The sequence below is a fragment of the Aristolochia californica genome, unplaced genomic scaffold, assembly GCF_029961685.1.
Source record: "Aristolochia californica isolate CCGP_79_NKW_82.1479 unplaced genomic scaffold, dmAriCali1.0.hap1 SCAF_7, whole genome shotgun sequence".
NCBI lineage: Eukaryota > Viridiplantae > Streptophyta > Magnoliopsida > Piperales > Aristolochiaceae > Aristolochia > Aristolochia californica.
In genome coordinates, this window is record NW_027182268.1 from 29,058,592 (window position 1) to 29,202,770 (window position 144,179).

General features: G+C 39.8%; 5 protein-coding genes and 1 non-coding gene across 6 annotated transcripts; 3 read left to right on the forward strand and 3 right to left on the reverse strand.

The window, feature by feature from the left end:
• Positions 1 to 525: 525 nt before the first annotated feature.
• On the forward strand, positions 526 to 1,077 carry LOC137937269 (uncharacterized protein At4g22758-like). The gene is made up of 2 exons (XM_068782354.1): positions 526 to 769; positions 902 to 1,077. Exons 1-2 carry the CDS (start codon positions 526 to 528, stop codon positions 1,075 to 1,077), a joined length of 420 nt encoding a protein of 139 aa, XP_068638455.1.
• A 12,821-nt stretch (positions 1,078 to 13,898) lies between these two features.
• Positions 13,899 to 15,048, forward strand: LOC137937270 (SWI/SNF complex subunit SWI3C-like). The gene is made up of 3 exons (XM_068782355.1): positions 13,899 to 14,430; positions 14,524 to 14,807; positions 14,851 to 15,048. The coding sequence occupies exons 1-3, from the start codon at positions 13,899 to 13,901 to the stop codon at positions 15,046 to 15,048; spliced, it is 1,014 nt and encodes a 337-aa protein (XP_068638456.1).
• Positions 15,049 to 26,012: 10,964 nt separating this feature from the next.
• On the forward strand, positions 26,013 to 27,878 carry LOC137937271 (uncharacterized). Its single transcript, XM_068782356.1, has one exon. The coding sequence runs from the start codon at positions 26,013 to 26,015 to the stop codon at positions 27,876 to 27,878; it is 1,866 nt and encodes a 621-aa protein (XP_068638457.1).
• Positions 27,879 to 47,378: 19,500 nt separating this feature from the next.
• On the reverse strand, positions 47,379 to 47,485 carry LOC137937909 (small nucleolar RNA R71). The gene has a single exon (XR_011109696.1). It is a non-coding gene; the product is annotated as a small nucleolar RNA R71 (small nucleolar RNA).
• Positions 47,486 to 73,653: 26,168 nt separating this feature from the next.
• LOC137936726 (uncharacterized) lies at positions 73,654 to 76,833 on the reverse strand. The gene has a single exon (XM_068781579.1). It carries the CDS (start codon positions 75,516 to 75,518, stop codon positions 74,388 to 74,390), a length of 1,131 nt encoding a protein of 376 aa, XP_068637680.1. The 5' UTR covers positions 75,519 to 76,833; the 3' UTR covers positions 73,654 to 74,387.
• A 19,887-nt stretch (positions 76,834 to 96,720) lies between these two features.
• On the reverse strand, positions 96,721 to 118,122 carry LOC137936339 (uncharacterized). The gene is made up of 15 exons (XM_068780931.1): positions 117,810 to 118,122; positions 117,625 to 117,722; positions 117,433 to 117,533; positions 117,260 to 117,338; positions 117,013 to 117,073; positions 116,878 to 116,924; positions 116,656 to 116,748; positions 116,479 to 116,569; positions 115,810 to 115,858; positions 101,910 to 102,026; positions 101,681 to 101,828; positions 97,853 to 97,945; positions 97,701 to 97,769; positions 97,189 to 97,231; positions 96,721 to 97,070 (listed from the first exon to the last, which is right to left on the reverse strand). The coding sequence occupies exons 1-15, from the start codon at positions 117,865 to 117,867 to the stop codon at positions 96,970 to 96,972; spliced, it is 1,248 nt and encodes a 415-aa protein (XP_068637032.1). The 5' UTR covers positions 117,868 to 118,122; the 3' UTR covers positions 96,721 to 96,969.
• Positions 118,123 to 144,179: the final 26,057 nt, after the last annotated feature.

Here is a 144,179-nt window from a genome sequence, read left to right on the forward strand (position 1 = left end):
ACCCTAACGCGAAGGGCTGGAAAAGTAGTAGGAAGGCCAGCAATATCTACCCCAGAAGCCACACCTACTGCTTCTCCGTCTCTCTTTTTCTCCGTTCTCAAGCCGCTGCTACTCTCCTTCTCCCTCCTCGGCGACGAATCTCTTTCGCATACTCTCTCGTGGGTTGTGAATGGTGGAGCCCGTGCGCATGCGTTACCCCTCCTCTGGTGTAAAACCACCAAAGGCAACCGCGCGATTCTCCTTCGCGCAGTTCTCCTTTGTTTTCCTCCTTCAATTGGCCTGCACTTTCCCTCTCGCTTCTGCTTCTTCCTCCTTCGGATCTCGCTCCCACGGCTGGTACTATCGCTGCCTCGGCCTCGACCCATAAATCCTTCCTTCTCTTTGCCTCTCTCCCTTACCTTTTTTATTTTCATCTTGCCCACTGCTCTTTAATTCGTCTTCTCGTAATCGGAACCACAGTTTCCTTCCTCCATTCCATCGACGAAAAAGGATTAATTATCGTCGCGCCATTTGGTTGTGTTCAACATGTCGGTACTCTTGCTGAAGCCTAGGAAGCAGCAGGCCACCAAAAGCGGCGGTCGTCTCCTCATCACTATTAATGTTCTCGGCAGCGCTGGCCCATTCCGCTTTCTCGTGAATGAGGGAGAGCTCGTCGCTGCCGTCATCGACACCGCTCTCAGATCTTATGCTCGTGAGGGCCGCCTCCCCGTCCTCGGCTCCGATCTCAATAATTTCCTCCTCTACTCCGCCAATGCTGGCGGTGCCGACGGTAATTTACTAATTAATGAATCCCTAAATTCAATCTCTATATTTTTCCTTTCGCTTCTATTAATTTTAAAGCATTTAAAGAAAACAAGAAAAAACATACAGTGCTGAAACTTTTTTTCTTCTTTTTCTATAGCTCTGAGCCCTTGGGAGCCAATCGGGTCGCGCGGCTCAAGGACCTTCCTCTTATGCAAGAAGCAGCAACAGCAGGATTCGGGTGAGGCTACACGGGCGGTGACCGGTCGAAAGGGGAGTGGAAGTTGGAAGTCGTGGATTAACAAATCCCTCAGCTTCAAGATCTCTTCACATTAATACCTCCAACTCCCGGTTAGGTGAAAGAGAATGGTTTTCATCTCGATGCTCAACGATGATTATAGGAGTCGTTCTATCCGGACTTTCGTCCGGCAATTCTATGATTGTTTAGATTGTTGCTTTTGGGACTAGTCCATGTTGTCTCGTGATTGAATAAATTAGAGGCCTGCTCTTCTCTTGCTGTAATAATGGGGCTGAGGGGAGAAATAGTCAGTAGCGTGGTTCACTGGCTTTTTTCTTTTCTTTTCTCGGCCTGGTAGGTAATCTAGACTTAGTTTACCAATTTCTATCGAGTTGTTTAGGGAAATTAATGATTTAATCACCACTTTTGTCTTCCTTTTATTGTTATTTTGGACCTGTTCTGGAGTCAGATGCGTGGAGTACTGGTTTTTTAATATCACTTGTTTGGTAATCGATCCAAATAAAAATACATGTTGCAGGTTAAAGAAAAGGAAAAGTTTGTAACTAATGGTGAGGAAGAATATTAGATTTTCTTCTTTCTGTTTTAATGCATTCCATGACTATCCTTCCGAAGAAATTTGAAAGCGATGACAGACCCAAGAAGGGTTCCTGAAATGGAAGAATCAATTGGACGCGCTTTGCCCAATTTGAAGTTCTGGAATTGATGAAGATGGAAGGTTATTAAGTTGGCAGAAGGGAATGTAATAGAGCTTTGCGTAGGAAGGAATCTAATAGTCTATACCTAGTATAGTATTTTCAAAAAAATATATAGAAAACTTACTTTAAAGCATTTTAAAAGTATAAGAGTGGACAATTTGGTCCAGATTGTTCTAAAAGGTGAACTGGACCAATTCTATCAGTCTCATTGATTTTGGATCAAACCCACTGTAAATCAAATCAGGTAGTATGACACTTAAAAGTTAGATCGAATTTGGTCAGATCTGATAGCACTTGGGAGGGTACAAAGATTAGGTTCCGATGGGGTACGGACAGAACATGGCATTAAATGCATGACAGAAATCATAGCCAACTGAAGTCCTTTTGCTGCTGCTTGACACCTAAGAATCTGCTAAGAACCGTTATATAGCAGCTGGTGATGAGCAGATCCAAGCAATTCAGACCACTAGTTATTTCTTCGCTGAAGTAAAAAAACGGACTAATTCCTTCATTAATGCTCTCCTAACTGTTTCTACAAACTACAAGCAGAGAGTCTTCGGCCTAAAATTGTTCCCAGCGGATATTCTGATTCAAATTTGGGATTTGTTTGTTTTATTTGTTTAATAGAGTAACAGAAATATGAGGAGCCCGCGAACGAGTCAAGGGTGACTAATAAGTACACACCGACGAGTATCAAGAGTATGATTAAACATAGTCTGGTTCCGGTTCCTACAAAAGTGGGATGATAATAAAACTGTACGTTGAATTTGCTACTAAAGGAGTTAGAGAGTATGATTAAACATAGTCATTTGGATAAACAATTTAAAGTGGTCGAGGCCAATTGTAGCCCTCAAGTTGAAGAGATTCGTAGAGAAGAAGTCAAACTGGAACATACCTAACTCCACGACTTCAATTTTCACATGTATTTTGAATCTACCCATCATTTTTGTTCATGAGACTAGGTGGCATGCTGTGATTTTTATTCTTATATTCTTTTATAAACAAGTAGGTGGCATGCTTGTACCATGAAATCGACTAGGATTCTTCTTTGGGAATTTTTTCTAGAAAAAGAGTTATTAGGGGTTAAAGTTCCTAGTAAACAAGTTATAAAGGAGGGTTTGTCTTATGCACTTTCTAAGAATTAGAGGCAACATTGGTAAAATCTCATAGAGTTTCTTAGGGGGGATTAGTGCACCACGGGTTCAAGTTCATTTGATTATATGGTTCATTCACTTGAACCTGTTAGTGCGACACCCGGAGCTGGGTTCGTGTGAATGAACTAATTCATTCACTTGAACAAGCTCCAGAATAAAGAGGGTGAATTAGGATTCTCACTGAAATCCTGGTTCATCCACTTGAACTTGTTGGGCCCGAAATTTTTCTCCAAATCTCTCTCATTCTTCATTTTCTCTTCTCCCTCTTGCACCCGTTCTCACTCTCTGCTCTCCCTTCTCCCTCTCGCACTAGCTCTCAGCCTCCCATCTCCATCTCCCTCTCCCTTTCGCTCTTGGCAACTTTTTTTTTCCTCTCTCATCTCCCTCTCGCTCTCGGCCCGCAATAGCGCTTCCTCTCCCCCTCCGACCTTCCTCCCTTCTACATCGTCTCTGACATTCCTCCTCTCTAGCCCCCCTTTCCCCCCTTCTCTTGCTTCTCACTCTCGTTTTCCCCAAAAAATCTTCTCGATTTCCTTCAATTTTCCAATAAACGGTTTGTCACGTGCTTACAGAGTCTTTGTTGCAAGAAGTTCTCAACATATGTGTCTTTAATTTTTGGCAGGCAAGAACAGTTGAAGAGATGCCACTTTAATGGTTAGTCCACGAATTCAAAGAAATCACGAATAAGTACGCCCGTCGCCTTCATTGTCCATAGAATTTCTTTACTATTAGATTGTTTTGCATCTACATTTGCTGATGTAGTCTTGTTAATTTTTATTCTTCTTCCTCTGTTTTTTCATTTTCTTATTCTTCTTCTTTCTTTATGGATTCTCAGTGCTCAATCTCTTGTCTTCGGATTCTTATCATTTCTGCTAAAGATAATGATAAACATACTCAACTAGCAACATACTTTTCACACTGTTGAAATAGATTGAGGGTGGTACCTATTAAAATTGTCACTGATTTTTAGGAAAATAGATTAACAGGTAGAGTTGGGATTCATACTATCCCCTTTGTTGTTTATTATTTTTTCTGAATCAATTGCTTATGTACCATTTTGGTTTTCAGTGATGGATTTTTCTCAAACTATTTGGGAGTTAGAGCATCAAATTTGTATCAGTTGTGCCCGATGCATATTACATGGCCTGACAACAGTCAGAAAGAGGTATTATGTTATGGCACTTCATCATTATTTTGTTTGACCTCCTTCATCATTTGTGTTTCTCGCTATCTTGGTGGATTGGGCGTTTTGGCTCAACGCGACTTGGTGGTTGGATTGGGCTTTTGAGTTGTTGTCTCGAGTGAATTGCCTTAGACTCCTATTGTTTGTATGATAATTAAAAGATATCTCATTTTGACTTGCAGTTACTAAATAGGTGAAGGGAATGCCTATGGAGGAAGTATTGACTATCAAAAACACATAAGTTGTATTTTTTAAATGTACTTTGTCCATCAAAACAATAGTACATAAGGCATCTGTTAACATCGATTACATGGTGGTTTTTTCATTTAGAATAATTTTACTCAATGAAGTAATAGAAAATTTGTTATGGACTCCATAGCAACACGAGTTATCCAGAGGCATAGGAATTAAATTATGTCAATTTACTTTTCATGTAATTTCATTTGGTTTGGTTTACTTTGGGTTGGTTCAGTTGTAATGTGGCGAGAACCACTTGACCTATGGGTCACCTTTGTAATTCCTTCCTCAACCCTATTTAGGGGGACGTCAAGGAAAAGAGAAATCAAGTATTGAGAAAATTAGATTAAACAGGTCAGATTCTCCCTCAGAGGTCTAGCTCAGATTCTCCCTCTGAGGTCCAGGTTGAGCTTCCTTCAAAGCTCTTGCGTTCTCTTTGATTTCCATCATTCCACGTTCCAAAAACAAGAATTCCCTTCCAGCGTCAAGAGCATCCTTGGAGGGAAGAGAGGAAAGAAGGGTGACTCGATCCATGGCTCGGGAAGATCCTAACATCTTGGTATCAGACAGGTCCACCCTTGGGGATTCCTCTTCCCATGACGATTTGAGGCAATTCGTGGAAGATACTAGGCAGAGGACAGAGCTTCAAGCTCAATCCCAGGAAGAGGTATGTCAAACAACCAATGACTTGCGTGAAGCCATAAAATCAATGGATGCTGCCATCCAAGCTCTCCTCCGATGACAAGAGGACAATGATACACGAGAACAACCACCGGCTGCCTACTCTCCACCGGCCGACCACCATCAATTCCACCCACCACCTTCCCCACAACCACCAATGCGTCAACACCATCCCCATCTGGGGCCTGCCGTTCAAGGACCAAATATTGTTCCCAGGTATTTAAAACTTGACTTTCCTATGTATGATGGGTCTAAGGACCCTTTGATTTGGTTAGCCAAGTGTGATCAGTTCTTTTACCATAAAAAAAACACCTGCGGATGAGAAAGTTTATTTGGCAACCTACCACATGCTCGATGAACCACTTCTATGGTACCACCAATTCCAAAATGACCAATTGGTTCAGGATTGGGCAACCTTTAGGCAGTCTTGCATGATGAGATTTGGTCCTCCAGCTAGTAGCAATCCATTGGGTGAATTAATCAATTACAAACAAACTGGATCACCAGAGGTGTACCAAAAGACCTTCCAGGAAAGGTTAGCCCGAGCAAACCAGTTTGTCAGTCACACACAGTATATTCATATTTTTATTGCGGGTTTGACAGAAGCTCTGACACTGGAAGTTGAATTACATGGTCCTACAGATTTGGACCACGCTATGAATTTAGCCATGTCAATTGAGCACAAGCAGCGTGTTCTAAAGGAGTCACTGGTCAGAAAACCAGCTTGGCCAGGAAGGAACAATGCCTCAACGCCAACCCCTTACTATGGACCTCCACATTCTAGAGACAGTGCAGCCCCATGCCCAGACACCTCTAATTCAGTTCCACCTGCTCCTTACTTCAAAAAACTCTCCAGACAGGAAATGGATCAGAGAAAGGCCAAGGGCCTCTATTTTAACTGTGATGAACAATATGTCATTGGTCACAACTGCAAACGATTATTCAGTATATGTCTCTGGGAGGATGGAGACGACATACTACCTGAGGAGGAGATTGTGGAAACAGACCAAGAGGATCCAGAGATTTCCCTTCATGTCATGACTGGTCTACGCAGTTCAAGCACAATGCAGGTTAAAACCCAGTTACTTCATCTACAATTACTAGCTTTAGTTGACTTCAGCAGTAAACATAATTTCATCAGTCAGTCGGCGGCAGAACAACTTGGTTTAGTAGTCCAGCAACAAACTGGTCTTTCTGTATCTATAGCCAATGGGGCTAAAATTAGTAGTGTGGGCATATCTCCAACCACACACTTTGATATTGAGGGACATGCCTTTATTACTGATTTTCTGGTGATTCCACTGTCAGGATTCGATTTGGTACTAGGAATTAAATGGCTACAATTGTTGGGGCCAATACTATGGGATTTCCATGTTCTGACCATGTCTTTTACAGAGGACCAACGTTAGATTATATTGCACGGCACACAAACACCAGTGCCCTGCGCACTACAGGTTTTCCAGGTCCAGTCCACGACCAACTGTAAGTTATCTCACTTAGTTACAGAATTTGAAGATATCTTTCAGGACCCTACTGCTTTACCACCAATTAGGCACTGTGATCACCGTATCCGTTTGAAAACGGGAACTGAGCCTGTAGTGGTGCGTTCGTATCGTTACCCCCACTTACAAAAGGATGAGATTGAAAGACAGTGCTAGAAGATGCTAGCACAGGGTATTATTCAACCCAACAGGTCTCCTTTTTCATCACCGGTATTACTGGTCTGCAAGCATGATAAGTCAAGGAGGTTTTGTGTGGATTACCAAAAACTCAATGCCCATACTATTAAAGATAAATTTCCCATCCCATTGGTGGACGAGTTGCTAGGTACATGGAGCTACTATTTTTACTAAACTTGATTTGAAATCTGGCTACCATCAAATCCAAGTTCATCCATCAGATGTGGAGAAAACAATGCTCCGTACACATCAAGGCCATTTCGAGTTCCTCGTAATGCCATTTGGTCTCTCAAATGCGCCTTCCACCTTCCAGGCCCTTATGAATGAGGTATTTTCCTCTCTCTTGAGAAAATACGTATTGGTATTTTTTGACGATATTTTGGTCTATAGCAACAGTTGGGAAGAGCATCTTCAACACCTTCACCAGGTATTTTCTCTTATCCGCTCACATCATTTGGTTTTAAATCGGTCCAAATGTTCTATGGGCGCGTCAGAAGTGGCATACTTGGGCCACGTTATTTCAGCAGTGGGGGTGAAAGTAGACCACAGTAAGATACAGGCGGTCACAAATTGGTCTACTCCTACATCCATTACAGCCTTAAGGGGATTTTTGGGCCTAGCTGGGTATTATAAAAAATTTATTCGTAGCTATGGCCAGATTGCAGCTCCGCTCAACAACCTCCTCAAGAAAAATGCCTTTACCTGGTCAGAGACAGTGGCTCATTCCTTTAAGCAATTGAAAGAGGCCTTATCATCCACCCCAGTTTTGAAGCTACCCGACTTTGATGAGTCCTTTGTAGTGGAATGTGATGCTTCAGGGGGCGGTATTGGTCCAGTGTTACACCAACAGGGCCACTCGATTGCTTATTTTAGCCACCAACTTGGACAACACCACCACAAGTTACCTTCTTATGAAAGGGAATGGATCGGATTGGCGAAAGCTATACAACATTGGCGCCCTTATCTCTGGGGACATTCATTTTTGATTCGTACTGATCATTGCAGCCTCAAGTATCTGCTTGAGTAGCGCCTCACTACCTCACCACAACAACATTGGTTCAGTAAACTTATGGGGTTTGACTTTACTGTAGAGTATAAACTGGGGAGTTTGAATGTAGGGGCTGATGTTATATCTCGCCAGGACATTCCAGAGCCACAATTACATGCCATCAGTTAGCCCAGAGCTCTCTTGTTGGATTCTATACGGGAAGAGGCACAACAGTACCCGGAAATTATAGCTTTATGTCATGACATCCAACAGGGGACAACAACAAACACTTGGAGGGTTAAGGACAATCTGGTCCTCTACAAAAGTAGAATTTTTCTACACCACACATCCCCTCTGATTCACAGCATTGTAGCCTCCTTCCATGACAGTACACATGAGGGCCGACAAAAAACATATTTCCGGATCAGTCGAGAATTTTATTGGAGGGGCATAAAGCGCAGTATAGCCAATTATGTGGCAGCTTGTCAGACTTGTCAACGTAACAAAGCTGCAACATTAAGTCCAGCTGGGTTGCTCCAACCACTTCAGCTACCGTCATAGGTCTGGTCTGATATTTCTACGGACTTCATAGATAGACTTCCCTCTTCGTCGGGCAAATCCGTTATCTTTGTAGTGGTGGATCGTTTCTCAAAGTATGGGCACTTCATCCCTCTAGCGCATCCTTACACTGTAGCTCAGGTCGCTCAGCTCTTTATGGATAACATTGTCTGCTTACATGAGATGCCTAATTCGATTACCAGTGATAGGGATGCAATCTTTACAAGTACCTTCTGGAAAGAACTCTTCAAGCTGCAGGGCACAATGTTAGCCTTCTCTTCAGCCTACCATCCACAAAATAATGGTCAGACAGAGGTTGTGAAAAAAACAATTGAAATGTATCTTCGTTGTTTCGTGGGGGACTCACCTAAGAGGTGGGTTAAATGGCTCGCCTGGGCTGAATTCTGTTACAACACCTCCTACCACAACGCACTCGGCACAACCCCATTCAAGGTGGTATATGGTAGAGAACCGCCCAACCTTTTATCATATGAACCAGGGGCCTCTAAAGTCGCCACTTTGGACCAAGCATTAGCCGAAAGAGACATCTTCATCAATGAGGTGCGAACTCATCTCCAAGAGGCACAACATTCTATGAAGATGTATTATGACAAGAAGCACCGAAAAGTCTTCTTTTCTCTCAGAGATTATGTTTGGTTGCATTTCCAACACTACAGACAGCTGTCACTGACAGCCTCCAAACGCGACAAGCTCTCTCCAAAATACTATGGTCCCTTTCAGGTTATGGACCGCATTGGTATAGTGGCCTACCAATTGCAGCTTCCGCCAGTGGCCAGGATTCACAACGTGTTTCATGTCTCACAACTGAAGGCCTTCCAAGGTGATTCACCTTTGCTGCACACACCGCTGCCCCAACTACATGAGGGACATGTCCTTTCTACACCGACACAGATATTACAGGCTCGCCGCATTCAGGGTGATTGGGAGATCTTCGTGCAATGGGCAGATGCTGACCCCAGTGACACGACATGGGAGCCATTAGCTGCGTTTTGCACCCTCTACCCATACTTCGAGCTTGATGACAAGCTCTTTCTCTAGGAGGGGAGTGATGTTATGGACTCCATAGCATCACGAGTTATCCAGAGGCATAGGAATTAAATTATGTTAATTTACTTTTCATGTAATTTCATTTGGTTTGGTTCACTTTGGGTTGGTTCAGTTGTAATGTGGCGTGAACCACTTGACCTATGGGTCACCTTTGTAATTCCGTCCTCAACCCTATTTAGGGGGACGTCAAGGAAAAGAGAAATCAAGTATTGAGAAAATTAGATTAAATAGGTCAGATTCTCCCTCAAAGGTCTAGGTCGGATTCTCCCTCTGAGGTCTAGGTTGAGCTTCCTTCAAAGATCTTGCATTCTCTTTGATTTCCATCATTCCACGTTCCAGAAACAAGAATTCCCTTCCAACGTCAAGAGCATCCATGGAGGGAAGAGAGGAAAGAAGGGTGACTCGATCCATGGCTCGGGAAGATCCTAACAAAATTTATATGAGAAGAAAGTGAACTTTGTGGATGCTTGAGGATGAGAGCAAGGTGAATAAATGTGTTCTTGTGAAACTTTATCTAATCACATTTACTACGAGTTATAGTAAGTTAAAGTTATATTTCTTGTTCTTTCAAATTCTCTCTGTCTATTGTTGAGCTTTATTGTTCACCATATAAATGGTTGTTCTCTTTGCCATAAAATAGAGGAGCGACAATATTTTTTGTACTCTCTTCACTTCAGTTTTTGAAAATGTTGCAACAGTTACATTTCCATTTATCTGGACTTTTATTCCAACCTCGAAGAGTAACATGTTCTGGTTGCCGACGACACAGGGGATCCAATGCACTATTTGGGGCATCTTGAATGTAGTTCCTCTTGAAATTTTGTTTCTAAGTTAATGTTTTCAACCCTTCAATGTAGGAGGAGATGCAAGAACAAAAGCTTATCTTGTATTTCAAAATTTTCCTTTTTTTTCTCATGTTATGTAATTTATAAAGCCAACCAAATATTCAAATGTTTTTTTCAGCAACGTGTAACAGAAGGTGAAATTGAAGCTATTCTTCCAAGTATAGTATTTTTTTTTTTTGGTTTTTGGTATAGTTGGGTGGGTGAAATGATTGCTGTTGAGTGGTAGGTGAGACGAAGAGTTCAAAATCATACTAGTCCCTAGAAGACAAAAGTAGTTAAATGGTGAATCAGTTGACTCAATTGAAGCTACTGGTCACCTACATCGATGTAACATTATTTGATGGATTTGAAAGTCAGGATAACATGAAGAGATAAGAAGGCTTGGAGATAGAATTGACTCCTTAGGTCAATAAAGCAAATGCAACCCTGCAATATCAGGCTATTTACCTTCTAATGCTCTTTATTGGGCTCCTAAAAATCAAATATTAGACAATAAATTTCGAGGAATATGAACAAATAGAATTGGTTGAGGAAACAAAGGAAAATTAAGTTTTCTAGAATTTGGGGAGGAGTGTAGCTAAGCTGAGCTTGTGTATCTTATGTTATTAATAAAATAATATATCTATTATATTCATTTTTTATATTTTTTAATTTTTATTTAATTATTTTTATAATTAATTAGTGCACAGTTAATTGTCACGCATAATTATTTTATTAATTTACAATAAACTGCAATCACTTATTAATATAACATCTTATTTAATTAATTAGTATACTAATATATTTTAATTTTACATTAAATTACTATTAGTGTAGTAACCTGTTTGTTTTGGTTAATTATTTTTTAGGTATATGTTCTATTTAAGTATATAATAAAAAAGTTACTCATTCTCTTGTTTACATCATATTTTTTATTTTGGTTACTAACATTGGAAACTATTTTCCAATGCACTTGAACTCGTCCACACTAACACCACCAAGTGCTTGAACTTGAACTAGTTCATTCACTCTCACTTTCACTTGAACTTGAACCCAAAGTGCACTAACCCCTTCTTAATGGAATTTTGTGTAGCTAGGGTGTCTTTGTGATCACTATTCCTACTTGTAGTAATTACATTTTTATTTTCACATTCATGTATATGCCTTCACTTAAAAACGTTCTTAGGAGATAAAGATGCAACTTGATTGTTTCGATAACTTATAGTCATTCGAATGACTATGCCTCTGAGACTTTAAATTCATGATGAGGATTTTTCTTAATATCTTATTTCATTCCTAGGTTTGCCAAACCATAGTCACTCAATTGAGATTCCAAGGGAGGTTTTTCAACCTTAGCTTAGACCTAATATTAAATTCATGCTTAATATGGTAAATTCAACAAGGTTTTTCAACCTTAACTTAGACTTAATATTAAATTTCATGCTCAATAAAAGATCCAAAGTTTTTAATGACCAAGGAAGATTAATTTTTTTGCCATAGGTTGAACTTTGAGTTTTACATTGATGTGTTATATGTTATGCACACAATAACATTGCTAAGTTATTTAGAGTCTAATTAATTATTTTTATTTACTTTATTTTATTTCAGTTAAAGAATTAATAGGCCACATGGTCATTTTGGTAATATTTTATTTTGAACCTTGTAAGGGTGAACCTTATTTAAGGGGTAAGAGTACTGAGAAAAAGGCAAGTATTGATTTAGGTTAAACAAGGGCTTTGGTTTTTTATCAACGAGTTCAGGGTGTGCGTTCTCCTCTAGGAACCTAGGGTTTTCAAGTTTCCCTTCATCTTGATTTTTTTCAGTTTCCCTTCATCTTGATTTTTTTCTCTTCTCTCTTCCTCCCTACGAATCGTTGTGTTAGAACCGGGACCGTAACAACTGGTATCAGAGCTGGAACACAATGAGTGATTCTTTGTCCCAAGAAAAATGGATTGCCATGCACGATCTATTGGAAGAAATATGGGCAAAGTGTTCAACAATGGAAGCAGCATGGCGTGAGTCTTCCATTAAAATTTTTGCAAGGGAGAAATCGCTGCCACAGAAAAGAAGGTCATACGACCTAAAATCTCTGAGCAAGAAAAATTCACAGAACGCAAAGCAGCAGACATTGTCTCAGAAGGGAAGAAAGGCCACGGGCTAGAAAATTTCACAATCTTCGAGGGCAACCCAGTGAAACAGTCCCGAGCCCCTCGAAATCCAAAATCAGACGGATATTCTGCCAAAAACCCAATGGTAATGGTGGATTTGGGTTCGACCTCAAAAAATTCCTTCTCACGGGAAGAAAAACATCTCTCCGAACAGAAGAGGAAAAAAATTCCAGAGACTTTTCGAGATACCTCTGTCTCAGAAAAATGTCTCCCTAACTTCGCCAAGCTTCACCGAGTGGAAAAGCATCGTGTGGCTATTGTTCGCCATCAGAAAAAGGGGAGACTACATCAGAAAAAGGTCTGGTGGGTTTTGGCTTCAAGACTCTCCCTCTCAATCTCTCTCTCGGCAGCCCAACAGGAAACCAAATTCAATGCATTTTGGGGTATGTTTTTGAAACGCCCTCGATTTGTTGTCAAAACGATTCTTCCATAGGGATGATGGGGCACAAATGGTCTGAGTAGCAACAACGCTGCTTGAATTTTGGGGTTGGGGGTTTTCTGTTCCGTAAAGCAGAGAAACAAAACCAACTTTACAGCATTCTGATTTTTGGGTCTGAAATGCAAGATGGGAATTTTTTGGGGATTCCGGGAATGGTAAAAAAAATTCTATGGGTGATGTTTTATTTTTCTGTTGATGAGAACAGAACCAATGCGTCTGTTCATTGTCAATTTGAAATTGTTGTGCTTAATTTTGTTGGTCCCATGTATGATGTTCCGCCATCGTTCTTGTCAATTCTTCAACTAGGTATGAATTCTGGAAATGAGAGGGTAGCCAAAGTGGGAAATAATGGTTAGATTGTTAGATTAAACAATCTGATGAACTTTCAATTTGCTACTGTTGTGGCATTGCAGAACGGGGCACCACAACAGCAATTACAAACTGATTTTGAGAAATTATTGGTAGATAGGGAAACTCTTAATAATGAATGTTCTCTTGGCAGTAATTTGAATGTAATGTTGTGGGAATGATTTTTGTGATTGTTGAAGGAAAAAATAAATAAATTACGGGCGGAGTTTGGACAGAGTTTAAGTGCTGTTGTTTTGCATGGGCATATTAATTTTGCGTCCGATCCATGGCCATCAATTTCTAGTGGTGCAAAAGCCTAGAAAACAAGAGAGCGCCTAGCTGCAATTGCAATTCTAAATCATACATGGGTCCATAGTTGTTATGGTTCTAGGTTAAGTACCTATTCCTTTCGTTCCTAATAGGTCGGTCTTTTGGGTAGTACTGGCTAGGTGTTTAACATTTGGTATCAGAGCGGGCTCCCACGTCGCAAGTTCGAGTCCCGGGACACGCAAAAGCCAGATTAAAATACTAGTAGGTCCTTGTGATAAGCCCTGGGTCGGGCCAGTGTCGTTGCGCGGGCACAAAGGCTGGATTAAAATACCGGTAGGTCGCGTCTAGGTATTATCGTGATCGAGCCAGTGTCGTTGCGCCGCCGTGGTCATCGGCTTGCGAAGGTGGGGTGTGATGTTATGGTCCTAGGTTAAGTACCTATGCCTTCCGTTCCTAACAGGCCGGTCTTTTGGGTAGTATTGGCTAGGTGCTTAACAATAGCTCAATGGTAGCGCACAGAAAAATTGAACATTTGGACTTATATAGATGGATAGGTATGTTTAATTTCATAGTTCATGCTCATAAACATCACACCCAGAGCGATACATGGAGACACGCAATAGGTACTTAGAGAACCCTGGTATAAGAATCTCGCTTGTTGTCTGCCAAGCCCTTGTGAGGGGCTTTGAAGTCCATGATATCAACAGAATTGCTCGTTTTTTGGACCATTGGGGAATTATCAACTATATGGCTGCACCTTTACAACCTCAATTCAAGGTTGTGGGTCCAGTTATCCAAGAAGAGGCAAATGGGGACCTTCAAGTTTCTTCTGTAGCATTGAAATCCATTGATAGTTTGATCCATTTTGATAAGCCAAAAAACATATATTGGTTGGAAGATGTATATTATGTGTCCTCAGTGAGTGTGGATGTTGGAGCTTATGACTTAGATGGAAGGATTCAGGAGAGATTGTCTAAGAACCATTGCTATTTTTGTTCAAAAGCATTGCTACATTCCTTTTGTCACTCACATAAGGTGGTGGATATAACACTTTGCTTTGAGTGCTTTCATGATGGGAAGTCTGTAGCTGGTCATGCAAGCATATATTTCATTAGGGTGGATAGCATGAGGGTTTACAGTGAGCTTGAGGGGGACAACTAGACTGATTAGGAAACGCTATTGCTTCTTGAAGCATTGGCGAATTATAATGACAACTAGAATGAAATTGCAGATTTTGTTGGCACACAAACAAAAGCACAATGCATTCTGCACTTCATTCGTTTGCCCATGGAAGATGGTTTATTGGAAAACATTGAACTTCCTATCTCATCTAATGCCTCGAGTGATTCCAAAAATCCATTGTCAAATGGTAACTACCATATTCAAGGGACTTGTTCAAAAGTCTTTGATCATGGAAACAAAATCCCGTTTGAAAGCTCATGGAATCCAGTCATGGCTTTGGTAGCATTTTTGGCATCTGCTGTGGGACCCCGAGTTGCTGCTACTTGTGCACATGTATACTCAGATATGTGAAGGACCATTGGATGAACTTGGGTAGCCAGCCGTAATTAGGAATCAGCTCAATCCGGTTATTGCGGTTACCGAGGACATGCTACATTTTGCCCATGAGGCAACCATTGGGATAGATCACACAAGGGTTGTTAATGTCGAAGCAGAAGTTGCCAGTTTGGAGCAAATGATGGTTCAACTTGTTGTTTGCTTGCTTATCCGTATTAAGGTGTGCTACAGCGAGTGATGCAGGCAGTGTCGAAAAACAATTTTTTTTTTTTTTTTGCTTCTCTGGTGGAATGCTCTAGTTTTTTCATCTAGATTGTTGACACAGTTACTACAGATGCTACTTGGTAACAGGTGGAGACGTCCGCAAGCAGACCCTACCTTCGAGCTTAAGGACAAGCACTTTCTCCAAGGGGGGGGGGTGTAATATTATGCACGCAATAACATTGGTAAGTTATTTAGAGTCTAATTAATTGTTGTTCTTTACTTTATTTTATTTCAGTTAAAGAATTAATAGGCCATAAGGGCATTTTTGTAATATTTTATTTTGAACCTTGTAAGGGTGAACCCTATTTAAGGGGTAAAAGTAATGAGCAGGGCAAGTATTGATATAGGTTAAACAAGTGTTTTGAGTTCTCCTCAACAAGCTCAGGGGTGTGTGTTCTCCTCAAGGAACCTAGGGTTTTCAAGCTTCCCTTTGGCTTGAGTTTCTTCTTCTCTCTCTTCCTCCCTACGAATTGTTGTGTCAGATCTGGGACGTAAAAAATGTTAAGTACCTAGCCAATACTACCCAAAAGACTAGCCTGATAGGTAGTAGAAAGCCAAGTACTTAACCTAGGATCATAACATCACACACCCCTTAGAGAAAGAGCTTGCCCTCAAGCTCTTACGAGCCGATGTTCAACAACCTCCTCCGTTACAAGCCGACGTCCATGGCGGCCCACTCTAGTGATGGCTCGCTCTAGCAATGGCCCACTCTAGCGACACCACTAGGTCACCCCTTCCGTTAGGTCGCCCCCTCCGGGACTCGAACTCGCAACGTAAGTGGTGGCTCTGATACCAAATGTTAAGTACCTAGCCAATACTACCTGAAAGATCGGCTTGATAGGTAGCAGAAAACCAAATACTTAAACTAGGATCATAACACTATAATACTCAAGGATAGAACCTAATGGAGACATGCCAATGGCCTCACTGTTCTAGGCACAACTAGAATTTATAGAGTTTTAGGGAAAAGAAGAGGAAAAAAGCAACTAAGGAGTCCAAGAGAATGTAGTGTGAGAAAATAGAAGAATTAAGTTTAACATTTGAGAGGATCAAGAAGTAAAGAAGTTAGATGACATCAAGTTTACTAAGGACATGAAGATGAGGCCAAAAAGAGTCCAATGAGCAAGTGATGGGTAAAAGAAGTAGGGATCAAAAAATGAATAAGAAAATGACAAGGAAAAGGAGAAGATAAAAAAGAAAATAAGAAGAGGCAAAAAAATGGAGGTTGACACAATGAAGATTTAAAAATAAAAGAAGATAACAATAACAACAACTTAGACAACAAACAAAGAGAGAGCTCATGAAAGAGATAGTTTAGAAATGGTAAGAAGAAATCAATGAAGGGAGTGACATGTGTTGACTTTATCTCGACTCCCTTCTTGATTTTGATGATAACAAAACTTAACAGAGCTGACAATTGAAAAGCTAGTATTTTAGATACCTTTTTTTCAAGAGACATGCATTTCAAGGTCTAAAGAATAAAAACAAATCAAGCTTCTCAAATACCTCAAGCATCATGGAAAGTCATAAAATCATGAAGAAACACCCTTGAAAGATGAAGACAAATTGAACAATAGAGTTTAGGATTTACTGAGATATGTTAAAAATTAGTCTATGCAAAAGAGTGCTATCCAACTCATTCAAATTTGAGATACAATGCAAGCTTTGAGCTTTAGGACATAACATGCATTCAAATATGTTTTAAAATCATCATATACACATTTCAGACATGTTAGAAGCACTTAGGATCATTCATTCCGATACTTTCAAAGTAAATTAGTTGAGATGACATTTGAATGACCGATTAACATCTGCCAATGATCTATTATAAAAAAGTGTACATGCCAAAATTATAAAGCATGATCGATCAACCTAAGTCAATTGATCAATCAATAAGACATATTATGAGAGAAAATAGTCAATACACTCGATTGATTGGTCAGTCACCTTACAATGATCGATCAATGTAAACACTGACTTTTGCGCAAAAAATGGCTAGTTTGGTTGAGTGGCATTATTGTAATATTCTTAGGTGAAGGGCAGACTTATAATTTATGTATCTTTTTAAATAAAGGTTAAGGGGCAGGGTTTCCTTTCCTCCTCCTCTCTCTCTCTCTCTCTCTCTCTCTCTCTCTCTCTCTCTCTCTCTCTCTCTCTCTCTCTCTCTCTCTCTTTTCGTTCCTCTCACCTCGTTCCTTCTCATCCTCTTTTTCTCTCTTCTCTTCTACGCTCTACGATCAAGACTTTAGCATTATGGAATCCTGAAATCTAAAATAATAGGAGGAAGAAGAAAGATGTGTCCATGGGCACATGTAATTGTGGTAACCTGGATTTGAATAATTGTGAGAGTGGTCTGAGGACTGGATCTCTGCCTATGGATCATGGAGCTAGTAATAGTGACTCTTTGATAAGGAACCATTCTAGGAAGTGTTTCTCTTTCACCGGACTGACTCATCCTCTTCTGATTCTTAGGCAGGCAAGAGTCAAGTTTGGTGCTCTAAAACTCGACATGCCATGAAGGTTTAGTCAATATGATTGATAAGCATCATGGATTTCATTAAAAGATGACTGCACTGTCGAGGTCGTTCTGCCACACAGCAGTCCCCCGACAAAGGTTTGTCCGGCGGCAAGTCCTTGCCCTCCTCTAGCTTCTTCTTTCTGCTTTGTGAAGCTGCTCCCATAGCAACACAGGTGTTGATAAAAAGGTAGCGATTATCTATGGAGAAGAAGCTTCTCTCGCAGCAGCATCGACCATCATTTTTTTTTTTTTTTTGGTATCAGATCGTCTTACTGAATGAATCTCTACCCCGCCATTGCATTCCAGTTGATCACTTCCAACAGTTGTTCTGCCAACCCCATCACTCTGAAGTTGTTGAATCCAACCTTCAACAATGCCCAATTCGAACTGGTGTTTCCTCTGAAGGATTTCTTCATTGGCTCATCTCCATCCCAAAGCCAGCACAGATTGCTGGATTGATACAGAATCGTCGATAGCAGAAAGCCTCCACGAGCACAAGCATTATCATTCTGCTGATTTCACTCTTATCTATGGTATGTAATCATTTTGCTGACTGATACCGAATCATCGGCAGTTGTTTCATTAATCTTTGTGTACACTATGTATCAACAACTATTTAATTAAACTTCTTCGGCAACAAGATTTTATCTATGGTATCTTATCATTCAGCTGATTGATCTTGGTATACTCTACTACGAATCAACAATTATTTTATTAATCTTCTTCTGCTGATTTTACTCTCACTTGATATACTCTACTACAGGATTAATTTTATTTTGCAAGTTGTTGTGCTACGGGATTCTTCTCTTATGTTGCCGTTGCACCAAAAGGCACAACTCGGGCTGAGTTAATTGGGCCCTACTCGAGCCTGCCTCAGGCCCGATCAACTCAGACTAGAACCTTAATCTGGCATGTTAGACCACTTCCTATACTGCTATCCGAGTATCTCTTTGCTACAGTTGCACCAAGAAGGCACAACTTGGGCTGAGTTTACTTGGCCCAACTCGGGTCTACCTCAGGCCCGATCAACTCGGACCAAAGCCTAAATTTGGACTCACGAGTCAACTCAATGACTCGGTCTCTTGACTCCATTACTCAACTTCGTGACTCAGGCTTGATTGGTATCCTAAGATATTTTAGCTTGAATTACGATGAAGCTTATTTCTGCCGAAGAATTTGAACTATTTCAAACGATAAAGCGTCTGATAAATAGACAAGCCACCACCAACAAGAATTCTCCTGCTGCTGCCACTACTATACAAGGTATGGTCTCAAGTACTTCTCCATCCTAGATCATTGATTTTGGGGCTTCTCAGCACTTAACAGGTGACGGCACTTTCCTGGATTCTATATCTCCTTGTTTACCTAAGAAGTTTGTCTCTATAGTTGATGGATCCCAAACCAAGGTACATGGAGTAGGGTCCACATTTGATACACCTACTCTTCATTTACAAGATGTATTGTTTGTACCTGAGTTTTCCTTAAACCTCTTATTTGTTAGTCAACTTACCAAAAGGTTTAATTGTTCCATATCTTTTTCTCCTACTTCTTGTGACTTCAAGATCCTGACAACAAAGCAGGTTATTGGTGGAGGCCGTGAAAAAGGGTGTTTATACTATCTTGATTCACCAGCATTAACAGTTCACCAGTGCTCATCATAAAACTTTTCAATACCACAATAGGTTAGGACATCCATCTCTTCAGCCTGTCAAACGGATTATTCCTGCCTTAAAGTCTATTTCAACTCTCAATTGCGAGGATTGTCGAATGAGTAAACACCAGCGGAGTACTTATTTTCCTCGCAGTGAAACCAAAAGTGTTGCCCCATTTTTGTTAGTTCACACTGATATATGGGGCCCTATGAATATTTCCAATGTTTCCAGGTCAAAGTACTTTGTTACGTTTGTGTTTGACTTCTCTTCTCTTGAGCAATACGGTTGTTCCTCTTAAAAGAGAGATCGAATGTCTTACCTCTTTTTAAGTCTTTTTATGCCGTGGTGTCTACTCAATTCAATACTGCCCTAAAGATTATTCGTTCTAATAATGCCAAGAAATATCTATCTATAGACTTCCAATCTTTTTGTCAAGAAAAAGACGTAACTCACTTACAAAATGGTATTGCTAAAATAAAAAATAGACACCTTCTTGAAGTTGCCCGAGACCTACTTCATCATATGCATGCACCTCACTTCTATTGGCCTCATGCCATCCTCACTGCCGTTACATTATTATCAGGTTCTCCTCTTCTGTGCCAGGTAACATGAAACCATATTCTTCCCTTTTTCTTGGTGATAAGCTATTTTCTCTCTCTTTGAGAGTTTTTGGATGTACGTATTTTTTACTTAACACTTCCCCACATAATACTAAATTGGATCCCAAGGTAATTAAATGTATTTTTTTGGGGAACTCTCGGACTCAAAAAAAGCTATGTCTGTTATAATCCACTTCTTTGAAAATTGTTCATCTCTAGTGAGTCACATTCTTTGAGGACCAACCTTTTTATCCCTCCACCAGTACCCCACCTGGTTTTTCTACAGGCAATGATTTCCAAAAACCTATTCTACCCATTGATGACTTTGCACTGCATGGCCATCTTGACATGCCCCCTAATGCACTTGGCCGACACTATACCTATGGAGTCTCCAGATTCTTCTGAGGTCAGCTCTCTTTCTCCACCTCCTATATTTGGTCCTTCATTTGATAACTGGCCTATTTCCCTTCAAAAAGAACCTCAGGCTTGCACCTAACCTTCTACCTCTCACCTCCATTGCTCAATTTATATATATCCATCGGTTATCTCCCATCTTGTTACAAGTTTCTTGCCTCTGTTTCTTCTATTTCTATTCCTCACTCTTATCAGAATACCCTTCAAAATCCAGGATGGAAGGCAGCCATGGATGAGGAAATGATAGCTCTTTACGAGAATCAAACATGGTGCCTTGTTTCGTTACCAACTAGTAAATAGCCATTAGGCTGGAAATGGGTCTTCACTGTTAAACAAAATCTGGATGGCACGGTGCCTCACCTTAAAGCCCGACTTGTGGCTCAAGGCTATATCTAGTGTTATGGGATTGATTAAGAAGAAACGTTTTTCCCTGTTGCCAAGCTCAACTTGGTTCATCTCTTATTATCTCTAGCTACTAATTCTCAATGGTTTGTCTTTCAGCTATATATATAAAATGTCTTCCTTCCTCAATGGTGATATTAAAGAGAAAATTTATATGCACCAATCACCTGGATATGTGGTTGAAAGCGAGTTGGTGTGCCATCCTACAAAATCATTTTATGGTATGAAACAATCTCCATGAGTCTGGTTTGACAAGTTTAGTCAAGCAATGATTCAATTTGGGTTCACAAGGTGCTCTGTGGACCATTATGTATTTGTCGAGTATACTGACAAAGGAGTTGTACTACTAGCTATATATATGAACGATATTATTCTCATGGGTAGTGACTTCGATAGCATATGTCAAGTTAAAATTAGGATATGCAATGAGTTCAAGATGAAATATTTGGAACTTCTGAAGTATTTTCTTGGTATTGAGGTTCTTCAATCCAAGGATGGTATTATATTATCCTATCGAAAATATGTCTTTGACTTGCTTGAAGAAATGGGAATGATGGGATGTCATCCCGCTGACACCCCCGTGGAGACAAAGACAAAACTATGTGCTAGCTCGGGAGAAGAAGTTGATATTGGCAAGTAGCAGAGGCTAGTTGGCAAACTTATCTATCTCACTATGACTAGACCAAAATCTTCCTTTGCTATTAGTATGGTCAGACAATATATGCATAAACCTCAGATGTCTCATTGGCAGGCATTGTAAAGAATTATTAGGTACATAAAAAAGGCACCAAGACAAGGGCTCTTATATAAGTATCATGTCCATTTCAAAATTAAAAGCTTTGCTGATGCAGATTGGGGTAGATCACCGGATGATATAAAATCCACTTCAGGATATTGTACAATTATGGTCCCAGATCTGACACATGGATTAGTAGGGAGGAAGAAGAGAAAGACAAAAATCAAGCCAAAGGGAAGCTTGAAAACCCTAGGTTCTTTGAGGAGAACGCACACTCCTAAGCTCGTTAAGGAGAAGTCAAAACCCTTGTTTACGCTAATGCAATGCTTGTCTTTCTCATTACTCTTACCCCTTAAATAGGGTTCACCCTTACAAGGTTTAAGATAAAATATTATAAAAATACCCCTATAAATAAAATATTCCAAAAATGCCCCTATGGCCTATTAATTCTTTAACTGAAATAAAATAAGGTAAGTTAAAGAAAAATAATTAAAATAATAATCTTATTGCGTGCATAACATTACACCCCCCACTGAGAAAGAGCTTGTCCTCAAGCTCGAAGGTAGGGTCTGCTTGCCCGTGCCGACATCTCCACCTGTTCTCAAGTATCAACCACGGTATCTGTGTCAGCCTTCTGGACTACAAAATTGGAGCATCCAACCAGAGAAGCAATTTTTTTTTTTTTTGCCAATACTGCCAACATCACTTGCTGTAGCATACCCCAATACGGATAAGCTTCCGAACAACAAGTTGAACTATCACCTGCTCTAAACTAGCACCTTCTGCTTTGATATGAACAACCCTTGTGTGAACTGCCCCAACTGTTGCCTCATTGGCAAAATACAGCATGTCCTCGGTAACATCAGTCTTTGGACCCAATTCATGTTCAGTAAAGTTCTCAGCATTCTTGACTAAAGTACCATGAGTGTAAGCACTGAACAGACGTAGATAAGTAACCTCATCTAGTCCAACGACATGAGTTTCCATTGAACCAAACAGTTGTAGTGAAGTTGTGCATAACCCCTGAGTTGCAAAACCAGCCGCTTTATCTATGCATCCCTTACTGATGAAGTTCCTACAAACAACAACATACTTCCGTTATTGAAGTCTTTGTTGCAGCCGTAGACCAATATGGTGGATACCTGTGTTGGCAGCAGCAACATTGCGGGAATTCTGCTGAAAGGAGTCACCAAGAGCAAGTAGTGCACTCTGGGGAATTTCTGTAGCAGCAGCATGGAAATTGGCAGTCCTTGCCATGTATGGCATCGCTATTGCTGTCAAAAGGACATCAAGGATTGCTTCAACTGTCCATCAGCTCCCTTTGTTGAAGACAATGAATAAGCCTCTGAAAACTTTTGAGTAGAGCCCAACAACATTGTTGTCCATGAGACTGTCCAGATATTGATTTGTGTTCTATCCACAGTATGAAAAATCATTCTCCACATTATATTCTCCACCATTTCTAAAAAAACCCAACTTCTAAGCAAAAAAATCACTGTTTTCAGCAGTGGTTTTTGGCTGTCTAGCAGCAAGTTTTTTGCACTGCCACCGTTTTCAGCACTGGTTGCTGGTTGGCTAGCAGCAATAATTTTTGGCACTACAGCAGCCTGTGTCCTTGGCTGTCTACCAGCAATGGGTCCTTGACACATCAGCACTGTTGTTGATGGAAGAACCCATGAGCCACTCCCAAATAGAAAACATTATGAACTTCATCGCATTTAGCCGCCACTTCATCAGATCTGTGCTTTCTTCCCACTCTATCCCATAGATGTCAGATATTCCTTGATATCATCCTTCATCTTCACTACATCAGGAGCCACAAAGTAGAATTTCACATATTGGTACTTCCCGACTAGATAAGCTAATGAGCGAACAAGCCTGCCATTTGCTAGATCTCCCACTAAGGCAACACTAATGCCATCCAATTTTCCTATCGCTCTTCCGATCATATACACATCCAATAGAGCCTGTATAGGGTGTTGGCCTGGACCATCCCCAACATTAATAACAGGAATTCCTGCTGTTGATGCAGCTCTTCTGGCAGCACCACTTTCAATTCCACGATAAAAAAATGCAAGTGCAACTTCCATGGCACCTATGACAGAAAACCCACCAAGCACAAGTATGCCTCTTCTCCTCAGTAAAAAGTAAACATCAAAAGCTGCATAATGACAACCTTTCTTGCAAACAAAACTAATCCAATTTGCCTATCTCTCTTCTGATCGTATACACATCCAACAGAGCCTGTGTAGGGTGCTGGCCTGGACCATCCCCAACATTAATAACAGAAATTCCTGTTGTTGATGCAGCTCTTTTGGCAGCACCACTTTCAATTCCACGATAAAAAAATGCAAGTGCAACTTCCATGGCACCTATGACAGAAAACCCACCAAGCACAAGTATGCCTCTTCTCCTTATTACAAAGTAAACATCAGAAGCTGCATAATGACAACCTTTCTTGCAAACAAAATTAATAGCATCATTATACAACCAACCAAGCATCTTCACTACACCCAAAAAACTTTTATCTCCATTTCTTACCACGTTGGCTCCCATCACATATTCTGAACTCCCACTGAATTGAAACATTTCCACGAACAGTGCCCGAGTAGCAAATATGGAACCCAAAACATTAAGCCCTACATTTTCAATTTGACAACAAAAATACGCACAGATACTATGCGCATCAACAGAAAAACAAATCCCCCCAAAATATTTTTTTAGCATTCACGGAATTCCCAAAAAAAATTATCTCGTATTGTAGACACTTCATCAAACAACTGTGCGAATTTTCCTATCTTTTCGAAAGATTAATTGCAAATTTGAGGTTACCGATACTTACCCCAAAAAAATTGGAAATTGGGTTCCCTCAATTCTGCCGAGATGTAGATTGAGAGTGAGATTGGTGTCCGAAAGTCAAATCCCCCCGGAATTTTGTCCGATGGAGCCGATGGAGCCTCCTCTTTCTCCAATGGCGAACAGGAGGATGTCTTGTCTTCTCCACTTGGGGATTTTCCATCTCATGGTCTGAAAGGTGTTCTGGTTCCCCTTTCTCCCTTTTTTCTCCTCACCATGATGGCTGCTGGAATGACGGACCTCGGTGGATATGCATTGCAGTTGGTTGCCCGCTGGGTTTTTTTTCGACGGCGAACAACACCCCTTTGGGGCTTCTCTGCTTGGTATTTTTTGAGAGGGAGGTGTCTCAGATTTGTTTGCATCACCTGTGGAAGATTTATGGCTTCCCGTGAGAAGGGGGTTGTGAAATACCCCTCCGATTTTCAAAAATCTGGGTCTCCGCCGTATGATTTCGGAAGTTCTGGGTCCGATTTCGGATTTGTGTCCCCGCCGCTGGAGAGATAGAGGGCTCTCGGATTTCTTACGTCTCCTGCCCATCCGAGACAACGTCTCGAGTGACTGCGGCAACGAGTTTCTCTATTGTAGAAATGAGTTGAGGTCGTATGACCATTTCCGTGACAACGGATTTCTCTATTGCAAAAAATTTAATGGAAGATGCACGCCATCTTTCGTCAAATGCTCTACACCATGTGCGCATTTCTTCCAATTTATCGCGCATGGCAATCCATTTTTCTTGGGACATAGAATCACTCATTGTGTTCCCGCTCTGATACCAGTTGTTATGGTCCCAAATCTGACACATGGATTCGTAGGGAGGAAGAAGAGAAAGACAAAAATCAAGCCAAAGGGAAGCTTGAAAACCCTAGGTTCTTTGAGGAGAATGCACACCCCTGAGTGTTATGGACTTAATAGCATATCGAGTCACACAAAGGAGGAGGCAATCACTCATTGAGTTCACTAGTTTAACTTTCATAATTTATATTGATTTCAGTTTAATTTTTCGTTAATTATGTAATGAGCAAGGACGTAGGGGCAGAATTGGTTTTTTAAGCCCTAAAACACTTATGACGTCAAAACCCTATTTAAAGGGTAAGGAAATTGAAAATAGGCAAGTCTAGAATTAGGTTAAACAGGATTGGGATTTCTCCTTGACGAGCTCTTGGGTTGGGATCTCTCCTTGACGAGCTCCAAGGTATGTTCTTGATTTGATCTTTCATTCTTTTCATCTTGAATTCTATTTGTATTAAGATCATTCAAGATCAAAGGGAGGAAGGGGTTTTTAATTACTCCTTTCTGAGTTTAAGGAGGGTTTTAGCTTCTTCCACGGAATAGCATCAAGAAAGAAGGGTTTTGCCTTCAATCCAAACAAGGGAGAGGAGGTGCTTGGGTTGTAGACTCGAACAACATATCAAAGAGACAACTTTAACCTCTTTTCCGAGTGAAGAAGGGTTAGAGGATGATACCCCTTTTCATACGTGAGCAATAGCAATATTCAAGAGAAACCCTACACCCTTGACGTGAGTCTAAAAGGGGGTTTCATTCTTTTTGGTCAAGAACAACACCATTAGTCTTCTAATTACGTAGAGGACTAAGAAAAGGAAACTCCTTTTCAAGCATCACGATAACAGTAAGATCAAAGGGAGTTTTTGATTTATTATCTTGGTCAAGAACCCTCATAACGTGATCGATTCACAATTACCTCGCCGAGTTACTATATCCATGGCTAGGGACCATAACAACTTTGTATTAGAGTAGGGTAACATGGCTGAGATCAGCAATAGTGAATTAAGGGAATTGATGCTCATAGGTCAAACAGAGAATGATAGAAAATTTGCTCAAATCATGGAGATGTTTCCTAGAATAAATCTCAAAATTGAGAGGCTGAATGGGAGGATCGACAATATAACAACTGGTATAACGACTAGAAGGAACACAATGCCAGAACAAAGAGGAGAGGACAACTCACATAACAGAAGGGGAGATCAGTTTACTGGGTGCACTAGCTTTCCTGGCCAGCAAGGACACTTCAACCAGGGAGGAGGCACCATACCCAGGTATAATAAACTTTATTTCCCTACTTTTAATGGGTTAGAAGATCCTTTGATTTGGTTGCGTAGGTGTGAAAAAAAATTTAGCCATCAAAGAACAACAGCTAATGATATATTAGGGTTGGCCGCTTTCCACTTACTAGGGGAAGCACAACTTTGGTATAATCAAATTGAGTTGGATAGATTATTGGTAGATTGGGCAAAGCTTAAGGAATTATACACTCTGCATTTTGGTCCTCCGGCTCATAGCAACCATTTGGGGGATTTGGTGTTGTTGCACCAAACTGGTTCAGTGGAGCTATATCAAAAACAGTTCCAGGAAAAATTAGCAAGATCGGGCCGGATGGTTCGGGTGGACCAGCAGGTAAATTTATTTACAATAGACCTTAATGAGTCCTTACGGCTAGAGGTGGAGCTACATGCACCTGTCGACTTAGCCAGATCAATGAATCTAGCTCGGGCATTGGAACTTCGCCAGGAGGTCCAACACAGAAGACCAACATGGCAAGGGGAACAGAGCACTTCCTCCACTTTGCAGGGATGGCGAAATACTCCTCCTCAGGCATTTCAGTCAGTATTACCTCCTCCGAGAAACACCCCGGCTAATACTATGACAGGTGATACGAGATCTAATAATCCTCCACCTCAGTATATAAAAAAATTGACAAGTTCTGAGATGGTGGAACGACGGTCCAAGAATCTATGTTACAACTGTGATGAACAGTATCGGGCAGGTCATCAGTGCAAAAGGTTGTTTTGGCATGAAGTGGATGAAGCAGATAATCTAGATGATACGGAGGAGATGATAGAGGAGGAACCACCGAAAATATCCTTGCATGCCATTACTAGGCAGAAATCACCCAAAACTATGCAAATCAGAGCTCAGGTCCTCGATCGGGAACTTGTGGGACTAGTGGATTCAGAGATTACCCACAATTTTGTTAGCTTAACTACGGCTCAGCACCTGCAGTTACAGATCCTTCCACATCCAACAGCCACAGTCTCAGTGGCCAACGGGGAGAAAGTTCCTAGCTACAGGATCAACAAGGCGGTAAATTTTTCCATTGGCACTACTTTATTTCATGCTGAATTTTTTGTCATTCCTCTGGCCGGTTTTGATATGGTATTGGGCGTTAAATGGTTACAAACATTGGGACCCATTCTGTGGGGCTTCTCTACTTTAACAATGAGTTTTGTCTTACACGGTAGCCAAGTGCTCCTACAGGGGAGTCTAGTGGACAAACCGCATTATCTTCATTCTATGACTGCCGAGGACACTTCGAACAACACTCTTGATGATAATCTTATTGACGAGTTCTCCGACCTCTTCCATGAGCCTTCAGGGCTCCCTCCCTTGAGACAATGTGATCACCGAATCTATTTGAAACCAGGGTCTGATGTGGTGGTCATTCGACCATACCGGTATCGACATCTACAGAAAGACGAGATCGAGAGACAGTGCCAAGCAATGTTACAACAGGGCCTTATTCGCAGCAACAGTTCTTTGTTCTCTTCACCTGTTTTGATTATGAAGAAACATGATGGCACGTGGCGATTCTTATTGATTATCAGGAATTAAAAGCGCAGACAGTGAAGGATAAGTTCCCAATTCCAGTAGTGGAGGAGCTCCTAGATGAGTTACATGGGTCATGGGTCTTTAAGAAATTGGACTTACGTTCGTGATATCATCAGCTCCGCATGCACCCCTCTGACATTGAGAAGACAACATTCCACACACATCACGACCATTTTGAGTTTGTGGTCATGTTGTTCGGGTCATCCAATGCACCTTGAACTTTTCAAGCACTGATGAACGAGGTATTTAGCTCTTATCTTTAGAAATTCATACTCATTTTTTTTTATGATATACTCATATATAGCAAGTCCAGAGAAGAGCATTTAGCACATTTATGGATTGTGTTTGAACTATTATGAGCACATCAGCTCGATTTGAAAAAATCCAAATGCTTCTTTGCGGCATCTCATGTGGCTTACCTCGCCCACATTATATCACATGAGGGGGTCACTATTGTTCCCAAAAAGATTCAGGTAATTCAGGAGTGGCCACAACCTCAGTCGTGCTCTGCTTTGCGCGGATTTTTGGGTCTCGCGAGCAATTACAAATTCATTCGGAATTACGGCCCTCTAACAGGCCCTTTGATGAATCTCCTCAAGAAGAATTCCTATCATTGAACAAGGAGGCCACACAATCCTTTGAGGCCCTCAAAAGTGCCCTCGCCTCCACACCTATTTTAAAGCTTCCAAATTTTGAAGACTTATTTGTGGTTGAGTGTGACGCTTCTAGTGGGGGTATTGGGGCAGTCTTACAGCAGCAGTCACACCCCATTGCTTATTTCAGCCGGAAGTTGGCAATTTGTCATCACAAATTGGTTGCGTATGAACGGGAATTTATTGGGTTGGCCAAGGCGGTCCAACACTAGCAGCCTTACTTATGGGGCCGTGCATTTCTCATCCGTACTGATCATGATAGTCTCAAGTTCTTAATTGAACAGCGCCTCACGACGTCGCCACAACAACATTGGATCAGTAAGTTAATGGGCTTTGATTTCTCGGTGGAGTACCATGCGGGAAAGTTAAACAAGGCAGCGGATGCCTTGTCCAGGCGTTTTGAATACCAGCAGCTCATATATGCAGGTAGACAGCCTTGTTTCCTCATTCTGGACTTGGTGTGAGATGCATATATCGCTCTTCCTGCCCTTCAAGAGCTCCACTAAAAGATTACAGAGGGGATTATGGATTCTAAGATGTCCATCCAGGATTCACTTATTTGTTACAAACAGAGGACTTACCTTCCCCACACGTCCGAGTTGATTCCAGCCATTCTCTTGGTTTATCATGATAGTACACATGAAGGTACTCAGAAAACTTTGTTGCGCATTTGCGCTGATTTTTATTGGCAAGCTATGAAGACTTCCATTGCGAAATATGTTTCAGCATGCCAGGTATGTCAAGACAATAAAATTGATCATTTGAGTCTAGCAGGTCTTCTCCAGCCTCTCGCCCTCCCTACCTTGGTATGGGCCGATATTTCCATGGACTTTGATGAGAGTCTTTCACTATCAGCCAGGAAGTCAGTTTTATTTGTGGTGGTGGATCAGTTTTCCAAGTATGCCCATTTTATTCGGATGGCTCATCCATATAAAGCATCATGAGTGGCACAGATTTTTCTTGAGCATATTGTACGATTACATGGCATACCATAATCTATTGTCAGCGATCGGGATGCGGTATTTATAAGCACTTTTTGGAGGGAACTCTTTCGTTTGAGCGACACCAAATTGAAGTTCTCATCCGTGTATCATCCTTAGTCTAATGGCCAAACTGAGGTGGTTAATCACACCATTGAAATGTATTTATGGTGCTTTTTGGGAGAATGTCCGAAGCAATGGGTTCAATGGCTACCATGGGCTGAATATTGTTGCTATACTTCGTTCCACTCCGCGTTGCAATCCTCTCCTTTCAGGGTTCTTTATGGTCGGGACCCCCCTCGCCTTCTCTCTTATGCTAGAGGCTCCACCCGTGAGGACGCCATTGATCAGGCCCTCATGGATGAAGACCAAGTATTACAAACTATTACAGACCGCCTACAGCCGGCTCAGGGTCGCATGAAGGGTACCTACGACAAGGGACACTGAGATGTTTCATACGAGGTCGGGGACTATGTTTGGTTACGCCTACAACCATACTGCCACCAGTCCATTGTGGGCCCATTGCATCACAATCTCTCCCCCAAGTATTTTGGGCCTTCCCCATTATTCAGTGCGTGGGATAGGTGGCCTATCAACTTCAACTAACGGCCACGGCTCGGCTGCATGATATGTTTCATATCTCCCTCCTGAAACCATATACGGGTCACCACCTACTTCCACTCCATTCCTACCTCCAGTGGACAATGGACACGTCATTCTGACCCCCTCTGCGATGTTACGCGCCTGTTTGGTCAACGACCAGTGGGAGATTCTAGTTCAATGGACGGATACAGAACTTGAAGCAACTACCTGGGAGCGGCTCGACAACTTCAAACAGGTCTACCCAGCTTATGAGCTTGAGGACAAGCTCTTTCTCCAAGGGCAGGCAGATGTTATGGACTCAATAGCACATCGAGTCATACAAAGGAGGAGGCAATGACTCACTAAGTTCACTAGTTTAACTTTCATGATTTATATTGCTTTCAGATTAATTTTTCATTAATTATGTAATGAGCAAGGACGTAGGGGTATAATTGGCATTTTAAGCCCTAAAACACTTATGACGTCAAAACCCTATTTAAAGGGTAAGGAAATAAAAAATAGGCAAGTCTGGAATAAGGTTAAACAGGATTGGGAGTTCTCCTTGACGAGCTCCAAGCTATGTTCTTGTTTTCATCTTGAATTCTGTTTGTATTAAGAACATTCGAGATCAAAGGGAGGAAGGGGGTTTTAATTACTCCTTTCCGAGTTTAAGGAGGGTTTTAGCTTCTTCCACGAAATAGCAACAAAAAAGAGGGGTGTTGCCTTCAATCCAAACAAGGGAGAGGAGGTGCTTGGGTTGTAGACTCGAACAACATATCAAAGAGGCAACTTTAACATCTTTTCTGAGTGAAGAAGGGTTAGAGGATCATACCCCTTTTCATACGTGAGCAATAGCAATATTCAAGAGAAACCCTACACCCTTGATGTGAGTCTAAAAGGGGGTTTTGGTCAAGAACGACACCATTAGTCTTCTAGTTACGTAGAGGACTAAGAAAATGAAACTTCTTTTCAAGCATCACGATAACAGTAAGATCAAAGGGTGTTTTTGATTTATTATATATGTCAAGAACCCTCATAATGTGTTGGATTCACAATTACCTCACCAAGTTACTAGATCCATGGCTAGGGACCATAACACTAAGCTCGTTAAGGAGAACTCAAAACCCTTATTTATGCTAATTCAATGCTTGTCTTTCTCATTACTTTTACCCCTTAAATAGGGTTCACCCTTACAAGGTTTAAGATAAAATATTACAAAAATACCCCTATAAATAAAATATTCCAAAAATGCCCATGTGGCCTATTAATTCTTTAACTAAAATAAAATAAATTAAATTAAAGAAAAAAAATTAAAATAATAATTTTATTGTGTGCATAACATGTACTCTAGTTGGAGGCAACCTTGTTACATGGAGGAGTAAAAAACAAAATGTGGTTACAAGGTCTAGTGCAGAAGTAGAATATAGAGTCATGACATATGCGGTAAGTGAGCTTCTATGGATTAAATCCCTTCTAGCTAAAGTAGGATTCCACAAAGAAGGCCCTATGGAACTCTATTGTGATAATCAAGCAGCAATCCACATTGCCTCCAACCCAGTGTTTCACGAGAGATCTAAGCATATCAAGGTGGACTATCACTTTGGGAGAGAAAAGCTACAAACAAGAATAATAAGCCTCAAACATGTATCAACTTGTGAACAACTTGCAGACATGTTCGCAAAGTTATTCAATTCCAAAATTGTCTCCACTTCATGTACCAAGTTGGGATTATATGATGTTTTCTCACCATCAACTTGAGGGGGAGTGTTGATAGACATAAACAAGCTTGAGTGGCATTATTGTAATATTTTTAGGGTGAAGAGCATACTTGTAATTTATGTATCTTTTTTATCTATAAATAAAGGTTAAGGGGGAGGGTTGAGAAACTTCCTCTACCCTTATTCTCTCTCTCTCTCTCTCTCTCTCTCTCTCTCTCTCTCTCTCTCTCACTCGCTCACTATTCATTCCTCTCACCTCATTCATTCTCATCCTCTCTTTCTCTCTTCTCTTCTAAAGTAAACGTTCAAGACTTTAATATTATGGAATCATGAAATATACACCCACAACTAGTGCCATTTGTTTAGGTACAAAAATTGATGAATCTTGATTAGTCTAAGAGAGACTAGGACATATAGGAATAGATTCCTTGAACAACTTAGCAAATAAAAACCAAGTGAGAGGACTACTGGATCAAATTTTTTTAAGAGAGAGACCTTGTAATGCTTGCCAACTTGGAAAGTAACAAAAAATTTCTTTCAAATCAAAGAATGTAGTTTCAACCTCTCGACCTCTTCAACTAATCCACAAGGATTTAGTTGGACCTTTTCGAACTTTAAGCCTAAATAGGAAGCGTCTCACCCTAGTGGTGGTGGATGACTATTCTAGGCTCACATGGGTAGATTTCTTAACTCACAAGTAGGATGGTTTTTAAGACTTTGCCAAACTATGTGAAAAGGTTCAAAAAGAGCAATGTTGTAGCATCGTCAAAATTAGGAATAACCATGGAGGAGAAAATAAAAATTCACATTTAGAGAAATATTGCACAAGGCATGGTATAGACCATACTGTCTCAGCTCCTCAAACTCTTGAACAAAATGGTGTTGTAGAGAGAAGAAACAAAAATTTAATTGAGATGGCAAGAGCTATGCTACATGCATACAACATGCCACACAAATTTTGGGCTGAGGCCATAATCACTGCTTGTTATATCATAAACAAAGTAAGCATAAGACCCCTTCTCAAAAAAACTCCTTATGAATTGTATAAGGGCACTCTATCCAACATTACCTACTTTAGAACCTTTGGATGCAAAGTGTTCATATCGAAAGAACCAAAATAAAGATTAGGGAAGTTGACTAAAGGGCTGATATAGGAATTTTCTTGGATTTTTTGACTCCTAACAAAGCATATAGAGTTTATAAAAAGACATCTATGAGAGTCAAGGGGTCGGTACATGTTGAGTTTCACGAATCTGATTCACTAAATCCAACTCCAACTCCAAGTTACAATGACAAAGAGGGAAACCCTCGATTCATCCTTGGATCTCAACCTCAAGATCAAAATCTTGAAGAGAACCCAAATGACCCGAATAACCAAGAAGAAACACCTATGGAGCCAAAGAACTACAAGTTCATGGCTAATCACCCCTTAGAAATGATCATTGGTGATCCTCAAAGTAAAATTGTAACTAAAAGAGTATCACATGAAACTATGGCAAATAGTGCCTTCATTTCTGAAATAGAGCTCAAAAGCTTTGTCGAAGCCAAAAAAGATGATTTTTGGATTATGGCAATGCAAGAGGAATTGAATCAATTAAAAAGAAACGAAGTTTGGACTCTTGTAGCTAGACCCCAAAATCAACAAGTCATAGGAACTAAACGGGTTTTTAAGAATAAAGCTAATGAAGAAAACCAAGTCATGAAAAACTAAACTAGATTAGTTGCCAAAGTATATAGCCAAGAAGAAGGAACTAATTTTGAAGAAACCTACACACCCGTGGCAAGACTAGAGGCAATTTGAATCTGTTTAGCCTATGCTTGTGACATGAAGTTGAAATTGTACCAAATAGATGTAAAGAGTGCATTTCTAAATGGGTATATTCAAGAAGAAGTTTATGTTGAACAACCTTGTTGAATTTATGGAAAAGAAAAACTTTATTGACTTGTTGTAATCAAAGTACATGAACCCCTATTTATAATAGAGGATAGTAGTAGAGCCCAATTACTATTAAACTATCCATGTCCCAATTACACCCAAACTCTAATACTTAAAGATAAGTCCTAGCACAATTAAATAACTCAACATAAATAGAAGACTAACATAACTAAAATACCTTTAAGCTAAAACTATTATGTGAGACTTCCTTCCATTATAATTTTGGTTCTATAAGACTTCTTATTATGAGAGTCATGTAAGAGGCTTTCTTATCTTCTCTTCAACACTCCCCCTCAAGCTGGAGTTTATAACTTCAGCTTACAATGAAAAGGATTCTTGGCCTTCAATTTTCTTTTATTGAAAAAATTCTTCACAAATACAATTCTTCATAGATTCAAAAACTTTGTCTTTTGTGCTCCCCCTTTCTTGAATATTTTGGTCACATAAAAATTACCACAACATATAGAATAAAATACCTCTTTCTTGTACTTCTTCTTGTACTTATCCTCCTCAAGCTGGGAGGTAATGGCAGTGATCCTAGCTTGAACAAAATAATATAAATGTAGTAATAAGCTACTCCATCACGGTGTCCCAAGTATAAGTACGACACCAGGTACAAACTCTCAAAGGGTAAAAATAGGTGATAAGTTGGTAATGCATGTCATTCACAAGACGATGATAAAAGACCCATGGATACATATAAAAAGTCTCAATGGACTTAAAACACCCATATAAAAAGTCTCAATGGACTTAAAACACACAAGAGGTTGGCCCAAAAGGGTATGTGAGAATAAAATAAAAGATGGCAGGAGAAAAATTTCCAAATAACCAATGGGTAATGGGGAAAGAGGGAGATAAGATGTTGAGGCCACCATGTGCTTTATTTTTCAAAGAAATTCAAATTCCGCATAAGATGAACCAATGCTGACAACAGTCAACAAATAATGAACCCAAGGCAAGCAACCGAGGAGTTCTTCTTCAGAAATACTGTCTCAATCAAAGAGACACAATAGCACAGCGGAAATAAGCCAATGCCAAAATAACATGTACCAAATTTTCAGTAGTATAGCAGTAGATAACCGATAAATAATGAAAGTCCTTAAGAGTAATAAGGACACATGAAATAGTCTGTTGCGAGTCCATCAGTACATAAGGAAGTTGCACCAAATAGTATGTTGAACAAAGTAATAATCCAAGATAATAATTCAGACAGAGATAGAGAACAGAGTCGAACCGAGTCAAATAGTAGATTAATATAACCGAGTTGTAGAAGAAATATGTATAAAACTCAAACCCAAACACATATAACCGAAGCAGAAAATAAGTAGGCTGAGTCAGGTTGACCCGAACCTGAGTTGATCCCAAACCAGGTTGGGTTGAATCAACTCTACTCATTGGGTTAACCCAAGTGGAACAAATGACTCTCGGGTTACTGGTTTGCTGGGTTGACCCAATAATGTGTGGTCCAAGTTGGGCTCAACGCTCAATTAAAACCACTTTCCTAACTTAGGGAAACTTTAATTCAGCAACAATGCCTTCTTCTTCCCCACGACGTTGAACAACTCGGAGACAGAGAGATAGGATAAGCTGTTATCTGGAAGGCAAGTATTTTTCGGAAGATTTCAATAGCAAGTGAGAGCAAATAACTCGGTGAAAATAAAGTTCTCGACAGAGGAAATAATCTAGCGAGCCAAAATAGAAAACGGACTCAACAGAGTTGTCTTCTCTGGCAACGACCAAAATAAGGTAGTGAAGGAATAGTTGTTCCTGCCACAGCCTGTTGTCATCGTCCCCACTTTCGAACAAAGAGGGATAGTGATGAACCACAACAGAACGGTAGATGGTAGATAGCTCGTCGGATCAATGGTCGTCGTCTTTGGCCTCCAAAAGCATAAATAGAGCTATGGATGAAGATAAAAAGTGTCATCTTCTTCTTCCTCGATGGCACTGAACAGAGCGAAAAAATCAAAGAGACGTAGCCAGCGATAAAAGGAGTTTTACAATCAAAGAAACATAAGCAATGATGTCTTCTTCCCCACTTCCGAATAGAGCAGGACATCAGTGAGAGCGGAGAGGGATCATTGCCGTCACCAGTGATGAACCAGAGAGCCCAAATAAGCAGCAATAATAGGCAGAGTAGTCAACTCAGCATATAACTCAACAATAATCAACTCTAAACCAAATGACCAGAGTAATCAATTAGCATTCAGTAGATTAATCAGATTAACTCAGCTGAGCAGTTCGGTAGGTGGTAGTGGGTCCTGACGAAGAGATCTTGCCGTGGAGATGCCATTCTCTCCTCGAAAAGGGCGATAGGATAAGCCCGTATCAGGAAGGCAAAAGAAGTAACTGCTCGTGAGCCTATAGAGACAACAGAGATGAGACAGCAGATTGAGCTCTCAGAATCAATCACCGAGAGCAGTAGTAAACAAACCGATTCATTGAGCAGTAGTAAACAACGGGTATAGGGACTAAAAAGAGGGGAAAAAGGATAGATACAAACCTAAAATGTTAGAGATAATAGATCAGAAAAGGATCACATTATCTCTATGGGTTGACCGAGTCAACTCATAGAACCTGCTTTGATACCATGTTGAATTTATGGAAAAGAGAAAAAAATTATTGACTTGTTGTAATCAAAGTACATGAACCCCTGTTTATAATAGATGAAAATAGTAGAGTCCAAATACAATTAAACTACCCTTGTCCCAATTACACCCAAACTCTAACATTTAAAGATAATTCCTAGTATAATTAAATCACTCAACATAAATAGAAGACTAACAAAACTAAAACACCTTTAAACTGAAAATCTTTTGTGAGACCTCCTTCCATAATAATTTTGGTTCTGTAAGACTTCTTATTATGAGAGTCATGTAAGAGTCTTTCATATCTTCTCTTAAAAAAACCTGAAGGTTTTGAAGATATGAGCATGCTTGACCATGTAAACAAACTATACAAGGCATTATATGGTTAAAGCAAACTCCTAGAGCGTGGTATAAAAGACTAAGAGAATTCTTAGAGATGGATGTTCATAAGAGAGGTAATATAGATAAAACTCTATGATCAAAATTTGATTATCGTTCAAATTTATGTGGATGATATTATATTTGGTTCTACAAACACTTATCAATGTCAAGAATTTGCTAGTGTAATGAAGAATGAGTTTGAATGGAGTTAAATGTGTGAACTCACATTCTTCTTTGAACTTCAAGTAATGCAAGCAAAAAATGGCACATATATAAATCATTCTAAATACACTAAGAGATTGCATAAGAGATTCAACATTGAAAATCTTAAGTCAATTAGTATACCCATGAGTTGTCCTTGAAACTTGACTTGGACAACTCTGGTAGGGCCATAGATCAAAAACTCAATAGAAACATGATAGGATCCCTACTTTCTCTTTTAGTTAGTAGACTGGATATAATGTTTTTGGTATGCCTATGTGCTAGATTTCAATCCAACCGTAGAGAATCTCACTTAGTGGCAATGAAATGAATTTTTCATTATCTACATGGAAAATCAAAATTAGGTCTTTGGTACTCAAACACATCAGCCATTGATTTAGTAGGTTACTTTGATGTTGATTTTTTCAGTTGCAAAAATGATAGAAAGAGTACAATTGGTAGTTGCCAATTACTTGGAAATATGTTTGTCTCTTGGTTTTTCAAGGAAAAACACTTAGTTGCATTATCCACCATTGAAATTGAATACATAGCATGTGGAAGTTGTTATGCTAAACTCCTTGCATTAAACAATAACTAGATGATTATGGCTTAGGGCAAAAGAAAATTCTAGTCCATTGTGACAGTATGAGCGCCATAAGTTTAACCAAGAACCCAATTCACCATTCTCAAAAAAACAGAGACATAAGGCATTACTTCATCAGAGAGTTGGTTCAAACCAATGTAATTAAGATTGAATTTGTTGCCACAAAAAATCAACTAGCGAACTTTAATCCACTTACTTTGTGCTACTACCCAATCTTGCCTTCATAATATAGTTTTAGAGATTATGTTGTGGACTCAATAGCACACCAAGTCACACAACAAAGGAGGCAACAACAACTCACTCAATAGGATTTATTTCTTATATTACTTTGAGTAGGATTCATTTCTTATATTGTGTTAAGTAGGAGTTATTTCTAATTACTTTTATATGTAAGGGCATTATGGGGAATTATTGTAACCCTAACCCTAAAACTCCATGACGTGATCTATTTAAGGGAAATGCATGAATGAAATAGGTAAGCTTTGAGATTTTAGAATAACCTAGTGTAAACAGGTTGAGATCACCTCTTGATCCCGAGTTTAGGGTTTACTCGAAAAATCCAACCTATCCTTCACCCTCCATTGCCATCCATCTTCACCCAACTTCATCCACCATCATCCCTAGTTGGAAGAGGAGCTTCCTGCCCCTTTTTCAAGCCCAAAGAGAGGGTCTTCCCTCCTCATTAGCGTGAACAACAAGTAGGGTTCAATTCCCTCTTGACGAGCAATAAAAACGAAGAGTTCTGGTTCTTCCACGTGAAGGATTAGAGCAACTCCTCTTGTTGGGGAATCATCACAGAAACATAGCAAGAACAGCCATCAACGTGAGCCAAGGCTGCCCCCTAAGCTAGGCCTTCAAATCCTAGCACAAGTTGCATCAAATCAGGGTTGAAACCCTGATTTATGTGAGCAAGAACAAGTATTCTTCCATTATCTCTTCACCTGAATTAATTCCATTATAGCTATAACTTTAGCACTAGAATGAGTTCATAGAAAGGGAGACTGATCACTGGTGGAAGATTAGCCAAGTAAGGGATCTTTAACCCTCCTTACCGAGTCCAGCAACTCAGTACTAGTGCTGGATTCACAAATCCCATGTCATGTTACTCGATCCATGACCCGGGACCATAACAACTTGGTATCAGAGCAGGGTAACATGGAGGATAATATCAGCAATGAAGAAATCCAAATCAGGATTCACATGATAGAAGATAGCCTTGAAACAGCACAACCAGTGTTGGGGAAGGTTGGTGGTTTGGAAGAAGAGATGAGCCGAGTCATCAGCATGCTAACGAAGTTGAGGGCAGAGAGACATCAGAGTCCAGAGGTGAGAGAGGTTGCTCAACCATATCACAGAAGAGGGGAGTAGTGGCCTGGGCGCACTGCTGTCCAAGGACCCCAGCATGGAGGCACAGTTCCAAGGTACACCAAGCTAGAGTTTCCCTCTTTCGATGGTTCAGTTGATCCCTTAATTTGGTTGCATAGATGTGAATTTTTTTTTTGAACCAAGGGACTACCGAATGGGATAAGGTGCAACTAGCCTTGTTCCATATGACAAATGAAGCCATGTTATGGGTGACTCAAGTAGAAAAAGAGAGACCAGGGATGAATTGGGGAGAATTTAAAAATCTATGCACAGTTAGATTTGGCCCTCCCGCCAACAACAACCCCCTGGGAGAGTTAGTCCTATTGAGACAAACTGGTTCGATGGAACAATATCAAAAACTGTTCTAGGAAAAGTTGGTTCGTGCTGGTGAGAGGGTATTGGTTGACCAGTAGGTCTCCCTATTCACAGCAGGTCCCAATGAGTATTTACAGCTAGAGGTAGAACTCCTTATGCCTACAGATTTAGCTCATGTAATTAATATGGCACGTGCAATGGAGCATATACAACAATTACAGCAACGTAAGCCAGGTTGGTCAGGTGAGAGGAACACTTCCTCCACATGGCAAGGGCATCGCTATACTTCATCTCAGGGAGCATCTCTAGCAGCCCCATCAAGACACACTTTGACTATGACTCGGGTAGCCGATCCCCACCCTGGTAAATTCCCTACCGAGCTTTATAAAAAAATTAACGAGTGCGGAGATGGCAGAAAGGCGGTCCAAAAATTTATGTTATAACTGCGATGAGTAGTATCGGGTAGGACACCAATGTAAACAATTATTTTGGATCGAGGTGGAGGATTCAGAGGATCCAGAGGAGCCAGAGGATATTATCGAGGAGGAACCAGCGGAGATATCCTTGCATGCTATTACTGGCCAGAAATCACCTAATACAATGCAAGTCCGAGCTCATGTAATCGACCAAGAACTGGTGGGACTAGTCGACTCGGCGAGTACACACAATTTTTTGAGTTTGATAGTCGCACAACAGCTCCAGCTCCAGATACACACTCATCCGACAGCCACCGTCTCAGTGGCCAATGGCGAGAAGGTCCCTAGCTATGGGATTAGTAAGGCGGTAACTAAACCAATGGTTTTAAATTTTGTGGCAATTAATTAATAATACATAAAAATATATATTATGTTATTGATAAAATAATATATTTATTTATTTATTAGATTCGCTTATGTTATTTTTTACTTTAATTTTTTTATAATTTATTCTAATCACACGTAATTATTATATTAATTTATAATAAACTGTAATCATTAAGTAATATAATATAGTCTTTTATTAATTAGTTTATTAATATATTTTAATACTACACATTAAATCACTTATAAGTATAGAAACCATGTTTACTTTGGTTAATTATTTGTTTAGGTATATGTTCTATTTAAGTATATTATAAAAAGTTACTCATTCTCTTGTTTATATCATATTTTTCATTTTGGGGCACAAACACTGGAATATGTTTTCCAGTGCACTTGAACTCATATACAATAACTCCCAAGGATGAGTTGAAGTTGAATCAATACATTTAAGATGAATTGAAATTTTAACTTCATATCAAGTTCATTGAGGACAAACCCCCCCCCCCCAGTTGTTGACCTCAATATTATGGAATCTTGAAATCAACATTTAGTAAACCCATTATCAAGCTGATTTGCATGTCTCACGAATAGTGTGACTACGGCACAACTCATGACAACATTACAAATGAAATGACAATGTACTTCAATATGTTTTATTTTTTCATGAAAGACCAAATTACTAGCAATAAAAATGACAATCTAACTGTCACAATGTATTAAATTTGTACCTTCAATTGGGAAGCTTAACTCTAGGAAAACTAATGGAACTTATGTGAGTTTACTAATTGTGTGAGCCATCATCTAGGATTATGCTTTTGTGTGAAACTGAACCACAATATTATATTTTATAATCTTTCAACTAATCAAATTTCCTATAATAGAGACATAATAACTAGTGGTAGGCTTTTTGTCCAACTGGGATGCGACATAATCAGCATCGAAGTATTCCTCAATATGTAAATTACCATATGGCTCATACAATAATCCTTCAGTGGATGCTTCCTTTAGATGTCTCAATACTCTTATGTGGAGCCTCTAGGTTAATTTTCTTAGATTGACTACACTTATAGAAAAAGAGAAGCCATGCAATGTAACCATAACATAAATCATTAGCCTTCTATACGTAATTTAACCTTTGAGTTCAACACTATCATCTTTATGAAAATTATGGTTCACTTCAATGGGAGTCTAAACTGGCTTTGCTGCTAGCAAGTCATACTCTTGTAGCATATTTTTAATATACTTCCTTTGTCTTAAAATAATCCTTGTCTTACTTCTTGTTACCTCAATTCCAATAAAATACATGAGGGAACCCAAGTCCCTAGTTTGAAAATATTTTGCGAGATGTATTTTGACCTCTTTAATAAAGTTTGCTTTGCCTCCTAATATCACGGTCATCTATAACCATAGTAAGTGTTATTGTTCTATAAATGACTTCTGGTAAAACAGAGGATACAATCATTTTATTGAATTTATCAAACCATGCTCTAAGGCTCTACTTAAGGCGACAAATGACCTTGTTTAACCTACACACTGGTCTAGTCTCTCCTAGAGCAACATACCTAGGAGGTTTCTTCATGTATACCTCTTTGTCCAAATCCTCATACAAGAAAGGATTTTTTTATGTTTAACTACCAAAGAGGCCAACCCTTAGTAACAATCACAAAAATCAAAATACGAACAAATGCCAACTGAGTCAGAAGAGAAATAATTTCACAAAAAATCTATACCATATATTTGGTTGTACCTCTTAACTACAAATCTGACATTATACCTCTCTATGAATGCATCAACCTTGTATTTGATAGAGTAAACCCAATGAAAATCCCATGATGATAACATTTGCAAGTGGATCATACAATGTTCAGGTACCCTATCAAGTGATGTTCATATCTCCATATCCATGACCTACTTCCTTTGAGGAGAAATAGAGCATCCTACACCAAATAAAGACTAGTAAAAGAAGACAAAAGTTAGGTAAATGTTTTGAATGGATCAAACAATGAGTCAAAGGAATAAATTTGGATATGGTTTGTTGATTACAAGTACGGCCACCCTAATAAAAAGCCATGGAAATATCAAAATCACTTATTTCAGGAGTCACTAACGAGGGGGAGATTGACAAGTATAGAGAAAAGGGAGCCTTTGATGGTGTATTGGGAGGTTTCCTTTATTTAGAAACTTTTAGGAGCTTTGATGGGGCAATAATGGGTGTGGTGCTATACAGGAACATCCTCCACCAAAATAGATGTAGTAACATCAGCATCAAGTAGCATAGAAATAGTAGAGTTGTCAGATGTTGAGAAATATGAAGAATTTAAAAGACTGTGATATCAACAAATACATGAGTTTTTGTGGTAGAAGGACAATAACATTTGCACCCTTTTGGATTATGAGAATAACCAAGGAAATTACACTTAACTGATCTTGAAGACAACTTGTTGTGATGGATTAAAAATATGCACAAAGCCAACATACACAAAGACAAGGGGACTTAGAGAAAATAATTCATTGCTGGGTTTACAAACTTTTCATGGTATTCTTACTCCCAAGTATAGAATAAGACATCCTATTTATGAGAAAATAAGCAATAAGATCGCATCAAACCAATAAGATTTGGAAGTTGCATGTGAAGCAACATGGTTCATTCTACCTCAAACAAGTGGTGTTTCTGCCTTTCTACTTCCCTATTTTTTTGTTGGCTATACATGCAAAAAGACTAATGAAGAAGGTCATTATCTTGACCATAGAAATTAAACTTGTGGTTCATAGTGAGAATGAAAAACACTAATTAATTTTTTATTTCACTAAAATAATTGGAAAGTGCATCAAATTTCTCCCATAGGAGATACACCCAAGTGGAACCGTTAAAGTAATCAATAAAGAAAACAAATACTGGTATCCAAGGCATTACATACCCAACAAGTGCCTCGTACATCTAAATGGACTACTTTAAACAAACTAGCACTATGACTCTGAGTGGTTAGAAATGTCCTAGGATTCCCATTGAAAGAACACTATAGAAGGTAAAGATGGAAATATTTTAAATAACTTGGCTGGGGAAGGATGTCCTAGCCATAAATACCATTGGAAAGGTGATACATATGCTTGAAGCACAAAAGTAGATTGTATTGGTGAACCTTCTAAGTGGTAGAGACCTTCACTTTTACACCTTGAACCAATAATCCTCCTCATCTCGAGGTCTTGAAACACACCAAAAGTAGGAAAGAAGGTAAATGATAATTCAAATATTTTGTAATTTAACAGATAGACATGTTAATAAGAAATTTAGAGAGAGACAAAATAAACTCTAAAGATAGTCATGAAGTAGGTTGAAACTTTGCTCAATCCACTAGTAGGTGAGGAGGAGCCATCAATATGGATTGATATGTCTAAATAGGGATGACTGGAAAAGAGAATCAAATAACGAAAACGTACATAACATGTGCCAAGATGTACCAAAATCAATCATCCATGACATGACATGAGAACATAGAAAGCAGACATACTTAAACGAGCTATGGTGGCTGTGGTTGTAGGTGTCGACCCACAAAGCTTCATGGATCTGGTGGACAAGGTCAATTGTGCCAACCAATGAGCAAATTTGGAGCACCAAGAATAATACCTATTACATGATATGCTGAAGTCACATCACCTTTCGGAACACTAGAGTTAGCCAAAGCAAGTTTTCTAACTTGTTCGAACACGTAAATGAGAAGTGATTACTACATACAAAAGAGATACACCTCCTTTTATTTCTACCATCATCATGGTCTCTTACATGGCCAGAAGTAAGTCGACCTAGCCCTCTACTACCTCTTCCAAGTCCATGAGGTGCCTCTGAATGACTCAGTGTGGTCTGAATTTGAGGGTAACATCTACTACACCTTATTTTCCCTATTGCCTTGTGGAACCATAATTGTCTTGAATTGAACAATGTTGATTCCTAAGGCCAACATATAAACACAAGAGACCTCAAGGGAAGAAGAGAAAAGAGGAACTCTAGCTCTTGGGAGAGGAAGGGAAAAACCGAGGGAAAGAAAGAAGAGAAAAAGAGAGAGGTATATGGACGAATTTGAGCCAAGAGGAAGAGACTTGAGTTGTTTACCCCATGCATTGAGGTTGTATTTATAGTGGTATGAAGGTTTTTACAAAGACTATAATACACTTAGGGCTACATGATTTGAAAGGAAAAAGACATAAGATGATATACACCAGGTTGCATGATTATAATTTTATGCCATCTCTAAGAAATTTCTCCTTATTTACTAGCCATGCCACCCCTACAGATGTGGGTGTCTCTTAACATTCCCCCTCAAGCTAGTGTTTGTAACTTCACTTGCAAATAATCTTGTTGGAAGAGCCCACATATCTAAGAATATTGTAAGATGGGCCAAACAACCAAGGAAGACCCACATATCTAAAAGTATTGTAAGATGGGCCACACGACCAAGGAAGGCCCACATATCTAAAAGTATTGTAAGATGGACCCAAGTACATAAGAAGTAGGACCCACCATGATTACCATGAGTGGGCATCCTTATCACATAAGTTGGAAGATCAAGGACTCACAAAGATAACCACAAGCTGGTTCGAAGATCAAGAAGGACTCAAAAAGATAACCACGAACTAACATCTTTATCTTATGGTCACGTAGTGTGACCAACTTTTTTGGAACCAAAGAACACAAGCCGATGACAAAGTTCCTTTAGCCGCCTTCCACATGCTTGACGAAGCGTAGCTATGGTACCATCCGTTTGATTCAGAGCACCATATCCACGATTGGGATATTTTTAAGGATTATTGCATGTTGTGATTCGGTCCCCCAGCCCGTCGTAACCCTTTGGGCGATTTGGTCAACTTAAAATAGATCGGTTTCATCGAGGTATATCAGAAACAATTTCAGGAACGCCTGGCATGCGCTAGTAGGTATGTGCGTCCTACTCAATATGTGCATTTATTTACTGCGGGACTAGTGGAGGCCCTTGGTCTGGAAGTGGAATTACATGACCCATCGGACCTAGCACATGCCATGAATCTTGCCCCACCCACCTTGTCCCCCCTACGCCAAGGCACCAATACTTCTCAAATATCCGAACCACCCAAGGCACCACCGCCACAATACATTCATCGCCTTCCCAAATCAGAGATGGAACAGAGGAGAGCCAAAAACCTCTGTTATAATTGTGATGAGCCATACTGATAGATGCCATATTCTGACATGAGAACTAGGTTAATTATAATAGAATAACCGTTATAATTGTGTTATAGGTGGTTATTTATCGGTTTTCAAATGAAATGAGCATTTATTGAATTTGGCATTAATCACTGTCGATATTACATATTTCTCTTTCCTGAATTATATTTCATTATTTTTTAGTTTTATTTCTTCTTGAAATGCTTTTTATAGATTCAATTATGGAATTTCAGGAGAATTTGGGTGGAGAAGAAGATATTTACCAAAATGCCCTTAGTGAAATGGAGGTAATTTCTAGGGCAAACCGTGTTAAAATAAGAAAAATCATATTTAAAGAAGAAGGGGAGCGTCGAATGGGGGGAGGAGAGGAGCGTGAAAATAAAACAGAAACAAAGTATCGACGAAAACAGAGGAGCACCGTCGACCGAAACAAGGGAAGACCCGAGAGGAGTTTCCCACCGTTGTTCGCCGGGCCACTGCCTTTCGCCGCGCCACCGTCGTCCAACAACCGAGAACAAACCCGAGGAGAGCTCGAGAGAGTCTCCGTCGAGGTGAGTTCGACAATCGTCGCTAGCCAGGCCGTGAAGTGATCCGAGAGGGCTTCTCCAGTGCCAATCCCTCTTTTCGACCATCCTCCGACGTCTATCACATAGTTCCGACCAGTCCTGGAGCCATTCCGATTCCAACCGAGACTCGAGAGAGCCGGTTAGAGATCATCAGCTATGTTTCACTCTTCGCCGGATGTTCCCTCCGTCCGTCGGCTTCCAACCTTCGTCGCCGGCATCGTCTCTACCTCCGGCCACTCACACTTGCCAACCCGAAGCCATTGATTTCGGGAAATTGCAGCACCCGTGAGAATGAGTTGCTGCTCGAGCGAGAGGAGGAAGAAGGGGAGTAATTCATCACTATTGAATTTAATTTTTATATAGTTTGAACTTAGGTTTTGAATGTTAATTGAATCTGATTTGATAATTAATGTTTATTGAATATTTGTTTTCTGGATATTTGATTAAATTAGCTAATTAGGGTAGGATTATAATTGAGGTGGGACTTTGGTATTTTAATCCGATTTCTATCTTTAACTCTATGCGCCCGAGAGGGGATAGACGCAAGGATTGAGAAATCGGATTCGTGGTTACGTAGCACTCGAGAGAGGCACGAATCATCGTAAAATCCAGAGTTGACGTTTCTTATTGTGCAAGCAGTTAACCAGATGATTACTTGATAATTTAGGATATAATTAGTGTTTAGTTCATATTAATTCATCATATTTGGTTAGGCTAGTTGACTGAAGAATACACAAAATTCAGTCCTCCCTGTGGATATGACCCTCGCTTCTCGCTAAATTACATGAACGATTCGTACGCTTGCGAGGTATTAAAGCCGATGTAACTAAAATTATACATCAAGTTTTTGGCGCCGCCGGGGAGGCACATATTAAGTGTATTTCTTTGTTCTCCATAGTCTTAGGTTAGATTTATTTTTATTTTATTTTATTTTATTTTATTTATTTATTTTTATTTTTATTTTTTTATTTTTATTTTTTGCTTTTTGCTTTCATAATTTTAGCTTGGTGATTTTTTATGGAATTATTTTTATTTCTTCTAGTTAGTTCATATTTTTAGTAGTGAGTTTGTTAGCTTAATTTGATAGTTCATTTTGTTTCTTTTTGTGTTTTTATGCACAGGCGCCGCTCCCTAGGTGGACCATTAGCTCCCTTTGTTGAAGAGGTAGAACATATTTGTAGCAAAACACCCGAAGTCAAGTTAGGAGCTACTATGGCCAATCAGGGTGAACCATTACAGTTACCTGCAGCAGGTGACCGTAGAGCCCTGAGGGATTATTCTATCCCATCCCACTTCACCTCACCTTCTTGCATTATATTGCCACCCACTACTGCCGCCAGTTATGAGTTGAAACCGGGTGTGATCCAACTCCTCCCTACATTCTATGGGTTGGAGAAGGAGGACCCATATTACCACATCAAGGAATTCTTAGATATTTGTGCAACTTTTAAATTCCAGAATTTCTCAGATGACTCTATCCGGTTAAGACTTTTTCCATTTTCACTTAAGGATAAGGCCAAGTCTTGGCTTAATTCCTTGGAGCTGGGCAGCATTACTTCATGGGACACATTAGTCACAAAATTTTTGTCCAAGTACTTTCCCATTCAGAGAACTACAGCCCTCAGGAGAGAAATCTCCAACTTTATGCAGCAGGAGGGTGAACACTTTTATGAGGCTTGGGAGAAATGGAAGGATTTGATACGTAGGTGTCCGCATCATGGGTTTGAGAAATGGCATTTAGTGCAATACTTTTATCAAGGTCTTATACCCCAGGTTAGATCCATGGTAGATGCAACGAGTGGTGGGAGTTTGATGGGTAAGAGTGCTAGTGAGGCGTGGGACTTCTTTGAAACGTTGAGTGATCAATCTCAGCAATGGGGTTCGTCATTTAATGTTGATAGGAGATCCCACGAAGCCAGAAGAGGGGGTCTTTACGAGGTTAGTGAAACACCTATGCTCATGGCCAAGATTGAAGGGTTGACTAGAAAAATTGATGCCCTTATGGTGTCCAAGAGTTCACTTGCTCCTAACCCATCTACTGTCTATGCCATATGCTTTGGTTCATCTCATCCCACACAAATGTGTCCATCTAGTTCATCCTACCCAGAGCTCATTGAGGACTTGAATGCAGTCCAGAATTTTCATGGACCGAACCGAAACGATCCTTTTTTAGAAACATATAAACCGGGTTGGGCTAGGCACCCAAATTTCTCATGGTCCAAGGGCCCACAGGTTGGGGGTCCTCCAGGGTTTACTCAACCCCAAGCTCCGCGCCCACACTTCGCTCAACAGTTATTGATTCCACAAAAACCTTCACTTGAGGATACACTTCAATTATTCATGCAGAATACACAGTCCTCCATTGCTAAACTTGAAATGCAAGTAAGTCAGTTGGCCAGCCACATGAGTGAACAAGCACAAAATAGACTCCCGAGTCAAACCATTCCTAACCCCAAAAGCACACATGACAGTGGGTTGAATTCCAAACCCCACCATGAGCAAGCCAAAGCCATAACCACCCTTAGGAGTGGTCGTGAATTGAACAATGGGGTAGGGATCACTAAGTCTAAGGAGTCAAAAGATGACAATGGGGACACATCATTGAGTGAAGAACCTCCAAGTTCTCCACCAACAGCCAAGCAGATCCCTAACCACGTCCCACTAGCTCCTTATCCGCAGAGGTTATCGGGCCCACCTAGAAAAGGAGATAGCATGCATGAAACGTTGGAACTGTTTAGTAAAGTTCACATTAACATTCCACTTCTTGATGCTATTAGGCAAGTCCCTGCCTATGCCCTATTTTTGAAAGACCTTTGTACACAGAAGAGAAGACAACATGTTAACAAAAAGGTCTTTCTTACTGAGAATGTACGCTCAATTCTGAAGCACAACACTCCTCCTAAAGTTAAAGATCCTGGATGTCCCACAATTTCATGTGTCATTGGTGAACATACCATCCAGAGAGCTCTTCTTGACTTAGGAGCAAGTGTGAATTTACTTCCTTTCTTTGTGTACCAGCAATTAGGTTTGGGGGAATTGAAACCTACCCCCATCACACTTCAACTAGCTGACCGTTCTGTCAAGATACCACGAGGAATAGTTGAAGATGTTTTGGTAAAAGTGGACAAATTTCTGTTCCCGGTTGATTTTATTGTTCTTGATACAGAACCAGTAGTCAATGTGACCAACCAAATTCCTATCATCCTAGGACGTCCCTTCTTAGCCACATCTAATGCTATCATTCATTGTAAAAGTGGTGAGTTGGAGTTGTCTTTTGGAAATTTTAAGGTCTCATTGAATGTATTTAATGTCGGGCACCACCCACTTGAGTCTGATGATATGAGTCCTGCATTTAAGATAGAAACTGTTATGCTTGATGACGAATCCACTCTTGAATCTTTTGAGTCTTGCATAACATCTTTAGACATGGACTATTTTGATGAGGAAACATATTTCCGAGAGGTTAATTCTTTACTCAATTTTGTACCTCTATTGGAGGAAGCTTATGAGGTTATCACAACTGAACATCCACAGGATCTTCCTCTTGACTTGGACAAACCTCTTGAAACTTCCAAGCTAGATCTTAAGCCACTTCCTCCCATGTTGAAGTATGCGTTCTTGGGACCCATGAGCTCATTACCAGTCATTATTTCCTCTGATTTGAGTACTGAGCAGGAGGAACAATTGACTGAAGTTTTACAAGCACACAGAGAGGCATTGGGGTGGACTCTTGATGCCTTAAAAGGTATTAGCCCCTCCATATGCATGCATCTTATTCATTTGGAGGAGGGGATTAAAGCCTCACGTGAGATGCAACGTAGGTTAAATCCCCATATGCTGGAGGTTGTGAGAGAAGAAGTCATCAGGTTGCTTGTGACAGGAATCATTTACCATATTTCCAATAGCACCTGGGTGAGCCCAATTCAAGTTGTCCCTAAGAAAGGGGGGATAACGGTAATGAAAAATGAGAGTGGTGAATTGATTCCCACAAGAACTACCACCAAGTGGCATGTCTGCATTGACTATAGAAAACTTAATTCCGCCACTAGGAAGGATCACTTCCCACTACCTTTCATTGATCAGGTACTAGAGCGATTGGCCGGCCACAATTTTTATTGCCTCTTAGATGGATACTCCGACTACAATCAAATTTCCATTGCTCCAGAAGACAAGGAAAAGACCACATTCACGTGTCTATTTGGCACCTATGCTTACATACGCATGCCTTTTGGTTTATGCAATGCGCCCGCCACTTTCCAACTGTGGATGATGAGTATCTTTTCTGACATGATTGGTGAATTTTTAGAGGTCTTTATGGATGACTTTTCTGTGTTTGGCTCTAGTTTTGATACATGTCTGCACAATCTTTCACTCGTATTGTCCCGTTGCATTAAGTCCAAATTAGTCTTGAATTGGGAGAAATGCCACTTCATGGTGAAAGAAGGAATTGTTTTAGGACATGTAGTGTCTGAGTGGGGTGTAGAAGTGGACAAAGCCAAGGTTGACCTAATTGCCAATCTGCCACCACCTACTTTTGTGAAGGGGGTGCGTTCTTTCCTTGGCCATGCTGGGTTCTATAGGTGTTTCATTAAAGACTTTAGCAAAATTTCTCATCCTTTGACGAATTTGCTTGCTCAAGATGTTGCTTTTGCCTATGATGATGCCTGTATTCATGCTTTTGAGACACTGAAGAAATGTTTGTCCACTGCACCCATTGTCCAACCCCCTATTTGGTCTTTGCTTTTTGAGTTGATGTGTGATGCCTCTGACTATGCATTGGGGGCTTTTTTGGGGCAAAAGACGGATAAAATGCCCTGTGTCATTCAATATGCTAGCCGCACTCTTCATGATGCTCAATTGAATTACACTACCACTGAGAAGGAGTTGCTAGCTGTTGTGTTTGCCTTGAACAAATTCAGATCATATCTGTTAGGGTCAAAAGTTATAGTGTTCGCTGATCATTCTGCTTTGAAGTACTTATTATCCATCAAGGACACTAAACCTTGCTTGATTAGATGGATCTTGCAATTGCAAGAATTTGACCTTGAGATTTGAGATAAGAAGGGTTGTGAGAATATTGTTGCTAATCATCTATCTAGGGTCTGTGTAGTACCTCAAGAAGGATTCCTTCCTTTAAATGATTCCTTCCCTGATGAACAACTTCTCCAAGTATCCCAGTTGCCTTGGTTTGCTGACATAGTCAACTATCTTGTAACTCATAAGATTCCTGATTATTGGAGTAAACAAGATAGGTTGAAATTCTTTTCCCAAGTCAAACATTTTTTTTGGAATGACCCTTATTTTTTCAAGGTGTGTTCTGACCAAGTCATTAGGCGTTGTGTACATGATCAAGACTTTGCCAATATTCTTGAATTTTGTCATTCCCACGCATGTGGTGGACATTTTGGTGCTAGAAAGATAGCGGCTAAAGTCTTGCAATGTGGTTTCTATTGGCCTTCATTATTTAGAGATGCCCAATGCCAACGAACTGGTTGTTTGTCTAGGAAGAACTTGATGCCTCTTAACCCCATTCTTATTGTTGAATTGTTTGATGTGTGGGGTATTGACTTCATGGGTCCTTTTCTTGTCTCGTTCGGCTATCAATACATTCTTGTTGCTGTTGAATATGTCTCTAAATGGATAGAAGCTATATCATGTAAGACAAACGATCACAAAGTGGAGGTAAAGTTTTTAAAAGAAAATATCTTTAATCGGTTTGGTACCCCGAGAGCGATCATCAGTGATGGGGGATCTCATTTTTGTAATAGAGCATTTGAGACCTTATTGAAGAAATATTCCATCACTCATCGGGTGTCCACTCCGTACCACCCGCAAACTTGTGGTCAAGTGGAAATCTCTAATAGGGAGATCAAACGGATTTTGGAGAAGTCGGTTCGCTTTGATAGGAAAGATTGGTCCACTTGATTGGACGATGCCTTATGGGCCTATCGAACACCTTATAAGACTCCGATTGGGATGTCTCCATTTCTCTTAGTGTTCGGCAAAGCATGTCATCTACTTGTTGAGCTTGAGCATAGAGCTTATTGGGCCATTAAGGCTTTAAAATTTGATTTAACTCAAGCGGGTGAGGAGAGAAAGTTGCAATTGAATGAGTTGGAGGAGATACGTCATGATGCTTATGAGAATGCCAAACTGTATAAGGAGCGAACAAAGCTTTTACATGATAAATCTATTTTTCGCAAATCTTTTACTGTTGGGCAGAATGTTTTACTTTATAACTCACGATTGCATTTGTTTCCAGGGAAGCTAAGATCCAGGTGGTCCGGTCCATTTGAAGTTATACAGGTGTTTCCTCATGGCGCTATTGAGATCCGGAATCACGGAGACGGGTCGATCTTTAAAGTTAACGGTCAGAGGCTCAAACCATATCTTGAGAATATCCCCATACCGAAGGAGGTGATGGTGATTTTCTTGGAGGAACTTGTCATTTCATCTTGAATGCGTCAGAGTCTTGCTTACGACTATAAACTTAGCACATTGTGGCAATCCCCACGTTTCTATCCCTTTGTATATTACAATTTTATTTTTATTTTATTTTATTTTTTGGTTTATTCATACTCTCTTGCCGGCTGAGAGCATAAATGGTTCCGGTAGTCGATGATCAGACTTTTGGTCCCTAGTTTGAGAGGTCTGTACTCAAACAACCGTTCTGGGATTGACCAGTTCGATCTTGAAGTATTGAATGAAAACCTTATGGTGAGTAACTTAAGGACTTGTGTTCAGCGCGTAATTCCTGCTGCCTTCAGTGGCCAGTCACACGAAGATTTCTTCAAAGTGTGATGTGGGATAGCGGTTTCATCTATGGATGATTACCTACGGGTACGGCTGATACGAGTAAACCTTCTTCGAGGGAGACTATGTATCATTCCTGGGGGTCTTTATTATTCTTTTTTTTTTGTGTAGTCGTTATAGTGTTTTAACTTTTCCCCATTGAGGACAATGTCAGGTTTAGGTTTGGGGGGGGGGGGGGGGGGGGGGGGGGAGGGAACAACTCTTTTACGTCTTAGCAATAATTTTCTTTTGATTTCTGTTCGTGGTTTTCAAATTACTCCTCTTAGTATGTGGTTAACATTAGTAGAGTTAAAATAAGTTGATCAAATGTGTTTCAAAAATTTTCGTAAAACTGTGTAGAATATGCCTATTAGAAATCTGATATCATTTGTTGTGATTCATGAGAATTCAATGGGATAACTTACTATTGCATTAGACTTGGAACTTAGTTGCAAAAGAGAACATGTAAATCTAGTGTTGATCTATGTTAGTCTGAATAGTCTTGTATGCCTGTTTGAACTCATTCTTTTTTTATACCTCAGTGAAATTCCTTGTTGTAACGTATGAATGCAAATGGAAATGCTCTTGCTTGCAAAAGTTAGATAACTTCAGAAACAGCCTGGGTAAACCCAGGGACATGCACCGGAACAGTCGATTACTTAAAAATAAGTGCATGTGCAGTGAAGACGAATACAAAATGGTGGTAATACCAAAAGTATTCAGTGAAAAAAAAAATTACGCTGGTAATAGCAAAAGTGCGCTGGTAATAGCGTAAAATGGTTTTAAATCTGGAAGCAATGAGTTTCCTTAACTTTGATGATGAATTGTAATTTGGAAGAAGTTGCAAGTCAAGACTGAAATTGGTATATTTCTTCTGTGAGATTGTTAGACAACAGGCTTACTCTACTATTTTCTCTTAATTGTGATGTGACCAGGATTTTATTGTTATTTGTTGCCTCTTTGTTCTGTTGAAGTAATAGCTTATGGGTCACATTGGTTCAAGTGGAGTAACCATGAGTGTATTTGGATTGATAATAGGCTATATTTTACACAGGTTTTCAAATTTCGCAAGATCTCATATGATTTTCAGATATTTTACAATACTAAGTGTTAGTCATATGCTAATGAGGAGTAAATGTTCTTCACTTTTTCTTTTTATATTATTGATTTAGATGAATTTTGTGGGTAAATTCCATGCAAACCCTCACGAGACATAACTCATCCACTACTGCAGAGTAGGGGTTTAACGGCTTATTGCATGCGCTAAATGCAATCGTGCTTCCTACGAAAGTGGCATTTTGTTTTCCTAGGCTTAATTTTGGTTTGATTGTTGTTTTGCTAGGGACTAGCAAAGATTTAGGTTTGGGGGTGTGATAGATGCCATATTCTGACATGAGAACTAGGTTAATTATAATAGAATAACCTTTATAATTGTGTTATAGGTGGTTATTTATCGGTTTTCAAATGAAATGAGCATTTATTGAATTTGGCATTAATCACTGTCGATATTGCATATTTCTCTTTCCTGAATTATATTTCATTATTTTTTAGTTTTATTTCTTCCTGAAATGTTTTTTATAGATTCAATTATGGAATTTCAGGAGAATTTGGGTGGAAAAGAAGATATTTACCAAAATACCCTTAGTGACATGGAGGTAATTTCTAGGGCAAATCGTTTTAAAATAAGAAAAATAATATTTAAAGAAGAAGGGAAGCGTCGAACGGGGGGAGGAGAGGAGCGTGAAAAGAAAACAGAAACAGAGTATCGACGAAAACAGAGGAGCATCGTCGACTGAAACAGGGGAAGACCCGAGAGGAGTTTCCCACCATCGTACGCCGGGCCACTACCTTTCGCCGTGCCACCGTCGTCCACCGCCGTCCACCGCCGTCCAACAACCGAGAACAAACCCGAGGAGAGCTCGAGAGAGTCTCCATCGAGGTGAGTTCGACAGTCGTCGCTCGCCAGGCCGAGAAGTGATCCGAGAGGGCTTCTCCGGTGCCAATCCCGCTTTCCGACCATCCTCCGGCGTCTATCACATAGTTCCGACCAGTCCCGGAGCCATTCCGACTCCAACCGAGACTCGAGAGAGCCGGTTAGAGATCGTCAACTTTGTTTCACTCTTCGCCGGACGTTCCCTCCGTCCGTCGGCTCCCAACCTTCGTCGCCGGCGTCGTCTCTACCTCCGGCCACTCACACTTGCCAACCCGAAGCCATTGATTTCGGGAAATTGCAGCACCCGTGAGAATGAGTTGCTGCCCGAGCGAGAGGAGGAAGAAGGGGAGTAATTCGTCATTATTGAATTTAATTTTTATATAGTTTGAACTTAGGTTTTGAATGTTAATTGAATCTGATTTGATAATTAATGTTTATTGAATATTTGTTTTCTGGATATTTGATTAAATTAGCTAATTAGGGTAGGATTATAATTGAGGTGGGACTTTGGTATTTTAATCCGATTTCTATCTTTAACTCTATGCGCCCGAGAGGGGATAGACGCAAGGATTGAGAAATCGGATTCGTGGTTACGTAGCGCTCGAGAGAGGCACGAATCACCGTAAAATCTAGAGTTGATGTTTCTTATTGTGCAAGTAGTTAACCAGATGATTGCTTGATAATTTAGGATATAATTAGTGTTTAGTTCATATTAATTCATCATATTTGATTAGGCTAGTTGACTGAAGAATACACAAAATTCAGTCCTCCCTGTGGATATGACCCTCGCTTCCCGCTAAATTACATGAACGATTCGTACGCTTGCGAGATATTAAAGCCGATGTAACTAAAATTATACATCACATACACACAGGGTCACATATGCAAACGCCTATTTTGCTTAGAGGTGGATGATTCCGAGGAGACCCCACCGTTGAAGAAGTTGTAGAGCCTGAGATGGAAGAACCAGCTACTGGCCTCCATGCTATGACAAGGCTGCACAACACAAACACCATGCAGATCTAAGCTGGCCTCCAACACCTACAGTTGCTGGCCATAGTGGATTCAGGCAGTACCCACAACTTTATTAGCCAACCAGCAGCACAACAACTCGGCTTACCAATTCAGCAGAACACTGGCATTTCGGTCTTGGTAGCCAATGGGTAAAAGATTTCCAGTGTTGGAGTTTGTCCAACAGTACCTTTTGATATTGAAGGCAACACATTTGTGACGGACTTTTTAGTCATTCCACTGGCTGGATTTGACTTGGTGTTGGGTTTTAAATGGCTGCAGTAGTTGGGTCCAATTTTATGGGATTTCAAGTCCCTCACCATGAGTTTTATGCAAGACCAGCAACAACTCACCCTTCATGGGACTCATACTCCGTTACCTCGCACTCTCCAAAATATCCAACTTATGGACTCCTTTCGTTGTAAGTTAAACTCACTCCTTACAAAATTTGCTGATTTATTTCAGGAGTCTATTGCACTTCCACCGATCTGAGCTTGTGATCATCAGATACGTTTAAAGTTAGGCACTGAGCTTGTAGTGGTGCGCCCATACCGCTACCCCCATTTACAGAAAGATGAGATAGAGCGCCAATGTCCGCATATGTTAGCGTAAGGCATTATTCAGCCCAGCCGGTCTCTGTTTTCTTCTCCAATGTTGTTGGTGAAAAAACATGACCACCCATGGCGATTGACTACAAAGAGCTCAATGCTCATACGGTTAAGGATAAATTTCCACTATGCGTGGTGGACGAACTCTTGGATGAATTGCATGGGGCAGAATCATTTACTAAGCTGGATTTGAAATCTAGGTACCACCAGTTTCGGGTATACCCTACAGATGTGGAGAAAATTGTCTTCCACGCATCATGGCCATTTTGAGTTCTTAGTCATGCCATTTGGGCTCTCCAACTCCCCTTCCACTTTTCAAGCCCTGATGAACGAGGTCTTTCGCCCTCTCTTATGAAAATATGTTTTGGTATTCTTTGATGATATTCTGATTTATAGCAAGCACTGCGAAGACCATATTCAACATTTGCGCCAGGTATTCAACCTCCTGCTTTCCCATCATTTGTTTCTCAACCAATCCAAATGCTCTTTGGGTACCTCAGAGGTAACTTATCTGGGTCATGTCATCTCAGCCTCCAGCGTTAAGGCCGACAATAGCAAAATACAGGTAGTGGTTGACTAGCCCACTCCACATTCAGTCACTGCTTTACAGGGATTTTTAGGCCTGACCGGGTATTTCCAGAAGTTCATTCGCGACTATGGCCAAATCGCGGCTCCGCTCACGAGCTTACTTAAGCGTAACGCCCTCACATGGTCAGACATAGCGGTTTCAACCTTTAAGCAGTTGAAACTAGCCTTAGCCTCTGCCCCGATTCTCCAACTCCCCAATTTTGAAGAACCGTTTGTTATTGAATGTGATGCTTTTGGAGGGGGCATTGGCACAGTCTTACAATAGCAAGGCCATCCCATTGCATATTTCAGCAGGCATCTCACCCTGCACCACCACAAATTAGCTGCTTATGAAAGGGAACTTATCGACTTAGCCAAAGCCATTCAGCATTGGCAGCCCTATCTTTGGGGTCGACACTTCGTGATCCGGATAGATCACCGCAGTTTGAAATATTTATTGGAGCAATGTATCACTACTTCACCACAATAGCATTCGCTGAGTAAATTGATTGGTTTTGATTTTAAGGTAGAGTATAAACCAGGCCACCTTAACATAGGGGTGGATGCTTTGTCTCGGGACATGTCGGAACCACAACTACACGCAATCAGTCAACCATTGTTTCTTTTGCTCGATTCAGTTAGGGATGAAATTCAGCAACATCCCGAGCTCATTGCCTTGTATCACATCATTGAGCAAAGCACCATGGACATCAATTGGGCACTTCAGGACCTTCTCATATTGTATAAGAATCGGATTTATCTCCATCCTACTTCAGCCTTACTCAACAACATCCTATCTACATTTCACGACAACACTCATGAAGGCCAGCAAAAGACATATTTCCGGCTAAGTCGTGACTTCTATTGGAGGGGCGTGAAACGTATGATGGCTAACTATATATCTGCGTGCCAAGTTTGCCAACGGAACAAAGCGAAATCATTAAACCCAGGAGGCCTGCTGTAACCTCTTCAGTTCCCTTCACAGGTATGGGCAGATATATCCATTGACTTTATAGATGGCCTCCAAACGTCTTCAGGAAAATCTATTATCTTCGTAGTGGTGGATCGGTTCTCTAAATATGGGCACTTCCTGCCCCTGGTGCATCCTTATACGGCGACACATGTGGCTCAAATCTTCATGGACCAGATTACCCACCTTCATGGGTTACCGGAGTCCATCACCAGTGACAGAGATGCAGTATTCACAAGTACCTTTTGGAAAGAGCTATTCAAATTACAAGTTACAAAATTTGCTTTCTCATCAGCCTACCACCCTCAAACAAATGGGCAAATGGAAGTAGTCAACCGCACTATTGAGATGTATTTGCGTTGTTTCGTGGGGGACACTCCCAAAAGTTGGGTTTGCGGGCTCGCTTGGGCGGAGTTTTTTTATAATACATCTTACCACATAGCACTTGGCACTACAACTTTCAAGGTGGTTTATGGGTGAGAGCCCCCCTCATCTCTTATCTTACGAGCCTAGTTCGTCTCAGGTGGCGGCGCTAGATCAGGCTTTAGGGGAATGGGATACTATGCTCGCATAGGTCAAAGCTCACTTGCAGAAAGCTCAGGACACTATGAAGAACACCTACGACAAGGGTCATCATGACCTTTCATTTTCTCCTGCAGATTATGTATGGCTTCGATTTCAACATTACAGCCAACTTTCCCTTACGGCCTCCAAACATCACAAACTTTCACCAAAATTTTATGGCCCATTTCAGGTGTTGAGCCGTATTGGTAGTGTGGCTTATCGCTTGCAAATCCCACCAGATGCCAAGATCCATGATGTCTTCCATGTCTCCCTATTGAAGTCGTTCAGGAGAGACTCGCCTATGCTCCACACACCGTGTTAGGATTCTCACGAGCCATGGATCTTGTCACCCTCCTCTCTTCTCTTCCTTCCATTATCTTGCTTGACGTTGAGATGGAATGAGGGGCTGAAGGGGATTGAATTTCGGAAAGGAGAATTGGGGAAATTCGGAAGAGAGCTTGAAGGAGCTCTTGACCTGTTTATCTAACTTACGTTAACTAGAGTGAACTCAATTCATAATCTTCATTACCCTAGCCATCCCCTTAAATAGGGTGGAGGACGTCCAAAACCCTAAAGACCTCTTGGGTCAATGGTTCAAACCAATAAATGCTAAACCAACCCAAACCAAAGACAAAAACCAAACCAAAGACAATTACATGGAAATTGAAAAACACATTAATTAATTCCTACGCCTGTTGGTAACTCGTGATGCTATAGAGTCATAACATCACCCCCCTCCTGGAGAAAGAGCTTGTCCTCAAGCTCGAAGGAAGGATATAAAAGTCGAAATGTTGATAACTACTCCCATGTGGTGTCACTGGGATCGGCATCGGCCCACTGGACTAGAATTTCCCAATCCCCTTGAATGTGGCGTGCGTGTATTACCTGAGCTGGAATAGAAAGGACTCTGCCCTCATGTAGTGGCGGCAGTGGAGTGTGTAGTAGGGGCGAGTCACCTTGGAAGGGCTTCAATTGGGAGACGTGAAATACATTGTGGATCTTTGCTTCCGGTGGGAGCTGCAAACAGTATGCCACGGGCCCAATTTGGTCCAATATCGAAAATGGACCATAATATTTTGGAGACAGCTTATGGCGCTTGGCTGCAGTCAGGGACAGCTGGCGGTAGTGTTGAAGTTTTAACCACACATAGTCTCCAGGGGAATAAGATGCCTCCCGGTGCTTCTTATCATAAAAGCGTTTCATAGAGTGTTGGGCCGCTTGCAGATGTGTACGTACCTCAGTGAGCATAGCATCTCGTTCAGCTAATGCTTGGTCCAAAGTGACGACTTTGGATGCCCCCGGTTCATATGGTAACAAACGAGGTGGATCTCTGCCATAAACTACCCTGAAAGGAGTAGTACCCAGTGCTGTGTGGTAAGATGTGTTATAGCAAAATTCTACCCATGAAAGCCATTTCACCCATCTTCTAGGTGCGTCCCCCACAAAACAACGAAGATACATTTCAATAGTGCGATTGACAACCTCTGTTTGTCCGTCCGTTTGTGGGTGATAGGCTGACGAAAATGCCAATTGGGTGCCCTGTAATTTGAATAATTCCTTCCAAAAGAGACTGGTAAAAATTGCATCCCAGTCACTGATAATGGATGAGGGAATTCCATGTAATCTGACAATGTTGTCCATAAATAATTGAGCGACCTGAGCAGCAGTATATGGATGCGCCAAAGCAAGGAAGTGCCCATATTTTGAAAACCGATCAACGACAACAAATATCACCGATTTACCTGATGAAATGGGAAGTCCAACAATGAAGTCCATGGAAATATCAGACCAGATTTGAGATGGTAGTTGCAGCGGTTGTAGTAGGCCGGCTGGACTTAAGGATTCGGCCTTGTTTCTTTGACAAATCTGACAAGCAGCTACATAATCAGCAATTGTGCTCTTCATGCCCTTCCAGTAAAAGTCCCGACTGATTTGGAAATATGAATTCTGTCGACCCTCATGTGTGCTATCATGGATAGAGGACAGGATGGTGTGAAGAAGTGGGGATGTATTATGTAAACATATCCTGTTTTTGTAGAGAATGAGACGATCCTGAATCGTCCAATGAGGAGCAGTTGTTCCCTATTGAATATCCTGATATAAAGACATAAGATCCGGATATTGACTTACTTCCTCACGAATAGAATCTAATAGCAGTGCACGTGGGTGACTGATAGCATAAATTTGAGTGGTGGAAATATCCCGACGTGATAAGGCATCAGCCCCCAAATTCGAACTACCCGGCTTATAATGAACCGTAAAATCAAAGCCCATGAGTTTAGTTAACCAATGTTGTTGTGGGGATGTGGTGAGGCGCTGTTCCAGAAGATACTTGAGGCTGCAATGATCTGTACGAATGAGAAACGGTCTTCCCCAAAGATACGGTCGCCAATGTTGGACAGCCTTGGCTAACCCAATCAATTCCCTCTCATATGCAGCTAACTTATGGTGGTGTTGTCCCAACTGACGACTGAAATAAGCAATGGGGTGCCCCAATTGTTGTAACACTGCCCCTATACCTCCCCCGGAGGCATCACATTCCACCACAAATTCTGCCTCAAAATCTGGTAATTGTAGGACTGGCGCTGAGGCTAAGGCCTCCTTTAACAGGTTAAATGCCTGTTCTGCTGAAGAAGACCAGTGGAAGGCATTTTTTTTGAGCAGGTTGTTGAGTGGTGCTGCTATCTGTCCATAAGATTGGATAAATTTTCTATAATATCCCGCTAAGCCCAAAAAGCCCTTTAATGCTGTAGTGGAGGTGGGAACCGGCCAATCTGTAACTGCCTGAATCTTGCTCTGGTCAACTTTCACGCCCCCAGCTGATATGACGTGGCCCAAATATGCCACCTCAGATGTACCCATAGCACATTTTGATTGATTCAAAACCAAATGATGAGAGCGTAGAATGGTAAATACCTGGTGGAGGTGGTGGAGATGTTCTTCCCAATTTTTGCTGTAGACCAGAATGTCATCAAAAAAGACTAACACATAGTGGCGCAGAAGTGATGAAAAGACCTCATTCATGAGGGCCTGAAAGGTGGATGGTGCATTGGAGAGACCGAAGGGCATGACGAGGAACTCGAAATGACCGTGATGTGTGCGAAAGGCAGTCTTCTCCACATCTGCCTGGTGAACTCGTATTTGATGATAGCCCGATTTCAAATCTAATTTGGTAAAAATTGTAGCACCATGTAACTCATCCAGCAACTCGTCCACAACTGGAATGGGGAACTTGTCCTTAACTGTGTGCAAGTTTAGTTGCCTATAGTCGACACAAAATCTCCAAGATTTATCTTTTTTACGTACAAGTAACACTGGTGAGGAGAAAGGAGATCGACTGGGCTGGATCACACCCTGAGCGATCATATGCATGCACTGTCGTTCTATTTCATCTTTCTGGATATGTGGGTAACGATAAGGCCGCACCACTACTGGATCAGTTCCCAACTTTAAACGAATGCGGTGATCGCAATGACGCACTGGTGGTAGACCTGTAGGGTCATTAAATAAATCCGCAAATGCTGTAAGTAAAGGAGCTAACTGATCATCACCCGTGTGTTGAATGTGCAAAGTGTGAAGTGCGTAAGGGACCTGTGCCACAATGCCTTGTAATGTAATCTGGCCCTGTGGTGCTAAAAATGTCATAGTCCGAGCCTGAAAGTCCCATAATATCGGTCCTAATAACTGGAGCCATTTGACCCCGAGCACCAAATCAAATCCAGCCAATGGAATGACTAGTAAATCTGCCTGAAAGGAATGCCCCTCAATGGTGAAAGGGGTGTTAGCACATAACCCCACGCTAGCAATTTTTGCCCCATTGGCCACTGAAACTGAGAGACCCCTTTGTTGTTGAATTTCCAAGCCCAATTGTTGCGCGGCTGGTTCACTGATAAAATTATGTGTGCTGCCCGAATCAACTAAAGCAAGTAGCATGAGATGATGTAACCTGGCCTTTACCTGCATGGTATTAGAACTACGCAGGCCATGCATGGCATGGAGGGAGAGCTCTGCTTCCTGTTGTACCTCTTCAACAATTTCATTTTCAAGAAGCTCTTCTGAATCTTCTTCCAATAATTCAATACTGAATAAACGTTTACAGGTATGTCCGGGCAGGAATTGTTCGTCACAATTAAAACATAGGCCCTTTGCCTTTCGAGCATCCATTTCCTGTTTAGTTAAAAATTTACGTGGCATAGAGTGTGGAGGAACATGAGTAGCCTGATCTGCTCGGTTAGGGGCAGAGGACCCAAAACGTGGACCAGATGCAGTACCCCGTGTTCTGTTTTGCCAAAATGGTTTTCTTTGTAAAGACTCTTTTAGAACTCTCTGTTTGTGCTCCACAGCCCTGGCATAATTCATTGCAGAGTCCAAATTTGTTGGACCCAGTAATTCCACTTCCAATATGACTGCCTCTGTCAATCCAGCATTAAAAATCTGAACATGTAGGTGAGGAGGAACAAATTCACTAGCTCTGGCCAACCTTTCTTGGAACGTTTTTTGGTAAACCTCTAAGGTGTTGGTCTGTTTGTAGTTGATCAATTCCCCCACTGGGTTGCTGCTAGCTGGAGGTCCGAACCTTAACTGGCAAGCATGTTTAAAGTGCACCCAATCCTGAATGGAATGGACATTTCGGTAGTGATGGAACCACATGAGCGCTTCATCGAGCATGTGGTAGGCGGCCAAAGTAACCTTGTCCATTTCCACCGTTTGTTATGATAAAAGAATTGTTCACATTTCGTGAACCACAGTAAAGGATCTTTAGAGCCATCATATGTAGGAAAGTTAAGTTTAAAGTACCTGGGAACCGTTGATGGTGCTTGTGCGTGAGTGGTCATTGAACCCATTGGTTGGCGCAAGGGTGGATTTGGTGGTGGCGTGAATTGGTGGTGGGGAACTGGTTGTTGTTGAAAATTGGTTGCTGGTGGTGGCGTTGGTGCTTGAAGTGCAGCAAGTTGTCGTAGGATGGATTGTAGAGATGATTCCAGAGTTTGTAAGGTAGTATTGATGTGAGAAATTTCAGTACCTTGAAGAGTGGATCGTTGTTGAAGGTCTGAAAGGACTTGACGTATGTCCTCTGGAGAAGAGGAATCACCGAGGGTGGACCTGTCTGATACCACGTTGTTAGGATCCTCACGAGCCATGGATCTTGTCACCCTCCTCTCTTCTCTTCCTTCCATTATCTTGCTTGACGTTGAGATGGAATGAGGGGCTGAAGGGGATTGAATTTCGGAAAGGAGAACTGGGGAAATTCGGAAGAGAGCTTGAAGGAGCTCTTGACCTGTTTATCTAACTTACGTTAACTAGAGTGAACTCAATTCATAATCTTCATTACCCTAGCCGTCCCCTTAAATAGGGTGGAGGACGTCCAAAACCCTAAAGACCTCTTGGGTCAATGGTTCAAACCAATAAATGCTAAACCAACCCAAACCAAAGACAAAAACCAAACCAAAGACAATTACATGGAAATTGAAAAACACATTAATTAATTCCTACGCCTGTTGGTAACTCGTGATGCTATAGAGTCCATAACACACCGTTGCCACCAGTACAAGATGGTCGTGTTCTACCTACTCTAGAGAAGGTGTTTCAAGCTCGGCGGGTCAAAGGGTCGTGGGAGATTTTAGTCCAGTGGGCCGACACATATCCTATTGAAGCTTCTTGGGAACCATTAGAGGCTTTCCGTGCCCTCTACCCCACCTTTGAGCTTGAGGGGGGGGGGGGGGGGGGGGGGGGGGGGGGCGGTGATGTTGTTAGGGACTCCATAGCATCTAGAGTAATTAGTATACGTAGGGGTTAAATTATGTAATTTCCAGGTTTTTGAAATTAGTAGGTTTAGATGTAATTTCCTTCAAATTAGTGGCCCTTTGTTTAGCCTTTACTGGTGTGCGTCAACCCTAATCCTCTTATATGGATGGAAGCAATTGATCAATAGTTTAGCCAAGAGGTCAGATTCTCTCTCTGACGAGGTCCAAGGTGTAAGCTTCCTTCAAAAGCTTAGTGTCTCTCAGAAATAGGAGTGTTGCTGGTTCTTAAAATAAATCAGCAAATTCTGTAATGAGTGAGTTTAAATTACAGCGATCGGAGTCCATAACTTGGAGGTACTGGAGACTGCAATGGTACGCAACATGAGTCCCATGAAGGATAATGGGTTGCTTGCCAGAAGTGAAACTCATAGTGTGGGACTTGAAATCCCATAAAATCAGACCCAACTGCTGCAACCATTTAATACCCAAAACTAAGTCAAACCCTACCAATGGAATGACCAAAAAATCCGCCTCAAATGTGGCCTTCAATAACAAAAGGTACTGCTAAACAAACTCCTGCACTGGAAATCTTTTCCCCGTTGGCTACTGAAACTAAAGTGCTAGAATTTTGTTGAATCTTCAAGCCAAGCTATTGTGCTGCTAGTTGGTTGATGAAGTTGTGGGTGCTGACCAAATAGACTAAGTCCAGTAATATGAGGTGTTGGAGGATGGCGCGGACCTGCATAGTGTTTGTAGTTTGCAACCCTGTCATGGCATGTAGGAAAATTTCTGGTTCGACCACTACTGGTTCCTCCTCTTCCTCAACTGGTGTTGGGTCTTCCAAATCCTCAACCTCTAACCAAAACAAGCATTTGCATAGATTCCCCGGAAGGTATTGCTCATCACAATTGTAACAGAGCCCTTTCGCTCTCCTCTGTTCCAGCTTTGGCCGTGAAAGGTGGCGAATGAATTGGGCCATTGTTGTTGAATTGGTTGTCTCGAATGTTGGATAGGTGAAAGGTGGCGAATGAATTGGGCCAGTGTTGTTGAATTGGTTGTCTCCAATGTTGGATAGGTGTTTTGGCCTTGGTGCAGAGGGAAGGTAGTGGTCTAGGGTGCACCAGTGGCCACGCGGCCTTGCCATGGGGGTCTACTCCCCATAGATTCTTTCAAGACCCTCTGCTTGGCGTCCAAGGTATGGGCCAGATTCATAGCATGTGCTAAGTCCGGTGGATCATGTAATTCCACTTCCAAGCGAAGTGCTTCCACTAGGCCAGCAGTAAACAAATGAAAATATTGAGTAGGACGCACATACCTACTGGCTCGTGCCAGCCGTTCTTGAAATTCTTTCTGGTAAACCTCTATGGAACCGGGTTGTTTTAGGATCACCAAATCTCCCAGAGGATTACTTCTCGCTGGGGGACCAAACCTCAACATGCAATAGTCCTTAAAAATATCCCAATCATGGATATGGTGTTCAGAATCAAACTGATGGTACCATAGCTACGCTTCGTCCAGCATGTGGAATGCAGCTAGAGGAACCTTGTCATCCGCTTGTGTTCTTTGATTCCAAAAAAATTGGTCACATCAATGTAACCATATTAAAGGATCGGAGGACCCATCATAACTTGGAAAATTGAGTTTGGTATACCTGGGCACAGTGGAGTGGCTAGGCGCATGGACCCCCCTGGGCTATGATGTGATGGATGCAGAGGAGGCAGTGTAGATGGAGGTGCTGGGGGTTTTTGGTCGGAAGGCCGGTTGGCGCTACTTGGAAGAACTGAATCCCGAGCCATCCAATCTTGCATTTGTTGACTGAGTTGAAGAACAGTCTTCCAAAGTTCGATTACTTCCATTCTGATGGTCTGTGATTCAATCCGAACTTCATCCATCTGAGTGCGCAATTCATTTGGAGAAGAAGAATCACCGACGGTGGTCCTGTCTAATACCACGTTGTTAAGTTCCCTTGCCATGGATAGAGTCACCCGGTGATCTCCTCTTGGTTCCAGATTGGGAGATGACCTTGAGGAAGACTTGGGATTTTTGGAACACCCTATTGTTGAGAACAACCAAGATTTTCAAGGAAGCTTGCACCTTGGACCTCGTTGGGAGAGAGAATCCAATCTCAAGATTAAACTAAGGATCAATGCTTAATTTTTCCTTCAAGCACCCGTCATCCATATAAGAGAGGATTAGGGTTGACGTACATAACAAAGCCCAAGCAAAGGCCCACGAAATTAAGAGGAATTACATCTAAACTAGCAAAGTCATAAACCTGGAAAATTACATGATTTACCCCCGACGTCTACTAATCACTCGATCTGCTATGGAGTCCATAACACCGGAGATTTTCAAGGTCAGTGAAAATGGATAATCATTTGGTAACAATTTAGAGTAAGGAGATTTATTACCAAGCATGGAAGATGGTAGACGATTTATAAGAAAGTATGCGGTCAGGATTGCATGAGGCCAATAAAAGTATGGAACTTTTATGGCATATAATAAACCTCGAGCTACCTCAAGAATATGACAATTTTTCCATTCGACTACACCATTTTGTTGAGGAGTGTAGGCACATGATGTTTGATGCATAATGCCATTTTATTGACAAAAAGAGTCAAGTTCTTTGGAAATGTATTCTTTGGCATTATCAAACCGAAGTATTTTTATGTTCTGACGAAACAGAGTGAGTACCATAGCATGAAAAGACCTAAAAATCAATGGTAGTCAGAACGCTACTTAAATAGAAACAACCAAGTGGTATGAGTGAAATCATCAATAAATTTAATAAAATACCTGACTTGAGAAATATTTGAGAGGCTCAAGGGTCCCCATACATCTGTATGAATTAATGAAAATGGAGTAATACTTTTGACTTCTGGACGAAGTGAGTATGTACTCCTTTGATGTTTACTTAGTTAAGAAACTTCACAATGAAACTCGGACCTGACTTTAAGAGTAGGAAACATATAATGAAGAGATTGTGAAGATGGATGTCCCAACCGGTTGTGTTATAGCCTTGTCTCATTTTGATTGGTGGAAACAATATTTATTTTTAGCACATTCAGGTAGTATAACCCCCCCTTGTTCATGGCCTCCACCAATCACCTGCTTCATTATAAGATCCTAAAATACACACAAAGTGGGTGAGAAGGTGATAGAGCAATTAAAATACTTTGTCAGCTAACTAACAGATAACAGATTCAAAGGGAAGGTAGGAACAAATAGAATATCAGTGAGTGGAAGTGATGGTGTAACAGAAGTAGATCCTTTCCCTTAAACCTTGGTTTGAGAACCGTCAGCTATGGTAACAAACTTATGTGAAAGACAAGGAGATACAGAATGTAATAAATATCTGTTACCTATAAGATGCTCGGAGGCTCCTGAGTCAACTATCCAGGATGAAAATGAGGAAGATAGCATACTTGAAGCAGTGGTGGCAGCGGTATTTAATGAGGAAATTCGAGAAGAACCCATCATTTTCTGAAACAACTCATATTCTTCATCAGTAAAAATTTTCTTTTCAGTTGTTTTTGTGGGTTGATCCTCCGTTCTATCACCTACCAAGGCTTGATTAGCCTTTGTCAAGTCTGAATTGTCGTTGGCATTATAACATATTTCTCCATAGTGACCATTTTTTCCACAGTAGCTCCTTTCCTTGTAATAGCATGTATCTTTAGAGTGGCCATATCTCCCACAATGAGTGCCTTCTTTCCACAATTTTCCATGCTTTTGATTAGCCAAATAATCACAATGGTATCATTTTTTAACCATTTGTTATAAAAAATGTCTTCTTGATCAATAGGTGGTCCACGGTTGGTGAGATGACCAAGTAGGTCCTTTGTTATAAGAAACCTCCGAACCGATGTGGACCAACTCATAAAATTTGATACTCTTCATAAGGGTATTGTGGTAATTTTGAGTATAACACCTTTGCTACTCACATTTTTTTAGCCATAATAGGCACTTCAACAAAAATAATTCTCCAAAAAATTCTAATCAAAATATCCAAGTATTCTTCAAACAATTTGGTGCATGCAGAAATTTAGCATTGATGCTTAAAAATCATTACTTTGATTTTTTTATGAGTAAATAACCACTCATAATATACTCAATATCAATCTTCTATATCAGGGGAATCTTTTTCCCACGGAATTTTTTTTTTCAACAATCTGATCATAGACTGGTGTCGGTTAACAAAAATTCCAAACGGACAAAACTGCTTTGATAGCTTCTTCTAGATCGAGAGGCATTCATATCCAAAATCTCATAAGATGAAAAACATTCACATACTCATCTTTAAACCATCTTCTAAATCTTGAAACCAGTAACATGAAGTAATAAAAAAAAAATAATGAAGGAACTTATCTCACACTTTTTTATCTTCCTTCACAAGGAGCCTTCTATGAGTGGTGTTGATCATATCTTCTTAGAATATTCCTTTTTATGTAGGGATTCTAAATTTAATTCTCTGATAACATGTTGAATTTAGGATCCCTTTTCCAATATTCCAAGCAAGGGAATAAAGAAAGAAAAAAGGACAAAAGGGGAAGGAGGCTCTCGGGTAGAGAGAAGAAGAGAAGAGGAACAAGGTGTGCGCCAAGCAAAGAGTGAGAGATTTACTTAAGAGAAAATTTTAGAAGTTCATTAATTACGAATTACAACACCTCTATTTATAGTACAGGAAGTGATAGAGTCCTTATACAATTAACCCTTAAATCTCCTAATTACATTCCAACGCTAACTCTCTAAGACAAGTCTATCTTGAAAGGATAACACAATCTATAGAGTTCTAATATAAGTTGAACTATAACTCTTCTTCAATAACGTGGAAATAAGGGAAGAGATGAGCTTGTGGCCTTCCTTGTGGGTCCCACGTGATCTTCCAGCTCATATTGATAATATTTCAGATCGTGGTATCTTTGTGGGTCCCACTTGATCTTCAAGTCTTCTAACTCATTTAAGCTTGTGTTTCTTATCTTCTTAACTCATGCTAGCTTGGATGAGGACAATTCTTGGCATCCCACGTCCTCATGGTGGGTCCCACCAGCTTGTGCATCATGGTGGGTCCCACATTGTGACACTGATAACATTGATTTGATCTTTAAATATTAATTATAGGATAATAGGCCATGTGGATAGCTTATCCATACCCGTGCATGAAATCAGGTAAATGACATGAGTCATGACATCTAATTATTGAAAGTTTCAAATAGATAAATAATGACACATTTTCATTGACGAGGTTATGATGTGGATCATATGATATTCAAGTTATCAGAACCCCAACAAAACTCTTTTTTGGTTTTTATTTAGACAACACTCAGATTTACAATGACCTAGTTGGTTCATCGAGTCTGACGATAAATCAGACCGGTTGAATAAGGTCCAATTCAATAATCAATCTAAGTGACCTGAAAAAAAATTGGGAGAGGATTCAAAGTGGAGATCAAACATTTACATGGAAAACATTATGTTAGCTTACAAAATCTATTGAATGGTATTAAAAGTTTAAGTAATGATTTTTAGGACTCAATGGATTTAGTTCACGGAGAAAAAGAGAGAGACACTCATTGGGAGAAAATAGGAGGAAGAAGAGGTTATGGACTTGTTGTCCTAACCCTGTAGATTAATAAAACTTTAATATTATAATTATGCCCCTGGAACTTAAACTAATTACATCAATGCCATCATTATGAGATGCCTCTTTATTTACCATTCTGCCATCACTATGTGGGCCTTCTCCTTGGTTTGTGGACCTTGAGCCCATCTTCCACATCTCTGGGATGTGTGGGCCTTCCATGGTCATGTGAGCTTGGACCCATCTTCCAACACACCCCCTCAAGCCAGGGGTGAGAGAACATCATGAACTCTCAGCTTATTGCAAATGGTGTATAGGATCTTCTCGAATAAAATGGCAATCTTCCATATCTTCCAACACACCCCCTCACACTGGTGGTCTCCTCCATGAGGCCTAGCTGACACAAGATAAGTGAGAGTAAAATCACTCCAAGCTATATGGCATCTTTCCATACTCCAGTCATAACTCATGCTGGATGTAGGACACACTCCTATCTTTTGTAGGTAGTGGGTTTATACACAGTGCTCAGAAGTTTAATAAAACTCCTCCATCATCGTGTCCCTCCACAGGAGACCGACTCTCAAATGGTAGGAGTAATAAATACCAATTAAGTGGGATAACGGGTAATTACTCGAAAGATAATATTTTGGGGCCACCTTAGCTTTCTTCATCATTAGAATAGCCAATACTGATAAAAATCAGCAATTGAGAAGTCCTTCAATAATAATGTCTCATCCAAAGAGATACAATAGCAATAGCTAAAATGGGCCTAGGCCCAATAACACATACCAAATAATAAAAACCCTTGTAAAAGGACCCATGAAATAATCCGATACGAGTATCTGTACCAAATAATATGTTGCCAATACTTCAAAATAATAACTCAACCAAAGAAAGAGGACAGAGTCGAGCCAACTCAAATATCTGACCAATATTGCTGAGTCACGGGAAGAATCGGCATAGAACTTGGGACCCGGACCTGTATATCGAGGCAGAAACAAGTGGACCGAGTTAGGTTGACCTGAATCGAATTGACCCAACCTGCGGGGTTAACCCATTGCAGAAACAGAATTAGTCAGAACCCGCCCGCTGGGTTAACCCGGTGTAACAGATGACTCTCAGCTCAGTCCTAGTCTGGTAAGAACAAGCTTGGTTTGGGTTTAATCCAGTGCCCAATTAAATAAGTTTCCTAACTTAAGGAAGCATTCAATTTGGTAGTCAGCTTCCCCTCTTCCGAATAGAGCATGATAGTGATGAACTAGAGAGTCGATGCCAAAGAAGGAAACCTCCCAAAATAAGAATTCAGTCACAAGAGGCAATGCCAGAGAAGGAAAAACGTCAGCGAAGAACTTCCAAAATTTCAGCAGAGACTGAATACCGGTGAAGGGAACTTTCCGGCCAATGATAAACTCTTGTCAACAAAAGAACAAAGATGAACCAAAGATGGCCAGATATTCATCCTCAAGAAACGGCCACATAGTGGCAATGAAGAAGAGAAATCAGCAATTAACCAGCAACATAATCACCACATGGTATGGTCCTCAATTAAAACCAAGTTTCCTAACTTAGCAAAATTTTAATTTCAGCTATTCATCTTCCCCGCTTCCAAACAAAGAAGGATAACAACAACGTTGGCTAGGTGAGAAGGTACCATCTCAAGAAATAGCAACGAAGAAGTGATTTTATTAAAGCAGCAACGTTCAGTAGTGTCGAAAAAACCAGAGTAGGCAATGAGTCAAAAACAGTTGGACCCGAATTAAGCAGTAGAAATCTTCTCAGATTAACAGTAATAAGCCTTCTGAAGATAGTAGAAAGATCCCGGATAGGCAATATCAAATGATTTTCAAAGTAGAACAAAGCAATGAGTAATGTTAGGCAGCAACAGAATCAACAAGCTAGATGTAGATATCAAGTGAACTAACAGAATCTCCGACGATGCCAATAGCCATACCAACCACAAGAAAGAGGAAGTATGGCCTCGTGAAGGTTACCAAACAAATGAGACTCCAAAAGCTAGCTATCAAGACATCATCACCAGAGGGCCCTCGTTGAATTGAACCTTACGTTTTCTCACCATTTTCTCGACTTCCTTTCCTCGTGTTTGCCCTTTCGCTTTCTTCTTTTTCTGTTTGGGGCACACAGTAGGGTGGGCAGCCAAGGGCTAAGCCTATGCTCGTACTCTAGGTGCAAGAGGCCAGAGACACAAAGAAACATATATCTTGCCCAAGAAACCTCCTCAACAAAAGGCCAATGAGTAGTCCCTACTAAGATGCAAAATATATATATATATATATATATATATATCTAGGTGCAAGAGGCCAGAGACACAAAGAAACATATATCTTGCCCAAGAAACCTCCTCAACAAAAGGCCAATGAGTAGTCCCTACTAAGATGCAATATATATATATATATATATATATATATATATATACATATATTGCAGAAGGCCAAGAATGAGTAGAACGAGTTGACCCTTCATCCAGGGCTTCCTAACTAAAAAAAAATAGCTCGGGACGAATTCTTCCCAACTAAAAAAATAACTCAGATGAATAACAGTAATAACCCGAGCATATTACCATATTGGATTTCTAAAACACCATACCTACGAGTTCTGAAAATCAATGCTCTGATACCATGTTGATTTTTCAGGACTCTATGGATTTAGCTCATGGAGAAAAAGATAGAGACACCCATTGGGAGAAAACAGGAGGAATAAGAGGTTATGGACTTGTTGTCGTAACCCTCCCCCTAAGCTCAACTTATAGATTAATCAAACTTTAATATTATAATTATACCCCTGGAACTTAAACTAATTATATCAATATCATTTCTATGAGCTGACTCTTTAATTACCATCCTCCCATCACTATGTGGGCCTTCTCCTTGGTTTGTGGGCCTTGAGCCCATCTTCCACATCTAGATGTGTAGGCCTTCCATGGTCATGTGGGCTTGGGACCATCTTCCAACATTAATGAAATAAAATATATAATAAATATAAAGATAAAATCTCATTTTATTTCAGCCCCTGGTCTAACCTAGTTAAATCAAACCCAACCATCTTGCCAGTTTGATGGCCAGTTTGGTTTTAATAACATTGGGTAAGAGGCTTGTAGAGAAGGGGATGAGTTATACTTTGATTTTATAGATGTTAACAACTGTTGAATTTATAGAAAAGATAAATACTTCATTGACTTCATAAAACTTATTATAATCAGAGTACATGAATCTCTATTTATAATAGAGGAAGGTAGTAGAGTCCAATTACAATAAAACTACCTTTGTCCCAATTACACCCAAACTCTAACACTTAAGGATAAGCCTAGCATAATTAAATAACGCAATATAGATAAAAGACAAACATAACTCAAACTAAAACTCTTCTTGGACATGACCATAAGATAAAGATACTTTTGTGAGTCTTTCTTAATCTTCCAACTTATGTGACAAGGATGCCAACTCCTGGTAATCATGGTGGATCCTACTTGTTATGGGCTTGGGCCCATCTTGTGGATTTTCCTCGGACGTGTGGCCCATCTTATATACTCTTGGATATGTGGGTCTTCCTTGGTCGTGTGGGTTTGGGCCCTATCTTCTAACACTCCCCCTCAAGCTGGGGGTGAGAGAATATCAAGAACTCCCAGCTTGCTGCAAATGATGTATAGAATCTTTTTGTATAAAATGGCAGTCCTCCAATCTTCTAACACTCCCCCTCACGTTAGTGCTCTCCTCCTTGAGACCCAACTGGCCAATTCAAAGAAGTATAACATAGATGAAATTATAAGTTCCTCCATCATGGTTTCCAAACCGTGATATTTTTTTACAGGGCCCATCTGATATGCCCCATTTCCTGGAATCGATCCACTCGATGTTCTTCTCTCGGTTCCTAGTTGAAATACGATTGAAACAATGCGTTGAAGCTATTGAGATCCCAGATCGGATACAGGGGCTCGTAGGCAGGGTACCGTAACCCGTAGGGGGACATGGTGAGGAAGAGGAAGATGAACAGGCGTGAGGAAGATGAACGGACGTGAGGGATAACTGAGTTTTGAAGGAAACTCGCACCTGGGCCTCGATGGAGAGAGCACCCGATCTCAACTAACTAACATTCCAACTTCTTCTTTCATTCCAATGACGTCCCTATAAATAATAGGAATGCCCCCCTACAAAATCACACAAAGCATAAATGTCTGACAAAATTACAAAAATGCCACTAACTAAAACGTGCTAAAAATTACATCAATTACCCCTACGTCTACCTACTATTGATGCTATGGAGTCCATAACATCACACCCCTCCTGGAGAACGAGCTTGCCCTCAAGCTCGAAGGTAGGTGTGCTTGTCCGTGCCTATGGTAAGGCGTTCTGATAAGCAAACACAGCCTCATCAAAGCGAGCTAAAGCTAGATAGGTGTCCCCAAGGCTACAGTTCACTGAAGCCCCCACTACTGCCTTTCCATGGAAGACCATGGCAATGCTGGCAAGAACAAGATGCTCAAGAGCAGCCTCATGATCTCCATTTGTAGCACAGATCAGACCCATTAGCCTCCTATGTGCAGCTTTTGCAAGAGAGGCAGGTTGACCATGATCTTTATGGCTATCAAGAGCCTTCTAGCACAAATTCTGGGCCTCATCAAACCGAAGTGCGTGGACAAGGGCCCCAGCATGGCCACCAGGAGAAGCACCCAGTATACGACGAGCCGTCGCCAAGAAATTCTGCAGGCCACAAGTTACATCCCAACGACTCACTACAAATGATAACAGTGGAAATCCACCCTCAAAGCCCCTTTGCTTGTCCTCCTGGAAAGGATCTCCACAATCAGCCATACCCCGCTGTCTGGAAGGAGGACTCCAACCTCATAAAGAAGATATGCGTCTTGGAATAGAAGCATTGTATAGCATTTCCAGGATTGGCTGCAACAATGTCTCTGAGTCAGTCCGCACCAAAACATACTCCCGAAAATCGGAGTTTCCATGCAACAAAGAGTAGAGCGCAAGGACAGAACTTTCATCATTCAAGCACATCCCAAGGGCATCAAATAAAGAAGCAAAGGTCAATCTGACAAGTGGCCCACAATGTGCATTCCCTTCGATATCTACCCGATCAAATTCAATATCTCCAGCATTCTCCAAGTCTGTGTAATAAGGATTAACAGCAAAATGTGAATTCTCTGTCAGATGAGGAGTGAGGTCAGCATCATTTGCACTATTGTTTTCCCTGGGCTCTGCCATCAGCACACACTTACGGTAGTGAAGTAAAACAAGCAAAACAAGTAAACTTTTGTCTGCCAGAGGGCTTCTTGGGCCGTCACCACTTGAACTGACTAGATAATTGAAAGTGTAATATGGCAACAGCACAAAATTTGCAGCAATAGAACCCACTTTTTGTAAAACACCTGACTGTTTTCCTCCTGGAAAAACAGGTTGTAATGCACCATTTAAAGGAACCCGAGGTCGAGCGATATAATTAAGCAGCAATTTTCGAACGACAGAACTAACCAGTGCACTTTCCTGAACCATGGCTGCATCTATAAATGGATGTACATCTCCCGGGCTTAGAGATGAAGGGTGAGTCGAAAAAGCCACAATCAGAAAGTTCAGCGGTTCATGGTGGAGTAGGTACGTGTGCGGACTCAAATCTGACGTGCCAATATAATTAAGTACACCATGCATAACAAAATTCACAATGCGTTGATCTTCATCAAGATAGAGATTCAATTCTTCAAAGCTATCACTTTTAGAGTTTTCAACCAAGCACTTCAGAAATATAGACGAATTATATGCAGCAGTGACAACTTTCACATGCACTGCTGATGATCTAGCAGAAGTTGGTGCAGACTCATGCAAACATGATATCATATGGATCAATTCACCAGATAGCTCATTGTAGCTCAGGTCCAACACTTGGAAGGTCCCCAATGAGGAAAGATCACCTCCACTGATCAGGGCTCCAGTGAACCGAATAGTACTCAGATTCAGATACTGCATAGCCTCAGAAATACCAAATAAGAACTTCTGCTTCTGCAATCTGGAGCTTCAGAATGAATTTCCACAAAAATCAACATGAACTACGTGGAAAAAAAATGGACTTTGTGTAGCAATACACCGTGTAGCTGATGCCGATGTAAATCAAGCACTTCAAGGTTGGGAAGTGTAACAAACCCAGAAGGGATTCTTGTAGTAAAATCACTGCAGGAGAGATGCAGATAGTGCAACCATAAAAACTGAGATGTTAACCTAGGGAGAGACCCACGTACCATCTGAAGGCGCACAACCGAGGCTGCCGGAAAGAAAATTTTCCGCTGGAAAATTTCTGCTGGTGACCGGTATCCCAAAACAGAGCTGGATGTTCCCCAATTTTTACACACAATGCCCAACTTTTTCGCAATTTCATTTTCTGCTGTGCTGCCGAGACCGAGAGCGAGGTTGAGAGGGAGCGTGAGAGGTGGTGGCCGGAAGTCAAATCCCACCGGAGTTGTGTTCGACAGCGCCGACGGAGCCTCCCTTGTGTTCGGTGGCGAAGAGCAGCCCGTTTGGGCTTCGACGCTGGGGGATAGTCCGAGACAGGGGGTTGTCGGAAACACAGCATTGTCGGAAGAATCGTTGGAAGGAGTGGCCGAAATTTCGAACCCGGTAGCTGAACGACAAATAGGGGTTTTAGTTTTGCCAGAGCAGAGTGGGTCTGCAGATTTGAGGTCGCCTCGTCGTCTGATTCCGGGCGCTCGGGGAGTGTTTCCAAGACAACGAATTCACGGGTTGCCGTCGTTGTCTGTTTGGGAGGACGTATGGCGTCCAAAGAAAAAGGGTTTGACGGCAAATCCCCTTCCCTTGTTGCCGACGAAGGTTGTGTGGAGGATACTCCCGATGTCAGACATGTGGAGACCCCAATTTCAGACGTCGCCGCCGCTGGAGAGCCAGAGAGCTCTCCGATGCCGAGCTCCACGGATTTCTTTGAGTTGGTTTCTACGGCTCTGTCAGATTTCTTTGAGTTTGGTTTCTGTGGCTCTGTCCAGAGTAGCAGAAAGCCGATCAATTTGTGCAAATATTCGAGAACAAGTTGACGATCAAACTCCCCGCTAGAAGACGAATCGTCGCCGGTGGTCCGCTCTGATACCACGTTGATATGCCCCATTTCCTGGAATCGATCCACCCGACATTTTTCTCTCGGTTCCTGGTTGAAATACGATTGAAACGATGGGTTGAAGCTCCTGGGATCCCGGATCGGATACAAGGGCTCGTAGGCAGGGTACTGTAACTTGCAGGGGGACATGGCGAGGAAGAGGAAGATGAACAGGGGTGAGGGATAACTGAGGGAGGGAGCACCCGATCTCAACTAAGGGGGGGTTAGTCAACTTGAAGGACAAGATGATCTTCAACCACGTAACACCCTTCACCACTTGAAGTCGTTAGTGGAGCGCAGATGAAGCTTCATCTCGATGCAGGGGATGAAGGGGCCCTTCATCTCTATGGTTTAATTTTAATCATGTGGAAGAAGGCCCTTTTTGATATTCTTCAAATTGAAGGACGGGCGATGCCCTCGGCCTCGCTCTCTCTCCTCGCACCCCCCCCCCCCATCGCGCGTCGTCTTTTTCTTTTTTCTTCCTCTCTCCCGCACTCCCTTCCCTCTCTCGTCTCCTTGCGCCCCCGACATTGTTCTCGTCCTTCGTCTCCCTGCGTCCCGACATTGATCTCGGCCACTATCTCAGTTCCCTCTCATCTCCGGCTTCAACTCTCGGTCTTCTCTCGGCCTCGCCCTCTCAGTCGCACCCCCTCTCTTGTCTCCGTGACTCCCTCTCTTCTCTCGGACAAGCTCTCTCTCGCTTCTCTCTCTCTATTCCCTCCCGACCTCCCTTTCTTCTCTGTCTTCTCCCTCTCTTCTCCCTTTCGGCCTCCCACTCCCTTATCTCTCTGGCTAGTCTCGATTAGGCATCGATTAGGCATCGATTTCACCCTTCGGCTTCGGATTTCCCCCTTCGATTTCACCCTTCGGCTTCGGATTTCCCCCTTCGATTTCACCCTTCGGCTTCACCCTTCGGCTTCGGATTTCTCCTTCGATTTCACCCTTCGGCTTCGGATTTACCCAAATTTCAGAAGGTATGCCTAAACCCGAATTTTTTTTCATTAAATTAGTGTTTTATTTGATTTAAATTTATTTTTAGTGCGTAATTGGGGTTTATTTGTGCATTATTTTGGGATTTAGGGTTACGGTTTATAGTCTAAATTAGGGTTTAGGGTTTAGTGTGTAATTAGGGTTTATGGTTAAGGGTATTTTAGGGATTAGGGTTTTTAAGGTTTAGGGGGTTTAGGGTTTTTAAGTTATAAGGTTTTTTGGGTTTAGGGTTTGGAATTAGGGTGTAGGGTTTAGGGTTTAGGGCTTTTAATGTATTAAGTCCTGGAATTAGTGTTTAGGGTTTAGAGTTTAGTAGGTGATAGGGTTTAGGGTTTGATGGTTTAGTTTTTTTTTTTTTATGGTTTGTGTTTCGGGTAGGGTTTAGGCTAGGGGTTTATGGTATTTTAGGGATTAGAATTTTTAAGGTTTAGGGGGGTTTATGGTTTTTAAGGTTTAGGGGGGTTTATGGTTTTTAAGGTTTTGGGGGGTTTATGGTTTTTAAGGTTTTGGGGGTTTTGTGTTTTTAAGCTCTAGGGTTTTTTAGGTTTTTTTTTTGGGGGGGGGGGGGGGGGGGGGGGGGGGGTTGGGGTTTAGGGTTTTGGGCTTTTAAGGTATTAAGTTCTGGAATTAGTGTTTAGGGGTTCTTAGTCCAATTCAAACAAGGTTGAGTCACCTACACGGGCGTCCATTAGCCAACGAAACCCGACCCCCATGACTGACAAGGTACAGTTCAAAGTTACTGCGAAGTTATATGGGGCTCTACCAGGGGTCTTCGGTGAATTTGGATTTGATGTGTGTGTGTTTTCATTGTTTAGTGCATATGCATTAGTGAAAATAATTTAATTAATTTTGAAATGTGTGAGAATGTTGTTGAGAATTTTTGAAGTGCTATGAAATATTTTTGCCATGTGGTGAGGAGATTTGGGTATTATACATATCCACCACATGGTATTTTTTTTATGGTTTGTGTTTCGGGTTTACGGTTTAGGCTAAGGGTTTAGGGTATTTTAGGGATTAAGATTTTTAAGGTTTAGGGGGTTTATGGTTTTTAAGATTTTGGGGGTTTTGTGTTTTTAAGCTCTAGGGTTTTTTAGGTTTTGGGGGGGGGAGGGGGGGAGGGGGTTTTGGGTTTTGGGCTTTTAAGGTATTAAGTTCTGGAATTAGTGTTTAGGGGTTTTTAGTCCAATTCAAACAAGGTTGAGTCGCCTACACGGGCGTCCATTAGCCAACGAAACCCGACCCCTATCACTGACGAGGTACAGTTCATAGTGACTGCGAAGTTATATGGGGCTCTACTAGGGGTCTTCGGTGAATTTGGATTTGATTTGTGTGTGTTTTCATTGTTTAGTGCATATGCATTAGTGAAAATAATTTAATTAATTTTGAAATGTGTGAGAATGTTGTTGAGAATTTTTGAAGTGCTATGAAATATTTTTGCCATGTGGTGAGGAGATTCGGGTATTATACATATCCACCACATGGTATTTTTTTTTATGGTTTGTGTTTCCGTGACGAGTAAAGGTTGTCCGATAAAGTTTTTTCCATGAGGACCGTATCGGATTTAGATTATACATGGCTGCAAGAAGACAACCAAGTGGTCGAACATATGATATTTGGACATTCGATGATGATAGAAAAATGCTCGATCTCTTGGTCGAGCATGTCAATCTAAGGAACAAGTTGCCTAACGGGGTGTGGAAGCATGAGGTATACATGGACTATGTAAATAAGTTCAATGAAGACACAGTCATGAAAAAAACTGTTGAGCAGGTGAAGAATCGAACAAGAGCATGGAAGAAAACATACCAAACGGTAACGAGTTGTATCAACACTAGTGGGTTTGGTTGGGATGCAACAACACAATGAGTTACTGCATGTAATTCTGTATGGCTTGATTACATAAAGGTCAGTAAATCTGTATGGCTCGACTATATGATGTACTATAAAATATTTTTTATGTTTTTCGCGTTAGTATAACTCTATTCCAAGACGTCTAAATGATGTTTTATTCTTGTAGGAGCATAAAGATGCTGAGAAGTACAGACGTGAAGGCTGCCCCCTGTACGACAAATTAGTTGTGGTGGTGGGAAACACAATAGCGGTAGGGTCAGGAGCTGCAACCTTTGTAGATCAAGGCGATGAGGTGATCCGTGAATCGGAACATGTCCCGATGGATGAGCCAGCGGATGTTGATATAGTTAGGGATACTCCATCACCATTATTAAGCATGGATGAGTCTCTAGGTAATCAATCTGAAAGAAGGAAACGGTCATCTTCAAGTCGTCGTAGAAAGAGAACCGAAATGCCCGATAACGACACTAGTAGCAGAATTTTTTATGCAATAGATCGAATTGCTCAGACATTTCAGAATTTCATGATGAAAGACGATATTGTAAGAGGTTGCGTCAACGCCCTCAGGGAAATCCCGGACTTGCCTACAGAATTGAAGTATCGCGCTCCTTCATGGTTGGATACACCAACTAAGAAGGTCATGTTTATGGAAATGACAGTGGAAGAGCGGGTTGAGTGACTTAAATTTTGTTTTGAAAACTAATTGTAATGCGTTATAAATACACTATTTTTTTGGAATATTATTATGTAGTAGACATGATATTTGAATTATGACGTTGCAAAACTTATTAGTATGGTTTGTATTTAAATTTGATATGTTGTTGTGTTTATATATTGCATAGATAAATATGGTGTTTTGAGTATGGATGTGGAATGTGATTGAATGTAGGATGTGGATGTGATTGAATGTAGGATGTGGATGAATGTAGGATGTGGATGAATGTAGGATGTGATTGAATGTAGGATGTGGAATGTGGATGAATGTAGGATGTGTGAAAGTGGATGAATGTAGGATGTGATTGAATGTAGGATGTGGGAATAGGGATGAATGTAGGATGTGATTGCATGTAGGATGTGGGATGTGGGAATGTCGATGAATGTAGGATGTGATTGAATGTAGGATGTGGGAATGGGGATGAATGTAGGATGTGTGAATGTGGATGAATGTAGGATGTGGGAATGTGGATGAATATGGTTGTTTATAGGTGTGATTGCAAATAGGTTATGATTGAAGATTGATGTTTACTTGTGTTTATGAATTTTAGGCGATTGAATTTGTGGATTTCCTTGGATACTATGACAGACGATGAAAAGGTTGCAATTATGGTTGCATTCACAACTTTGATGATCGCCATGGAAAGATACTATATGTACCATTGCAACAGACGTGTACCACGTTCTTGTGGGATGAATGGTCCATTGTATTTGCAAAAGGCACTAGACAAATCTCCAGTTAAATTTCGTAAAGTGTACAGGATAAACCAACTGGTATTTCACAAATTCGCAGATATACTTTCTAGTAAAGGGTTTTTATCAGCCACAAAGACCATCTCAGTTGAAGAACAACTTGCATATTTCCTCCTAACTGTTGGTCAAGGACAAGTGTATAGTGTCACAGCAGAGATGTTTGATAGATCGAACTGGACGATAAGTAAGTATTTCAACAAGGTGTTGGATGCAATCCTCAAACTTCACTCTGATTACGTCAAACGGCCTTCGGAACGCACACACTCAAAGATTTTAACAAATTCAATGTTTTATCCCTACTTCAAGGTAACATCACTTTCTATAACTAAATAATTTTACATTAATATACAAAGTTAGTAAATATTAATTGAAAATGTATAATTAGGATTGTATTGGAGCTATTGATGGAACTCATATCAAAGCCAACATTCCACTTGAAGATCAACCAAGGTTTTGGAATAGAAAAGGCTATCTCTCACAAAATGTGATGGCTGCATGTTCATTTGATATGCAATTCACTTATGTACTTGCTGGATGGGAGGGGTCAGTAGCCGATTCCCGTGTATTGAAGGATGCATTGACTCGTCAAGATAAAATCTTTGTACCTGAAGGTAAGTAATATATTTTTATGCAGTACTTTTTTATCTATTTTATCTTCAATTATTTTATGTGGTATATAATTTTTATTATAGGAAAATATTATCTAGTCGATGCTGGTTATGCAAATCTTCTGGGATTTTTGGCTCCATATCGAGGAACCCGATATCATCTGCAAGAATTTGGAGATAATATTCCTAGAAATGAAAAAGAATTATTCAACCGAAGACATTCATCTTTACGGAATATTGTTGAGCGAACTTTTGGTGCTTTAAAAGCTCGATTTCAAATATTAAAAGGCACTCCTCCATTTTCTTTTAAGATCCAGGTGAAAATTGTACATGCTTGTTGCATATTGCACAATTATATACGTGCAGAAGATTATGATGATATATTTGAAGATGAAGATGATGATTCGGGTGGCGAGCTCGGTGGAGGAGGTGATGCGGTCCAATTAGGTGCAATGGATGATACAGACAGTGACGATTGCGATGATCTTGAGGATATGGGTAGCCAAGTAACAAGCATTCGGAGGCAGAATGCATTAGAATCCACAAGAGCCGCACAATTTCGAGATGCCATATCGACATCCATGTGGAACGATAAATGATGGTTTACTCTTATTACTTTTGAACATGCGTAATTTATATGTACTAAACTTGTAACTCGTTGATTGTAATATTAAAGGCATGAACTCGTTATTTGAATAATTTTTTTTAGGTTATTTTAAAGGTTGTATATGTATTTATTTATTATTTTATTTTATTTTATTACTATATTAAACTTCATATTTAAGTCTCTGGTAAATAAAATATAATTAAAGTATGCATTTGATTAATATATCATCATTAATTATGTCAAAATATATTATTAATTAATACAATACAAATCTATCTTATGTTATTAATATAATATTTTTTATTCATTAATCAGAATTTTTTTTATTCACTCTATTGTATTAGTGATTTAATAGTGGTAATTAAAATATTGTTAACTCAGACACTTTGGTTTAATTAGTTCATTTTATAATTATTAAAATCAATAATTTTAAATTTCTATAAGATGAAGATGAAGATGAAGTTGTCTTGACTAACACCCTATTTCAAAGATTTTGAAGATGAAGTTGTCTTGACTAACACCCATTTCGAAGATGAAGATCATGTAAATACATAAGATGAAGATGAAGATGAAGATCAAATTTTCATTTTGTTGACTAACCCCCCCTAACTAACATTCCAGCTTCTTTCATTCCAAAGACGTCCTTATAAATAATAGGAACGCCCCATACAAAATCACGGAAAGCATAAATGTCTGACGAAATTACAAAAATGCCACTAACTAAAACATGCAAAAAATTACATCAATTACCCCTACATCTACCTGCTACTCTTAATGCTATGGAGTCCATAATACCACATGGTTTCCCAACCGTGATATTTTTTGACAGGGTATCCTCCGTCATGGTTTTCCAATCGTGATATTTTTTGACGGGGTAATATAAATGATGATATGAGGCCACCTCTTCTTCAATCATAATGTCTCATCCAAAGAGACATAATAGCTTCAATTGTATATAACACGACCATCTTCCAACAAATATAACATGAACCAAATAATAAACTTTGTAAAAGAGCCCATGAAATAATTCAATATAAAAATTTCATCTTAGATGCACAAGCTTCATCTTTTGTGCTCCCCCCTTCTTGAATATTTTTGTCTCATAAACTTATCCACATCATAAGTAATAAAATATTTCTTTCTTGTACTTCTTCTACTTCTCCCCCTCAAGCTGGGAAGTAATAACAGAGATCCCAGTTTGAACCAAATATCATACATGTATTAATTAACCCAAATAATAGAGATGTATAAATAAGCCCTCAAACCATGGAGAAGTGAGATATTTTCTTGATATATCAACTCAAAAAGTGACACAAAACAATTGGCATAAATTCGGATTTTTCAATACAACAGAATACCAACATGACCTTTGATTCTTCCAATACGAATATTTCTTTAAATATAGATCAGACTGACACGAAATTTTCTCCTTATGAAACTAGACTTAAATAAATTTAATAAAAGTATAATAAATTTAAAAAATATAATTATCATAAAATAGAAAATCTGATAGATTTCAGTCTTTGTCATCTAGCCGAACTAAGTACCAGTTCTCCTTCTTTTTCAGCATGACCATGGACTTTTCCAAGATCAATATCTCCTTACAAAAAAATCATAGTGAGAATTGGTTGAATATTTAAGAAACTAGACTTACATATATTTATTTTGATATATAATTATCCATATAAAGTCTCTTTCTTCATAACATAAAATACCTCGGAAGTTGAAGCTTTCTGCTACCACTCAAACCTCTTTTTCAATCTGACCTTTGCTGCTTCAAATATCAATTTCTCTTTGTAGATAACTCAGATAAAAAATTAGTTGAATCGGTAAAAGAATATAATTACATCTATTTCTTTTGATATATATTTCTCCATATAAATTTTAGTTCTTGATAGCAAAAAATACCTTGGAATCTGAAGATTGTTGCTGCTGCTCGAACCTTTTTGCAATCTAACCCTTTCTCATTCAAATATTGATATCTCTCTGTAGAAAACTCCAATTGGAACAAATCATTTTTCTTTGGAAATTAAACTCAAATATCTTTCCGTCAATGTATAATTTTTAGTATCAAAAACTTCGTATCGAGGTAAAATATGCAAAGAAATCTATCGGTATAGGGACTGAAAAAAATAACTACGAACCTAGACATAGGGTTTAGAGAAAATGATCACATTACCTCTGTGGGTTGACCACGTCAACTCACAGAACCTACTCTGATACCATTTTGAATTTTTGAAAAAGATAAGAACTTCATTGACTACATAAAACTTATTATAATCAGAGTACATTAACCTTTATTTTTAATTGAGGAAGGTAGTAGAGTCCACTTACAATAAAACTACCTTTGTCCCAATTACACCCAAACTCTAACACTTAAGGATAAGCCTAGCATAATTCAATAACTCAATATAGATAAAAGACAAACATAACTCAAACTAAAACTCTTCTTGGACATGACCATAAGATAAAGATATTTTTGTGAGTCCTTTTTGATCTTCCAACTTATGTGATAAGGATGCTAGCTCGTGGTAAGCTGACTACATTTAAAATTTATCAGATTGAGAACACTATGATAATTGATTGCATTTAAAAATGTAATATTTATTTTAAACATTACCATTTGAAGATGTATTACATGCACATACTTTGTTACGCATGCAATAACATTTTAAGAGTGTAATTAATTATTCTTCTTTAATTTAATTTAATTTATTTCATTTAAAGAATTAATATGCCACAAGGGCATTTTTTGTAATATTTTATCTACGGGGTTATTTTTGTAATATTTTATCTTGAACCTTGTAAGAGTGAACCCTATTTAAAGGGAAAGAATAATGAGAAAAGACAGACATTGATTTAGGTTAAACAGGGTTTTGAGTTCTCATCAACGAGCTCAGGGGTGTGCGTTCTCCTCAAAGAACCTAGGGTTTTCAAGCTTCCCTTCGGTTTGATTTTTGTCTTTCTCTCCTTCCTCCCTACGAATTCATGTGTCAGATATGGGACCATAACAACTGGTATCATAGCAGGAACACAATGAGCGATTCTACGTCCCAAGAAAAATGGATTGCCATGCGCGATCAATTGGAAAAAATTTGTGCATGGTGTTCAGCATTTGACGCATCATGGTGTGCAAAAATTTCTGCAATAGAGAAATTCGTTGCCACAGAAAAGGTCATACGACCTAAACTCATTTCGGCAATAGAGAAACTTGCTGCCGCAATCACTCGAGATGTTGTCTCGGACAGGTAGGAGACACAAAAAATCCGAGAGCCCTTTGTCTCTCCAGCGGTGGGGACATCCAAAATTGGGGACACAAATCCGAAATCGGAGTCTAATACATCAAATCTGAAATCACCCAAAATCAAGTCGATATTGGACGATTTAGGTGCAACCTCAATTCTGAAATTGGGGACAATGGAAATCTCCGAGCAGGGACGTTATGCCAAAAATCCCGAGTAGGGCAATGGGACCCAGAAATTCCGAAATCCAACCATCCTTGCTCACGGCTAGCAACACTCAGTCCCGAACAGAAGAAGGAAAATTTTCAGGTGACTACTCCGACCAAGAAATGTTTTCGAGAGCCTTCTGTCTCGAAAAATTTCCAAGCGGCATAGCCCCAGAGGGCTGTTGTTAGCCACCAGAGAAAGAGGAGACTACGTCAGACAAAATTTCGGTGGGAGTTGGCTTTTGGACAACAGCTCTCACTCTCAATCTACCTCTCAGCAGAATAGTAGAAACCCAATTTCCACAAATGTTGGGTAAGTCTCTGCGACCTGTAATTTCATTCAATCTTTCGAGAATATAGGGAAAAGGGACGATGACAGGCAGTTGTATTATGGAATTCCGGCTTGTGTGTATGAATTCAGAGATGGAATTTTTTTTGGGATGCCAGGATTGATAGAATATTTTTTTTGGATGCTGTTTTATTTTTCTGCTGCTGAGAACAACAACAGTGAGCCTGTTCTTGGTCAAATTGCATCGATGCTGCGTTATACTTTGCAGAAAAGCCTGAGGAGGAAAGTCCTGATCAAAACATAAATTACAGGCAACAAATCAGTAGATTAGTTGTGAGGCCAAAGGCAAAAGAAATTGCCTTTGACCAGAATTCAATATCAGCACTCCAAGATGGGATTGATAGACTTGCAGATGTTGTAGGTGTAACTTTGGGTCCCAGGGGCAGGAATGTTGTACTTGATGAGTGGTTAATGATGGGGTTCCAATTACTTGAGCTATTGAGCTTCCAGATGCTATGGAGAATACTGGTGCAACTTTGATCAGGGAGGTTGCAAGTAAAACCAATGACTCTACTGGTGATGGGACTACAACAACTTCAGTACTTGCCAGGGAGATAATCAAACTTGGGTTGTTCAGTGTAAAGTCTGGTACTAATCATGTTTCTATAAAGAAAGGGATTGATAAGACTGTTCAAGGCTTGGTAGAGGAGTTGGAAATTTTTCAAGTCGGTGGGAGTTCTAAATATGAGAAGGGAACCAACGTGGAAAAAAATGGAGATAATATTTTTTTTGTGTGTGCTGGGAATGGTCTTGTGGATGAATGATTTTTCTGTAGCTGGGTTGCACAGTATGACTCAATTTCCAATTTCTACTGCTGTGGCATTCTTGGGTTGGACAGGAGAGCCATTTTCCATTTTTAAATTTGTTGCTGCTGTGGCTATGCAGAAATGGACTCAACATAACAAGATACTACCGGTTAGCAGTGATGAAGATGAGCTGCACCTAGAATATGTAGAAAATGAAAATGAATCACATGGTGCATCTATAGCTCAGGACAATCATGGACATGCTGCAGTGATTACTACTGTTCGGATCTGTGAACACAAATTGGAAAACAGAAAAATGATAGGTCCATCTTTAGGCCAGCAGCATAGCAGTGTTTTTTGGAAGAATGGAAGTTCCACCTCTTGTTCCAGCTCAATCCAAAGCATTGCTGGATTGTACGGAGCTGTTTTGACAGTGCCGAACACAGTGATGCTAGACAGCCAAGGACCCAGTGCTGTTGTGGCAGTGAAGAACACATTGCTACTAGACAGCAAAGGATACCGTGTTGTTGTGGTAGTGCAGAAAAATTTGCTGCTACACAGCCAGAAACCACTGTTGAATACAGTGATGACAGATTTGAGAGTACTTCCAGCAGTGACATATGAAGCTCAATTATTTTTTGCTGTGGGCACTACAAATACTCCTCTACACGATGTCGCTAATTATGGACGAAAAGGGACAACAACAAATCTCATTCCTGTTTTTACTGCATGTGCCATTCGTGGAGCTTTAGTGACTGAGATGACATTGTATGTTCACAAGGGGACTGTTATACTTGCGGGAAAGTTACACTGCATACAACTAGGCCATTGGCTGCCAGTGTATACAGAGATGGAGAAGTTGGGTTGGACAAAGGGCGGCCAACCAAATATTTACTAACATGACCCGGAAACTCCTACAAGGACGTAGGGACTGGACAAACTGGAAGAGACAACCCACTTCAGTCCAACATTTTTTGACATAATGGGTTCTGCGATTGACAGCCAGAACAAGGGAATTATACCTGGAACAGAGAAAATGGCACAGAGGAGTAGGAGCATTACATATACACATCCTAGGATGGACTGGGCAGCAGCTACAGTAAGGCCTTCATTCCACTCCACAGACAATTCAACAAGTGATCCTACAAACTTGGGTGCTACAGTTGCTGAACAAGCACTGCTGCCAAATCCTTACAACGATGCCTGCTGGGTGGTTGTTCTCAGTCGATCAAATCAGCCCCAACATATGCCAACTGAAGAGGTTAAGTGTTCTTCCACCAAATGATGTCGGTTGTGCCAGTGCAGACAACATTGCTACTACACAGACAGAAACCAGTGCTGAAAATAGTCGCAGTGCAGAATGAATACACTGGTTGTGCTACTCAATTTCTATTTTGCGTTCTTCCTAAGTAGATAAATGCCATAGAGAGAGGGGTTGGGGTCAGCACTAGATTGCATTCGGTTACCCAGGTTGGCATGCGGGTTTGCAAGATGCAAGCATTCTCTGTTGTGATTTCTGTGGTGAAATAGGTTGTGCTTTTGGTGGATGAGGACTGCCTTCATAATGCATTTGTGTCCGACTGGGCTAAGCGGAAGACTGTTTTCAAGAAGGATGGCACAACCACTTCTGGTAACTCGAGCCCAATAGGTGATGGTGCTGGTGCAATTTCTATTGCGGTGAAGGCATTGTATGAGGAAGGTAGTTTCTGCATTCAATGTCATGGTACTTTACTGTATTGGGGTGTACTACAACAAGAGATGCTAGTAGAGTTAGGGCAAAAAAAAATTGCTTCTTGGGTGGAATGTTCCACTTTTGTCGTCCAGAGGGCTGACACAAATACCATTGATGTTACTTGGGAACAGGTGGAAACGTCGGCATGGGCAAGCAGACCCTACCTTCGAGCTTGAGGACAAACTCTTTCTCCCAGGAGGGTGTAATGTTATGCATGCAATAACATTATTAAGAGTCTAATTAACTGTTTTTCTTTAATTTACTTTATTTTATTTCAGTTAAAGAATTAATAGGCCATAGAGGTATTTTTGTAATATTTAATCTACAGGGGTATTTTTGTAACATTTTATCTTGAACCTTGTAAGGGTGAACCCTATTTAAGGGGTAAGAGTAATGAGAAAAGACAAGCATTGATTTAGGTTAAATAGTTTTTGAATTCTCCTCAACAAGCTCAGGGGTGTACGTTCTCCTCAAAGAACCTAGGGTTTTCAAGCTTCCTTCTGCTTGATTTTCATCTTTCTGTCCTTCCTTCCTACGAATCCATGTGTCAGATCCGGGACCATAACATACTCTAACAGTAAGAGACTTATATTTAGAGGACAAATTCTTTCTTTTTTACGATGCTTTTAGCAAAAGTAATTTATTTTTAGTTTTTATTATATTTAAAAAATAAATATAGGCAAAATGTAAGAGTTAATATATTTATTTTAAAAAATAAAATAATATTATTTATTTGAATATATTTTTTACAATAAATATTTTAAAATTTTAATAATTTTTTATTTGAATATTTTAAAATATTTTAACAATTTAATAATTATGTTATCCACTACATTTAAAAGATAATACTATGTTTATTAACTCCATTTAGAAATAGTGTTGTGGTGGCCTAAATTGTGAATTGTAAAGTTAAATTTTATTTCAATTTCCACCCACAGGATTAAAAAAGAAAGAAATGTAGATTTAAGTATAGACAGACATAAGTGGAAATTCCGAAAACGTTGACCAAAAGAAAAATTAAGTAATATTTTGAGCTTTAGATCTAATTAACAGCTAAGATCCAACGGCTGAGATCTCATGTGGGTGGTAGATGAACATGAGTTTAATTTGAGGCTTGTATCTTGGTGGATTATTAAAGGCACTTCACCTCGTCCCTCTGTCAAGAAGTTATTATGGGAAGGGAAGACTCGCCCAGGCGTTGCCACTTTTCCAAGAGCGCAAGAACACGGTCTCAATACCTTGAGCCACCGTCTCCTCCTCTCAAAAGCTCACAACTGCTCTGGTAAATCGGTGGTTGCTCTAGTAAATCGGGTTCTAGGTGGAAGAGGTGATGGTTTGAGGTCTTGAGCTCACCGAATGCGTGGTACCTCCAAGGCATTCCCCCTCTTCCCATCTTTTCTTTATCTTTACTTCCCTTTAATTATTTGTTTTTTTCTTTACTTACTTCTCTCTCTTGTCTCCTCTTCTTCCTTTTCTCTCCTTTTCGTCCAAGAATTTCTTCCGTGTTTCTCTATAATCTTTGTTTTCATTTTTTGTTTTCCTGGTATTGTGCTCGTCCATGGAGGTAACGTGTCTTTACCATTATATCCTTTGTGCACGTTTGCCTGCATTTTTAATATCCTTCATTCTCCGTTTCTTGTCTTTTCTCTTGTTATTTGGCTAATTATTGTTCAAGCATGTTTCTCCAAGGGAATATGTTTGAGGTTTCAGGGGGAAAATAAGTATCGACAGGCATAAGTGGAAATTGTTAAGTTATGGAGTCTTATCAATGCCCTACGCTAAGTCTGTATGCGGATCGACCTTTGTGGTAAGGTCACTGTGGGGGTTGGAAGGAGGCTGGGGAGCCCCCCTCCCGGGGTGTGGGGACGGAGCCCCTACCAGGTCCACGATATATTAATTGTTGTTTTATTAAGGGCAGTTTGGGAATTTTAGTCTTGTATCGATGTTGCCCTAGTTTCCTCTTTATATTTGGAGCACCACTATTAGGATTTGATAATCTGAGAAGCATTAGTTGCAGCCGAGAGAGTTTAGAGAAAAATAACACATGTAAGTGTGTGTGATCTCTCTTGTAAATTATTTCATCTTCATATTGGATTACTACAGCGATGAAAGACATAGTCTCACCTTGAGGAGAACCTGTAAAAATCTTGCTGTATTTTTCCGTACTTGCTTTTTATCCTTTTGTCCCACGATTATTATTATTGCTCTCGTTAGTTTGGAATTAGGGCATTTAATTCCTAAAAAGTGGTATCAGAGCTTTGGTTCATAATTGAGAGCAATGACTGGTGGAGAAGGATCAACACTCGGAATCAACAAGTTGATGGTATGTATTTTACGTTCTGGAGGATGCAGATCAAAGATTATTTGTATAATAAAAAACTGCACGCACCACTTCTGGATATTAAATAGAAGGTATGAAAGATGATGAGTGTAATCTCCTTTGTTGGAAGATGGGCTCTAGCCCACATGACCATGGAAGGCCCACATATCTAAGAGTATTATAACATGGGCCACACGACCAAGATGGGCCCAAGGACCCACCATGATTACAACAAGCTGGCATCCTTATCACATAAGTTGGAAGATCAAGCAGGACTCACAAATTCATCTTTATCTTCTGGTCATGTTCTAAAAGAGTTCTAGTTTCATTTATATTTGTCTTTTATTTGTATTGAGTTATTTAATTATGCTAGGACTTATCTTTAAGTGTTAGAGTTTGGGTGTAATTGGGACAAAGGAAGTTTTATTGTAATTGGACTCTATTACCTTCGTCTATTATAAATAGAGGTTCATGTACTCTGATTATAATAAGTTAATAAAGTCAATGAAGTATTTCCCTTTTCCATAAACTCAATATGGTATCAGAGCAGGTTCTGTGAGTTGACTTGGTTAACCCACAGAGATAATGAGATCATTTTCTCTAAATCGTAAACCCTAAGTCTAGGTTGGTAGTTATTTTTTTAGTCCCTACACCTGTAGTTTACTTTGTATTTTTACCTCTATTATGAGATTTTTCATATTATAAATTATATATTGATGGAAAGATATTTGAGTCTACTTTCCAATAAAAATTTATTTTTTTCCAATCGGAGTTATCTATAGAGAGATATCGATATTTGAATGAACAAAGATAAGATTGCAAAAAGGTTCGAGCAGCAGCTGAAAGCTTCAGATTCTGAGGTATTTTATGCTATCAAGAACTAGACTTTATATGGAGAAATATATATCAAAATAAAAATCTATAAGTCTATTCTTTTACCTATTCAACCAATTTTTTATCTAAGTTATCTTTAAAGAGAAATCGATATTGGAAGCAGGAAAGGTTAGATGGAAAAAGAGGTTCAAGAAGCAACGAAAAGTTTCAACTTCCGAGGTATTTTTTGCTATTAAGAAAGAGGTTTTATAAGGAGAATTATATATCAAAAGAAATATATGTAAGTCTATTTTCTTACCTATTCAACCAATTCTCGTCATGATTTTTTTATAAGGAGATATTGATCTTGGAATAGTCAATGGTCATTTTGGAAAAAAAAGGAGAAACAATACTTAGTTCGGCCAGATCAAAGAAATCAAAATCTATCAAATTATTTATCTTCTGATAATTATTTTTCATAATTAGAAAGTTTCATGTCAATTTGATCTATATTTAAAGATATATTCACAATGGAAGAACAAAGGTCATGTAGGTATTCTATTGTAGTGAAAAATCTGAATTTATGCCAATTATTTTGCGTCACTTTTTGAGTTGATATATCAGGAAGATATCTCACTTCTCCATTGTTTGAAGGATTATTTATATATCTCTATTATTTGGGCTTATTGCTACATCTAAGATATTTGGTTCAACCTGGGATCACTGCCATTACTTCCCAGCTTGAGGGGGAGAAGTATAAGAAGTACAAGAAAGAGGTATTTTTTTTCATATGTTGTGGATAAGTTTATGTGACCAAAATATTCAATAAAGGGGGAGCACAAAAGATGAAGCTTCTTCTTCTAATAAAAAATATTTATATCGAATTATGATTATTTTATGGGTCAGTCTACAAGGTTAATTTCGTGTTATATGTGTTGGAAGATGATCGTGTTACATTACAACTATTGCTATTATGTCTCTTTGGATGAGACATTATTATTATTGAAGAAGTCGTGACCTCAGTACCTTTTCTCATACCATAATTTATTTGACTCTCAAAAATATCACGGTTGGATACCATGAGAGTCGGTGCCTGGATTGGGACACCAAGATAAATTTAACTCTAAAAAATAACATGGTTGGGATACCATGAGAGTCGGTGTCCTGATCGGGACACCATTATAAATAAACCCACTACACCCCCCCCTCTGTAATGAATTTTATTACTCCTACCATTTGAGAGTCGTTGTCCTGTGGAGGGACACGGTGGTGGACACTTCAGAGCAACGCTGATGGACACACTATCTACAGAAGATGGAGTGTGCCCTACATCCAGCATTAGGACTGGAGTATGGAGCAATACATATGCACATTTTAAGTCCATTGGGGCTTTTTCATGAGTACCCTTAAGTGGGTTTTTATTGTCATCCTTTGAGTGACAAGCATTATCTTTTTTAGTGATTATTATCACTACTTTTGTTTAAAATCATATGAAGTTGGTTTCGACCTTTTTTATACATACATCACCCATCTTATTTTTTGAGACTCTATGTTTGATTGAGTTCTTATCCTAGGGACACTTTGATGGAAGAGATAATAAATACATTTATGTTTTTGCTTCAAACTGGGATTATCGATACCTTCTAGCTTGAAGGGGAGAAGTAGAAGAAAAAGTACAAGAAATAGGTATTTTATCCCACATGTTGTGGTAATTTTTATGTGACCAAAATACTCAAGAAAAGGGGAGCCCAAAGATGAAGAATATTTTTTCTAAAAAAGAATATTGAAGTTCAAGAATTCTTTTCATTGTAAGTTGAAGTTACAAACTCCAGCTTGAGGGGAGATGTTGAAGAGCAAGTATGGAAGAATCTTACATGACTCTCACAGTAAGAAGTCTCATTGAGCCGAAATTCATATGGTGCAGTCTTATAGGAGTCTCACAAAAGAGTCTCAATTAAAGGTGTTTTAGTTATGTTAGTATTTTATTTATGTTCAATTGTTTTAGGACTTATCTTTTAGTGTTTAACTTTGGTGGTACTGGGACAAGGGTAATTTAATTATAATTGGATTCTACTTATTTCCTCTATTATAAATAGAGGTTAATATACTCAAATTACATCAAGTTAGTGAAGTCTTTTTTTCATAAATTCAACATATCGAATAGTGAAGGTTTGGTGGCAGACATGGCAATGGCAAAGGTTTGGGAGTGACTTGAACTAGCCATTTTGAATGATCTTTAATACATAAACTAGAATATATTTGCTCTTATACCACTTGTTAGGTCCTCTAAGGATAAACCAAGAGGTGAATTAATAAGTTCATCAAATTTTATGGATAATTTTAAATCTAAATCAATAAAAACAACAATCAAAGTGATCTACCTCAAATAGACCAGTATGTTTATAGTGATTTGCAACCCGACACTATCTTGGATTAGTAATTCACTCTCAAGATGTTTACACCTCATCGTTAATTCACTATATTCATAGGTCAAACAACATCTACTGGAATAAACCTCCAAGTTTTAATTACAGCACCTACCCAATACTCTGGAGTTATGGTCAGCAGCAACTAGGTACAAGCACCTAGATCATTCAAAGGAGATTTTCTACAACAATTACTAATTAGCTTATCCAAGTCTTGATTGGTTTGTAATGCAACAAGAAATACTAGTTTTTCAATTAACTGCACTGCCTCTTAATTCAAGCAGAAATTATAATAATAAACCTTAAAAATACACCCAGTCCTAAGTAATTCTACCATAGCAATTAGCAACTCAATTAAATCTCAATCAAAAGATTTCAAAGTATGGTGGACTAAGATTTGAAAATTTCTAGGAATTGCCCCGGAGTCAAAACTTTTGAACATTGCAAAATAATTTTAAAATACTTTCAAGCCAAGTTGATAAAAAAGAATTTCAAATTATGGCACAAATACTTAGCTCTTTCAAATCATGTGTATTAATCCCTAGAATACTCAAAACCAATCTGATTATATAAAATGCATAGCCCATTGGGGATTTTTAACTCATATAATTAAATTAATTTTTTAAATATAAATATATAATTCAATCATATAACTCACATTACCCAACGCTTTTGCAAATTATATAACTAAATTACACACAAAATGTATAAATTGGTTTAATTTTATAAGATGCATTACTCATTGGGGATTATGAAAATTATAAAATTAAGTCAACTTCATACACATTCATACAATATATTGCCAAATAATATTAAAAAAATTTAAAAATAGTAGGAACCACATAAATGTGTAATAATAATGTAAGTAATCAATGTATTATGAACCCAATAACTGTAGACGTCTGAGTCAGTTACTCTGGCTGAGTCAGATACTGAGTCATTAAGTTTGTTTTTCAAGTTAAATATCGTGGAGGGGTAAATCTGTAATTTTTCCTTGAACCTTTTGTTTTTCAACTCAAATGTCGTGGAGGACATGAACCCTATTTAGGGGGGAAATAGAACGAAAAAAGAAAAAAAATCTGAATTTAGGTTAAACAAAGGTTTAAGTTTTCCTAAACGAGCTCGGGGTTGGAGTTCCTCTATGAGCTCTAGTTATCCCTCTAATCTCTTCTTCTTCACCTCTATCTTCTTCCGTTTTATAGATCAAATTCCGGAACAGCAGCACGGACCGTCTCTGGGTTCAGGTGAGTAGAGTTTCAATTGCAAGCGGAATAGCACCTCGGGGTGTTGTTGCTGGGTTTAGTCGGAAGAGCAGCAGGGAGGTTGTAGCCCTTCCAGTGAGCAGAGCAGGGAGGTGCTGCCCATTTTCCGCCAAAGCTGCTCGACCTCACCCAGTCAGCAGTCCTCTGTTGTTCTGCTACCGGGCATAACAGTGGTGGCTACCCAGTTCCACCGAGAGCAGCAGGGAGCCGCTGCCCAGATCTAACCAAAAATCCAGCCTACGGCTGCCTCCAGCTACGAGAGCACCAGTGGGGTGATACCTACTCCCAGCCGAAGAACAACAGTGAGATACTGTCCAGGCCGGGTTCAGTACCTCAGGGAGGGTTCGGCACTGAACCAGACCAGAACAACGTGGAGGGCCCACTCTCTCGTCACTGGATCTATCCGTCCAACACTGTGTTACAAGATCTATGACTAGGGACCTAACACAATGAGAACCAATAAGTTATACCAGATCAGACCAAACATACTTTAAACCATCTATAAAGGATCTAAGGGTAATCATCTTTGCCCACCTTTTCAACCATTCATATGTACTGAAAAAAAAAAAACTAAATCAAGAGGGCATATGTTCAAAACTAGAGCTTCTAACCATTGTTTTGGTTTAGAAAAATGAGATACAATATTGAGCTTTAATATTGTTTTGAACTTTAATTTTAAAGATCAAAATGAGATAAGAATGTGATTAGGATCACAAGCTTGAAGATCGATTACCCAATCAAGTGGGCACGTCTCCTATCTGCAAAAACACATACAATATTATATGGTGATGCAACATCAAGTCAATACATGGCCATAAACCTAGTAACCGATATGCTGTCATCTAACATACAAATGTTTAAGTGAACTACCCCAATTTTCTCCATTATTGACTTAAACAACGTTTTAAGTACTAGGGTCTAAGACACGATGTTAATATGATATTGACCTCTCAATGATCAACCACCAAAAGGATGAATTCAATGGAAATCATATAGTACAAGCAAAAATCAGTGTTATGAATAGGGTCACATTGCAAAAATACTGACACATACCAGCACACTTGGGTGTGCAGCACCCAAATAGCCTGATTTTTACCATACATAAATCATCCTAACTATGACATGCTTCTAACATACAAAAAATAATTACCACACAAATCTTTCGTGATTAAATTGAAGATAATCACTTGCATTCGGAAGATGTATGTTATAAAAAAATACATGCAAATGTATAATAAATAAACTGTAATAACATACACACTTTTCTTCCTATAAGACCATGAAGGTATTTTTATCATTAACTAGCAATAAGATGAGGATGCTTTTCGTAGACCTTCCACTAAAGGAATCCACAATTTTTAAAAATTTAGCTTGAGCGAGAACCAGTAACCGCATATGTAGCTTGGAAGGACTACTTTCACATCTTAATCATTCGATTTGGCTACCATACATTTGATCAAATCAAGGTTACTGGTCAAAAATATAAGAAAAGGGGTATGGAGAATTATTAGTATTTCCTGTGCATCAAAATCTACAAGTAGGCTGCTGCCTTCCCCGAACTAAAATAAAGGTAGGAAAGACTATATGCTTCCGTAAAACAAAAATTACTTTGAACAAGAATAAATAACAATACAGATTAAACTGGATAACAAATAATGACAATAGCACAAACTGTTTAATTCCAAATTGAGTTGGTCATGTTATAGAATGATTTCCTCTCGTACACTAATGTTGAGGGTCTTATTTGGGAGAACAATACAGTTCACCACCACAACTTCATCTTCAACCGTGACAGCTTCCCCTGGATTGAAGAAACATCGTTTAGTACAGAATTTTTAGAGTCCAGGAATTCCAAAACTTTCTACCTTGCACCGAATGGAGAGAAAATAAACGTTGAGGAAAATGAAAGTTTTATATACCTAAAATGGTTATTCCAGTCTTAACATTGTAGTCTCCTTCACCCTGAATTTATATATTAGAATATTCAAATCAATGTCTTTATCAATAAATAAAAAATCAATTGCACATTGGTTTCCCATAAAAGCAAACCTCATGCAACAACAGGTTTGCAACCACAGGATAAGCCCTGAGTTTGGCAAAAAGTCACAAAAAAGGAACACATGAAATTTTTATTTTCTGAGAACATGAGAAACCGATGTTTTGGACATTTTCTTCCAGAATTCATGTAGGGTCTGTTTGGAACCCCTAGAAAATAAAAGAAAATGACAATTTGACCATTATTATTCCCAAAAATAGTTAGTGAAAATGAGATAATGATCAAATATTCCTTTTCATTAACTATTTTTTGGAATAATAATGGTTAAATTCTCATTTTCTTTTCTTTTCCATGGGGTTCCAAACAGACCCAAAAAGACAAACCTTAAGGAGCAACCTCAGGCAATGACAATAATTTAGAAAAAGCAAGACTTGCCTGAACACGTGACCATTTTCCAATCGATGACTTCCAGCCAACAATAGCATGTATAACAACAGCATTTTCCTGATAGACAAGAACAACCACATCCATGAGCAGCTTTTAAAGAGTTGTGGTATATATACCCATATTCTCATAAGCTTTCTCACCTTCATTTCAACATCATCCAAAATGATGCAGCTGATAAGCCTTACACCTGGTCCTATACGGGCATTTGCAGAAATTGACACATTTGGACCTATCTGTTCCAACATATCACCAGTAGATCAGATACATTTCACTTTTATTTTTTAGTCCTTGTGAAATGGTAATAACACATGGTTCAGATAAAGAAGAGAAACTCAACAGGACCCCATACAAAGGCCCACAAACAAATTAACAACAGCAGTCACAAGAACAAGTTCGTACAATAGAATCTCTACTATAGGAGGTTCTCAATGATCACTTCATTCAGAACACAATTAACTTCTTTAGCTGAACAATATCAACTAATTTGATGCACACATAGACCACAAGACAAAAAGCCTCCTTCAAAATATCAAAATGATATGAAAGCTCAAGGACTCCTTTTTAACCCAATCACTTAAGCATCTCACACAATAATCAAGTGATGGAATAGATGCTATGTAACTCCATTAAAAGGATAGAATCCCCGTATCCATTGGATAGCCAACTGGTCCAGAAAATGCAACCAGGATCTTTGATTCATCAGATAGGGTAACCCAATCACTTAAGCATCTCACACAATAATCAAGTGATGGAATAGATGCTATGTAACTCCATTAAAAGGATAGAATCCCCGTATCCATTGGATAGCCAACTGGTCCAGAAAATGCAACCAGGATCTTTGATTCATCAGATAGGGTAACCCAATCAACTAGAATGCTGCTCCGACAAAATGGTCAATTGACTCATGTTAGGAAAAATTAAATTTCATCAGACCTCAAATCTAATCTGAAAAAAAAATAACAGCACCATGAAAAGAAAAGAAAAAATCTGAAATTTGTAGAAAGATATTTCAGTATTTCTTCTACATTTCATAACTCCACCAAAACACTTAACCAAGATTATTTTTTCATTTTTTGGACACCTTAACCAAGTTAATTACTACCACAGTGTTGAAAGTGTAGATGGAAGCTACAAGCTAGACAACTGAGAAAGCATGTTATTAAAATCCAGACATCTTAAAACTACATAATTTTTCTTTATTTACCTACGCTAACAACCAATGGGAAACTTCTGTACTATCTATTGATTTTTGCAAGTAACAAGCAAAGCCAAATCACAAGGAATTGTAGCCAATCAGGTAAAAACCTCTGGAATCCAATCATAGGAAAATGGAGAGACACCTATATTCATGGAAGGGCAACTCCTCTCAAAAACCAGAAGACTGAGTCTCCTAAAATCTTCCTTTGTTAGCCTCTCATCATATTTTCTCTCCTTTCTTCACTGTCCAGCTAGCTAGGTAGATAAAGTTGAGAAGTTTGAGAGAAGATTTATTAGGAAAGGTGTTTCAGAGGGAAAATAGCATTTAGAAAGAAAGATCACGGGCTAGGAGTCAACATGACTCCAGTAATGAATGATGCTGTCTGGATGAAATGGATTTGGAATATGGCACAAACAGACGCTAGCAGCAGATGTTGGTGGTGATGCTAAATATCTGTGCTAATTTTTGGTAGCTGGATGGAATCCACTCCAGAAGATCATCTCCAATTTAGTGCAAGATCCTAGATTCAAGGACCAGTCTCTATTCCAGGTGGGAGATGGATCCCTAATTCACTTCTAGAGTGATCATTGGATTGAGAGACACCCTCTTGCTAGGAGGTTCTGGTCTCTTTTCAATCTCAGGGACCATTTGTGCTGCCATAGGAAAACAAAATCAGGAAAATGATTTTTCCTTTGACCGGTTTCTTGCATTTGTGCAACCATAAAAAACAACGGAAAAATTAGATATAATGTTTGTGTTTATAATAGAAATAACATTTTATTTATAATAGAAAAAGGTTAAGTAAGAGGTAAATAACATTTTATTTATAATAGAAAAAGGTTGAGTGAGAGGTAAGTATTTAAGAACCACTTTAACACTAGTTTATTTTTCTCATGGTTTCCTTTTGGAGCACTAGGAAACACATTTTCCTATCCTTTTTAATATTTCTTAAACACAAAAGGAATCAAGGCGAATCAAGCGGAAAATTTTCCCGTCCCCGAAAATGGTACAAACATCAAAAACTTTTGGTCAAATGAAAAATTTTCCACTAGGCTTTTTTATGTTTTCCTAATAGCACAAACACACCCTCAAATATGCTAGATCTTCTTATCAATGGTGCATGCCAGTCTGATGGACCAGTGGATACACAAAACCTCCAATTCAGAAGGAACCTCAATGACATCAAGATGGACAACATCTGCAATCTCCTATCACCACAGGAGAGCCACCACTTCAGTTCTGGCAGGTCGACTGATTTACGCCCTCACTCCTTCAAGTTTGTATGCAGTTAAGCTGGGCATAACCTTCTAGTTGTCTCTAACACAGCCTCCTGACCTTGCTGCTGCTGCTTGGAGACTAAAGGGACCTCCAAAGAATTTTAACTTTTGACAATCCTGTGAGAAGAAAAGTTAAAATTTTCAGCAGCATTTGCACCTTTAGCATACGCATGACAAAACTGTTGATCATATCCTGGTCTTCAGCAGGCTCTCACATCAGGTTTTAATGGTATGACCTACAATTCTGCTTTCCATCATCTTTGGAGTTCATTCAGGGAGCTTCTAGTGCTCTTCTCCAAATATGTATATTGATGTGGAAGGTTGTTTTGTTCATATCCCTTGGAGGCTTATGCTGGAGATTGATGGGCATCATTTCAACAATGCACCCCTTTCAGTTGAAAAACATCATTGAAGACAAACCTCAGTTGTTTTTCTCTTGATGATATTGGCAAAATGTTGGATGGAATGATTAGTAGTTCGAGACTAGTTTCTAATCTATGAGCCCATGAGCAGCCATGTATTTCTGCCCGGTCCATCCTAATCACTGTGCTAGTAACTTAATTTTTGACAGATACTCCCAGGGCAAGCCAGGACCTATGGGTCTTGAAGGGGCCCTAAACTGGTCAGATGGATCTATTGCTCTCACTTAGGCTGGCCCTCTTGATTATTCAGACTCCATCTGAGCTGAGATTCGGGCTACACTTCATGGTCTACATATCTACCCCATTTGATTTTCTGCCCCCTTCAAGGTTGAAGAGGACTCAAACTGGTTCTTGTTTGGTACAATAACTCAGCAAAACTGCCTTGAAGGCATTGGAATGTTTTCCATGTAGTTTCTAAATGGTTACATATTAACAGCTCAACTAACAGTATCACGGATCCTCTGGCTAAGAAAGGTTGATCAGCAATCTCTTGTTGTTATGACCAACCACTCTAATGCTTTTTAATTTGCTGGCGTCTCTCCCATAATGAAATTTTTTTCATAAAATAAAAAATAAAAAACAATTGGAATCAAGATGGTCAGAGATTTTGCTAGTCATGGAGCCTTAAAAGGTCAAGTGGACTTTAATACCATGGAGAGGACAGAAAGAAATGAGACAGGCTAAAATTCTTTAATTTCCATTTTCTTTCTCCTATAAACCACAACTATTTGGAATTATTGTATCTTTCAAATGCCACTAGCTTTCTGAAATTTTCTTGAATGTTTCCAAATTTTAAAGCAACGCTCTCAAGTTAACTTTTTGTAAGGAAAAATGACTAAAAGAGAGAGAGAGAAGATAAGAGCTGGGTTTTTATAATTACTCAAATACGCCAAATTCATGGCAAAAATGGAAAAGACAATATATTGAGTCCTGGGAAAACCATGGACACAACTAGAACAAATAAGTATTGAGCATTAGATCCTCATTCTGAACATGTGCCTAGGTATGCCAAATCAATATGGCCAAAATAACTAGCACATTTAAAAGCAACAGTAGTAAACAGTTAACTACCTTAGCTGTTGGATGCACTTTAGCTGATGGATGGATGTAAACATCGCCAATAATATTAGCAGATTTGGTGCCATCACCATTTGCAAGAATATGGGGATAGGTGTATCGAAATTGAGATAGATATAATGCAGAACATTTCAGTGACATCCTGAAGTACACAAAAAGGTTAAATAACTACATAAATGCTAAACAACATAGGAAGTAACAACAATTAGGGAATTAGACTTACCCTGGAGTTTTAATTTGCTCCCAAAAATCCAGAGTCTCATATGTATATAGCAGCTTCTTTCCAGCAAGAGGTGACAGGATATCTTGATCCAGCCTGACAAAGTCTGTGGGAAGAGCCCTGTTCAACAAAACCAGATCAGCTAGGAAGTTGAGGAAATATTAGTTCCACATAGAGCCAACAGACTAGCTCAAGACTCAATATTATTGAACAGAGTGCTGCCTAGTGTAGGCGTTTAGAGACCCTTTCAACCATGTGCTGGCTATAAGTTGGATCTGCTTCCTCCTTTGAGACTCATTTATGTTTTCAATGAAACGGACTTTTGTAATTACATTATGTGAAGTTGGGTCCAAGGCCCATCCCAAAATGACTAGCCAAGTTAGGAAACCTCTTGCCCAACTCATATACCCGAGAGTTTTGTATTCACTAATCTATGTAGGACTATTCTTTAACATTCCCCCCCCCTTCACGTGTAGGCCCTATGTTGTAGCTCTAAATGTGAACAGTTTGGGTGGAAACTCACATATGAGTACCTGCTATAATACCATGTAAAGTTGGGTCTAAAACCCATCCAAAAATGACCAGCCAAGTTAGGAAACATCATTCTCAACTAATAAACTCAAGATCTTTAGACTCATTAATCCATAAGGGGTCTATTCTGTAACACATGAAATACTGTAAGAAACATACTCTTAGCTAATAGTGTTTCAGATAATTTAGCTAAAGCTGGTGCTTCCATCAATCACTTGTTGTAGGGCATAACTTTCCACTTGTAGTTCAAAACCTAAGGTTTTGCGTCCCATATGTTCCTCATTTTCCAAAGTAAAGAAAGTAACTTTAAAAAAGAAAAAGAAAATGGAGGGTTTGAAGGAGCAAGAAGAGAATGGAGAACGCTAAAATAAGAAGAAACCAAGAGAATAAGACTGCAAAATAATGGATATTTGTTGGTTTTACGACCAACATCCCTCGCTGCATTTGTTGCTTCAATTACTTCTTTTAACAGACTCGTTTTTTTCATAATATTCTCCAGTTATACTAGAAAAGAAAGTTAAATAGCTTATATTTCTAGCCATAACTAGGAAGCCCATTTAGTCCATCCATTTTTTTTCTTAGGCATCCCTTCTTGGTTATCTCAAATTGAATTTTGGCAGGAGCTCTCATCAGACTGTTATGAACTTGATAGCGGGCCGAGTCATTCAGAGGCACACTAAGTATTAAGTTTCTTTTAGTTTTATTTTACTGCACTTTTATCTCAGTTTAAGAGTAAATATTCTGCAGGGGCATTATTGTAATTTTCTGCCTCAACTCATGTTGGCGCCAGGCTTATGTAGGGAGTTCTCCTTGACGAGCTCTTCTTCCATTTTCTTCTATTTTTCTCCCATCTTCTCCCTTTTCTCTTCTCCGTTTTGCTGACCCAAACCGAGCACAGCAGTGCTGGAAATCCTGCACTGTTTTCTGGGTACACCTGAGTCCCAGCACAGCCAACCACAACAGTGCTGAAACTCGTCCTTAACTCTGGATTCATCCTTTCCATGTCGTGTTACACGATCCATGACCTTGGACTGTAACAACTTGGTATCAGAGCAGGGTAACATGGGGGATTCATGCAACATTGACGAGCTGAGAGAGAGGTCTGAAAGGGTGCAGGCCGGAAATGAGCAGAGATTTGCAGATATAAACCAGCAGCTGGAAAGACTTAGCAGCATGGTTTCAGTGATGTTCAATGAAAGACATCCACCCCCAGACTGGAGGGGGGAGAACAACTCACACAGCAGGCAGGAGGAGCAGTCCCTTGGGCGCACTGGTCTACCGACACAGGGCAGAGGGTTCAGCCAGGAAGGAGGGTCAGTACCCAGGTAAATTAAATTAAATTTTCCTACATTCTCTGGGTCTGAAGAACCATTAATTTGGTTACATAGATGTAAAAAAAAAAAATCTAACCACGGGACAGCAGAAAAGATAGGATGGGCTTGGCAGCCTTCCATCTACTCGATGAAGCACAGCTCTAGTTTCATCAAATAGAATTAGAGAGGCTGGTCTTGGATTGGGAGGAATTCAAAGAGCTGTGCACCATAAGATTTGGGCCACCAGCTTACAGTACCCGTTGGGAGATTTGGTCTTGCTCTGGCAAACAGAATCCGTGGAACAAAACCAAAAACAGTTTCAAGAGAAACTAGCCCGGGCAAGCAAGCAGCTTGGTTCGCAACGACCAGCATGTAAGTTTATTTACCGCGGGCCTTAATGAAGCATTGAAGTTGGAGGTGGAGCTCCACGCACCTACTGATTTGGGCCAAGCAATGAATTTGGCTCGAGCAATGGCAGCAAGACAGAAAATTCAAAATAGGAGGACCGGTTGGCGGGGGGGGAGGGACTATTCGCCTCCGGTGACCGGGCCAACAATGCAACCACCCAAAAATAATCCCGTGCATACTGTGGCAGCAGACACTAGAACTAGCAACTCACCACCCCCATATATCAGAAAATTAACCGGGATGGAAATGGCTGACCGTAGAGCAAAGAACCTCTGTTATAATTGTGTCGAACCTTACTGGGCAGGCCACCAATGTAAAAGGTTGTTTTGGTTGGAGTTAGATGCATTGGACGAAGAAGAAGAACCAACTAAGGGTCCTCAAGAGGAGGCTGAACCAGAAATTTCTTTAAATGCCTTACCGGACAGAAGTCGGCCAAAACCATGCAAGTGAGAGCAAGGGTTAATGACCAGAAACTTGTGGGGTTAGTTGACTCTGGTAGTACCCACAATTTCCTAAGCATAATAGTGGTTAAACATCTTCAACTTGGGATCCAGCCTCTACCTACCAGCCTGTTATGGTCCTGGATCTGACACAAGGATTCGTGGTTACGGTTCCGGTTCGGCCATGGGGAATTGTAGAAAGACATGGTGGAATTGTAGGGAGACATGGAGAGGAAGATGAAAATCAAACCAAAGGAAAGCTTGAAAACCCTAGAGCTCGTTAAGAAGAACTCTAAGCCTATTTACCCTAAAATTAACCTAAAATCAATGTTTGTCTTTCTCATTACTCTTACCCCTTAAATAGGGTTCACTCTGTTAGGGTTTAATATAAAATATTACAAAAATACCCCTATAAATAAAATATTCCAAAAATACCTCTATAAATAAAATATTCCAAAGATACCCCTATGGCCTAAACTGAAATAAATAAAGTAAATTAAATAAAAACAATAAAATAATAATGTTATTGTATTCATAACATTACACCCCCCCTGGAAGAACGAGCTTATCCTCAAGCTCAAAGGTAGGCTGCTTGTCCATGCCGATGTCTCCATCCATTCTCAAGCATCAACCGCGGTATCTGTGTGAGCCCTCTGGGCTACAAAACTAGAGCATCCAACCAGAGAAGTTTTTTTTTTTTTACGACATAACCAACTCTCGTCAAAATTTCGGAACTCCCAGTTGTAGTTCATGTTTCCCGTCTAGACCTCCTTCGTCGTGGGGCAACAACATCTTCCTTCTCATTTTTATCTTCGTTGTCACCACTAGTTCCTTGTTTGTCCCCTGCAGCTTCAGAGCTTTTCTTTTCCATATGCAGTACTGGACTGGAGCTCGTTTCTGGCCCCCAAAGATAACCCTAAAAGTGACTATTACAAGGACAATTTGGGAACCCTCCATGTCTGGTGGCAACCTATGCGGGAACAGAGAGGGTCTGAAACATGAAGTTATTATTGACCTTGTTGCACAGTGTCGGTCTTACAAGCAGAGAGTGGTGCAACTTGTGCATACAACTGGGGATGAGGAGGTCTAGCAGAGAAACATAAACCTACCTTCGAGCTTGCGGACATGCTCGTTCTTCCGGGGGGGTGTAATGTTATGAACACAATAACATTATTATTTTATTTTTTTCTTTAATTTACTTTATTTTATTTCAGTTTAGGCCACATGGGTATTTTTGGAATATTTTATTTACAGGGGTATTTTTGTAATATTTTATATTAAACCCTAACAGGGTGAACCCTATTTAAGGGGTAAGAGTAATGAGAAAAACAACCATTGAGAATTAGGTTAAATCTAGTGTAAATAGGCTTAGAGTTCTCCTCAACAAGCTCTAGGGTTTTCAAACTTCCTTTTGGCTTGATCTTCGTTCTCCATGTCTCCCTACAATTCCACCATTTCTTTCTACAATTCCCCATAGCCGAACTAGAACGTCAACAACGAATCTTTGTGTCAAATCCGAGAACCCCCTCTACAGTCGCCCCCTCCGGAATTCGAAGTCGCGACGTAGCTCTGATACCAAATGTTAAGCACCTAGCCAACACTACCCAAAAGACCGGCCTGTTAGGAGCGGAAGGCATAGGTACTTAACCCATGACCATAACATCACACCCCTCCTTTGGACGTCGGCCCACTTGCGGCCCACTCTAGTGACGGCCTACTCCCCCAAGGTCACCCCCTCCGCACGTGCGGTGGCCTACTCCGTCAAGGTCGCCCCCTCCGCATAGGTCGCCCCCTTCGGGATTCAAACGTACGACGAGGGAGCTAACTCTGATACCAAATGTTAAGCACCTAGCTAATACTACCCAAAAGACCGGCCTGTTAGGAGCGAAAGGCATAGGTACTTAACCCAGGACCATAACACAGCCTCGAACTGGAAAAGAAGTCTTAACAACTCCAGAAAGACATTTCTTTCAAGGCAAAGTTAGTTACCCCATCTGAGTTCACTAGGTTGAAAAGCCTAGGTAAACTAGATAAAATGGAGTTTAATGAACTCGATTTTCTTAAGAAAGTCAAACCACTCAAACTCCAAGACATTATGTCTGAAAAACCTTCACTAGGTTCTCAAAAGGCGGCCAATGATAGTTCAAAAGAGTATTTGCCATAAGACTCAGTTCCAGAATTAGACAGTAAATATGTACATACGGACTAATTGGACAAATCTTTATACAAGCAATAGATTTATCTGTACTTGAAAGATTGCCAAAAGAAAAAAAAAATTATGAAATGTGAATTTTATTAAGAGAAACAAAAGGACCTAGCTCCTGACAATAAGAGATTGCAAGGGGGCTTCTTGCTTGGCTAGAGTATCAGCCACAAAATTTGCCGATCTCAGAATGAGAGACCAGAAACACTCCAAGAGATTTACAATATCCAAAACTTCAAAAAAGGCATCCCAGTGACGCCACGGAGGAGTAGAGGCATGCTGGCACCAATCGATCACCTTAGAGTCTCCCTCGAACAAGACAGGTCCGGAGCAATGATCACGAAAAACACGAAGCCCATTGAGAAAGCTTTGGAGTTCAGCCGTTGTGAAGTCTGCAATACCAAGGGGCCCGGAGAAAGAGACGATTTGGTTCCCAATAGAGTCCCGGATCACGCCACCAAACCCAGCTAAGCCAGGGTTACCAAGAGAAGAGCCGTCAAAATTCAACTTAAGGACTCCAACAGGAAGCGGGGTCCATTCGCATATGACAGAGGCTTCGAGGAGAGGTGGAGTTGGGCTAAGCTTCTCCAATCATCCCTGATGGATGTTCCAGAGAACGGGGAGAAGGCCTTTCTTGAATGAAGCCAAGTAGCAATACTGCCTAAGATGGTTTCAATAACTCTATCTTGAGTGTTGGGTTTGGCATTGAATCTTCGTTGATTTCGATCCAGCCAAAGACCCCACGAGATGAATGCGGATATAGGAGAGATCATCAATTTCCCAATACCAGGGATAGGAGTTCCAGCAAGCAAACGGTAGGTGGCTGACAAATCCTCAGGGAAGCAGAGTTGGAGCCCAATTTTGTTAAGAATCGACATCCAAATCCCCCAAGAGAAAGGGCACAAAAGGAGCAAGTGGCTTACTGTTTCTTCTTGTGCATGGCAGAAGGGGCAAATGGGGTGGTCAACTCCGCAGTTGCCACGAATTTAGAGGTTGTCAGCAGAGAGAATCTTATTACGGCAAGCACTCCACATGAAGAATTTTATTTTTGGAGATGCACTAAGACGCCAAGTGAATTCCACTGCATGCTTGGGACCCTAAGTGATCTCTCCTTGAATAAGAAGATAGGCGGAGCTGACAGAGAAGGAGCCACTTTTATCTGGCCACCAAATTAGCTTGTCTGATTTGTTAGCTTGGATTCTGGTTGACTGCAAAGTGTCCAACAGTTGACTGGCTTCAAGACCTTCTGAATCAGATAAGCCACGATGAGGCTGAATGTTCCATCCCCCATTATCAGCAACTTCACTAATGGTACTATTCCTCAATCTCGAAATACTGTGGAGGCTAGGAAAAGTGCTCTGAAGAGGCATATCCCCCAACCATAAATCTTCCCAAAATCTGATATGATGGCCATCTCCCACATAAAATCGGAATGCTGCTGAGAAAGTAGGAGTCAAGAGATAAAGCGGCCGCCATATAGGAGATGCCGAGCTTTGAAAGCACCATATTTTTCCAAAGGTTTGAAGCTGATGAGTTGAGCCGCCAAATCCATTTAAGGAGTAAAGCCTGATTCATGTCTTTGGAGATCCGAATTCCGAGACCTCCAAAATTTTTTGGAAGGCAAACTTCCTCCCAGTTGACCAAATGGTACTTGAAATCCAGGCTATTCCCTCTCCAAAGAAACCGTTTCTTCATTTTATCAAGCCGCTGACAAATAGAAGTTGGGCAAGGCATGAAGGAGAGATAATAGTTTGGGATGCCAGCGATACATGATTTCAAAAGAGTCAACCTTCCTGCCTTGCTAAGCAAACGACCCTTCCATGATGCAAGACGTAATTCCATCTTCTCTATGACTGGAATCCAAAGATCTTTGCAAATGGAAACCAGAAGAAATAACCGAAGCATGCAAGAGTTTCTACTCTGCTACTAAGACTAAAGCTATAAGGTTGATATTTGACTCTTCCATAGCAGAAATTATTGAAAATAACAAGGTCATACCGAGTATTTCAGTTATAACACTTGAAATTCTTGACAAAGAAGGAAAGCTACCAGATTTCGATCCAAAGCTTAAACCAAAATCCCAACCATGTCCAGAAGAAGCTTGGAAAACAGAAGGACAATGGGAATTAAAAATATTATCCAGTACCTCCTACTACTGGTACAAAAGAAGAAAAGTTATGTATTGTGAAACAGAGAACCGAAAAAATAATAACAGAGATTGAACGAATGGTTTTTCGATAATTTATTCTTCTCCGTTTAGGAGGTATTTATAATACATTACAAGTTGATTTTAGGATCAATTTAGATCCTAAAATCAAGGAATAGAATCAAGAATATAATCACGGGATCGGAGGAAACAATCACGCTATACAGTTTCCTCCGATCACGCTATACAGCTATACATTTCAACACTCCCCCTCAAGTTGGTGCATAGATATCAGTCAAACCCAACTTGTCAATTATACCATGAAATGTTTTCCCTGATACTGCCTTCGTGAGCATATCCGCCATTTGACTCGCAGATTGAATGAAAGGGAATTGTATAATCTTTGCATCGAGGTTCTCTTTGATGAAATGACGATCAACTTCAACATGTTTAGTGCGATCATGTTGAACTGGATTTTGTGCAATTGCGATAGCTGCCTTGTTATCACAGTGAAGACTCATAGGTTTGTCGTATTCAATCCCTAGGTCTCTCAGTATATTCCGTATCCATAACAACTCGCATACACCATGAACCATACCTCGAAATTCAGCTTCAGCACTTGATCTTGATACTACCTTCTGTTTTTTGCTTCTCCAAGTGACAAGATTCCCTTCCACAAAAGTAAAGTAACCCGACATGGATCTTCTGGTTGTCTGATCACCTGCCCAATCAGAGTCTGTATACCCTTCAATACTAGAGTTACCATTTTTTGAGAATAACAAACCTTTTCCTGGAGCACTCTTTAAGTATCTCAAGATCCGATATACTGCTTCCATATGTTCTTCACTTGGTGCATGCATGAACTGGCTCACAACACTTACTGCATATGCTACATCGGGCCTTGTGTGGGTTAGGTAGATTAATCTTCCAACTAATCGCTGTAACGCCCTTTGTCTGCTGGAATTTGATCTGGAAGAATTCCGAGTTTATGATGCATTTCCATCGGCATCTCTATAGGTTTACAGTCAAGCATTCCGGTTTCAGCTAGAAGATCCAACACATATTTTCGCTGTGAAAGGAAGACTCCATGTTTCGATCTTGCAACTTCAATCCCCAAAAAATATTTAAGTTGTCCGAGATCCTTCATTTCAAATTTAGTAGCTAAATACTCCTGTAAAGCATGCATTTCACCTGGGTCATCTCCTGTCACGACCATATCATCAACATATACAATTAATGCTGTTACCTTTCCTTCTTTGTGTTTTATAAACAAAGTATGATCTGAGTTACTTTGTTTATAACCAAACTCCTTCATTGTAGTCGAGAATCTCCCAAACCATGCTCTAGGTGACTGTTTCAGCCCATACAATGACTTCTGCAATTTACAAACTTTACCTTGAGACAAAGAACCACTTTTTACACCTAGTAGTAGTTCCATGTAGACTTCTTCTTCTAAGTCTCCATTGAGGAAGGCATTTTTAACGTCAAATTGTTGCAGAGGCCAGTCTCGATTTGCTGCTATAGATATAAGAATACGAATTGTATTGATCTTAGCTACTGGTGCAAAAGTATCCTGATAGTCTATTCCATACCTTTGCGTATATCCTTTTGCAACTAGCCAAGCTTTATATTTGTCAATGCTTCCATCCGGTTTGAGTTTCAATGTGAACACCCATCAACATCCAATTGTTTTTTCTCCTTTAGGTTGGGGAACAAGTTCCCAAGTGGCATTTTTTTGTAGAGCCTCCATCTCTTCGTTCATCGCTTTTTTCCATTTTGGATCAGCTAATGCATCCTGCACATTACTAGGAATAGAAACACTGGATAATTGATCAACAGTAAATGCATATGATTTAGTCAACCTATGGGAGGACACATAGTTATTGATTGAGTATTTGGTCTTTACTTCAAGATCAGGTTCATACTGTTTTTTTGGAACTCCCCTATTCAATCTTTGTGGATATCTAGAGGTTATGTTTTCTGTAGGAAGACATGTTTCAGTAGACTCATCAAACACAAGATTCGTATTTACCTGAGGAGGAACATTCTGGGTTGATCCTTCAGTTGTTGGTGCAGACGGGGGCAACTCTGGGGGTTCTTCAGGTGAAATTACTGAATCACAGTTTTGTTGCATATCTTGACACTTAAAAAATTCATTCACCGCTTCTAACTCAATAACTTCGGCACCTCTTTCAACATCTCCGTTAGCTTCATGTGGAACATTCTCTTCATTTGAACTCTCCCCCTGAAGAGATGTCCAAGAAACTCCCCCTGAATAATAAGGGACTGATTCATGGAATGAGACATCTAAAGTCACATGGAGCTTGTTGGTGTGTGGATCATAACACCGATATCCTTTTTGAAGATCAGAGTAGCCAACAAATACACATCGCTTGGCACATGGATCAAGTTTATTTCGCAAGATCTTTGGGATATGAACATAAGCGGTACACCCAAAAATTCGGGGTTCAAGATTTGGAAGATGGGGAATTGAAATCAGGGATTGCAGCTTATGTAGAGGAGTTTGAAAATCCAGTACTTTAGAAGGTGTTCGATTGATGAGGTAGGCAGCAGATGTGATAGCTTCACCCCAATAAAATCGAGGCATGTTCATGCCAAAGAGAGAGGCACGTACTACTTCCAAAAGTTGTCTATTCTTTCTTTCTGCCAATCCATTCTGTTGGGGAGTATAGGTGCAAGAAGTCTGGTGACGAATTCCATGAGTGGTCAGAAAAATTTCGAGAGAAGCATTAACAAACTCAGTACCATTGTCAGATTGCAAAACACGAATCTGCTTTTGGTATTGAGTATGTATCATGGTATGGAATTTCTGAAATGCTAGACTCACATCACTTTTGTGGATAAGCAGAGATACCCAAGTCATTCTAGTGCATTCATCAATAAATGTCACAAAGTAACGAGCTCTAGAAATAGAGGGAATCCTGGCTGGACCCCAAACATCAGAATGAATAACCGCAAAAGGTTCGAAACTTTTATTCAAACTCGGGAAATAAGCAATACGGTGGCTTTTAGCCAATTCACATGTGTCACAATGAAAATGCACATCAGTCAAACCTGAAAAAAGTTGAGGTCGCAATTTCTTAAGATAACCAAAGGAAAGGTGGCCTAATCGTCGGTGCCATAACCATACAGTTGTTTGAGCATTATCTTCACTGCTAGCTTGATTTGTCTGACTGATTTTCGATCCCCCGTTTTCTGTCAACTCCAAATAGTAGAGTTTGCCCCGTCTAACACCATAACCAAGAATCTTCCGGGTTAGAATGTCCTGAAAGACACAAAATGAGGGCCAAAAAGTTACAGTACAAGCAAGAGTGGAAGTAATTTGGCTAACAGACAAAAGGTTATATTCAAGAGAGGGAACCACAAGGATAGTATCTAATGTCAGATTATTGGATAAGATAACAGATCCTTCCCCAGTAATAGGAGAGGTACTACCATTGGCTGTTGAAATAACAGATTGTGGAGAAGGTAGGATGGATTGTAACTGACTGGGATCCCTTGTCATGTGATCGGATGCACCTGTATCAATAATCCAAGGTCTATTCTTAGAATGTACAGAAAATACTAATGCATTATCGAGAATACCTGGATGAGCAACATTTACAGTAGGTAGCTCCTGATTCTCTTCCATGGATGTCACCATAGCTTTCCCAGCAGTCTTGTTACGGGGATTTTTCGAGAAATCCCACACACTCCGGATAACCAATAATCTCATAACACCGGTGTTGTGAATGTCCTTTTTTTCCGCAGTGAATACATACACGATTGTTACCTTTGCCAGAGGATTGAGGGTTCCGACTGTTTGATGATCCTTGTCGGCTTTGGTTGACCAACATCGCCGTGTTCTCGGAGACTGGGCGATAGCTCCCCATTGTCTGTCTCTGTTGATATTCGTGTCTGACATAGGCATATGTACTTTCCAAATCAAGTTTGGGATCTTTTCGCAAAATTTCTCCACGAACTTGATCAAATTCGGAGTCAAGCCCACTGAGAAAAATATGAACCCGAAGCCTAGCCATTGCAGAGTGCAACTGGATTAGCCCTTCGACTGTTCCTTCCTGAGATATAGTTCTATGATCAATCTCTTGGAAAATAGCAACCAGTTCATTGTAGTATGTGGATAACGGTCTACCATTTTGTTTGGTAGAAAAAGATCTCTGGTTCAGCTCAAATATACAAGTTTCATCGGACCCATCATAGAATGTTTTTGATACTGCTTCCCATATCTCCTTGGCAGTGGAGAGGCAAATAAATCGCTGCATGAGTAATGGACTCATGGAGTCAATAACCAACTTTTAACTCTTTGATTTTCAGTAATCCATGCTCCAAGATTAGCATCACCAGATGCTGGTTTTTTTGTTTCGCCGGTGAGGTATCCAGCTTTGTTGCATGCACCAATTCGCATCTCCATGAGTTGGGACCATAATGAATAATTGGTCTCATCGAGGATAATTCCAGTTGGAAACGCAGAATTATCTTGGTGGACTATAATCTGTGGTGATGGGATAAGGTCGGTAGATGTGCCTGTAGGGGTGGCCATCGATCTGATTTTTTTTTTTTTCTTTTTTAATCCGGTCCGGTTCGGTTCAGTCCGGTCCGGTTCGATCTGGTCCGGTTCGGTACTATCTGGGCGGATTCAATTCTGGTCCGCTCCAGTGCTGGTCCGATCCGGTTCGATTTTAGACCGGTTCGGTCAGATTCGGTCGACCCGCCGGTCTGGGTCGACAGAAAAAATAAATCAACAGTACCTAAGTTTTTAAAAAAATACCGTCGTCTTCGGCAACGGTCTTCGTCTTCGGCAACGGCAGCGGAGCATCAGCTTCGGTTCGGAAAAGGGTGGTGATGCCGTCGTCGGCGCTCGTCGGCGATCGTCGGAACTCGTCGGCGCTCATCGGCAATCGTCGGAACTCGTCGGCGACGTGATTCCCACTACGTAAAACGTTTCGTCTTCGGCAACGACAACCTTCGTCTTCGGCAACGACAACCTTCGTCTTCGGCAACGGCTGTCTTCGTCGTCGGCAACGACAACCTTCGTCTTCGGAAATGGCAGCGGAGCGTCGGCTTCAGTCGTAACAGTGTGGTGGTGCCGTCGTCGGTGTCGGCGACGTTCTTTTGGCGTCGGGATAGCCGGAATATGGAGTTGCAGAAAAAACAGAGTTCTGCAACTCCGACGGATTTTTTCTTCCTCCGGCTTCCTCCTTCGGCGATTACAGGAGCACTTAGCTCCGACTTTCTGCGACGGAAAAGAGAGGAAAAATCTCCTGCTCTGATACCATGTGAAACAGAGAACCGAAAAAATAATAACAGAGATTGAACGAATGGTTTTCCGATAATTTATTCTTCTCCGTTTAGGAGGTATTTATAATACATTACAAGTTGATTTTAGGATCAATTTAGATCCTAAAATCAAGGAATAGAATCAAGAATATAATCACAGGATCGGAGGAAACAATCACGCTATACAGTTTCCTCCGATCACGCTATACAGCTATACATTTCAACATGTATACAAGACATCAATGCCACTGACCATTGTATCCAAAAATTTTAAAGAATCTCAAGCGAATGTTCAAAAGTCACTAGAAGAAACAGTTGGAAAATTACTTAATGGAAAATCCCAGCAAGCAAAAATACAAAAGAAAGTTTTTGTGGCATGGCCCAGCTCACCTTCGAAAAAACTGCACAAATGTCAATTGTGCACAAAGAATCCATCAGAAGACAGCATGTCAGAGTGAAGGCATCATTTTAAGACGTCAGCAATTATGTCAGCAAAGGCGTCAAAATCCGAGTCAGCTGGATGACGACGATAAAGATTCTCTATATGTCAACAAAATGACGTCAGAAAGGAGAAAGACTCATTTACCCTTACTTTCGACACCGAAAGGCAATAATGCAAGGGTAAGAAGGAAAAAGAAAAAAGACAAAAGTTGCCCTTTATCTATAAACCTGAACCTTTAGTTCAAGGGAAAAGAGGGAAAGATTTTTCTACTCTTGGCTATAAATTCGAAGCCCAGATGAAGTTCAAGGCATTCGACGACGGACCCGAAAATCATCAAGCAAATTGAAGACCGACGAAGCTAGGCGATTTTCGGTAGCAGCACGATTTCCGACGAAAGCACGGTATGTGCAAAACAACAGTAATGGCTGAGTAGTAAAGGGGGAGCCGACCGGTAACACGGTCGGTAACTTCAGGAGTTATGTAATTAGTTTTATATTTTGTTTTGAACAATATTTAATTTTCCGCAGGTTTGTAATATTTAAATTTCCACAGTATTTGTTTATGTTTAAATTCCGCATATAAATATATTTGATCTCCACAGTGTATAGTTTAGGCTATCCTTGTTTTGTAATCGTAACAGTAACTGTTTAGAATAGTATCACTTAAATAATATCGAAATAGTGTCAAATAGGGCTGAAGGTTGGTACTTAGTATTATTTGGCTACGCTCCGAGGTAGAAAACGAAACGGAGTTGTGCTCTACCCTACTGAAGCAACCATGGAGCCGCATCGGTTGACATGTACGGCTTGGGGACCTCTGAAAACTGCGAGGTTGCATGACAATTTAGCCTGTGGTGGTAAGCCGGCAAGAATAAGGTCAAAACCGGAATAGCATTAAGTAGTAGCAAAAGTCATGTTGGACCCTACTAGAGTTTAGTTTAGGTCTCTATTCTAAAAGTTCTACTGCTATAGATTACTATAGTGAGATTAATGAAGGAGAACTTATAAATCCTCCCCAGTCAGAGCAAGGCTAGCATCATATCAATAGCTAAAAAGTCGGTTGTCTGGATTTAAAAATACCACAAAGTAAATTAATATTAACAAGATTGAGAAGAGAACATACTTTGTTGCTGATTGAAGGGCTTCGAAGCTTGATACACGTCTCAAATTAGCTGCAAAGAATAAATAGAGCTCATAAATATAAAAACTTCAGGAATGAAAAGATAATGAAAACAAAGAGAAAAATAATGTAGTAAATACCTTACAGAGGAATAAGTCTCCTAATATACCATTTCCCAGCTAATAAGCTATTAAACAAACTCAATTTCATCCAAATTATTTTAGATCATATCTTGTATTAAAAACTTCTATTTCTTGAAGTAACTTCTACTACTTTCTGCAGTACACAATAAGAATAATCCTTCAAACATCCTTAGGTGAAATTGGCGTTCTGTCCTTCTCTTGGGTTTTTATACAACTGTTTATATATGTTTTAAAGCCCAATTTCATTATTACCTAAAAACCCTTAAAGAACCAGTATAGAAAAAGCAAAAATATGAGATATTTATAAGTACAATCCAGCTTCTTAATCATTTATATTAGGTGTAGGCTCAATTACAGTTTTTAAACACTTGATTATTTTATTGGTTATTAGTGCTTAAAATAGGCTTTCAAATTATTATCTTTGGCTAAATATAGGCACTAAAGCTAGCTTAAATGGGGAACAGATAACTAGAATAAAGTAAAAAGTACCATTCACGCAGTTAATCAAATGTCTAACTGGGATACCAACCTCTGTCTTTCCTTTGTGTGGAGACATTATGGATAGCAGTAAAGATATCAGGAGTAAATACATAGACGCCACAGTTTATTAAATCACTTACCTGGACAGTGGAATGACAAAGACCATCAGATAAACCAGGGAGTAAAATACAAATAGTTGAATGAATGTCTTGGATTATATACATACAAAGGTCTCAGGTTTCTCAGTGTAATGCAAGAGTTCCTTGGTTGTGGGATCTGCCACCAACTCCCCAAACTGATTAGCAGATTCAGCAGATACCTGTACAACAAAGAATAAAAAGACGTTTAAGGTATTACAAGAGCTAATCCCAGCTAATACGAGAATTATTAGAAGAAATGCATAGAATGCCAAAAAGGAGGAACTACATGGTTCTTAGAGCTTACAGACCTTGATCACCAAGATAGTTCCCATTCCCACCTGCCTCTTATGTGCATCTGACAAATTGGATTGGAGAAGATAAGGCATGAAAAATTTTAAAAGTCCTTTTTGTGTACTAAAAGGAAATCTGGCGATGAGGCTCACCAAGCATTTCCGGCAATGGGAAACTACAGCACACGTCACAGTTCAGCAAAAAGATATGTGACTGTCCGTTTCGTCCAATCCAAATGAAAGTTAGTACGTATGTTACTTAATTGAATACAGCATCAAAGACAAAAAACGAAAGCATGGTCAAACATCTAAACTATAACAAGAAACAATCGGATTACCGCAATTAACACAAGAAAGAGAGAGAGAAGGAGAGAGAGAGATAGAAGCACAAGAGAGCTACCGGACTGTCTTCCATGATCCGGTCTCTGAAGTTATAAAGACCACCGGCTGATCCATGCGGCTTGTCTTCCTTCAAGTATCTGAACCGGAAATGAACAGACTTTTATTTCTTTTTGGTTGGCAGAAAGCCTGTTTGATTAAGTTGAAAAAAAACCAAAATATGTGCCCATTTACCGCACGGGGACTTTAAGTTCATTGGAAATGGAAGACACGTAAAGAGCAAATTCACGTTCTTCGTAGAAGCCAATTAGATATATCTGCGCTAAATTTGGGATCTGCGATAACAAGAGAGTAATCTTAGTTACTTCAACAGTCTCCTCCATCATAAGGGAGGAGAGAGAGCGAGAGAGAAAGAGAGAGATCTACTCTTTTGCAAGCAGAAATAGGGTGATGAACCATTGGCTGACCAGCCAGCGGAAACAGAGGCTTCGGAATATTCAAAGACAGCGGCCGGAACCGGGTTCCTGCAAAAATTGAAGAAAAAAGCATTCAAATTGAAGTGATAGAAACGCACGAATTGGAAAGGAGAGGAAACAAGTGAATAAAACCACCTTTCGTAGGACCGCCAACCAGTATCACGGCCACGACTCTCTCCTCCGAGCTGCCCATAACTCCTCTCTAAACCTTAAACTCCGTTCAGTAGGATGAAATTGGAGGGGGGCGAGAAGAAGTAACCAACTCAAATCATGCTCCCGCTAGGTAAAGCCGCGCGTATGAGGTACCGTAGAAGATGACAGCGTTTATGGTGTGAGCAACCTCTGGAGTGGAACTCCATTTGTTGACGATAAGGACAGTGAGATCACCGCGGCGGATCTATTTTTCATCTGGCGTCAGGGGTGCGGGGTATTTTTCTTCCAGATCCAGAGGTGACGGAGATGGGTCCCGATCTTCCTCCAGATGTCGGATCCGTCTCCGGCTGGCTTGCGGTCGGTGGTTTTGGCTTGGCTCTCTCGTGCATTTGCTCTGCAGCTGGAGCCGGGAGAAAGCCAAATTCCAATGTACCTCGAAAAGGTGGTTCAGCATTAAATAAGAGTAACATGATACGAGAATTTAGATAGGTAAGTGATTTGTTACTATTCTACCCAATCAGCCTCATAATTCCTCCCAAAGATTTTAAAATTGTCCCCTTTAGACTTTAAAGGTCCCAATAAGATACACGATACTAGGCGTCGACCCCCTAGTGGTTGCAACGAGAAAGATTTCTTATGCTTCGTCAATAACTGAATAACACACAGATTTAAAAGGAAAAACAAAACAAAACATATCCATTATACCTTTCCAAATTGGACCCACTATGACGCTCACCGGAAACCTCATTAGGGGTGACATCGAGCCGAGCCGAGCCAAACTCAAATTTTTTTCATATGTTTGAGTTTGTCTTGATTTGAATCTTTTGAACTCAAGCTCAAGTTTAAACTCAACCCTTGAACCTAAAATTAGAGTCTAAACTCGAGCCCAAAAATTTTAATGAGTTTGAACTCTAACCTATGTTTAAAACTTTAAAAATTAAAAAAAAATATATATATACAAAAATAAATAAAGAGAATATTGTAATTAACTTAGTACCATTGAACTTGTAAGCTATCACAGGAGAGTCCAAGATTTGCAATGGAGCATACTCATATATAATAATCAATTTAATAGAACTAAAAGAAAGAGCAAACACTTTCATCAATATTGTTTATTCTATTGGCAAATAATAATATTAGATGTTGAGAGACCCAAAAGGACTCAATGATTGATTATCTTTGAGGTAAATAAGAGTAATTATCAACCAATTAAAGAAGGAATTGATGAGAGCAATTTTAGTAAAGAGTATTTTCATAAAAAAATTATGTTAACGAGTCAACTCGCAAGCTAACAAGTCAAGCTTGAAAAATCTCGAGTTGGGTTTATTATACTTAACGAGTCTTATTTCAAGTTTGAGATTGAATTGAGCTCAAGTAAAAACTAAACGCTTTTTTCAAGCTGAACTCAAATAGAGTGCAAACCGGTTCGGTTAGATGTCACCCCTACCTCATGGCATAGTCAAATAAAGTGTATTCTTAATTAAGGTAGAAAGTGGTTTAATTTGCCATCTTCAAAAAAAAGTTGAAATTTAAGTGATCCAAGGAATAAATAGAGCATGTAGAGACAATACAATTATGTAGTGTTCTCACTTCTCAAGTGTTCGTGGAATCCTGTGAGATGTTAGCCTCTCGCCACTCACAAGACCTGAAAAGCCAAAACTTTTCTTCTAAAATTGTTATAGGACATATATCGAGTCAACGAATGAGATCTTTTAGCTGGAAAACGAAAAAATAGGTTAATTAGAATTGCTTCCCTAAACCAATGTGAAATTACAATTTCTTTCTTTTCTTTCTTGGAATATTGATAATCTCTCACTTTCATATAGGTTTCATTTTATTAATTTTCAAAAAAATAATAAAAGCCCACCTATTTTTCTTTCTTCTCACGTGACACTCAAACAAAAGAGTAGGGAAGAAACCGCCTTTCTCAACTTCCTCGGGATAGAAAGTGGTTGTCCCTCTCTTATTGTCCTAGGGAATAGGGGGATAAGATGAATAATGTCATCCTCTCTCCTAATATTTTTTATTTATTTATTTACCAATTTGGGATGACTATAACGAGGAGGGTGTGAAGTTGTCCATTATTGGTGTCAAATGATAGGGGAATGGGGCAATTACTCCATTTCTTCCCTTGGTTCTTTGTAGCTAAATGATAGCGGAAAGGAGTGGTAACCCCCCCTTTTTCTCTTGTTTCATTGTTGCTAAATGATAGGGAAAGGGGTCCATCACCCCTTTTTCCATTGTTTCTTTGTTGTTATGGGAATACCCTTATGCATGATTGTGGCCAACTCAGCCAAGTGAACCAGGTTTTGGGCCCTTCCTGTGTTTTGACCAAGTGGAAGGATCAAATCTGATTTAATTTTGGTTCAATTGGTTGGTCCTTGTGGGTCTAATATATGCAAGTATGCGTATGAATGTAGTATGCATGATATTCTCATAACCAAACTTAAATGCAATTGATAACATTAAAATTAGTTTGAAACTTAAAATTTTTTTTTCCGTTCCACAAGATAAGAGGCAGCCCACGTAAGATGAGAAATTAAATTAAAAAAAAAAATTGATGAAGAAGAAGGTGGTCTTCCCCTTTATCGTTGAGTATTTCAAATCTTTAGCCATCATTATCACAACCTACTCTTCGCTTTCAAACTGGAGAAGAATTTGATCTACAACCTCAATTGAGAATTGGATCTACGGCTTTTCTAGGGACAAAGTGAGTTTAACCTATTTGTATGATAGCTATGGGGTAACGTGGTGTTTTGTCCTTTCTACTACCTAAAAAAGAAAAACCAAAATCGATTAATTTTTAAAGGGTCATAGAATATGACATTTCATTTTGGAGATGTAGAATGAGCTTAGTATTCATTGTAGAGTTTCAGATTTGCTAGAGCACTATGCTCTATATTTGTACCTACACATACATACTCATACTTACCTCTCTTAAAAATCATAAAAATATACTCAGTCCCTTAGAATATCGATAACATACTCATCCCTTAAATACTTTGTATTTAAAAGAACAAATACATCTTGCATTTTATGTTTTGGCTTAATAAAAATTATTATTTTTTAAGAAAGTGAGAAGCACAACTCTTCTCCTTCTCTGTTTTTTTCCTTCTAATTTTTCTCCTAACAAAAACCCCTTGATAATGATATACATAATGAAATATTGATTTTTTTTTAAAAAAAATACATAATTTGATTCATTGTGATTGTGGAGGCCAAATTCATTGAAACACAAGAAATGAAAACCTTTCAAATAGAGGAATTTGGGTGCTTGGTGTAAATAAGTGAATAAGTCTTATTCAAGAAACCTTCATGAAAGTTCTTTATTTTAGGCCCTTCAATTTTTTCTATTTCAACAAATCCCAATTTTTAATTAATGTAATCTTTTTCTAATCGTGTGTTCTCTTTGACATTAATTCTCCCTCTATGAGATTTTCTTACCATGAGATTCATGTAAACTCTTTCATAATTATCTCTCAACAGTCCCATTCAACAAAGGATGCAAATTCTTCATCTTTTGTTCTCCTTTTTGCTTGAATGTTCTACATGATTAGTCACAAAAAAATTTATGTTACAAATCATGAAATCATTCATGGTAGGCTCCTCAATATCCTCAATATCTATCTCTTCTTTTGTACTTTCAAGTTGGAGATCACTTTTTTGTTTCCAAGATGCCCAACTTAGAGAAAAAATCGTTCCTAGCCAAACAATAAAACTCCATAAACTAGTAAAAAAATCTAAGTTTGATTTAAAGGTAGAAAAAAAGGCCCTATTATTATGATATTAAAATGAGACTACTCACTAACTCAAGCATAGCTTATGAAAATCACTTGGGTAAATAAAAAGACTTAACTCATACTAGATGTTGGACAGTCTTGTGCTTTATAGGTAGTGGGTCTATAAACATTAATCTGAAGTAATAAAAAATAAAAAAATGATAAGCTAAAAGAATACAAGAGGTTTAATAACCTACAAAAAATTAATGAAATTTATAGAGGATTGAAAAAAAACCAGTTTTTTTTTTGTTGATATTATATGGGTGATCGAAATGGTAGAACAATAAAAATTAATAAATAAGTTATCACAAATGATTAACTATAATTGACTACGTATGACCTCAAAGAAATTTTTAGGAGTATAAACGATGCAAAAAATAAGTAATGGAAGCAAGCAAATACGACAACACTAGAGAGTCCCATGACAAAAAACCTCGTGTGATCTCCTCTCAAAATCATAATAATAATTTTATTATGAATGAACTTGCATAACAACTCATGGACCAAACTGGACCAAACAGAGTCAATAGACAGAAGCTCCGGAAGCAGGGGAGTAATAGGTAGCTCACTCGAGATTGGTACTTGACTAGTTTAGTTGGCTGGTTTGAGAAGGCGTTTAGGATAACCAACCGGAGCCAAGACAGCCGGTTTTCTCAGCTCTTTACTTCGTCTTTCCCTTGATTAGTCATCAAATTGTAGCCGATTTCCATCTTCTCCACTGTTTGAAGGCTCCTGAGCGCTCTAGGGATCTGACCACTCAGAGACTCGCCGGCGAGATGAAGAAATTCGAGACTTTTGAAAGCCGCTGAAAGAATTTTCATAAGGTCAAACTGTAAGTGAAGAATAAACGTTCCAGATGTCAGACAATTAAATTTCATTAATTGCAATGAAGTCATTAAATTGACCATTATAAAATGTAGTTAAAACCATATTTGAATATAAACGTCCATAAGAGAACAAAAAGCACATTTAAAAAAATTAAAAATTAATATTTAAAAAAACATAAATAAAGATACATAACACATTCACTACATGTTCCCACAACTTTTCTTTTCATCTGCAAATACGAAAAACTAAAGTAAAAAAGAGTCTACCACTGTAAATAGTAAGTTGTGAATGTAAAAAACGAGTCGACCTCTTTAATAGGAGAGCGTTGATATACTTATTCACCTACATCCTCTTAAGGTTTATCCTTGTAGGATTTGATATTAATGTCTTAAAAAACTTAAAAATGATTAGATGTGACCAACTCCATTAAAATAAATTACAAAAATGCATGGCCAGATTTAGATCCTACCTATCACAAAATTAAATTAAAGTATAAGAAGAGAAAAATTAGGGCAATGCTTGATGGATACATGAAATTTAGAGGTGTGGAAACCATTTACTCATATTTCCAAAGCTTACAAAAAAATTATCAATAGTTATATATAAATTTATAAATTCTTTGTGGATCGGGTCAGGTATCCTAGATCGGGTCGGGTTTAAAATATTTAGGTCCAATCCAATTCACTTTAATTTTTGGATCGGATTGGTTGGGCTCAGGTTATGTTTATGGCATATCCACATACTGATTCATTATTAAGTTTAGAACAATATTTCTGACCCAAATACTAATCCAATCAATTTATTTGTGGATTGGATAAGATTTTATTTGTTGATTAACGCAAGATTCTATAGATCACGAACACTGAAACCGTTGGGCAAACTAGATGCTAAACCATCGTTGCGTCCTTAAGTGTTGACTCATGTGTGACCTTACAATAGATATTCAGATTGGCCCATCGTTTTTTGTTTTTTGTTTTTTGAAGAAAGGATGTGTACGGTTTGGATTTTCTTGTTTGTTTCTAGTTGTGGCCATGATTGAAATTAATTTTAGAACAACTCTAGAAAGATGCCGACACAAATGTTGAAGCTGATTTTGTACAGGAGGAAACAAAAACATAGGATCGTGTTTTATTACGAGACCTGGTGACGAAACACTAGACAGCTAAAAGAAAAAAAAAAATGTAGAACTCATAAACAGGGACATGGATGGACAAATTAAAAAATATAAACAGAAAGAATAGACAAATAGAAAAAAATAGAGAAAATAATACAAAATAATAATCAAACCGGGAAAACTCTGTGTTTGACCAAGTTAACTCAAAGAACTTACTGAGATACCATGTTGAGATTTTCAGAGAGTAAATAATTCATTAATTGTAATAGTGCAGAAAACATAGAATTAGAGTAAAATTAAACCAACCATGTCCTAGTTACATCCATAATAGAGCATCTAATTAGAAACAAAATAAATTGTGAGACTTCTTTATGTGAATTTGAGTAAAATTAAATTACCCATGTTCCAATTAAACCTAGAATAGAACTTCTAATTAAAGACAAAGTAAATAACTATTATAGAGAACTGATAGAACTGAAAGGCCTCTTCTTTGAGACTTCTTTCTTTTGAGTGTCACATAAGACTCTTCCTTAACTAATTTTATATAACATTGTTAAGTCATTGAGAGAGCTCTTCTATTGATCTATTCTCATTCCTAGGTTTATATATGCATTTCACTAGGACATTTTTAGCTCTTGTAGGCTCTTCCAATGAATAACATTCGGTTACTTCACCAAATCTTAAATTCTATGTCAAAGATGGTAAATTTACTTGCTTTAACGTAAATTCAATTTCTAATGGAGGACTCAGGTTTCCATCATGCGGTTGCACTGCTTGTAGCACATGGTTCACTTGAACTTATACAATCTAACAAGTAGGGACAAACATATCAAAGCATATTTATTTCTTTAAGTGAGATTTTTTTAAGCTTTCTACTTTAAACTTAGAAGAAATTAAGGATGACCGATGTACCTACAACCATTTGATTTCTTTTAGGGGGGGTTAGTCCACAATGAAGTGGAATGAATTCCCCCTGCATTACCTAGGTCATATCAAATAAAGCGTTAGTGTAAAAAGACTTGAATTGAAGTGAGAGTACACCATTTCATCTGCCCAGGCAAAAACGGAGGAAAGTTGGTTCCTACCTTTTTTTTGAATCATTCACTTACCACGAGCGACGGCGTCACTTCTTCCCCCCCCCCCGAAACGAAAAATCCCTCTCATTTCCTCTTCTCCTCTCCTCTCGCTCGGCCTTTGTCTCCAGACAAATTTTTTCGCCCGACCTTCTCTCGTTTTCGCTCTCTCTGCTCCCTCTGTTGGCTCTCGTCTTCGTTCTCTGCTCCCTCTGCTTTCTCTGGTCCCTCTACTTTCTCTTGTTATCTCTCGTTTTCGCCCCATCTCCCTCTCTCGTCTCTTTCTCTCTCGGCCTTTCTCTTCCTTCTCCCTCTCTCGTCTCCCTCTCTCTTTTCCCTCTAGGCCTCCATCTCTTCTCACTCTCGGCCTCCCACTCCCTTCTCGTTCTCGCTCTTCTCTTTCCTCCTCCCCCGATTTCCTTTGATTTAACCTATTCCGATTTCGATATCCTTCGATTTTCTTCAATCTTCTTCAATTTTCGATAGTTAGGAGTCGATTTCTTCCATTGGGCTTACATTTCCCCATTCGGCGGTGATTTCCCCAAATTTCAGAAGGTAAGCCGAAACACTAATTTTTTTTCAACTAATTTAGTGTTGTATTTAAGTTAATTTTAATTTTTGTGTGTAATTTATCTTGATTGCGGCCTAATTGTGGGATTTAGGGTTAGGGTTTATGGGATTTAGGGTTCAAATTCGTGTTGATAGGGTTTAATTTCAGGATTAGAGTTGGGCTTTGGGACTTTTAGGGTTTTAATTTCTGCAGATGCCCTTTTATCTTGAAAGATACTTGATAACTTTTCTGATATATTTATTATTTTTTAGGCCATTGTTGTTACTTCATTGTCTGTTCTGCTTCCTCTCTTTCACTCATATCTTAGTCTGCGATAAAGTTTTATTCTTGGTACTATTAAACTAAAAGATGAAGAGGAAAAATAACAAGAAGAAGAAAGAAAATTGAGTTAAATGTCTACTGTTCTTTTTTTCTGGCGTCTTTGGCTTTCCTATATTTGAATCAGTGGTAGTATACTAGAAACATGAATTTCTTTTGGTACATTTTATAGCCATTATTAGACCAAGTATTTTCAATTTGTATTAATTACTATTAACTTGTCTCAGCTCAATGGTTACTCACTGGTGCTCTCTTCTAGGTCCTCAAGGTCCACAGTTGCAAAAGGTCTTGGAAAGGCTAACTGGGCAGCACACTGTTCCAAATGTTTTTATTGGTAATCTAACCCTTTGGAATGCCTCTGCTCTGATGACAAATTTTCCAAGTTGATCTGCATTTTTAGAGCTGTCAATTTGGTGTATTAAACGCGTGTCAGATTCCAAGCATTCTTCTATGGTAATATAGTGATGTTTTGGACCACCCAAAAGTTTGAGTATCGATATAATGTATAGCACTAGATGATCTGGTGCTCTGTTTATTGTGTATGATATGTTTTTCCTTTTTCATTGCCCCTGAACTGTATACATTGGACTCATTTATCTAATTTTATGTGCATGATACATAAATCTGCAAATTTTGTGGCTTGTTTTTCTGCTGGGGAAAAATATTTTGTTTTTGTTTTGATGATACTAAGATGGCTTGTCCAAAGGGTCAAGTTTTACTTTTTGTATTTCTCTTCTTTTTTGTTATCTAGCAATTTCTTTTTATAGATGAAAGTTTAATTTATGAGGAACAAGTGGTTGATGACCTCTAGGACGAGTCTTGTATGTATGCAAATGTTTTTTTCTCACTTGGGCAAGATTTGGTCTCAGTATTATTATTTAGTTATGGAGGAAAAGAAGCCCATAGCTGATGTCTTGATAATGGAAGGAATAAATTCCTTACATCATTGGTGACTGTTTAACATAAATGAAGTATTCACCTGTTTCTGTAATTAATATTTTTTTTTTTTAAAAAAGGTTTTTGTCTATCCTAATAGATTGTCAGCAAAGGCATTCTAGGCAACCTTCTGAAAAGGTTCCTGGAAAGACACATGCTTTCTTTTCCAGCAACTGGAGGCCAGATCACAATTATCTACATTTGAGGAGCCAAAGCTATAAAATTCTTTTGCCATTGAAAGTTAATATTGACTTAGTCTAGAGTAGCAACCTCATTCAAAATAAGTAAATATTGGAATTCAAGGTCTCTTTGCTCTTCCCATTTCTTCACTAATTAAAAAGGAAAAGAAATTGTTAAACAAACAATTTCCATATAATTCCTAATAGAACTACTTTTTGTTCATTTCCTTACCTCAGTTGTGCTATACTGTTTTAAGCAATCAACTGCCTGCTATAGTTGCTCTTGTCACTGTTTGGCATTTGTAAATCTGCATGTTTTCACATACAACTTCACCATATTTCTTTTGGATATAATTCTATATGTTGTTTTACTTGGTGACCAGGTGGTAAGCACATTGGTGGCTGTACAAGTACTTACCAATGTTCTTCTTCATAATTTATATAGTATGGGAAAAAGGGCTTTCTGACTATGGGTGTTGAATATGATTTGATGTCAACAGATACTATGAGATTGCTTCTGTTTTCTTAGGTGCCAACTTAAGGTTCATATCAAATCCAAATTTCATCCATAGTATTTAGTGGTTTTTGTTGCATATAGTGACTTGTGATTTTGGTAGAGCTATGCCTATATGCTTCAAAACTTAAGTGATAAGCTAGAGTGGACTATTAAAACAGTCATAGCTAGTTAAGCACAATTTGTTTTTGTCCATGTATAAAAATTTTGCTTATGTAATTTTCACACGATACAAATCATGAAGAAATGGACAAATTGCCATTTCAATTCATGCTTGCCTAGTAGAATATTTTACTTATAACATGGTCATAGGCTAATCAACAAGATGGTTAACTTACATTGGTTGAGACACACTAACCTTGTTGAGGGAATTACTATTTGTGAGGCTATAATGTTTGACAATAGATATGGAAATTTGAGTTCAATGTCAGAAGTCCATAATAGTTAGTAGATGTAGAATTTAGGACTCCTTCATATTATTCTCGAGCCAAAAAAGGAGAGGAGAAGGAGAAGAAGGAGAGAAAGAAGAGATAAGAGAAAAACGAAAGAGAGTTTAGAGATCAGATTTCAAGAGATGGGGGAAGAGAGTTTGGACAAGATTGAGAAATGAGGAGAGAAATTATTACTCTACCTCTTAGGCAAGGGCCTCTATTTATAGTTTTTACAATGCTCTTAGGGAAAAAACATTACAATAGAAGAGGCATAAATAGAAACATGAAACATGTTTGAGGGAGATTATACCCGCCTGAAATTTCTCTCATATAAAGTGGTAGTCCACCTCAATGTGTTTGGTCCGTTCATGGAAGACCTGATTCGAAGTGATATGTATAGCTGCTTGGTTATCACAATATAGATCCATATAACCTCCTTTATAAAATCCTAATTCGGTAAGAAGGAACAAGATCCATGAGAGTTCACTAACTGTATAAGCCATAACCCTATATTGTGCTTCTGCACTAGATCTCACAACCATATTTTGCTTCTTTTTTCTCCATATAACTAGGTTCCCTCCAACAAGAGTGCAATATCCAGTAGTGGACTTCCTGTCATCAGATGATACAACCCAATCTGCATCTAAGTTGAAATGGCCATTTGTTATAGACTCCATAGCATCTAAAGTAATTAGTAGACGCAGGGGTCAAATTATGTAATTTCTAGGTTTTTGCAATTAGCAGGTTTAGATGTAATTTCCTTCAAATTATTGGCCCTTTGTTTGGTGTTTGCTGGTGTGCGTCAACCCTAATCCTCTTATATGGATGACGGGTTCTGGAATGAAGTTAAGCATTGATCATTAGTCTAAAGTCTGAGATCAGATTCTCTCTCTAACGAGGTCCAAGTTGCAAGCTTCATTCAAAGCTTGATCTCTCTTTCTCAAATCATTGGTTGTTCAAAAAATCCTAAACATCTCAAAACGGATTACAATCTAGAAGCCAGAGGAGATCGTCGGGTGACTCGATCCATGGCAAGGGAGTAACAATGTGGTATCAGACAGGACCACTATCGGCGATTCCTCCTCCCAATGACTTGCGTAATCTCATTGAAGAAGTTCGGATTGAAGGCCAAAATCGGACAGACGCACTCCGAAACGAAATGCTGGAAATGAAGGAGACTCTTCTTCAAATAAATCTTTGAATGGGGGAATGATTTGCAAGGGATGCTGCTCTTCCGAGAAGCTTCAACAGACCTACCGATCAACAACCTCTTCATCCACCTCCTCCTCATATGCCAATGCGTCAACCACACCCACCAGTAGGGGGTGTCCACACCACCGTTCCCAGGTATACCAAACTAGATTTTCCAACTTATGAGGGGTCTTCCGACCTCTGGTATGGTTTCATAGGTGTGACCAATTATTTTGGAACCAAAGAACACAAGCTAATGATAGAGTTCCTTTAGCCGCCTTCCACATGCTCGACGAAGAGCAGCTTAGGTAGCATCAGTTTGATTCAGAGCACCATATCCACGATTAGGATATTTTTAAGGATTATTGCATGCTGAGATTCGGTCCCCCAACCTGCAGTAACCCTTTGTGCGATTTGGTCAACTTAAAACAAACTGGTTCCATGGAGGTATATTAGAAAAAACTTTAGGAACTCCTGGCACGCGCTAGTAGGTACGTGCGTCCTACTCAAATGTGCATTTATTTACCGCGGGACCAGTGGAGGCACTTCGTCTAGAAGTGGAATTACATGACCCACCAGACCTAGCACATGCCATGAATCTTGCCCGTACTCTGGATGCTAAATAACGGGTCTTGAAAGAGTCCCTTGGGCGTAGGCCTCCATGGCCAGGCCGGGTAGCCACTGGTGCCCCACCCACCTTTGCCCCCTCAATGCGCCAAGGCAACAATACTTCTCTCATATCCGAACCACCCAAGGCACCACCGCCACAATTCATTCATTGCCTTTCTAAACCAGAGATGGAACAGAGGAGAGCCAAAAAACTTTGTTATAATTGTGATGAGACATACACATAGGGTCACATATGCAAACACCTGTTTTGGTTAGAGGTGGATGATTCTGAGGAGACCCCACCTTTGGAAGAAGTTGTAGATCCTGAGATGGACGAACCAGTTATTTCCCTCAATGCTACTATAGGGCTGCACAACACAAACACCATGCAAGTCCGAGCTGACCTCCAACACCTATAGTTGCTGGCCTTAGTGGATTCAGGCAGTACCCACAACTTTATTAGCCAACCAGCAGCACAACAACTCAGCTTACCGATTCAGCAGAACACAGGCATTTTGGTCTCGATAGCCAATGGGGCAAAGATTTCTAGTGCTGGAGTTTGTCCAGGGGTACCTTTTGATATTGAAGGCAACACATTTGTGACAAACTTCTTAGTCATTCCACTCGCTGGATTTGACTTGGGTGTTGGGTATTAAATGGCTGCAACAGTTGGGTCCAATTTTATGGGATTTCAAGTCCCTCACTATGAGTTTTACACAAGACCAGCAACAACTCATACTTCATGGACTCATGCTCTGTTACCTTGCTCTCTCCAGAATATCCAACCTATGGACTCCAATCGATGTAAGTTAAACTCATTCCTTACAAAAATTGCTGATTTATTTCAGGAGCCTGCTGCTCTCCCACCGATCCGAACTTGTGATCATCGGATACGTTTAAAGTTAGGCACTGAGCATGAAGTGGTGGGCCCCTACCGCTGCCCCCATTTGCAAAAAGATGAGATAGAGCGCCAATGTTAGCTTATGTTAGCGCAAGGCATTATTCAGCCCAGTTGGTCTCCGTTTTCTTCCTCAGTGTTGTTGGTGAAAAAACATGACCACTCTTGGCGATTTTGTGTTGACTACAGAGAGCTCAATGCTCATACGGTTAAGGATAAATTTCCAATACCCGTGGTGGATGAACTCTTGGATGAATTGCATGGGGTAGAATTATTTACAAAGCTGGATTTGAAATTCGGGTACCACCAGATTCGAGTACACCCTGCAGATGTGGAGAAAACTGTCTTCCGCACGCATCATGGCCATTTTGAGTTCTTAGTCATACCATTTGGGCTCTCCAACGCCCCTTCCACTTTTCAGGCCCTGATGAACGAGGTCTTTTGCCCTCTCTTATAGAAATATGTTATAGTATTATTTGATGATATTCTGATTTATAGCAAGCACTGGGAAGACCATAGTAGGCATTTGCTCCAGGTATTCAACCTCCTGCGTTCCCATCATTTGGTTCTCAACCAATCCAAATGCTCTTTGGGTACCTCAGAGGTAGCTTATCTGGGTCATGTCATCTCAGCCTCTGGTGTTAAGGCAGACAGTAGCAAAATATAGGCAGTGGTTGACTGGTCCACTCTATATTCAGTCACTACTTTATGGGGTTTTTTAGGCCTAGCCGGGTATTACCGGAAGTTCATTCGTGACTATGGCCAGATCGCGACTCCGCTCAACAACTTAAGCGTAACGCCTTCACATGGTCAGGCATAGTGGCTTCATCCTTTGAGCAGTTAAAACGTGCCTTCGCCTCTGCCCCGGTTCTCCAACTCCCCAATTTTGAAGGACCGTTTGTTATTGAATGTGATGCTTCCAGAGGGGGCATTGGCGTAGTCTTACAACAGCAGGGCCATCCCATTGCATATTTCAGCAGGCACCCCGCACCACCAAAAATTAGCTGCTTATGAAAGGGAACTTATCGGCTTAGCCAAAGCCATTCAGCATTGGCGGCCCTATCTTTAAGGTCGACACTTCTTGATTCAGACAGAACACTGCAGTTTGAAATAATTATTGGAGCAACGTATCACTACTTCACCGCAACAACATTGGCTGAGTAAATTGATGGGTTTTGATTTTAAGGTGGAGTATAAACCAGACCACCTTAACATTGGGGCTGTTGCCTTGTCTCGCTGGGACATGTCGGAACCACAACTACACGCAATCAGTCAACCACGATTTCTTTTGTTCGATTCAATTAGGGATGAAATTCAGCAACATCCCGAGCTCATTGCCTTGTATCACAGCATTAAGCAAAGCACCATGGACAACAATTGAGCACTTCAGGACCGTCTCATATTCTATAAGAATCAGATTTATCTCCATCCTACTTCATCCCTCCTCAGCAACATCCTATCTACATTTCACGACAACACTCATGAAGGCCAGCAAAAGTCATATTTCTGGCTAAGTCGTGACTTCTCAGCATGCAATAATTCTTAAAAATATCCCAATCATGGATATGGTGCTCCGAATCAAATTGATGATACCATAGCTGCACTTCGTTGAGCATGTGGAAGGCGGCTAAAGGAACTCTATCATCGGCTTGTGTTCTTTGGTTCCAAAAAAATTGGTCACACCTATGTAACCATACCAGAGGGTCGGAGGACCCATCATAAGTTGGAAAATCTAGTTTGGTATACCTGGGAATGGTGGTGTGGACACCCCCTATTGGTGGGTGTGGTTGACGCATTGGCATATGAGGAGGAGGTGGATGAAGAGGTTACTGATCGGTAGGTCTGTTGGAGCTTCTCGGCAGAGCAGCATCCCTTGCAAACCATTCCCCCATTCGAAGATTTATTTTAAGAAGAGTCTCCTTCATTTCCAGCATTTCATTTTGGAGTGCGTCTGTTCGATTTTGTCCTTCAGTCCAAACTTCTTCAATGAGATTACGCAAGTCATAGCGACGACCCACTCTAGTGACACGAACTACCTTTTTTTTTGCGATTTACAGGTCGCTAGGTCTCCCCCTCTGCTAGGTTTGCTCACGTCGGGATTCGAACTCGTGACATGGGCGCCCGCTCTGATCCCAAATGTTAAGCACCTAACCAATACTACCCAAAAGACCGGCCTGGTAGGTAGCAGAAAGCCAAGTACTTAACCCAGGACCATAACATCTACCCAAAAGACTGACCTGTTAGGAGCGGAAGTGTTAGGTTCTTCCCTAGCCATGGATCGAGTCACCCTTCTTTCCTCTCTTCCATCCATGGATGCTCTTGACGCTGGAAGAGAATTCTTGTTTCTAGAACGTGGAATGATGGAAATCAAATAGAACGAAGGAGCTTTGAAGGAAGCTCAACCTAGACCTCAGAGGGAGAATCCGACTTAGACCTCTGAGGGATAATCTGACCTATTTAATCTAATTTTCTCAATACTTGATTTCTCCTTCCCTTGACGTCCCCCTAAATAGGGTTGAGGACAGAATTACAAAGGTGACCCATAGGTCAAGTGGTTCACGCCACATTACATCTAAACCAACCCAAAGTAAACCAAACCAAATGAAATTACATGAAAAGTAAATTGACATAATTTAATTCCTATGCCTATGGATAACTCGTGATGCTATGGAGTCCATAACATCACCCCCCTCCTGGAGAAAGATTTTGTCCTCAAGCTTGAAGTATGAGTAGAGGGTACGAAACACAGCTAATGGCTCCCATGTTGTGTCACTGGGATCAACATCAGCCCATTGCACTTGGATCTCCCAATCAACCTGAATGCGGCGAGCCTGTAATACCTATGCTGAAGTAGAAAGGACACGTCCCTCATGTAATGGGGGCAACAGTGTGTGCAACAAGGGAGAATCACCTTAGAAGGCCTTCAGTTGGGAGACATGAAACACATTGTGAATCCTGGCCTTTGGCGGAAGCTGCAAGCGGTAGGCAACTGTACCAATGCGGTCCATAACCTGAAAGGGACCATAATATTTCGGAGAGAGCTTGTGGTGTTTGGAGGCTGTCAACGACAACTGCCTGTAGTGTTGGAGACGCAACCAGACATAATCTCCTGGAGAAAAGAAGACTTCCCGATGCTTCTTGTCATAATACAATTTCATAGATTGTTGTGCCTCCTGGAGATGAGTACGCACCTTAGTGAGGAAGGTGTCTCTTTCGGCTAATGCTTGGTCTAAAGTGGCGACTTTAGAGGCCCCTGGTTCATATGATAAAAGGCTAGGTGGTTCTCTACCATATACCACCTTGAATGGGGTTGTGCCGAGTGCGATGTGGTAGGAGGTGTTGTAACAGAATTCAACCCAGGCGAGCCACTTAACCAACCTTTTAGGTGAGTCCCCCACGAAACAACGAAGATACATTTCAATTGTTCTGTTGACGACCTCTATCTGACCATCAGTCTACGGATGGTAGGCTGAAGAGAAGGCTAACGTTGTTTCCTGCAACTTGAAGAGTTCTTTCCAGAAGGTACTTGTAAAGATTGGATCTCTATCACTGGTAATGGAATTAGGCATCCCATGTAAGCGAACAATGTTATCCATAAAGAGCTGAGCGACCTGAGCTGCAGTGTAAGGATGTGCTAGAGGGATGAAGTGCCCACACTTTGAGAAACGATCCACCACTACAAAGATAACGGATTTGCCTGACGAAGAGGGAAGTCCATCTATGAAGTCCATAGAAATATTAGACCAGACCTATGACGGTAGCTGAAGTGGTTGGAGCAACCTAGTTGGACTTAATGTATCAACTTTATTCCATTGAAAAGTCTGACAAGCCACCACATAATCGGCTATACTGCTCTTCATGGCCCTCCAATAAAATTCCCGACTGATCCTGAAATATGTTTTTTGTCGGCCCTCATGTGTACTGTCATAGAAGGAGGCTAAAATTCTGTGAATCAAAGGGGATGTATGGTGTAGAAAAAAATTGTTTTTGTAGAGGACCAGATTGTCCTTAACCATCCAATGGTTTGTTGCTATTCCCTGCTAGATGTCATGACATAAAGCTACAATTTCTGGGTACTATTGTGCCTCTTCCCGTATAGAATCCAACAAGAGTGCTCTCAGCTAACTGATGGCATGTAATTACGGCTCTGGAATGTCCCGGCGAGATAAAGCATCAACCCCTACATTCAAACTCCCCGGTTTATACTCTACCGTAAAGTTAAACCCCATAAGTTTACTTAACCAATGCTGCTGCGGTGAGGTAGTGAGGCGCTGCTCAAGCAGATACTTGAGGCTGCAATGATCAGTGTGAATAAAAAATGAATGTCCCCAGAGATAAGGGCGCCAATTCTGTATTGCTTTTGCCAATCCGATCAATTCCCTCTCATAGCTACTAACTTGTGGTGGTGTTGTCCAAGTTGGGGGCTAAAATAAGCAATCAGATGGCCCTGTTGGTGTAACACTGCACCAATACCGCCCCCTGAAGCATCACATTCCACTACAAAGGACTCATCAAAGTCGGGTAGCTGCAATACTGGGGCGGATGATAAGGCCTCTCTCAACTGTTGAAAGGAATGAGCTGCTGTCTCTGACCAGGTAAAGGCATTTTTCTTGAGGAGGTTGTTGAGCAGAGCGGCAATCTGGCCATCGCTACGAATAAATTTTCTATAATACCCAGCTAGGCCCAAAAATCCCCTTAAGGCTGTAATGGACGTAGGAGGAGGCCAATCTATGATGACCTGTATCTTACTCTGGTCTACTTTCACCCCCACTGCTGAAATAACGTGGCCAAGTATGCCACTTTTGACGTTCCCATAGAACATTTGGACCGATTTAAAACCAATTGATGTGAACGGATAAGATAAAATACCTGGTGAAGGTGCTGAAGATGCTCTTCCCAATTGTTGCTATAGACCAAAATATCGTCGAAAAATACCAATACATATTTCCTCAAGAGAGAGGAAAATACCTCATACATGAGGGCGTGGAAGGTGGAAGGCGCATTTGAGAGACCAAATGGCATTACGAGGAACTCGAAATGGCCGTGATGCGTGCGAAATGCTGTTTTCTCTACATCTGATGGGTGAACTCGGATTTTATGATAGCTAGATTTTAAATCGAGTTTGGTAAAAATAGTAGCTCCATGTAGCTCATCTAGCAACTCGTCCACCACTGGGATGGGAAATTTATCTTTAATAGTATGGGCATTGAGTTGCCGGTAATCCACACAAAACTTCCATGACTTATCATGCTTACGGACCAGTAATACTGGTGAGGAAAAAGGAGACCTACTGGGCTGAATAATACCATGTGCTAGCATCTTCTGGCACTGCCTTTCAATCTCATCCTTCTGTAAGTGAGGGTAACGATAAGGATGCACCACTACAGGCTCAGTGCCCGTTTTGAAACGAATATGGTGATCACAGTGCCTAATTGGCGGTAAAGAAGTAGGGTCCTGAAAGATATCCTCAAATTCTATAAGTAAGTGAGATAACTTACAGTTGGTCGTGGACTGGACCTGAACAACCTGTAGTGCACAGGGCACTGGTGCTTGTGTGCCATGCAATATAATCTTACGTTGGTCCTCTGTAAAGGACATGGTCAGAGCTTGAAAATCCCATAGTATTGGCTCCAACAGTTGTAACCATTTAATTCCTAGTACCAAATCAAATCCTGAAAGTGGAATCACTAGGAAATCTGCAATAAATGCATGTCCCTCAATGTCAAAGTGTGTGGCTGGAGATATTCCCACACTAGTAATTTTAGCCCCATTGGCTACAGATACAGAAAGGCCAGTCTGTTGCTGGACTACTAACCCAAGTTGTTTTTCCGCCGGCTGATTGATGAAATTATGTGTACTGCCAGAGTCAACTAAAGCCAGTAACTGTAGATGATGTAACTGGGCTTTAACCTGCATTGTACTAGAACTGAATAGACCAGTCATGGCATGAAGGGAAATCTCTGGACCCTTTTGGTCTGTCTCCACAATCTCCACAATCTCCTCCTCAGGTAGTATGTCATCACCATCCTCCCACAGACATATAATGAATAATCGTTTGCAGTGGTGACCAATGACATAATGTTCATCACAATTAAAATAGAGGCCCTTGGCCTTTCTCTGATCCATTTCCTGTCTGTTGAGTTTTTTGAAGTAAGGAGCAGGTGGAGCTGAATTAGAGATGTCTGGGCATGGGGCTGCACTATCTCTAGAATGTGGAGGTCCATAATAAGGGGTTGGCGCTGAGGCATTGTGCCTTCCTGGCCAAGCTGGTTTTCTGACTAGTGGCTCCTTTAGAACACGTTGCTTGTGCTCAATTGACCTGGCTAAATTCATAGCGTGGTTCAAATCTGTAGGACCATGTAATTCAACTTCTAGTCTCAGAGCTTCTGTCAAACCCGCAGTAAAAATATGAACATACTGTGTGAGACTGACAAACTGGTTTGCTCGGGCTAACCTTTCCTGGAAGGTCTTTTGGTACACCTCTAGTGATCCAGTTTGTTTGTAATTGATTAATTCACCCAATGGATTGCTACTAGTTGGAGGACCAAATCTCATCATGCAAGACTGCTTAAAGGTTGCCCAATCCTAAACCAATTGGTCATTGTGGAATTGGTGGTACCATAGAAGCGCTTCATCGAGCATGTGGTAGGTGCCCAAATAAACTTTCTCATCTACAAGTATTTTTTTATGATAAAAGAACTAATCACACTTGGCTAACCAAATCAAAGGGTCCTTAGACCCATCATATGTAGGAAAGTCAAGTTTTAAATACCTGGGAACAATATTTGGTGCTTGAACGGCAGGCCCCAGATGGGGATGGTGTTGACGCATTGGTGGTTGTGGGGGAGGTGGTGGGTGGAATTGATGGTGGTTGGCCGGTGGAGAGTAGGCAGCCGGTGGAGAGTAGGCAGCCAGTGGTTGTGCTCATGTACCATTGTCCTCTTGTCGCTGGTGGAGAGCTTGGATGGCAACATCCATTGATTTTATGGCTTCACGCAAGTCAGTGGTTGTTTGACGCACCTCTTCCAGGGATTGAGCCTGAAGGTCTGTCCTCTGCCTATTATCTTCGAATAATTGCCTCAAATCCTCAGGGGAAGAGGAATCCCCAAGGGTGGACCTATCTGATACCAAGATGTTAGGTTCTTCCCGAGCCATGGATCTAGTCAGCCTTCTTTCCTCTCTTCCCTCCATGGATGCTCTTGACGTTGGAAGAGAATTCTTGTTTCTGGAACGTGGAATGATGGAAATCAAATAGAACGAAGGAGCTCAACCTGGACCTCAGAGGGAGAATCCGACCTAGACCTCTGAGGGAGAATCTGACCTGTTTAATCTAATTTTCTCAATACTTAATTCCTCCTTCCCTTGACTTCCCCCTAAATAGGGTTGAGGACAGAATTACAAAGGTGACCCATAGGTCAAGTGGTTCACGCCACATTACATCTAAACCAACCCAAAGTAAACCAAACCAAATCAAATTACATGAAAAGTAAATTGACATAATTTAATTCCTATGCCTATGGATAACTTGTGATGCTATGGAGTCCATAACAGGAAGGCATAAGTACTTAACCCCAGGACCAAGTGGGTCACTGTGAGCTCATAACATCACACCGCACCTTCACGAGCCGATGACCCCGGCGGCTTTACCCACTAGCGATGAGGGGTGCATGCGTCTGAGATTTGGAATCTCCCGTGCCTTTCGGGAATCAAACTCGTGACCAAGCTCTAGCTCTGATACCAAATATTAAGCACCTAACCAATACTACCCAAAAGACCGGCCTATTATGAGCAGACGGCATAGGTACTTAAACCCAGGACCATAACACCATTTCTTTTATAAGATAATCCTCTTCCTAGGGCTCCTTTTAAGTATTGTAATATCCTTTCCAATGGGTAAGTTGTGGTTTATGCATGTACCGACACACCACACTTATGATATAAGATATGTCTGATCTAGTTACTATGATGCATGCCAATATCAATATCTTCTCTAGAACTTGCACATAATTTAATATTCACATCCATAGGCGTGATAACTAGGCACCACCCCATCATTCCCATTTCTTTGAGGAAGTCTAAGACATACTTCCTCTGAGATAATATTATCCCATTCTTGGAGTGAAGAACTTGTATGCCCAAAAAATAATTTAGAAGTCCATGATCTTTAATTTTAAATCCATGCATATCATGTTTTTGACTTTTTGTATGCTATTCACATCATTGCCAGTTAAGACACTATCACCAACATACACAACCAATAATATCTTTCCTTTTGAGGCATCTTTAATAAATACTGAATGATCTACTGAGTACCAACAAAATCCAAACCGTAGTAGTGCTTGACTAAATTTATCAAACCAGGCCTGAGGGGACTATTTAAGCCCATATAAGGACTTCTTTAAGCGGCATCCAAACTCCCCCTCAACCAGTTAAGCAGGTGATTGAATCATATTAATTTCATCGCATATATCACCATTTAAGAAATCATTTTTGACATCGAGTTGATTGACTAGCCATGAGGAGTTAGTGGCAAGTGATAATAGGAGACATACCAAATTTAACTTGGTAAAAGAAGAGAAGGGTCTCCTCATAATCCACTCCATAATATTGATTGTACCCTTTAGTGATGAAGCGGGCCTTAAGGCGAGCAACAAACCCATCCAAATTATGTTTGATGGTAAAAACCCATGTACAACCCACTAGTTTCTTACCTGTCGGAAGTGGTGCTAAGTTTCATGTTTGATTTTCATATAAGGCTTGAATTTCCTCATCCATAGCCACCTCCCATCTTGGATGTTTCAAGGCCTCCAATTAGGAACGCGAAATAGAGATGGAAGAAAGAGATGCAAGGAATTGATAATATGCAGAAGACAATCGATGGTGAGACATAAAGTTGGAGATAGGATGAGAAGTAGTGCAAGTATGTGGTTCTTTTCTTAGAAAAATGGCCCGAGTATAAAACTATGAACCAAATGGAATAGGGGAAGGACTTATCTCAGTAGGATCCTAACACTCCATAGGTGTAGTGTTACCCGATGCTTTGGGGAGCGGAGTGACATTGGCATTAATGAGCACAAATGAATGAGGAGAGGTCAGAGGGAATGAAAGACCTAAAGAAGCATCAATAGAGGAATAGAATGAGGTGTCCCCAAAAAAGGTCACATCCCTAACACAAGTAACCACCTATTGAAGAGAAGATATAGAAGGCTCTTACATGACTCTCATAGTATGCTCTCACAAAGCTAGAATTAATATGGTGGAGTCTTACAAGAGTCTCACAAAAGGTGGTCTCACAAAAGGTGGTCTCACAAAGAGTTTTAGTTATGTTAGTCTTCTATTTATGTTGAGTTATTTAATTGTGCTAGGACTTATTTTTAAATATTAGAGTTTGGGTGTACTTGGGACAAGGGTAGTTTAATTGTAATTGAACTCTACTACTTTCCTCTATTATAAATATGGGTTCATGTACTTTGATTACATCAAGTCAATGAAGTTTTTCTTTTTTACATAAATTCAATATGGTATCAGAGCAGGTTCTATGAGTTGACTCGATCAACCCATAGAGTTAATGTGATCCTTTTCTAATCTATTATCTCTAGCAGTTTAGGTTCATATCTACCTTTTTTTTTTTTCAGTCCCTATAACCGTTGTTTTCTTTACGTTTTCACCTCTATACTATGCTTTTAATATTTGATATTATATATTGATGGAGTTTTATTCTAAGAATCTTCTTCTTCTCTATTTGGTTTACTGCTGTCGCACTATTCTATTTTCGGGAGTTTCTGGTTCATCACTGATGGAAGTTACTGATTATCTTGCTGGATTGTTTCCTCCATGGAGAAGAGAGGTTCATCGCTCTGTTCGGAAGTGCCATTGAGGAAGAAACTCTATTATGGAAACTTGATCTTGATCTTACTACATATTTTCTAGAAACTCTGTTTGCTATTTTGTCGATAATCAAGCATCTCTACTGAATGTTTATTTTCGGACATGCTGAGCTGGTGCATCATTGTTGTTGTTGTCCGATTTCCATACTCACTACTGGCATCATCTTCAATCTTGCTGAAATTATTTGATTCAGCCACTGGATAACCTGTTGGAACCGAGCTGTCGGTTCTCTGCTTTGTTGACCTGGTTCATCATATTTCCAGTGTCGTGAGCTTTTTTCTCCACTATTGTTGCCGATTACTTGTCGAGTATCTCTGTCAAGGTTCTATTTCTACTGAGATTATGTTTTTCTGTGGTTCATTGCTATCCTGCTCTATTCGGGGGGATGATGACTACCTTATTTCTACCTCTACCGGATCGTTACTGAGCTATCTTTGCCGAGAATCACAATCCTGTTACCATTGTCAGAGAAGACCACAAATGTTTCGATGTTTTGAAATTCTTTCGAGGCGTCGGCAATAGGAGTTGAATTGTTGATTCATTGGTTCATTGTTCGATCATCGGCACTGTGAGGAAGAAGATGACTATCGATTTAATTTTTCCTAAGTTTGGAAAAATTAAACCAGCGCTGGTTCTGCCCGAGTCTCTGAGTGAACTCACTTGAGTTCACCCAATAATGGTTTTGCTGATCCAAGCTTATTGCTTTCACACCAGTCTACCAAGTTAACTAGGGCTAACTCGGCCAGGGTCAACTCTGTGAGTCAACTTGTGTTCGGGTCAACCTAACTTGGCCCACTTATTTTTTGCCTTGGTTATACGTGTTCAAGTCCTAAGTTCTATACATTTTTCTTTTGCGACTTGGTTATATTAGTCTACTATTTGACTCAGTTCAACTCGATTCTCTATCTCTGGCTGGATTATTACCTTGGATTATTTCTCGGTTTCAACATACTATTTGGTGCAACTTTCTTATTTACTGATGGACTTTCTGTGGACTATTTCATGTGTCCTTATTACTCTTAAGGACTTCCATTATTTACCAGTTATTCTCTACTGTAGAACTACACATTTGGTACTTGATATTTGGGCATTGGCCCACTTCCGTTGTTGCTATTGCGTCTCTTTGGTCGAGACATTATTTATGAAGAAGAACTCCTTGATTGCTTGCCTTGGGTTCATTATTTTATGACTGTTGTCAGTTTTGGTTCGTCTGATGTGGAGTTTGAATTTCTTAGAAAAATAAAGCACATGGTGGCCTCAACATCTTATCTTCCTCTTTACCCATTACCCATTGGTTATTTGGCAGCCTTTCTCCTACCATCCTTTATTTGACTCTCACATACCCCTTTGGGCCAACCTCTTGTGTCTTTCTTCGGTTGGTTTACCTTTATATACATACATATTGTTGAATTTATGGAAAAGAAAAATACTTCATTGATTTGTTGTATTCAGAGTACATGAACCTCTATTTATAATAGAAGAATATAGTAGAGTCCAATTACAATTAAACTACTTTTGTCCCAATTAAACTCAAACTCTAACACTTAAAGATAAGTCCTAGCATAATTAAATAATCCAATATAAATAGAAGACTAACATGACTAAAATACCTTTAAATTGAAAGTCCTCTATGAGACCTCCTTCCATAATAATTGTGACTCTATTATACTTCTTATTGTGTAAGACTTCTTATGCCACCTCACATGATCATGGTAGGTCCCATATCTTATGGGCTTGGGCCCATCTTCCAACACTTGGATATGTGGGCCTTCCTTGGTCTTATGGGTTTGGGCCCATCTTCTAACACACTTGGATATGTGGGCCTTCCTTGGTCGTGTCGGCTTGGGCCCATCTTCCAACACTCCCCCTCAAGCTGGGTGTGAGAGAACATCATGAACTCCCAACTTGCTGCAAATGATGTATAAGATCTTCATGTATAAAATGTCAGTCCTCTATATCTTTCAACACTCCCCCACATGCTGTGCTCTCTTCCATGAGGCCCAACTGGCATAAGATAAGTGAGAGTAAAATCACTCCAAGCCGTATGACATCACTCCATACTCTAGTCATAACCCATGTTGGATGTAGGGCACACTCCTATCATTCTCAGGTAGTGGCATTCCTATCTTTCGTAGGTAGTGGGTCTATACATGTCGTTCCACAAGACAACGACTCTCAAGTGATAGGAGTAATGAATGCCAATTAAGAGGGGTAACATATAAGTAGTAATAAGCTCCTCTATCATGGTATCCCAACCCGGGCATCGACTCTAACAGGTAGAAATGGGTGATAAATGGTTGTCGTTCACAAGACGGCGATAAAAGACGTGATACGTGATAAATGCATGTCATTCACAAGACGACAATAAAAGACGTGATAAGTGAGTAATGCCTGTCATTCACAAGATAGAGATAAGAGACCCATGGGAGTATATATATATATATATATATACATCTCAATGGACTTAAAACACCCATGTACGTGATGGACTTAAACTCCCAACCGAAGCAACACTCAAAAGGTTGGCCCAAAGATGTATGTGAGAGTCAAATAAATGATGGTAGAAGTTAGGTTGTCAAATAACCAATAGGTAATGGGTAAATAAGAAGATAGGATGCTGAGGCCACCACTTCTTCAATAATAATGTCTCATCTAAGATACATAATAGCTGCAATTGAAATGGGCCTGGGCCCAACACAAACCAAAACAATAAAATCCTTGTAAAAGGACTCATAAAATAATCTGATGCAAGTATCTGCACCAAATAATATGTTGACCAAGGAATATGTTGCAAATACCTCAAAATAATAATCCTATCAGAGAAATAGAATCGAGTCGAACCGAGTCAGGTATCACCAATAATTACAACAATTATTACTACGAGTTAGGATTCTTGATATTCAATTTTCTTTGCTGAAAAAAATTTCTTCTTTGATGCAAAAACTTCATCTTTTGTGCTCCCCCTTTATTGAATATTTTTATCACATAAAACTTACCACAATATATGGAATAAAATATTCCTTTCTTGTACTTCTCGCCCTCAAGATGGGAGGTAATGGCAATGTTCCCAGCTTGAACCAAATAACATAGACAAAGTAACTAAGAAAAGGGGTAAGTGAGATATTTTCTTGATATAGTTGATCAATAATAGCAACTCAAAAAGTGATGCAAAAAATTGGTTTAAATTCGGATTTTTCAATGCAACGGGACACCAGTATGACCTTTGATTATTGCAATGCGTATATATCCTTAAATATACTTCAGATTGACATGAAATTTTCTTATTCTAAAACTATACTTAAATAAATTTCATCCAAGTATAAATTATCTTCAAAAAATATACTTCTATTGAGATATATAATCTGATAGATTTCGGTCTCTATTGAACTAAGTACTCTTTCCCCTTTTTTCAAGCATGTCTATTGACTCTTCCAAGATGAATGTATCCATATAAAAAACTCAGATTAAGAATTGGTTGAATATTTAAGAAAATTGACTTCCATATATTTCTTTTGATATATAATTCTCCATATAAAGTCTCGTTCTGGATAGCATAAAATAGTTTGGAAGTTGAAGCATTCTGCTATTGCACGAACCTCTTTTGCAATCTGACCTTTGCTTTCAATTATCTATTTATCTTTGTAGATAACTCCGATTGCAAAACATAGTTTTCCTTGGAAAGTAAACTCGAATATATTTCCATCAATATATAATATGCAATAAGAAAATCTCAGTATAGAGGTGAAAACATGAACCAAATAATGGGTATAAGGACTGAAAAAAAGAAATACAAACCTAAACTTTTGGGATAATAAATCGGAAAAGATCACATTACCTCTATGGGTTGACCGAGTCAACTCACAAAACCTAGCTCTGATACCATGTTGAATTTATGGAAAAGATAAATACTTAATTGACTTGATATAATCAAAGTACATGAACCTCTATTTATTAAAGAGGAAGGTAGTAGAGTCCAATTACAATTAAACTACCTTTGTCCCAATTACACCTAAACTCTTAACA

What these genes read in the sequence shown, in the direction of transcription:
- LOC137937269 (XM_068782354.1), top strand. Translation starts at nt 526, where the DNA reads ATGTCGGTACTCTTGCTGAAGCCTAGGAAGCAGCAGGCCACCAAAAGC. An exon ending in CAATGCTGGCGGTGCCGACG is followed by an intron (nt 770 to 901) that starts GTAATTTACTAA and finishes CTTTTTCTATAG; the next exon opens with CTCTGAGCCCTTGGGAGCCA.
- LOC137937270 (XM_068782355.1), top strand. Translation starts at nt 13,899, where the DNA reads ATGGAGACACGCAATAGGTACTTAGAGAACCCTGGTATAAGAATCTCG. An exon ending in GGATAGCATGAGGGTTTACA is followed by an intron (nt 14,431 to 14,523) that starts GTGAGCTTGAGG and finishes ATGAAATTGCAG; the next exon opens with ATTTTGTTGGCACACAAACA. An exon ending in TTGCTGCTACTTGTGCACAT is followed by an intron (nt 14,808 to 14,850) that starts GTATACTCAGAT and finishes GAACTTGGGTAG; the next exon opens with CCAGCCGTAATTAGGAATCA.
- LOC137937271 (XM_068782356.1), top strand. Translation starts at nt 26,013, where the DNA reads ATGGCTGAGATCAGCAATAGTGAATTAAGGGAATTGATGCTCATAGGT.
- LOC137936726 (XM_068781579.1), bottom strand. Translation starts at nt 75,518, where the DNA reads ATGCAGTATCTGAATCTGAGTACTATTCGGTTCACTGGAGCCCTGATC.
- LOC137936339 (XM_068780931.1), bottom strand. Translation starts at nt 117,867, where the DNA reads ATGGGCAGCTCGGAGGAGAGAGTCGTGGCCGTGATACTGGTTGGCGGT. An exon ending in CTATTTCTGCTTGCAAAAGA is followed by an intron (nt 117,534 to 117,624) that starts GTAGATCTCTCT and finishes TTGTTATCGCAG; the next exon opens with ATCCCAAATTTAGCGCAGAT. An exon ending in GCCCTTCAATCAGCAACAAA is followed by an intron (nt 102,027 to 115,809) that starts GTATGTTCTCTT and finishes TTTGTTGAACAG; the next exon opens with GGCTCTTCCCACAGACTTTG.